This window comes from Apium graveolens, chromosome 2 (genome assembly GCF_009905375.1).
Source record: "Apium graveolens cultivar Ventura chromosome 2, ASM990537v1, whole genome shotgun sequence".
Taxonomy (NCBI): domain Eukaryota; kingdom Viridiplantae; phylum Streptophyta; class Magnoliopsida; order Apiales; family Apiaceae; genus Apium; species Apium graveolens.
In genome coordinates, this window is record NC_133648.1 from 2,952,685 (window position 1) to 3,074,605 (window position 121,921).

At 34.7% G+C, this 121,921-nt stretch overlaps 7 protein-coding genes and 1 non-coding gene across 8 annotated transcripts; 4 read left to right on the forward strand and 4 right to left on the reverse strand.

Moving 5' to 3' along the window:
• Positions 1 to 42,640: 42,640 nt before the first annotated feature.
• Positions 42,641 to 47,764, forward strand: LOC141684147 (uncharacterized). The gene is made up of 2 exons (XM_074488987.1): positions 42,641 to 42,917; positions 45,351 to 47,764. Exons 1-2 carry the CDS (start codon positions 42,641 to 42,643, stop codon positions 47,762 to 47,764), a joined length of 2,691 nt encoding a protein of 896 aa, XP_074345088.1.
• An 11,152-nt stretch (positions 47,765 to 58,916) lies between these two features.
• LOC141684164 (uncharacterized) lies at positions 58,917 to 61,169 on the reverse strand. The gene is made up of 4 exons (XM_074489005.1): positions 60,326 to 61,169; positions 60,023 to 60,226; positions 59,519 to 59,671; positions 58,917 to 59,443 (listed from the first exon to the last, which is right to left on the reverse strand). The coding sequence occupies exons 1-4, from the start codon at positions 61,167 to 61,169 to the stop codon at positions 58,917 to 58,919; spliced, it is 1,728 nt and encodes a 575-aa protein (XP_074345106.1).
• A 5,255-nt stretch (positions 61,170 to 66,424) lies between these two features.
• Positions 66,425 to 73,334, forward strand: LOC141706692 (protein RRP6-like 3). Its single transcript, XM_074509491.1, has 12 exons — positions 66,425 to 66,671; positions 66,781 to 67,025; positions 67,158 to 67,256; positions 67,562 to 67,645; positions 67,872 to 67,958; positions 68,518 to 68,638; positions 69,267 to 69,445; positions 69,528 to 69,572; positions 70,323 to 70,834; positions 71,009 to 71,507; positions 71,964 to 72,748; positions 72,826 to 73,334. Exons 1-12 carry the CDS (start codon positions 66,440 to 66,442, stop codon positions 72,908 to 72,910), a joined length of 2,973 nt encoding a protein of 990 aa, XP_074365592.1. The 5' UTR covers positions 66,425 to 66,439; the 3' UTR covers positions 72,911 to 73,334.
• Positions 73,335 to 76,735: 3,401 nt separating this feature from the next.
• Positions 76,736 to 84,035, forward strand: LOC141706693 (aconitate hydratase, cytoplasmic). The gene is made up of 20 exons (XM_074509492.1): positions 76,736 to 77,187; positions 77,723 to 77,827; positions 77,929 to 78,089; positions 78,172 to 78,264; positions 78,505 to 78,690; positions 78,855 to 79,016; positions 79,445 to 79,589; positions 79,677 to 79,819; positions 79,944 to 80,000; positions 80,090 to 80,169; positions 80,254 to 80,329; positions 80,577 to 80,762; positions 80,905 to 80,972; positions 81,080 to 81,198; positions 81,325 to 81,446; positions 81,919 to 82,017; positions 82,100 to 82,579; positions 82,766 to 82,864; positions 82,966 to 83,208; positions 83,631 to 84,035. The coding sequence occupies exons 1-20, from the start codon at positions 76,926 to 76,928 to the stop codon at positions 83,697 to 83,699; spliced, it is 2,955 nt and encodes a 984-aa protein (XP_074365593.1). The 5' UTR covers positions 76,736 to 76,925; the 3' UTR covers positions 83,700 to 84,035.
• Positions 84,036 to 86,547: 2,512 nt separating this feature from the next.
• Positions 86,548 to 89,273, reverse strand: LOC141706694 (large ribosomal subunit protein uL6c). The gene is made up of 3 exons (XM_074509493.1): positions 89,151 to 89,273; positions 87,416 to 87,724; positions 86,548 to 86,995 (listed from the first exon to the last, which is right to left on the reverse strand). The coding sequence occupies exons 1-3, from the start codon at positions 89,183 to 89,185 to the stop codon at positions 86,659 to 86,661; spliced, it is 681 nt and encodes a 226-aa protein (XP_074365594.1). The 5' UTR covers positions 89,186 to 89,273; the 3' UTR covers positions 86,548 to 86,658.
• Positions 89,274 to 92,508: 3,235 nt separating this feature from the next.
• On the reverse strand, positions 92,509 to 103,260 carry LOC141706696 (kinesin-like protein KIN-6). The gene is made up of 23 exons (XM_074509494.1): positions 102,701 to 103,260; positions 102,292 to 102,491; positions 102,091 to 102,214; positions 101,896 to 101,990; positions 100,797 to 100,923; positions 100,167 to 100,232; positions 99,954 to 100,016; positions 99,690 to 99,740; positions 99,146 to 99,228; positions 98,920 to 99,034; positions 97,673 to 97,733; positions 97,342 to 97,550; positions 96,906 to 97,121; positions 96,020 to 96,091; positions 95,867 to 95,935; positions 95,297 to 95,368; positions 95,144 to 95,212; positions 94,949 to 95,056; positions 94,791 to 94,860; positions 94,050 to 94,159; positions 93,254 to 93,351; positions 93,090 to 93,168; positions 92,509 to 92,916 (listed from the first exon to the last, which is right to left on the reverse strand). The coding sequence occupies exons 1-23, from the start codon at positions 103,169 to 103,171 to the stop codon at positions 92,821 to 92,823; spliced, it is 2,724 nt and encodes a 907-aa protein (XP_074365595.1). The 5' UTR covers positions 103,172 to 103,260; the 3' UTR covers positions 92,509 to 92,820.
• A 967-nt stretch (positions 103,261 to 104,227) lies between these two features.
• On the reverse strand, positions 104,228 to 104,308 carry TRNAS-AGA (transfer RNA serine (anticodon AGA)). Its single transcript has one exon. It is a non-coding gene; the product is annotated as a tRNA-Ser (tRNA).
• Positions 104,309 to 107,827: 3,519 nt separating this feature from the next.
• On the forward strand, positions 107,828 to 109,922 carry LOC141706697 (glucose-6-phosphate/phosphate translocator 2, chloroplastic-like). The gene is made up of 5 exons (XM_074509495.1): positions 107,828 to 108,400; positions 108,669 to 108,894; positions 108,988 to 109,213; positions 109,346 to 109,559; positions 109,668 to 109,922. Exons 1-5 carry the CDS (start codon positions 107,888 to 107,890, stop codon positions 109,677 to 109,679), a joined length of 1,191 nt encoding a protein of 396 aa, XP_074365596.1. The 5' UTR covers positions 107,828 to 107,887; the 3' UTR covers positions 109,680 to 109,922.
• Positions 109,923 to 121,921: the final 11,999 nt, after the last annotated feature.

Genomic DNA, 121,921 nt, shown 5'->3' on the forward strand with positions numbered 1-121,921 from the left:
TCGTAACAAATATCCAATAAAAAAAATTATATTTGGTTGAATAAATTTATACAACTTACTAGTATAGCATAAATGAGGAATTTCATGCAAATATGCCAAAGATGAGAACACACTAATTAATTGGGCCCGAATTGCAATTGATGAGATTCAAGGTATAATCGAGAAGTCATGTGGTGTTTGGGAGTTATTGGTGAATTGAGTGCTTGAAAAGGAACACCGACTTTATGTTTTCATATATTTAGGCGAAGATTTTAGCCTAAAATATATCGGTTCAATCGAGAGATGGAAAGATTTAAATCAAGATCGTATGATAGAAAGAAGGGGCGAATGAAAGATGGTCGTAAGGGTTTAGTGGGTATAGAAAAAATTTGAGAATGACAAATATTTATAATAGATTTGGAAGAATCTAGAATAGACGAGAGGTGGTCATCACCGAATTCAGGCCGTGCTACCACACTAGGCCCACCGAGATCAGAATGCCCATAATTTTTACCATCCATTATATGTATATTAAAATGTAAAATAAGGCTAATTTTTGAAAGCCCAAAATAAGGCTAATTTTATCATATGATTATTTAGTTATAAAATAGTAAGTGGCCCAAATTATTTCTTTGGCCCATGTTGAAATATAATTTTTTTATCAAACCTAGAGATATCGTTAAAAGAGTCATGATGTGTCTCCAAGCTTTGTTTTTTGAGAAATTATTTATTTTCTCTATTTAATATACCATATTTTGTAAGATCTGGGAAATTTTGACTATTTATGATATATTAAATAAAATACTATATGTTTTATCTCAGTACGAGATATTGTGGTCATAAACGTTAGGCGGTATATGTTTTATGTGGTCCTGTAAGGATCATAATATTTTTTGGATATTTGTTACGTGAAAAATATTTCATTTTACAAAAGTTTATCAAATTGGGCCCTATCGGGACACCAAGCCCATAATATTCGTGTTTTGATTTTTATAAAATCACGAACATTTCAAAGATGTAATATTTTTATATTTTTTAAACATTTATAAGTGTTCGGGAATTTTGACATATATGTTGTATATATTGAAAAATAACAATTTTAAAATTATTCTCCATAAAAAGTAATTTGGGACTTATTTTTTAAAATAAGGGATAAAAACAACCTTAATTGGTTTTAGAGGTATTATTTTCAGTAATTATAAATAGCCGAATTATTTTTAATCTTGATAATTATCCAGAAAATTCAGTAAAATCAGATTGGGGGTTAAGGTTCTTCTCAAATCTTTGATCCATCGGCTGATTGTGCCAGAGATGTTTGTTTGTGGACTTCGAACAACCAAAACGAAGTTATTAGTTGCATTCAAAGGGTAATCGAATTTTAATTTTGATTCATTCTTCATAATCGAAATTTGGGGGTTTCTTAATTGATGTTTTGTTGTATGATTTCATGATATATGTAAATTCCTCGTATCGTTTTGAGTTGATTTATGTATTAAAATGTAATAATTTATTGCACGAATTGATAGCTCAAAGTCGATAGTTTTATCAAAAATTTAAATTCAATTTTCCATTTAAATATTTAATTTTTCATTGATATGATTACATGTAATAGTTTGGTTCGATTATCAACTTCATTTTAAGCTATTAATCGTCGTTATTGGTTGAGTTTGGGCTGAAGTTGGTGTTGATCGGAGTTTCACCGATTTTCTTTATCCGATTGACCAGATTTGCTAAAATGTTGATCGTTTATGATTTGTGTTGCATGTTTTGAGTTGTTAAGATCATATTGAACAATTAGGATTGAAAAACAAATGAAGCGGGACTATTTTGACCCCCGTCGGAGCCTCACCGGATTCTTGGTCGTCGCCGGAATCTGGTGATTTTCCGGCATGGTTCTTGATTGTTCTTAACCCGCTAACCGGATTCCAACCGGATTGTTAGCCCGGATTTGATCCTCCGATCCCAAGACAAACCCTAATTTTTTGTTTGTGGGCTTTATTTTCAAAATAAATCCTAAAAATCTATTTTTAAAATCTTAAAATTAATTTAGTTAATTATTCATAATAACTAAATAAATTATTTTATTTCTGTAATTTTTCATTATTTTCAAAAATAAATATGTGATGTAAATATTTATAATTTATTTAAGTTAATTGTTTATGAATGTAATTAGTTGATTAATTTATTTAATCAATTAATTTTAATTATAAATAGTTCCACAAAATTTATTTATTTATATTTAATTCCAATAAAATTTTAAAACTCAATTTTTTGCTTTACAAAATTTATAAATTTTAATTAATCAATTAATTTTATTGTTAATTGAATTATTCATATTTTATTGATATTAAATAGACCGTTTGTCCGTTTTAAACGAAACAAACGCGTCTTAACTCAATATATTATCCTGCTTTCATTTAAAATACTTTCGAGATGTAAATTTTTTTGTATCGAAAGATCGCTCACTTTTTAAATCTTTCTGAGTCAAATCTTTACCGAAAAATAATATTTTGATCCGATTTTAATTTTAAAAATACCAAACCCTATTCTTGGACGATCAGAATTATGTGTTACATAAATAACATACGTATGTGCTATGTGAATTACGTGTCCGCGTCTCTTAAATTTTATAATTGAATATGATCTTTATCTATTATCATCGAGTGGGTACACGATAAGGATAGACGTACAAGTTAGACAATTATATATTGGTGGTTGATTAAAATAGTATCTTTTATGATAGATAGATACACATAGTTTGAGGTGTTCAAGACCAGACCAAGAGTATAAAAGTAAAGCATGTTCATATGGGATACTTGAAATGAGTAGACTCAGAGATGAGGTGAACATAGAATGGTGACTGACGAGTAAAGGTCAGCAGATAGTCTGTCGATCGAGATACAGATAGACTAGAGTTGATATATGTGGTAAATTGTTGAAGATCGGATAATTGATCAATTGAGGCAAGTATTTCTCCCTATTCTAAATTCAGAATAGCTAAATATTTTATATTTCGCTGTAATAAATCTTGATTATGCCAGTATTCCATATTCTTGTTCTTTTATTATTAATTGATCTCTTGAGCAAATATCTATTATTTTGGGTTATTTGCGAACCCTGAATTATGATGTTTTAACCAAAATGGTTTATCATCAAATACCCTACGGGCTATATGGTTATGAAAAGGGCCATAGATGGACTGGACCTTATGATTTACTAGGCCAAAGTATGCCTGGGTACCCGATATGATGGTTGGTCTATGTGGATGGGCATAGATCCGTACTATATTCAGACTAATCAGTGGAGTATAGTACATATGTTGGTTCTAGTTTACAGTGTTATTTATTGTTGATCGCCATTAATGGCATTCTTTCTTTTCAATTTTCTCGATTACGAGACAAAGCAAATGATAAATTATTGAGATGAACCAGAAACCTTTCAGTTTCATTTCAGATAAATTAAATTTATTATGGATAACCAATAATGGATTATGTTTTATTCACCCACTGATTTGAATAAGCAAAGACATTTATAAAATTATTCAAAAATTATTTCAAGTGGTTTTTTTATATTAAAATCTGGAAACCAAATTATAGTACTTGCTGAGTAATCTTAGCTCACTCTTGCTTTTTTATTTTCCTATCCTTTTAGTGATATCGAAGATTATTATAAGTAAATCGCAGTAGGCGATGCTATGGAGAGAACCCGACTTCAGATAGCTAGACATCTCAAGGCATATAAGACGAGGAGGTTGGCCAAGAGGTATTAAAGTTTGAGTTAGAAATATTATAATAATTCAGATGTATTCTATTCTCTTATTTCAAACCATAACATGTTATCGATCTAAAGATGAGGGGTCATCTGTATATTCATATTAAAGAAGGCGTATGATGTAGTGATAAAAGAAGATAAGAATGAAGATGTAGAAGAACACATTAAAGAAGGCCTTGAGAATGTTTACGAATACGAGAATGACGGTGATGCTAAACGTCTTATTAAATGTTTGCAAACATTATCCTTGAACACTTATACATCACTGAAGGTAGTTAATTTGAAACATGAAAGCTTTATTCAACCATTTTGTAAAGTGAGTCCCCAAACATTCGAGATTGTGGTAGATTGCAAATATAACGAGAAATTTAATTTAAGGGAAGTGGTAATGAAATCAAATTACCTCTACAAATTTTTGTCGCAATAGATAATATTGTTTGGAATAATCCAATGGCTTTTAATACCTTAGTAAAAAATTTATGATTGACATTGACAGCTTGAGCTACAAAGATAATACAGTTTTTGATAATTTTGATATAAAATCATGTGAGTTAGTATTGGGTAGACCATATCAGTTTGATTTGAACTCATGTCACAAAAGTGTGGAGAAAATAATTGACAATAATGGAGGGATATTCTGTATCCATTGGGGGATAGGATTTCCTGGAAACCTTCTTTTAAATATGTGATGGTTATTTCTGCAAGTAATGGGTTTAACAAATATTAATAAATATTAATATTTATTAATAATAATAATTATTATTATTATTATTATTATTATTATTAATCAGAAAGATTTCAAGCCTTTACAGGAATTACTTGTAAATGTTCATTATCTTTTATCAAACTTAAAGAAGAATTATTGTCATCAATTTCGCTTCCCATTAAAAGCCATTCCTTATTGAATCAAGAATAATTTCCGCCTCACAACGCGATTTGGTCATCTAATCTGCCACATCTCTTGTAGAGATCCGACAAGATGTTATCAAGGGACTCTTAAAACTTATCAGAACATCGTATTTTCAACGACTCAATGACTTCAATGGCTTCCTCGGATCGATTTTGTTGTTTCATAACAAATAGCCATATCTTTCAAAACACTATCCACTTTATCTCCTTAATTAATTGCTCCCGAGAATAAAGGGATAGCTCTTTCTGGATCCTTATCCACCAACTGATACTATATGTAGCTCCTGCAAGAACAAGGCCCGGACCACTAACTCAATCCAGTCCCGCACACTACTAGTCCTAACTGGTCCAGTCCCGCAAGCCCAACCTTCGGAGGTCCCAACACGTGAGGCACATGTCGAAACGCATTATATGGACAAATATCACCCATCAATCATGGGAATAATCAATGCACGTGTCAGAGGATCCTCAGAACATTTCTCAACCAATCCCGCCCCGACACGTGTAAGGCATGCATCCCATCCAGGTGTCCTCCGAACCTAGAACCAATGACTATGATTCAAAAGTACCAACCCCAAAATCCTATCCTTGGCCTATAAATAGCCCAAAAAGGTAAGGTTTTGGGGTTAATCACTCTCTCACACTCATATATACACAGATACCTTGCATTCCTTTCTATCTTCATCTTCCCCAAAAGCGAGTTCTTACTCTCACACCGGAGGCGCCGCGGGACCCAAACCCCCTACCGGTGTTGTTTTGTAGAAGCCCCACGAAAGCTACACCTCCACAGCGGCGAAGGATCCAATCACGGCGTCGAAGGAGCAGGACCTCCACCAGGAGTTATCACCAACTGAACATTCGTGGCTCTGACATAAGGAGAATTACCAAACTAGTATAAGGTGTAAGCTAGTATAACTAAACTAAAAAACCACAATAAGGTCTAATATTTAAGTTACTAGCATCAATTGTATAAAGTTACTAGCATCAATTGTATTAAAAAAAGTTTTATAAATAGCCCAAGAAGTTAAGGTTTTGGGGTTAGTCACTCTCTCACACTCATATACACACACAGCCACCTTGCATTCATTTCTATCTTCATCTTCCCCAAAAGCGAGTTCTTACTTTCACACCGGAGGTGCCGCGGGACCCAAACCCCCCTACCGGTGTTGTTTTGTAGTAGCCCCATGAAAGCTACACCTCCACAGCGGCCAAGGATCCAAGCACGGCGTCGAAGGAGCAGGACCTCCACCAGGAGTTATCACCAACTGAACATTCATGGCTCTGACATAAGGAGAATTACCAAACTAGTATAAGGTGTAAGCTAGTATAACTAAACTAAAAAACCACAATAAGGTCTAATATTTAAGTTACTAGCATCAATTTTATAAAGTTACTAGCATCAATTGTATTAACAAAAACATTTATTAAGAGCAGCGAGACAATTTCGATGTTAAGTTGCAAAGAAGTTATGTGTAATCTTTGAAGTATTTGCATGATGAAGTCGAAGAGGAAAAAGTTCATTATGATGTTAAGTTAGCAGAGAAGTTATGTGCAATTTTTGAAGTATCTACATGAAGTCATGAGGGGAAGAAGTTACTGATCATGTCTTCGTTTCATTCTTTTATATAATTCATATTAAATTGTAATGTTCTTAGTTTTTAATATATTATTCTAATTATCGCAAAAAACACACTAACAAAGAGAAATAATTTTAATATAAATAAATTCTTAAAATAAATTTTAAGAAAATTAAAACATAAACATTGAAGATAACCCTGAAAACTTGAAAACACTACTTGACAGCTAACTGCACTTCTAGCTTATTCAAACGCCAGAGTAAATAATCATTGAAAAATAGGTGGAAATTGGGCAAAATCAAGATTATCGAGATCCACATTGTTTTCGTCACCAGGAGGAAACATATAATCTAATGGAAACAGGCCACCTTATCACCTTGCATGCTGTTTGTTTCCTACTGTGTCCTATTGTTTCTGTTACAGGACCACTAGAAATAAATAGTCGTTTGTACCCTGCTACTAGCTAGTCATGTATTAGTTGGTGTGAGGACTTGTTTGTCTTTTGGTCTGATAGTTTGTTATTTTGATTCCCTAGTTGTCTCTTCACACCTATATGTAAGGTGCATTGTACTGTCTCCTTTATGAATGAATGTTTAACCTTTGACATCTCTAGCTTGCTCATCTTCCAAATCTGCATATTGCTCTAACAATCTTTATGGTATCAGAGCCTTTCTTACATGCTTTTTGGTGATTTTTCGAGCTAAAAGCTAGTGTTTTTCAGTCATCTGTCACTCATTCATCCTTTCTCTTGCTATTTTTCTTTTCAGATCTGAGAAAGTGGGCACCTTTATTAGCTTATTATGGCGAATGATGCTAGATTTACTCTTGCGGATATGCAAAATCCACTATTTATACACCCCTCTTATGGGCCTCTCTCTGTGAGTGTATCAAAACTTCAAGGTGCCTCAGACTATAGATCTTGGAAGCGCTCCTTTGAAATTCAACTCTCAGCAAAACGAAAGCTTGCTTTCTTGAATGGAACTGTAATCAGAGATCCAGCAGATGCAATACAGGCTGCTCAATGGGACACGTGTAATGACCTCGTGATCTCCTGGCTTCACAGCAATGTATCTGAAGGTATCAAACAATCTATCCTCTTTATAAATTCTGCATCTGAAGTCTGGTCACAGCTTGAAAAACGGTTTCTTTTAAGCAATGGTTCTAGGAAATATAAGCTTAATAAAGATCTATTTGCGTTGAAACAAAATAACATGAAACTGAATGACTATTTCACAACCTTAAGTAGCCTTTGGGAGGAGATTGAGTCTATGAATGCATTGCATGTTGTCACTACTGTTGCCACAGATATAACTGCATTTATAGATGCTATAAATAAGCAAAAAGCTGAGGCTCGACTGTTTCAATTCTTAAATGGCCTAGATGATATGTATGTTGCTCTTAGATCACAGTTGTTAATGCAAAATCCTTTACCTACTGTTGAGATTGCCTTTTCTGCTCTACAACAAGAAGAATCCCAAAAGGATCTTTTCACTATGGCTTCGCTAGATGCAACTGCTATGTATAGTAGGTCACAACCTGAATATAAAGGGCCACCTTGTCATGCTTGTGGTCAGAAAAATCACAGTGGAGATAGGTGCTGGACTGTCATAGGCTACCCTAGGTGGCATCGAAAATATAAAGCTCAGATTTCAAGGACTCAGCATACAACTCATAGATTCACAAAACAAGCTAATAATGCATCTCAAGTCAACTCTTCTACTAATGTGACCCTGACAGCTCAACAACTACAACAACTTCTGCAAATGCTACCTCAAAATGCTGCTACAAACCCTGTGAACTCTTCCTTGACAGATGATGAAATCGAGCATTGCTTTTCTGGAATGGTCAGTTGTCACTTGTCAACAGTTGACAACAACACTTGGATTATTGATTCTGGAGCCAGTGATCACATGGCATCCAGTCTTGCTACTATGCATAATGTTCAGAAAGCTCCTCCAGAATTAATTATTAAATTGCCAACAGGGGCAAGCACTGTCATTTCTCATATTGGCAAAATTACCATGAAGAATGGTCTTGTATTGGAAAGAGTACTCTATGTGCCTCAATTCCAACACAATTTGTTGTCTATTCACAGGCTATCACAAGACAACAATTATATTGTCAACTTTCATCCGATGGGTTGTGTTATTGCTGATGCGGTGACAAAGACAAAGAGAGCTGTTGGTGTCCTACAAAACGGCCTATATTATCTCAAAGATGAACCTATACCAGCTGCTGTTCACTCTGCCACAAAACAATCGAAATCTGACTTTGCTCTTTGGCACACCAGGTTGGGACATGCACCTATAAGTAAGCTGAGGTACATTCCTTCTCTCAAAAATAAAACTCTGCCTATTGATAAAGTATGTGTCACGTGTCCTATGTCAAAGTTTGCAAAGCTCCCTTTTGAATTGAGTGATTCTCATGCCTCTGCAAAGTTTGAGTTGGTTCATGTGGATACATGGGGACCTTATAAAGTTGCCACTCGGGGGAAATACAAATATTTTTTGACACTTGTGGATGACTACTCACGAGTTACCTGGGTTTATCTCATTCAACAAAAATCCGACTATCTGGAAACCTTAAAGACATTCAATAATTATGTTGTCGTGCACTTCAATACTACAATTCGCACTATAAGGTCTGACAACGCTGCTGAATTTAAATATGCTTTGTGCACTCAATATTATGCAGAGAAAGGGATTCTGCACCAAAAATTGTGTGTACACCGTCCACAACAAAATGCGCGTGTGGAACGACGTCACAGGTCTGTGTTAGAAATATCACGTTGTTTGCGTTTTCAAGCATGTCTTCCCTTGGAACACTGGGGTGAATGTGTCCTTACAGCTGTCTACTTGTTCAACAGATTGCCTACACCAGTGTTAGGTAATAAAACCCCTTATGAAGTTCTGTTCGAAAAACTACCAGAGTATGATCATATCAAGGCCTATGGTTGCTTAGCATTTGCTGCAAATCCATCTCAACATGGTGACAAGTTTGGGCCAAGGGGAGTACCATGTGTGTTTGTGGGCTACCCGTTTAATCAAAAAGGCTACAATTTGTTAGATTTGACAACCAAAAGAACCTTTGTTTCTCGAGATGTGACATTTCACGAGTCAATATTCCCTCTGAATGGTGATAACACAGCTGCTTATATACAGCCCACACCCGTTGCTATGCCCCAACCTTCGGTATATCATCATGATGACCTGGTTATTGATGAAGTCCAAGATGAAAGTGAAACAGAAAATGATGGAAATAATGCAGAAGCACCACCTGAAATTCCTGTATCACGAAGGTCCGCACGAGTAGTAACCAAACCAACTTGGCTTGGTGACTATGTAAATAGTGCTCAGTCCTCTGCAAATATAGTTCGAGTGGTGAATCTCCCAATGACAACACAGTTTTTTTGCTTCTCTGCTAAGATGACTGCTAACATTGATCCTGTCAGCTTCAAACAAGCACTGCAACATGCTTATTGGGTAGAGGCCATGAACAAAGAACTGACCGCCTTGGAGAAAAATAATACATGGAATATAACAAAACTCCCACCAGGAAAGAAAGCCATTGGATGCAAATGGCTCTTCAAAACTAAGTATAATCCTGATGGAACGGTTGAAAGATACAAAGCAAGGCTCGTTGTGCTGGGTTGTAAGCAAGTGTATGGCATCGATTATGCCGAAACCTTTGCCCCAGTAGCTAAGCTGACAACTGTTCGAACTCTTCTTCCTGTGGCAGCAATACAAGGATGGTTAGCTATACAGATGGATGTATCCAACGCGTTTTTAAATGGTGAATTGCACGAGGAGATATACATGAAATTTCCACCAGGGTATGCAGGAATTGGTTCGCGAATTGCTAGTGTGACTGGCTCTGATGGTGGTGTGTCGTCTGAAGAATGGGTTTGCAAATTATTAAAGTCTCTATACGGGCTCAAACAAGCACATAGGCTGTGGTTCAGCAAATTATCAGAGACACTTCTCATGATTGGATATGTGCAATCGAAAACCGATTATAGCATGTTCACAAAAACATCAGGGGAACACATCACGTTGGTGCTAGTGTATGTGGACGATCTACTTATATCTGGAAGCTCAAGTGCCAGTATTGATCATCTCAAGGCTATGTTGGCGAAGCAATTTCATATGAAGGACCTTGGTCCTGTTACTTACTTCTTGGGACTGGAAGTAAGTCGAACATCTGCAGGTCTCTTCCTCTCACAGAAAAAATACACTGTTGACTTGCTACAGGAATTTGGCATGGAAAATGCATCTTCGCTGAAATTGCCAATAGACTCTCACCTGAAGTTGACACCGACTACTGGCTCTGCTCTGGCAGATCCTCATATTTATCAACGGCTGGTGGGAAAGCTTATATATTTGACCGTGACTCGACCAGACATTACATTGAGTCAGTTCATGCACCAACCCACAGATGCCCATCTCCAAGCAGCAAAGAAACTGCTCCGATATCTTGTTGGCAACCCCTCTCAAGGCATTCTCCTGGCCTCTGCTTCTAATCCTTGCATTCAGGCGTACTCGGACAGCGATTGGGCAAATTGTCCTGTGACACGACGATCAATATCTGGATTTTGTCTTCTTTTGGGTGATTCCCCTGTGAGTTGGGTGATTTTGTCTTCTTTTTCTGGTGTGAGGACTTGTTTGTCTTTCGGTCTGATAGTTTGTTATTTTGATTCCCTAGTTGTCTCTTCACACCTATATGTAAGGTGCATTGTGTACTGTCTCCTTTATGAATGAATGTTTAACCTTTGACATCTCTAGCTTGCTCATCTTCCAAATCTGCATATTGCTCTAACAATCTTTATAATCATTATTGTGTTGTTGAGGGTCGTTTCGCATAACATGGTGATGGATATGTTGGTGAATATGCTTGTGGTAATCATGGTCGGGTATTTCATATCCAACTTCTAGTTGATCACGAAGGAAATCTTGAGAAGGAACATTGTTGAAATTTAGAGTGTTGATATCTTCAAGTTGAACTAGATGCGTGTGAATGTGGTAATGTATAGGTTGGTATTGGTGCTCCTGAGCGGGGAGTCGATGCAACATGAAGCGGCCGTTAGCATGGTGGCCGTTAGTGTTGCCGTTTTCATGGACTTGTTCATGATGTTCTTCTACTTGTGCTGCTGCAGCCTGTTGTAATTCTTCATGATTATGAGTCCATTCAAACACAGGCTGGTTTGGAAGATTATAAGGTATGTTGAGTTGAAACTGATCAATGGTGTCATGCACTACCTGCAGTTGAAGGGGAAGATTATTCAGATGCTGGTTATTGTTGTTCAAGTAGTGGTTGTGGATGTGGTGGTGGCGGTAACGGTGCTTGTGTAGCTGTGGGAGCTGATCATTAGCGTACACCATCATGTTGTCCATCGTGTTGTTGATCTCAGTATTTAACCCTGTGTGTCTGTATATAATTGTAATTGAACTTTAGATGTTGTGGTATCTGTTTATGTGAATAAAAATCCTACATTGGAAATATTGCAGGAAGGTTGTTGTATTATTTGCTATATATGCAAAATATGTTAGGAATTAGAGGTTTGTTTTCTATTATTCATATTCTAGCTTACCTGTTGATATTCATTTATATTTATTTAAATTTATTTTTTTATAAATTTAATAAATTTAAAATGTAGAAATATGAGTAAAAATAAGAGAAAAAAATATTTTCGTATATATTTACTATTTATTTTAGAGGCCTATATCAAAAATTCTCTTAATTGTTTCTCTTCATTTGATTTTTAATTCAAAATTAAGATTTCAAAATTTTATTTATACAATCATATAATAACTTTAGTATTATATAAACGAATAATAATTATAAAGTTATAATCTATACAATATATATATATATACTAAATTATAATAATCGGAATGTGATATGATTTGATTCAACGATCATCCCCTTATTTTAATTTTTTTCGGTTTTTTTAATATTATTTAATTTAGAAAATAAAAATAAATTCCAAATTACAGTTTTCTACATGAATTCAATCAACTAACCTAGTCCCAAATCAATTAGTTTACTCCCCTTAATTTCCTATTGAATTACTTTTCTTGATTAACCAAGTTGACTGGTTTTTTCTTGGGAATTTATCAAAAATACCAATTTTTATATTTTTATTTGTAATTATACCAACTTACCAAACTTATTACAAATATACTTTATTTTACATTTTTATTTGCAAAATTAGTTCCTAACTTTCTTTCAACTAAAGGCACATTCTCTGCCCAATCCCCCACCCAACATTCCGGACTCTCTCCTTTCTTCTTCTCTTCCGACTTCCCTCTCTCGTGTCTCTCTTTCTCTATTTCAGTTTTATAATTGCTCTCTCTCTTCTCTATATGTTTTGATGCTTAGTGATGACATCGAAAATAGTACAAAAGTAAGACACCGACTCCAAACAATGTCAAGAAGTTCTCTGGAAAATATTGTCGGCCAGAGCTCCGTTGCCGGATGAAGACCAGCTTGATTAGTACATGGTTGTCTAGCACGTGGGTCCTCTACCACCTATATTCCTACAATCGATCTATCACCGTTTTACTGTTTTCCAATACATTCTTACTACTATTTGTTGTTGTCTTTTATTGTTCAATTTTATTCTCTCTCTGATATTAGTCTTGAATACTCTATGGATCTGATCTAACTTGCTGTTTCAATCTCTTTCTGACTAAACTAGTTGAGTAAATATTAATGATTCCGGTGACGACGATTTTTGGTTGATTTCATGGTTGCTTTTGTGATATTAGTATTGGCCCGCAGAGGCACTCATTTTTCGCTATTTGCAACCACCTGGACAACTTATTTTGCAACTAAGTGTAATTTTCAACAGATTTTTTCAAATTTGCATTTGTTATTGCATACATGGTTACTAGCAGTTGCAGATATGGTTGCAAATGCAACCTCTGTATTTTTGCAAATATTTTTTGAAAGATAGTATTTTTACAATTTATTTTAAAAACTAATAGTATTTTTACAAAAAGTTTATAAAATTTAGGTATCTATGAGAAAAGCCCTTTTTTCTTCGACACCCCATATTCTCCGTAGATTTATCACCTACAATTCTTTCTTTGGTTCCTTCCATTACGTAATTATCTCATATACTTCATTTTTTTGTAATTCATAATTAACATATAAAAGTAAAGCGAGGAAGTACACAAAAGGTGTGGGATATTTTCTTGTAAGGAAGACTGCATATATATTTAAAATATTATCTCGAATAAATTTGTATCTTTACAGAAATAATTTTTAAATAATATAAATAATTATTTTACCTTTTCACTCGATTGTCTTATTTCATATATACTATTATAGCGGTATTAAATAACTTAACTACTGAGAATTTATTTTTTATCATAGATTTCAATTTTAACTTACCCCAAGAATTTTGAAATTAGATTATAGTAAATTATATGATCCTAATTACTAAAAAAAATTAAAACTCTATCATTATAACAAAAACATTTGAATTTGTTTGTAGAATTATACATCGGGTTACTTCGGGAGAGGGGAGTACAATCTTCGATCCCCGAAAACACCTTAAATCCTAAATGGGGATTCTTTTCATTACCGATCCCCGCCGGAACAGGGATGCGTGGAATAATTAAAAATAATAGTTTTATATTTTTAGTATAAATTTTAAATAAAAACCCGTCTACTAATTCGTAATATGTAAAAATATTTATAATATCTCATATTTTAAATATCAAATCATATTAAAATTGATTTATAATGTAAATGAATGAAAATGAAAAATACATATTATATTGTAATATAAAAAAATTAATCAATAAAATTATAGATTATTTTAAAATTATTATAGGTTTTTATATACATTTTTTTTATAAAAGTTTATTTAATAAAAAATATATACCCCGTCCCGATACATACACACACACACACATATATATATAATATGGGTTCACTAAGAGAATTTATAAATGTGAAATGTGTGAAACAAATTGGAAATAAATATGAGGTGAGTGAAACAAATATAAGGTGGTGGTATTTTTAAAATTTTATAATAAAATTACAAGAACTAAATAAAAAGGAGGCACGTAAATAATATAAACTTCAGAGGTTGAAGTTTCTATTGCTGAAGATAGAGTATCGATGATAAATCATTTTAAGTACCTAGGTTCGATCATTGACATCAATGAAGATGTTACTCGTCGTATTAAAGTCGGATGGCTTAAATGAAGGGCTGCCTTAGGGGTGGTGTGTGATCAGAATGTACCTTTGAAGTTGAATGATAATGTCTATATAATTGTAGTTCGACCAGCATTATTATATGGTTCAGATTGTTGGTCATTGTGAAAAGTTCAAGAACGTCGGTTATAAACGGCATAAATGCGTATGTTGAGATGGATGTGTGGGCGTACAATGGAAGATCGTATTCCAAATGATACCTTTAGGCAAGTTTTAGGTATTGAGTCTACTTTAAAGAAGATATAGGAGGGTAGGTTACGTTGGTATGGACATATTAAGCGACGGCATGCATCAGCTCTAGTTAGAGGGGTTGAGCGTATAGTAGTACGGGGAAAGAGAATGAGCGGTAGACCATGTAGGACTTGGGCAGATCAATTAAGTTTGGATATGGAAGCTTGAAATCTCATTGGTGAGAAGACGTTAGATAGGGTTTCTTGGAGACAACGAATTCAAGTAGTTGAGGATGTTTCTAGCTAGTGATTTGCAATGGCTTTAATTGTAGAGTTTGTCTTATTGTTATGTATTTCGGGTTGTGTGCCTCTGTGATTTTTTGTATGTTCTGATACATATACAGCTTTTAATAATTACTGGAGACTGTTATTTTCTTGTGGGTAATCTCATGTATATATAACCCAGGTATTGCTTTTCATTCTCGCATGCATATATATATATATATATATATATATATATATATATATATATATATATATATATATGCCACACTAAATATTTATTGCACTAAGTCGGGGGTTTTCACCTAAATAGCCTCCCTGCTCTTCGAAGCTGGGGAATGGTTTGCAAACATCTTACCCCCAGACTGACATTGCTCTAAGAGATATATACAATGAATCATATTAATATTTTCAGTCACTGATAAAAATACCATAATATTGACAGGGGAGGACATAGGAATTCAGATAAACAATGTGACTACACACCTTAGCCAACTAAGAATGAGACGTTTCTCACTTCATACTAACATATGATGAGATTTTGAGAAATTATTAAGCAGGGTGTAAATATTACAAGATTGACCTATTATAGGAACTCTGGAAGTTGGTGAAATTACTTATTAATTATATTTACTTTTGGCCCGGGTGAAATGAATATTTCGACCTACAATAGTAAAAAAGTGGCTAATGAAGCTAAGATGATTAACTGAGGTGAGCTATATGCTTCAGTGATCAATATGATTGTAGTTAAATATCATCACAATAATAAAGACTACCAAATATTAAATTATGAAATTTTTATATAACAATAAATTTGAAAGTCCTTTCACCATCAAAAATACAAAAGATGGTGCAAGGCATAAATTTTGAACGGTTTCCCTTCACTTTCATACTAAATTCTCATACTAAATTTTACTAAATTCTCATACTAAATTTTAATACTGATAAGTGTCTCTGAACCCAGAAGGACTACTATTCTTTTGCGAAATCCATGTTATCAAATTTTCATTTAGGTAAAATGCCATTCCACTGGTACTTCTCCTATCAGTACAACTGCTCGCATAATCATTATCAGAAAACCCTGTCAACAAATGGTTTCCCAGCCCCTTTGCGTATCTTAATCTGTATTCCAACATGCCTTTTATATAGCGTAGAACTCGTTTCGCAGCATTCCAATGTAAAGCAGTTGGTTTCTCCATAAATCGACTTATTAAACCCACGGCGAAAGCAATGTCAGGCCGGGTGTGCACCAAATATCGTAGTCCACCCACAAAACTTCTGAACGTGGTCGAGTCAACTGGTTTTCCTGTTTCATCTTTATGCAACACAACCTTGGGATCCATAAGATAATTTGTTCCATTACAGTTCAGCATACCTGCTTTCTCCAACAGTTTCTTAGCATACGCAGTCTGCTTCAGTCTTATGCACTCCCTTCGCTGCTCTACCTCTATACCGAGGTAGTAAGTCAGTTTGCCCATATTAATCATTTCGAACTCATCATGCATTTGTTTCTTGAACTCGAATATATTAGCAACATTTGTTCCCGTTACCAATAAATCATCAACATACACCCCTACGATTAATGACTCATTTCCTTCCCTTTTAGTGTACACGACATGTTCATACGGACGCTTTAAAAACCTTACTTTCTCAAGAAACTTTTTCAAACATGCATACCAGGCTCGTAGAGCCTGTTTCAACCCATACAAAGCTTTCAACAATTTATAAATTTTGTGTTCTTCATTTTCCTTCTCATAACCTTGTGGTTGTTTTACATACACCTCCTCATATATATCACCATTCAAGAAGGCTGATTTAACATCCAAGTGATGTACCTCCCATCCATTTTGTGCAGCCAAAGCTAGTAAGAGTCGTACTATTTTGAGTCTCGTGACCGGAGCAAATGCCTCTTTAAAATCGATTCCTTATTTTTGAACAAATCCCTTCGCGACAAGTCTCGCTTTATACTTTGTAATCACTCCATTTGCGTCCCTTTTAATCTTATATACCCATTTCAGTCTGATGGCTTTATGACCTGGTGGTAACTCAATCAACACCCAGGTTTTATTTTTCTCGATCGACTCCAGTTCATTGGTCATGGCCTTCTTCCACTCAACTTCTTGGTTTGCTTCATCAAAGTTGTTGGGCTCCTCAATACTTAGCAGTAGCAAGTCATCTACAATCCCAATTTGTTCTGTGTCGTCATAAATCTCGCTCAGTAACCAAAAGTTTCTAGGTGCACTGCTGATGGTTGAACCTGTGATCGAACCAGCACTGTCTTCACTTGCACTTAACTCTGAATTCTGATTGTGACTTGCTTGAACTGGTGTAAGTGGCTCCTATTCTTCACTACCATTTTGCGAGCTTTCCTGGTAAGCACTTTCTTGGTGAACATTATGAATCGTGATAGTGCCACCACTCCCAACAGTTTCAGGGAAATTCAATTTCGTATCTTCTGACGCCTTCCAATTCCAAAACTTCCTTTCGTTGAACATTGTATCTCTACTAATGTGCAAAACTTCTCGAATAGTGACTTGGCAGGAAATATTGAAGATAGAAAGACTATTGAAGGAATAGCATTTTATTTAGATAAAAGTTTGATTACGTGGGTTTCACAAAAATAAAGGTGTGTTGCATTATCGAGCTGTAAAGCTGAATTCATGGCGGCAACGGCGGCAGCTTTTCAGGGTTTTAGGTTAAGGAAGATTTTCGTTGATTTTAATTGTTCGTGGATTTTGAAGGAGTTGATGGAAAAATCTTGTAGAGTCTTGCTGATTTTGTGAAGTTTCAACAAATTATTCAAAATCCCATGTATTTTAAAGAGATTTCAAAAGATTAAAAATGAACTAGAAAATCTATTAAAATGCACAACTTTTCTAAATAAAAAAAATTCACAGATTTTTTAATACCATCATATTTTGATGGACTTTTAAAAATCCAAATTGAATACCGCCATATTTCAGTTGACTTTTTAAAATATAAATTAAATACACTCAGATTTTAAAAGAATTTTTCTAATATATAATGAATACCATCGAATTTCAAAGGATTTTTTAAAATCCAAATTTAAATTTCAAGAATCCAAAAAAATCTTTTAAAATCTTGATTGAATATACCCCTCTAAGCATAAACCTGAATGTTCTCGTAATGAGGCTACTGCGCTATGATCGTCATCTGTAAAAACTGCAGCGTTCATATTAAAGGTGAGAAAAATATTTATAATATTTTCCAACGGGAAGGGGCATGAGGAAAAAGTATGAAGATTAGACAATCATAAAGATTGAGCATATTTTCACGAAAAATGCTAGGGACACCAAATTGGTTCCCAAAAAAATTACAAAATGCCCTGTTAAATTTTTATTGACTAAATGAAAATGGACCCCTACATTTACATGAAAAGCACCAATTAAATTATTCCAAAGTGCCACATCACCCATGACACATCATTTTGTAACAATTTTTTGTACCATTTCTTGTGCCTCTAGCATTACTCTATTGTCAATTTGCTAAATATTGAAGACCGTGTAAGATAACAAATGAGGAGTTTGCTATTAATGCTTACAACAAAGGTGTTTTCAATATATTTTTCAATATTTTCACCCGTTGTATCACATAAAGCACAACAATTCAGAACCTAGATGTGACACTCAGAGAAGTTAAGATTATCAACGGTGGGGAGGCTCCAATAAAGAGCTCCCAACAGCAAATTCTTAAGTTTTGGCGGCATGTATTACGAACACAGTTTGTTCCATAATTAGTCTCCCAATGCCCCCATTTGATCGCATTGTTGAGAGCCAAGTGGGATGAAAATTTGAATTAGGCGCTAATCTAGAATATCATTAAGTAAATCTTGAACAATGTGAACGTTTCAAGCAAGTTCATCATTAGGAGAGTACATGCTATTTTTATTGTAAAGGGATTACAAAGATTTGGAAGCCAGAGATTATAAGGAATTAATGGACACCCATTCACAATAATACAACTTTGTTTAGATAAAATTAAGGGCTATGTTGAACTAATAAAGAGCACAAAATCCCAAACCTCCAAGAACCTTTATTATAATAATACTAGCTTACGGCCCGTGCGATGCACGGGTCTTGGTTAGAATTTATATATTTTAAATTTTTTTATATAATTTTATTAAAATTCAATATAAATAATTAAATAATATATAATGATTATATAGTTATAACTTCAAGTTAGGTTCAAATAGTATAAATAGTATATGATTGATGAGATCTTATTCGTATATGACAATGTAAATGTTTATTGTTGGTGAGTGAGATTCGAATATGAAAACTTATATGTATCTTTATAAATAATATAGATGTTTGTTATTAATGGGATTCGAACCTGAGAACTTATATGTATATTTATAAATAATAATATAAATATTTGTTGTTGACAAGATACGAACCTGAGAACTTGTGGAGTGTATTTTTTTAGTATTTCGATCTAACGGCTCTGATTAATTGATGAAGAAATCTGACGGTCGTGATAGAAGGGATAACCAAAATTAGGGGTTAACCAAACTACAAATTATACCCCATTTCGGCTATTATAGTATAGTATAGATATCCTTTTACAAAATGATTAAGTTGTTATTTTATCAATTGAAATTTTAAATTTCAAGAAATATTTAAGACATCTATACTCCTTGTGTCCAGTCTAGTTTATTATTGATCGCCTGCCTATTTCATTTCAGTATTTCATTTCAGAAATAATTAGATGCTTATGGGAATTGCTTATCCATTTCTTATCAGATTCTTTTATCATATCTTGTGATACTATATATACATATTTTGTACTTTTTGAACAATTTTGGCTCACACTTATTGTTACTCACTTTTATCTTTGAGTAAAATTTGAGAATGAATCCTATTCACACTAGTAAAGAAGCTAGTGAAAATGTGGGACCCTCCCGCACCAAGAGTGTTAATCCCAATCCAGGAAGAAAGCTTTCGTTAGCCAATTAATGAAAAAGTCATTGAATTACCCATCAAATCAAAGACAAAAGATCGAAACAAATACACCATTCATTATCTCTTATTGATAGATGATATCAATTTCAACAAAAATGAGATCACTCACATATTTATTTGAAGATTGAATTGAAAACAATGTCAAAAACACATTTATTAGGTACTATTCAAATGCTTAAAATAACTCAACTTTACACCATATATAATAATTTAGTCCTGCATTGGTACATTGCCCCTGTCATTAGGGCTTTCATAAGTATAAGCCAAATATGGATGTGGACTGGAAGGGAAGCCGCCACCTTGAGGAATAACAAAAGCAACTTCTTCATTTGTTAGCATACTTGATGAAGTTTCAATATGCATTCCATAATTAGAGTTCAATGAATGCTTAAAAAAATCCAGATTGGCCAACATTTTCTCAATTTTATCCAATGACAGATCCTCCTCTGGTGCCTCCTCGGGTCCTAACCAGTATTTCTCTGAACAATCCTCCTCCAGCAGTTCATCAGCAATGGCCTTTCGTCGTGTTTTCTCAGCCTCAATGGCGGCAGAGTATTCTGTCTTCTCTTCTTCATTCATTTCAACCCACTCATCACCACAACATTGAAGTATTTAGTATTTCTTTCTTGTAGCATCAAGATCTTCTCTTCTGTTGTATCTTCAATTATAAACCTGACAACCCAACAAATATTCACAAGAGATTTAAGAGAAGAGTTGCAAAAAATAATTATTTTAGACATGAGAACGAATTGAATTTAGTAATTAAGCATGTGTTACTTTAATAATTATTTAAACAACAACAAATATTATAACATGACATGTAATCTTACATAAATTTCATAAAAATAAAGAAATATTACCTAGTAACGATCGGAAAATTAAATCTGAACATGATGGATGAAAATCAAGTCTTTTTTGATGGAGCATTTTCTTCATTATTTCTGCAGGTACTTTAGAAATTTGATTTATGTCATACTCAAATAAAAAAATTACATTTAGGAAATTAAAATAATATCTATAATTATGGATTAGTTTGGACTCAATCGTAACAAATATCCAATAAAAAAAATTATATTTGGTTGAATAAATTTATACAACTTACTAGTATAGCATAAATGAGGAATTTCATGCAAATATGCCAAAGATGAGAACACACTAATTAATTGGGCCCGAATTGCAATTGATGAGATTCAAGGTATAATCGAGAAGTCATGTGGTGTTTGGGAGTTATTGGTGAATTGAGTACTTGAAAAGGAACACCGACTTTATGTTTTCATATATTTAGGCGAAGATTTTAGCCTAAAATATATCGGTTCAATCGAGAGATGGAAAGATTTAAATCAAGATCGTATGATAGAAAGAAGGGGCGAATGAAAGATGGTCGTAAGGGTTTAGTGGGTATAGAAAAAATTTGAGAATGACAAATATTTATAATAGATTTGGAAGAATCTAGAATAGACGAGAGGTGGTCATCACCGAATTCAGGCCGTGCTACCACACTAGGCCCACCGAGATCAGAATGCCCATAATTTTTACCATCCATTATATGTATATTAAAATGTAAAATAAGGCTAATTTTTGAAAGCCCAAAATAAGGCTAATTTTATCATATGATTATTTAGTTATAAAATAGTAAGTGGCCCAAATTATTTCTTTGGCCCATGTTGAAATATAATTTTTTTATCAAACCTAGAGATATCGTTAAAAGAGTCATGATGTGTCTCCAAGCTTTGTTTTTTGAGAAATTATTTATTTTCTCTATTTAATATACCATATTTTGTAAGATCTGGGAAATTTTGACTATTTATGATATATTAAATAAAATACTATATGTTTTATCTCAGTACGAGATATTGTGGTCATAAACGTTAGGCGGTATATGTTTTATGTGGTCCTGTAAGGATCATAATATTTTTTGGATATTTGTTACGTGAAAAATATTTCATTTTACAAAAGTTTATCAAATTGGGCCCTATCGGGACACCAAGCCCATAATATTCGTGTTTTGATTTTTATAAAATCACGAACATTTCAAAGATGTAATATTTTTATATTTTTTAAACATTTATAAGTGTTCGGGAATTTTGACATATATGTTGTATATATTGAAAAATAACAATTTTAAAATTATTCTCCATAAAAAGTAATTTGGGACTTATTTTTTAAAATAAGGGATAAAAACAACCTTAATTGGTTTTAGAGGTATTATTTTCAGTAATTATAAATAGCCGAATTATTTTTAATCTTGATAATTATCCAGAAAATTCAGTAAAATCAGATTGGGGGTTAAGGTTCTTCTCAAATCTTTGATCCATCGGCTGATTGTGCCAGAGATGTTTGTTTGTGGACTTCGAACAACCAAAACGAAGTTATTAGTTGCATTCAAAGGGTAATCGAATTTTAATTTTGATTCATTCTTCATAATCGAAATTTGGGGGTTTCTTAATTGATGTTTTGTTGTATGATTTCATGATATATGTAAATTCCTCGTATCGTTTTGAGTTGATTTATGTATTAAAATGTAATAATTTATTGCACGAATTGATAGCTCAAAGTCGATAGTTTTATCAAAAATTTAAATTCAATTTTCCATTTAAATATTTAATTTTTCATTGATATGATTACATGTAATAGTTTGGTTCGATTATCAACTTCATTTTAAGCTATTAATCGTCGTTATTGGTTGAGTTTGGGCTGAAGTTGGTGTTGATCGGAGTTTCACCGATTTTCTTTATCCGATTGACCAGATTTGCTAAAATGTTGATCGTTTATGATTTGTGTTGCATGTTTTGAGTTGTTAAGATCATATTGAACAATTAGGATTGAAAAACGAATGAAGCGGGACTATTTTGACCCCCGTCGGAGCCTCACCGGATTCTTGGTCGTCGCCGGAATCTGGTGATTTTCCGGCATGGTTCTTGATTGTTCTTAACCCGCTAACCGGATTCCAACCGGATTGTTAGCCCGGATTTGATCCTCCGATCCCAAGACAAACCCTAATTTTTTGTTTGTGGGCTTTATTTTCAAAATAAATCCTAAAAATCTATTTTTAAAATCTTAAAATTAATTTAGTTAATTATTCATAATAACTAAATAAATTATTTTATTTCTGTAATTTTTCATTATTTTCAAAAATAAATATGTGATGTAAATATTTATAATTTATTTAAGTTAATTGTTTATGAATGTAATTAGTTGATTAATTTATTTAATCAATTAATTTTAATTATAAATAGTTCCACAAAATTTATTTATTTATATTTAATTCCAATAAAATTTTAAAACTCAATTTTTTGCTTTACAAAATTTATAAATTTTAATTAATCAATTAATTTTATTGTTAATTGAATTATTCATATTTTATTGATATTAAATAGACCGTTTGTCCGTTTTAAACGAAACAAACGCGTCTTAACTCAATATATTATCCTGCTTTCATTTAAAATACTTTCGAGATGTAAATTTTTTTGTATCGAAAGATCGCTCACTTTTTAAATCTTTCTGAGTCAAATCTTTACCGAAAAATAATATTTTGATCCGATTTTAATTTTAAAAATACCAAACCCTATTCTTGGACGATCAGAATTATGTGTTACATAAATAACATACGTATGTGCTATGTGAATTACGTGTCCGCGTCTCTTAAATTTTATAATTGAATATGATCTTTATCTATTATCATCGAGTGGGTACACGATAAGGATAGACGTACAAGTTAGACAATTATATATTGGTGGTTGATTAAAATAGTATCTTTTATGATAGATAGATACACATAGTTTGAGGCGTTCAAGACCAGACCAAGAGTATAAAAGTAAAGCTTGTTCATATGGGATACTTGAAACGAGTAGACTCAGAGATGAGGTGAACATAGAATGGTGACTGACGAGTAAAGGTCATCAGATAGTCTGTCGATCGAGATACAGATAGACTAGAGTTGATATATGTGGTAAATTGTTGAAGATCGGATAATTGATCAATTGAGGCAAGTATTTCTCCCTATTCTAAATTCAGAATAGCTAAATATTTTATATTTCGCTGTAATAAATCTTGATTATGCCAGTATTCCATATTCTTGTTCTTTTATTATTAATTGATCTCTTGAGCAAATATCTATTATTTTGGGTTATTTGCGAACCCTGAATTATGATGTTTTAACCAAAATGGTTTATCATCAAATACCCTACGGGCTATATGGTTATGAAAAGGGCCATAGATGGACTGGACCTTATGATTTACTAGGCCAAAGTATGCCTGGGTACCCGATATGATGGTTGGTCTATGTGGATGGGCATAGATCCGTACTATATTCAGACTAATCAGTGGAGTATAGTACATATGTTGGTTCTAGTTTACAGTGTTATTTATTGTTGATCGCCATTAATGGCATTCTTTCTTTTCAATTTTCTCGATTACGAGATAAAGCAAATGATAAATTATTGAGATGAACCAGAAACCTTTCAGTTTCATTTCAGATAAATTAAATTTATTATGGATAACCAATAATGGATTATGTTTTATTCACCCACTGATTTGAATAAGCAAAGACATTTATAAAATTATTCAAAAATTATTTCAAGTGGTTTTTTTATATTAAAATCTGGAAACCAAATTATAGTACTTGCTGAGTAATCTTAGCTCACTCTTGCTTTTTTATTTTCCTATCCTTTTAGTGATATCGAAGATTATTATAAGTAAATCACAGTAGGCGATGCTATGGAGAGAACCCGACTTCAGATAGCTAGACATCTCAAGGCATATAAGACGAGGAGGTTGGCCAAGAGGTATTAAAGTTTGAGTTAGAAATATTATAATAATTCAGATGTATTCTATTCTCTTATTTCAAACCATAACATGTTATCGATCTAAAGATGAGGGGTCATCTGTATATTCATATTAAAGAAGGCGTATGATGTAGTGATAAAAGAAGATAAGAATGAAGATGTAGAAGAACACATTAAAGAAGGCCTTGAGAATGTTTACGAATACGAGAATGACGGTGATGCTAAACGTCTTGTTAAATGTTTGCAAACATTATCCTTGAACACTTATACATCACTGAAGGTAGTTAATTTGAAACATGAAAGCTTTATTCAACCATTTTGTAAAGTGAGTCCCCAAACATTCGAGATTGTGGTAGATTGCAAATATACCGAGAAATTTAATTTAAGGGAAGTGGTAATGAAATCAAATTACCTCTACAAATTTTTGTCGCAATAGATAATATTGTTTGGAATAATCCAATGGCTTTTAATACCTTAGTAAAAAATTTATGATTGACATTGACAGCTTGAGCTACAAAGATAATACAGTTTTTGATAATTTTGATATAAAATCATGTGAGTTAGTATTGGGTAGACCATATCAGTTTGATTTGAACTCATGTCACAAAAGTGTGGAGAAAATAATTGACAATAATGGAGGGATATTCTGTATCCATTGGGGGATAGGATTTCCTGGAAACCTTCTTTTAAATATGTGATGGTTATTTCTGCAAGTAATGGGTTTAACAAATATTAATAAATATTAATATTTATTAATAATAATAATAATTATTATTATTATTATTATTATTAATCAGAAAGATTTCAAGCCTTTACAGGAATTACTTGTAAATGTTCATTATCTTTTATCAAACTTAAAGAAGAATTATTGTCATCAATTTCGCTTCCCATTAAAAGCCATTCCTTATTGAATCAAGAACAATTTCCACCTCACAACGCGATTTGGTCATCTAATCTGCCACATCTCTTGTAGAGATCCGACAAGATGTTATCAAGGGACTCTTAAAACTTATCAGAACATCGTATTTTCAACGACTCAATGACTTCAATGGCTTCCTCGGATCGATTTTGTTGTTTCATAACAAATAGCCATATCTTTCAAAACACTATCCACTTTATCTCCTTAATTAATTGCTCCCGAGAATAAAGGGATAGCTCTTTCTGGATCCTTATCCACCAACTGATACTATATGTAGCTCCTGCAAGAACAAGGCCCGGACCACTAACTCAATCCAGTCCCGCACACTACTAGTCCTAACTGGTCCAGTCCCGCAAGCCCAACCTTCGGAGGTCCCAACACGTGAGGCACATGTCGAAACGCATTATATGGACAAATGTCACCCATCAATCATGGGAATAATCAATGCACGTGTCAGAGGATCCTCAGAACATTTCTCAACCAATCCCGTCCCGACACGTGTAAGGCATGCATCCCATCCAGGTGTCCTCCGAACCTAGAACCAATGACTATGATTCAAAAGTACCAACCCCAAAATCCTATCCTTGGCCTATAAATAGCCCAAAAAGGTAAGGTTTTGGGGTTAATCACTCTCTCACACTCATATACACACAGACACCTTGCATTCCTTTCTATCTTCATCTTCCCCAAAAGCGAGTTCTTACTCTCACACCGGAGGCGCCGCGGGACCCAAACCCCCTACCGGTGTTGTTTTGTAGAAGCCCCACGAAAGCTACACCTCCACAGCGGCGAAGGATCCAATCACGGCGTCGAAGGAGCAGGACCTCCACCAGGAGTTATCACCAACTGAACATTCGTGGCTCTGACATAAGGAGAATTACCAAACTAGTATAAGGTGTAAGCTAGTATAACTAAACTAAAAAACCACAATAAGGTCTAATATTTAAGTTACTAGCATCAATTGTATAAAGTTACTAGCATCAATTGTATTAAAAAAAGTTTTATAAATAGCCCAAGAAGTTAAGGTTTTGGGGTTAGTCACTCTCTCACACTCATATACACACACAGCCACCTTGCATTCCTTTCTATCTTCATCTTCCCCAAAAGCGAGTTCTTACTTTCACACCGGAGGCGCCGCGGGACCCAAACCCCCCTACCGGTGTTGTTTTGTAGTAGCCCCATGAAAGCTACACCTCCACAGCGGCCAAGGATCCAAGCACGGCGTCGAAGGAGCAGGACCTCCACCAGGAGTTATCACCAACTGAACATTCATGGCTCTGACATAAGGAGAATTACCAAACTAGTATAAGGTGTAAGCTAGTATAACTAAACTAAAAAACCACAATAAGGTCTAATATTTAAGTTACTAGCATCAATTTTATAAAGTTACTAGCATCAATTGTATTAACAAAAACATTTATTAAGAGCAGCGAGACAATTTCGATGTTAAGTTGCAAAGAAGTTATGTGTAATCTTTGAAGTATTTGCATGATGAAGTCGAAGAGGAAAAAGTTCATTATGATGTTAAGTTAGCAGAGAAGTTATGTGCAATTTTTGAAGTATCTACATGAAGTCATGAGGGGAAGAAGTTACTGATCATGTCTTCGTTTCATTCTTTTATATAATTCATATTAAATTGTAATGTTCTTAGTTTTTAATATATTATTCTAATTATCGCAAAAAACACACTAACAAAGAGAAATAATTTTAATATAAATAAATTCTTAAAACAAATTTTAAGAAAATTAAAACATAAACATTGAAGATAACCCTGAAAACTTGAAAACACTACTTGACAGCTAACTGCACTTCTAGCTTATTCAAACGCCAGAGTAAATAATCATTGAAAAATAGGTGGAAATTGGGCAAAATCAAGATTATCGAGATCCACATTGTTTTCGTCACCAGGAGGAAACATATAATCTAATGGAAACAGGCCACCTTATCACCTTGCATGCTGTTTGTTTCCTACTGTGTCCTATTGTTTCTGTTACAGGACCACTAGAAATAAATAGTCGTTTGTACCCTGCTACTAGCTAGTCATGTATTAGTTGGTGTGAGGACTTGTTTGTCTTTTGGTCTGATAGTTTGTTATTTTGATTCCCTAGTTGTCTCTTCACACCTATATGTAAGGTGCATTGTACTGTCTCCTTTATGAATGAATGTTTAACCTTTGACATCTCTAGCTTGCTCATCTTCCAAATCTGCATATTGCTCTAACAATCTTTATGGTATCAGAGCCTTTCTTACATGCTTTTTGGTGATTTTTCGAGCTAAAAGCTAGTGTTTTTCAGTCATCTGTCACTCATTCATCCTTTCTCTTGCTGTTTTTCTTTTCAGATCTGAGAAAGTGGGCACCTTTATTAGCTTATTATGGCGAATGATGCTAGATTTACTCTTGCGGATATGCAAAATCCACTATTTATACACCCCTCTGATGGGCCTCTCTCTGTGAGTGTATCAAAACTTTAAGGTGCCTCAGACTATAGATCTTGGAAGCGCTCCTTTGAAATTCAACTCTCAGCAAAACGAAAGCTTGCTTTCTTGAATGGAACTGTAATCAGAGATCCAGCAGATGCAATACAGGCTGCTCAATGGGACACGTGTAATGACCTCGTGATCTCCTGGCTTCACAGCAATGTATCTGAAGGTATCAAACAATCTATCCTCTTTATAAATTCTGCATCTGAAGTCTGGTCACAGCTTGAAAAACGGTTTCTTTTAAGCAATGGTTCTAGGAAATATAAGCTTAATAAAGATCTATTTGCGTTGAAACAAAATAACATGAAACTGAATGACTATTTCACAACCTTAAGTAGCCTTTGGGAGGAGATTGAGTCTATGAATGCATTGCATGTTGTCACTACTGTTGCCACAGATATAACTGCATTTATAGATGCTATAAATAAGCAAAAAGCTGAGGCTCGACTGTTTCAATTCTTAAATGGCCTAGATGATATGTATGTTGCTCTTAGATCACAGTTGTTAATGCAAAATCCTTTACCTACTGTTGAGATTGCCTTTTCTGCTCTACAACAAGAAGAATCCCAAAAGGATCTTTTCACTATGGCTTCGCTAGATGCAACTGCTATGTATAGTAGGTCACAACCTGAATATAAAGGGCCACCTTGTCATGCTTGTGGTCAGAAAAATCACAGTGGAGATAGGTGCTGGACTGTCATAGGCTACCCTAGGTGGCATCGAAAATATAAAGCTCAGATTTCAAGGACTCAGCATACAACTCATAGATTCACAAAACAAGCTAATAATGCATCTCAAGTCAACTCTTCTACTAATGTGACCCTGACAGCTCAACAACTACAACAACTTCTGCAAATGCTACCTCAAAATGCTGCTACAAACCCTGTGAACTCTTCCTTGACAGATGATGAAATCGAGCATTGCTTTTCTGGAATGGTCAGTTGTCACTTGTCAACAGTTGACAACAACACTTGGATTATTGATTCTGGAGCCAGTGATCACATGGCATCCAGTCTTGCTACTATGCACAATGTTCAGAAAGCTCCTCCAGAATTAATTATTAAATTGCCAACAGGGGCAAGCACTGTCATTTCTCATATTGGCAAAATTACCATGAAGAATGGTCTTGTATTGGAAAGAGTACTCTATGTGCCTCAATTCCAACACAATTTGTTGTCTATTCACAGGCTATCACAAGACAACAATTGTATTGTCAACTTTCATCCGATGGGTTGTGTTATTGCTGATGCGGTGACAAAGACAAAGAGAGCTGTTGGTGTCCTACAAAACGGCCTATATTATCTCAAAGATGAACCTATACCAGCTGTTGTTCACTCTGCCACAAAACAATCGAAATCTGACTTTGCTCTTTGGCACACCAGGTTGGGACATGCACCTATAAGTAAGCTGAGGTACATTCCTTCTCTCAAAAATAAAACTCTGCCTATTGATAAAGTATGTGTCACGTGTCCTATGTCAAAGTTTGCAAAGCTCCCTTTTGAATTGAGTGATTCTCATGCCTCTGCAAAGTTTGAGTTGGTTCATATGGATACATGGGGACCTTATAAAGTTGCCACTCGGGGGAAATACAAATATTTTTTGACACTTGTGGATGACTACTCACGAGTTACCTGGGTTTATCTCATTCAACAAAAATCCGACTATCTGGAAACCTTAAAGACATTCAACAATTATGTTGTCGTGCACTTCAATACTACAATTCGCACTATAAGGTCTGACAACGCTGCTGAATTTAAAGATGCTTTGTGCACTCAATATTATGCAGAGAAAGGGATTCTGCACCAAAAATCGTGTGTACACCGTCCACAACAAAATGCGCGTGTGGAACGACGTCACAGGTCTGTGTTAGAAATATCACGTTGTTTGCGTTTTCAAGCATGTCTTCCCTTGGAACACTGGGGTGAATGTATCCTTACAGCTGTCTACTTGTTCAACAGATTGCCTACACCAGTGTTAGGTAATAAAACCCCTTATGAAGTTCTGTTCGAAAAACTACCAGAGTATGATCATATCAAGGCCTATGGTTGCTTAGCATTTGCTGCAAATCCATCTCAACATGGTGACAAGTTTGGGCCAAGGGGAGTACCATGTGTGTTTGTGGGCTACCCGTTTAATCAAAAAGGCTACAATTTGTTAGATTTGACAACCAAAAGAACCTTTGTTTCTCAAGATGTGACATTTCACGAGTCAATATTCCCTCTGAATGGTGATAACACAGCTGCTTATATACAGCCCACACCCGTTGCTATGCCCCAACCTTCGGTATATCATCATGATGACCTGGTTATTGATGAAGTCCAAGATGAAAGTGAAACAGAAAATGATGGAAATAATGCAGAAGCACCACCTGAAATTCCTGTATCACGAAGGTCCGCACGAGTAGTAACCAAACCAACTTGGCTTGGTGACTATGTAAATAGTGCTCAGTCCTCTGCAAATATAGTTCGAGTGGTGAATCTCCCAATGACAACACAGTTTTTTTGCTTCTCTTCTAAGATGACTGCTAACATTGATCCTGTCAGCTTCAAACAAGCACTGCAACATGCTTATTGGGTAGAGGCCATGAACAAAGAACTGACCGCCTTGGAGAAAAATAATACATGGAATATAACAAAACTCCCACCAGGAAAGAAAGCCATTGGATGCAAATGGCTCTTCAAAACTAAGTATAATCCTGATGGAACGGTTGAAAGATACAAAGCAAGGCTCATTGTGCTGGGTTGTAAGCAAGTGTATGGCATCGATTATGCCGAAACCTTTGCCCCAGTAGCTAAGCTGACAACTGTTCGAACTCTTCTTCCTGTGGCAGCAATACAAGGATGGTTAGCTATACAGATGGATGTATCCAACGCATTTTTAAATGGTGAATTGCACGAGGAGATATACATGAAATTTCCACCAGGGTATGCAGGAATTGGTTCGCTAATTGCTAGTGTGACTGGCTCTGATGGTGGTGTGTCGTCTGAAGAATGGGTTTGCAAATTATTAAAGTCTCTATACGGGCTCAAACAAGCACCTAGGCTGTGGTTCAGCAAATTATCAGAGACACTTCTCATGATTGGATATGTGCAATCGAAAACCGATTATAGCCTGTTCACAAAAACATCAGGGGAACACATCACGTTGGTGCTAGTGTATGTGGACGATCTACTTATATCTGGAAGCTCAAGTGCCAGTATTGATCATCTCAAGGCTATGTTGGCGAAGCAATTTCATATGAAGGACCTTGGTCCTGTTACTTACTTCTTGGGACTGGAAGTAAGTCGAACATCTGCAGGTTTCTTCCTCTCACAGAAAAAATACACTGTTGACTTGCTACAGCAATTTGGCATGGAAAATGCATCTTCGCTGAAATTGCCAATAGACTCTCACCTGAAGTTGACACCGACTACTGGCTCTGCTCTGGCAGATCCTCATATTTATCAACGGCTGGTGGGAAAGCTTATATATTTGACCGTGACTCGACCAGACATTACATTGAGTCAGTTCATGCACCAACCCACAGATGCCCATCTCCAAGCAGCAAAGAAACTGCTCCGATATCTTGTTGGCAACCCCTCTCAAGGCATTCTCCTGGCCTCTGCTTCTAATCCTTGCATTCAGGCGTACTCGGACAGCGATTGGGCAAATTGTCCTGTGACACGACGATCAATATCTGGATTTTGTCTTCTTTTGGGTGATTCCCCTGTGAGTTGGGTGATTTTGTCTTCTTTTTCTGGTGTGAGGACTTGTTTGTCTTTTGGTCTGATAGTTTGTTATTTTGATTCCCTAGTTGTCTCTTCACACCTATATGTAAGGTGCATTGTGTACTGTCTCCTTTATGAATGAATGTTTAACCTTTGACATCTCTAGCTTGCTCATCTTCCAAATCTGCATATTGCTCTAACAATCTTTATAATCATTATTGTGTTGTTGAGGGTCGTTTCGCATAACATGGTGATGGATATGTTGGTGAATATGCTTGTGGTAATCATGGTCGGGTATTTCATATCCAACTTCTAGTTGATCACGAAGGAAATCTTGAGAAGGAACATTGTTGAAATTTAGAGTGTTGATATCTTCAAGTTGAACTAGATGCGTGTGAATGTGGTAATGTATAGGTTGGTATTGGTGCTCCTGAGCGGGGAGTCGATGCAACATGAAGCGGCCGTTAGCATGGTGGCCGTTAGTGTTGCCGTTTTCATGGACTTGTTCATGATGTTCTTCTACTTGTGCTGCTGCAGCCTGTTGTAATTCTTCATGATTATGAGTCCATTCAAACACAGGCTGGTTTGGAAGATTATAAGGTATGTTGAGTTGAAACTGATCAATGGTGTCATGCACTACCTGCAGTTGAAGGGGAAGATTATTCAGATGCTGGTTATTGTTGTTCAAGTAGTGGTTGTGGATGTGGTGGTGGCGGTAACGGTGCTTGTGTAGCTGTGGGAGCTGATCATTAGCGTACACCATCATGTTGTCCATCGTGTTGTTGATCTCAGTATTTAACCCTGTGTGTCTGTATATAATTGTAATTGAACTTTAGATGTTGTGGTATCTGTTTATGTGAATAAAAATCCTACATTGGAAATATTGCAGGAAGGTTGTTGTATTATTTGCTATATATGCAAAATATGTTAGGAATTAGAGGTTTGTTATCTATTATTCATATTCTAGCTTACCTGTTGATATTCATTTATATTTATTTAAATTTATTTTTTTATAAATTTAATAAATTTAAAATGTAGAAATATGAGTAAAAATAAGAGAAAAAAATATTTTCGTATATATTTACTATTTATTTTAGAGGCCTATATCAAAAATTCTCTTAATTGTTTCTCTTCATTTGATTTTTAATTCAAAATTAAGATTTCAAAATTTTATTTATACAATCATATAATAACTTTAGTATTATATAAACGAATAATAATTATAAAGTTATAATCTATACAATATATATATATATACTAAATTATAATAATCGGAATGTGATATGATTTGATTCAACGATCATCCCCTTATTTTAATTTTTTTCGGTTTTTTTAATATTATTTAATTTAGAAAATAAAAATAAATTCCAAATTACAGTTTTCTACATGAATTCAATCAACTAACCTAGTCCCAAATCAATTAGTTTACTCCCCTTAATTTCCTATTGAATTACTTTTCTTGATTAACCAAGTTGACTGGTTTTTTCTTGGAAATTTGTCAAAAATACCAATTTTTATATTTTTATTTGTAATTATACCAACTTACCAAACTTATTACAAATATACTTTATTTTACATTTTTATTTGCAAAATTACGTTCCTAACTTTCTTTCAACTAAAGGCACATTCTCTGCCCAATCCCCCACCCAACATTCCGGACTCTCTCCTTTCTTCTTCTCTTCCGACTTCCCTCTCTCGTGTCTCTCTTTCTCTATTTCAGTTTTATAATTGCTCTCTCTCTTCTCTATATGTTTTGATGCTTAGTGATGACATCGAAAATAGTACAAAAGTAAGACACCGACTCCAAACAATGTCAAGAAGTTCTCTGGAAAATATTGTCGGCCAGAGCTCCGTTGCCGGATGAAGACCAGCTTGATTAGTCCATGGTTGTCTAGCACGTGGGTCCTCTACCACCTATATTCCTACAATCGATCTATCACCGTTTTACTGTTTTCCAATACATTCTTACTACTATTTGTTGCTGTCTTTTATTGTTCAATTTTATTCTCTCTCTGATATTAGTCTTGAATACTCTATGGATCTGATCTAACTTGTTGTTTCAATCTCTTTCTGACTAAACTAGTTGAGTAAATATTAATGATTCCGGTGACGATGATTTTTGGTTGATTTCATGGTTGCTTTTGTGATATTAGTATTGGCCCGCAGAGGCACTCATTTTTCGCTATTTGCAACCACCTGGACAACTTATTTTGCAACTAAGTGTAATTTTCAACAGATTTTTTCAAATTTGCATTTGTTATTGCATACATGGTTACTAGCAGTTGCAGATATGGTTGCAAATGCAACCTCTGTATTTTTGCAAATATTTTTTGAAAGATAGTATTTTTACAATTTATTTTAAAAACTGATAGTATTTTTACAAAAAGTTTATAAAATTTAGGTATCTATGAGAAAAGCCCTTTTTTCTTCGACACCCCATATTCTCCGTAGATTTATCACCTACAATTCTTTCTTTGATTCCTTCCATTACGTAATTATCTCATATACTTCATTTTTTTGTAATTCATAATTAACATATAAAAGTAAAGCGAGGAAGTACACAAAAGGTGTGGGATATTTTCTTGTGAGGAAGACTGCATATATATTTAAAATATTATCTCGAATAAATTTGTATCTTTACAGAAATAATTTTTAAATAATATAAATGATTATTTTACCTTTTCACTCGATTGTCTTATTTCATATATACTATTATAGCGGTATTAAATAACTTAACTACTGAGAATTTATTTTTTATCATAGATTTCAATTTTAACTTACCCCAAGAATTTTGAAATTAGATTATAGTAAATTATATGATCCTAATTACTAAAAAAAATTAAAACTCTATCATTATAACAAAAACATTTGAATTTGTTTGTAGAATTATACATCGGGTTACTTCGGGAGAGGGGAGTACAATCTTCGATCCCCGAAAACACCTTAAATCCTAAATGGGGATTCTTTTCATTACCGATCCCCGCCGGAACAGGGATGCGTGGAATAATTAAAAATAATAGTTTTATATTTTTAGTATAAATTTTAAATAAAAACCCGTCTACTAATTCGTAATATGTAAAAATATTTATAATATCTCATATTTTAAATATCAAATCATATTAAAATTGATTTATAATGTAAATGAATGAAAATGAAAAATACATATTATATTGTAATATAAAAAAATTAATCAATAAAATTATAGATTATTTTAAAATTATTATAGGTTTTTATATACATTTTTTTTATAAAAGTTTATTTAATTAAAAAATATATACCCCGTCCCGATACATACACACACACATATATATATAATATGGGTTCACTAAGAGAATTTATAAATGTGAAATGTGTGAAACAAATTGGAAATAAATATGAGGTGAGTGAAACAAATATAAGGTGGTGGCATTTTTAAAATTTTATAATAAAATTACAAGAACTAAATAAAAAGGAGGCACGTAAATAATATAAACTTCAGAGGTTGAAGTTTCTATTGCTGAAGATAGAGTATCGATGATAAATCATTTTAAGTACCTAGGTTCGATCATTGACATCAATGAAGATGTTAATCGTCGTATTAAAGTCGGATGGCTTAAATGAAGGGCTGCCTTAGGGGTGGTGTGTGATCAGAATGTACCTTTGAAGTTGAATGATAATGTCTATATAATTGTAGTTCGACCAGCATTATTATATGGTTCAGATTGTTGGTCATTGTGAAAAGTTCAAGAACGTCGGTTATAAACGGCATAAATGTGTATGGTTAGATGGATGTGTGGGCGTACAATGGAAGATCGTATTCCAAATGATACCTTTAGGCAAGTTTTAGGTATTGAGTCTACTTTAAAGAAGATATAGGAGGGTAGGTTACGTTGGTATGGACATATTAAGCGACGGCATGCATCAGCTCTAGTTAGAGGGGTTGAGCGTATAGTAGTACGGGGAAAGAGAATGAGCGGTAGACCATGTAGGACTTGGGCAGATCAATTAAGTTTGGATATGGAAGCTTGAAATCTCATTGGTGAGAAGACGTTAGATAGGGTTTCTTGGAGACGACGAATTCAAGTAGTTGAGGATGTTTCTAGCTAGTGATTTGCAATGGCTTTAATTGTAGAGTTTGTCTTATTGTTATGTATTTCGGGTTGTGTGCCTCTGTGATTTTTTGTATGTTCTGATACATATACAGCTTTTAACAATTACTGGAGACTGTTATTTTCTTGTGGGTAATCTCATGTATATATAACCCAGGTATTGCTTTTCATTCTCGCACGCATATATATATATATATATATATATGCCACACTAAATATTTATTGCACTAAGTCGGGGGTTTTCACCTAAATAGCCTCCCTGCTATTCGAAGCTGGGGAATGGTTTGCAAACATCTTACCCCCAGACTGACACTGCTCTAAGAGATATATACAATGAATCATATTAATATTTTCAGTCACTGATAAAAATACCATAATATTGACAGGGGAGGACATAGGAATTCAGATAAACAATGTGACTACACACCTTAGCCAACTAAGAATGAGACGTTTCTCACTTCATACTAACATATGATGAGATTTTGAGAAATTATTAAGCAGGGTGTAAATATTACAAGATTGACCTATTATAGGAACTCTGGAAGTTGGTGAAATTACTTATTAATTATATTTACTTTTGGCCCGGGTGAAATGAATATTTCGACCTACAATAGTAAAAAAGTGGCTAATGAAGCTAAGATGATTAACTGAGGTGAGCTATATGCTTCAGTGATCAATATGATTGTAGTTAAATATCATCACAATAATAAAGACTACCAAATATTTTTATATTTTTTAAACATTTATAAGTGTTCGGGAATTTTGACATATATGTTGTATATATTGAAAAATAACAATTTTAAAATTATTCTCCATAAAAAATAATTTGGGGCTTATTTTTTAAAATAAGGGATAAAAACAACCTTAATTGGTTTTAGAGGTATTATTTTCAGTAATTATAAATAGCCGAATTATTTTTAATCTTGATAATTATCCAGAAAATTCAGTAAAATCAGATTGGGGGTTAAGGTTCTTCTCAAATCTTTGATCCATCGGCTGATTGTGCCAGAGATGTTTGTTTGTGGACTTCGAACAACCAAAACGAAGTTATTAGTTGCATTCAAAGGGTAATCGAATTTTAATTTCGATTCATTCTTCATAATCGAAATTTGGGGGTTTCTTAATTGATGTTTTGTTGTATGATTTCATGATATATGTAAATTCCTCGTATCGTTTTGAGTTGATTTATGTATTAAAATGTAATAATTTGTTGCACGAATTGATAGCTCAAAGTCGATAGTTTTATCAAAAATTTAAATTCAATTTTCCATTTAAATATTTAATTTTTCATTGATATGATTACATGTAATAGTTTGGTTCGATTATCAACTTCATTTTAAGCTATTAATCGTCGTTATTGGTTGAGTTTGGGTTGAAGTTGGTGTTGATCGGAGTTTCGCCGATTTTCTTTATCCGATTGACCAGATTTGCTAAAATGTTGATCGTTTATGATTTTTGTTGCATGTTTTGAGTTGTTAAGATCATATTGAACAATTAGGATTGAAAAACGAATGAAGCGGGACTATTTTGACCCCCGTCGGAGCCTCACCGGATTCTTGGTCGTCGCCGGAATCTGGTGATTTTCCGGCATGGTTCTTGATTGTTCTTAACCCGCTAACCGGATTCCAACCGGATTGTTAGCCCGGATTTGATCCTCCGATCCCAAGACAAACCCTAATTTTTTGTTTGTGGGCTTTATTTTCAAAATAAATCCTAAAAATCTATTTTTAAAATCTTAAAATTAATTTAGTTAATTATTCATAATAACTAAATAAATTATTTTATTTCTGTAATTTTTCATTATTTTCAAAAATAAATATGTGATGTAAATATTTATAATTTATTTAAGTTAATTGTTTATGAATGTAATTAGTTGATTAATTTATTTAATCAATTAATTTTAATTATAAATAGTTCCACAAAATTTATTTATTTATATTTAATTCCAATAAAATTTTAAAACTCAATTTTTTGCTTTACAAAATTTATAAATTTTAATTAATCAATTAATTTTATTGTTAATTGAATTATTCATATTTTATTGATATTAAATAGACCGTTTGTCCGTTTTAAACGAAACAAACGCGTCTTAACTCAATATATTATCCTGCTTTCATTTAAAATACTTTCGAGATGTAAATTTTTTTGTATCGAAAGATCGCTCACTTTTTAAATCTTTCTGAGTCAAATCTTTACCGAAAAATAATATTTTGATCCGATTTTAATTTTAAAAATATCAAACCCTATTCTTGGACGATCAGAATTATGTGTTACATAAATAACATACGTATGTGCTATGTGAATTACGTGTCCGCGTCTCTTAAATTTTATAATTGAATATGATCTTTATCTATTATCATCGAGTGGGTACACGATAAGGATAGACGTACAAGTTAGACAATTATATATTGGTGGTTGATTAAAATAGTATCTTTTATGATAGATAGATACACATAGTTTGAGGCGTTCAAGACCAGACCAAGAGTATAAAAGTAAAGCTTGTTCATATGGGATACTTGAAACGAGTAGACTCAGAGATGAGGTGAACATAGAATGGTGACTGACGAGTAAAGGTCATCAGATAGTCTGTCGATCGAGATACAGATAGACTAGAGTTGATATATGTGGTAAATTGTTGAAGATCGGATAATTGATCAATTGAGGCAAGTATTTCTCCCTATTCTAAATTCAGAATAGCTAAATATTTTATATTTCACTGCAATAAATCTTGATTATGCCAGTATTCCATATTCTTGTTCTTTTATTATTAATTGATCTCTTGAGCAAATATCTATTATTTTGGGTTATTTGCGAACCCTGAATTATGATGTTTTAACCAAAATGGTTTATCATCAAATACCCTATGGGCTATATGGTTATGAAAAGGGCCATAGATGGACTGGACCTTATGATTTACTAGGCCAAAGTATGCCTGGGTACCCGATATGATGGTTGGTCTATGTGGATGGGCATAGATCCGTACTATATTCAGACTAATCAGTGGAGTATAGTACATATGTTGGTTCTAGTTTACAGTGTTATTTATTGTTGATCGCCATTAATGGCATTCTTTCTTTTCAATTTTCTCGATTACGAGACAAAGCAAATGATAAATTATTGAGATGAACCAGAAACCTTTCAGTTTCATTTCAGATAAATTAAATTTATTATGGATAACCAATAATGGATTATGTTTTATTCACCCACTGATTTGAATAAGCAAAGACATTTATAAAATTATTCAAAAATTATTTCAAGTGGTTTTTTTATATTAAAATCTAGAAATCAAATTATAGTACTTGCTGAGTAATCTTAGCTCACTCTTGCTTTTTTATTTTCCTATCCTTTTAGTGATATCGAAGATTATTATAAGTAAATCGCAGTAGGCGATGCTATGGAGAGAACCCGACTTCAGATAGCTAGACATCTCAAGGCATATAAGACGAGGAGGTTGGCCAAGAGGTATTAAAGTTTGAGTTAGAAATATTATAATAATTCAGATGTATTATATTCTCTTATTTCAAACCATAACATGTTATCGATCTAAAGATGAGGGGTCATCTGTATATTCATATTAAAGAAGGCGTATGATGTAGTGATAAAAGAAGATAAGAATGAAGATGTAGAAGAACACATTAAAGAAGGCCTTGAGAATGTTTACGAATACGAGAATGACGGTGATGCTAAACGTCTTGTTAAATGTTTGCAAACATTATCCTTGAACACTTATACATCACTGAAGGTAGTTAATTTGAAACATGAAAGCTTTATTCAACCATTTTGTAAAGTGAGTCCCCAAACATTCGAGATTGTGGTAGATTGCAAATATACCGAGAAATTTAATTTAAGGGAAGTGGTAATGAAATCAAATTACCTCTACAAATTTTTGTCGCAATAGATAATATTGTTTGGAATAATCCAATGGCTTTTAATACCTTAGTAAAAAATTTATGATTGACATTGACAGCTTGAGCTACAAAGATAATACAGTTTTTGATAATTTTGATATAAAATCATGTGAGTTAGTATTGGGTAGACCATATCAGTTTGATTTGAACTCATGTCACAAAAGTGTGGAGAAAATAATTGACAATAATGGAGGGATATTCTATATCCATTGGGGGATAGGATTTCCTGGAAACCTTCTTTTAAATATGTGATGGTTATTTCTGCAAGTAATGGGTTTAACAAATATTAATCAATATTAATATTTATTAATAATTATTATTTTTATTATTATTATTATTATTATTATTATTATTAATCAGAAAGATTTCAAGCCTTTACAGGAATTACTTGTAAATGTTCATTATCTTTTATCAAACTTAAAGAAGAATTATTGTCATCAATTTCGCTTCCCATTAAAAGCCATTCCTTATTGAATCAAGAACAATTTCCGCCTCACAACGCGATTTGGTCATCTAATCTGCCACATCTCTTGTAGAGATCCGACAAGATGTTATCAAGGGACTCTTAAAACTTATCAGAACATCGTATTTTCAACGACTCAATGACTTCAATGGCTTCCTCGGATCGATTTTGTTATTTCATAACAAATAGCCATATCTTTCAAAACACTATCCACTTTATCTCCTTAATTAATTGCTCCCGAGAATAAAGGGATAGCTCTTTCTGGATCCTTATCCACCAACTGATACTATATGTAGCTCCTGCAAGAACAAGGCCCGGACCACTAACTCAATCCAGTCCCGCACACTACTAGTCCTAACTGGTCCAGTCCCGCAAGCCCAACCTTCGGAGGTCCCAACACGTGAGGCACATGTCGAAACGCATTATATGGACAAATGTCACCCATCAATCATGGGAATAATCAATGCACGTGTCAGAGGATCCTCAGAACATTTCTCAACCAATCCCGCCCCGACACGTGTAAGGCATGCATCCCATCCAGGTGTCCTCCGAACCTAGAACCAATGACTATGATTCAAAAGTACCAACCCCAAAATCCTATCCTTGGCCTATAAATAGCCCAAAAAGGTAAGGTTTTGGGGTTAATCACTCTCTCACACTCATATACACACAGACACCTTGCATTCCTTTCTATCTTCATCTTCCCCAAAAGCGAGTTCTTACTCTCACACCGGAGGCGCAGCGGGACCCAAACCCCCTACCGGTGTTGTTTTGTAGAAGCCCCACGAAAGCTACACCTCCACAGCGGCGAAGGATCCAATCACGGCGTCGAAGGAGCAGGACCTCCACCAGGAGTTATCACCAACTGAACATTCGTGGCTCTGACATAAGGAGAATTACCAAACTAGTATAAGGTGTAAGCTAGTATAACTAAACTAAAAAACCACAATAAGGTCTAATATTTAAGTTACTAGCATCAATTGTATAAAGTTACTAGCATCAATTGTATTAAAAAAAGTTTTATAAATAGCCCAAGAAGTTAAGGTTTTGGGGTTAGTCACTCTCTCACACTCATATACACACACAGCCACCTTGCATTCCTTTCTATCTTCATCTTCCCCAAAAGCGAGTTCTTACTTTCACACCGGAGGCGCCGCGGGACCCAAACCCCCCTACCGGTATTGTTTTGTAGTAGCCCCATGAAAGCTACACCTCCACAGCGGCCAAGGATCCAAGCACGGCGTCGAAGGAGCAGGACCTCCACCAGGTTATATCACCAACTGAACATTCATGGCTCTGACATAAGGAGAATTACCAAACTAGTATAAGGTGTAAGCTAGTATAACTAAACTAAAAAACCACAATAAGGTCTAATATTTAAGTTACTAGCATCAATTTTATAAAGTTACTAGCATCAATTGTATTAACAAAAACATTTATTAAGAGCAGCGAGACAATTTCGATGTTAAGTTGCAAAGAAGTTATGTGCAATCTTTGAAGTATTTGCATGATGAAGTCGAAGAGGAAAAAGTTTATTATGATGTTAAGTTAGCAGAGAAGTTATGTGCAATTTTTGAAGTATCTACATGAAGTCATGAGGGGAAGAAGTTACTGATCATGTCTTCGTTTCATTCTTTTATATAATTCATATTAAATTGTAATGTTCTTAGTTTTTAACATATTATTCTAATTATCGCAAAAAACACACTAACAAAGAGAAATAATTTTAATATAAATAAATTCTTAAAACAAATTTTAAGAAAATTAAAACATAAACATTGAAGATAACCCTGAAAACTTGAAAACACTACTTGACAGCTAACTGCACTTCTAGCTTATTCAAACGCCAGAGTAAATAATCATTGAAAAATAGGTGGAAATTGGGCAAAATCAAGATTATCGAGATCCACATTGTTTTCGTCACCAGGAGGAAACATATAATCTAATGGAAACAGGCCACCTTATCACCTTGCATGCTGTTTGTTTCCTACTGTGTCCTATTGTTTCTGTTACAGGACCACTAGAAATAAATAGTCGTTTGTACCCTGCTACTAGCTAGTCATGTATTAGTTGGTGTGAGGACTTGTTTGTCTTTTGGTCTGATAGTTTGTTATTTTTATTCCCTAGTTGTCTCTTCACACCTATATGTAAGGTGCATTGTGTACTGTCTCCTTTATGAATGAATATTTAACCTTTGACATCTCTAGCTTGCTCATCTTCCAAATCTGCATATTGCTCTAACAATCTTTATGGTATCAGAGCCTTTCTTACATGCTTTTTGGTGATTTTTCGAGCTAAAAGCTAGTGTTTTTCAGTCATCTGTCACTCATTCATCCTTTCTCTTGCTGTTTTTCTTTTCAGATCTGAGAAAGTGGGCACCTTTATTAGCTTATTATGGCGAATGGTGCTAGATTTACTCTTGCGGATATGCAAAATCCACTATTTATACACCCCTCTGATGGGCCTCTCTCTGTGAGTGTATCAAAACTTCAAGGTGCCTCAGACTATAGATCTTGGAAGCGCTCCTTTGAAATTCAACTCTCAGCAAAACGAAAGCTTGCTTTCTTGAATGGAACTGTAATCAGAGATCCAGCAGATGCAATACAGGCTGCTCAATGGGACACGTGTAATGACCTCGTGATCTCCTGGCTTCACAGCAATGTATCTGAAGGTATCAAACTGTAACAGCCCGCTCTTCCGGACCATTAACTCTAAATCAAAACTAAAACATAATATAATTTACTAATTCTAAATCTCTATTACAAAGGTGTCTACTACAAAAGCGCAGCTAAAAGCGGAAGTCCAAAAATTCAAACAACTCCAATTCTAAGTCCTCTAACTTCAATGCTATCCAACTCGAACTCTTAGGCGAAACCTGAAATTGTAAGAATGAGCTATACAGCCCAGCAAGAGACCAATCGATCCAACTAGTAGGCCAAGTAACATGAACACATATAACAAAATACGATAATCTATACGATACGATATACGAAACAAACACTTTTGATACACTTTCTTATTCTTATTCTTATTCGATACACACAATACACATAGCACATAGACAACAATAATTCTAAAATCAATAACTCATGCCAAGACCACTACAACCCGGTGATAACGGTCCTAAATTTTCTGAAAACTGTCACTACAATCCGGTGACTGCGGTCCTAAATTCTTATTCGATATTTTCACAAACCATGGCACAAATCAGAGATCTAAAATTATCGTCTACACACCACATATATACAACAATACGTATACTTGTAACACATAATACATTCAAAAATATCATCACTTAGCCCATATTTTGATAATCAAATATAAACGCATAACATACAATTTTGAAAACACTAGTAAGATCGATCGAAAACTTACCTAAAAACCTGACCAGATCTGAAACTACTCGATTTTGACCCTCTAAATGACAATTTCTTGGAAAACACGAAACATCAAAGTTGTAGAGAACGAAAAGACCTTTCCGAAAAGTCCAGAATCACTGAATTCTGACTTAAGATGAATTTTCTACGAATTTTACAAGACTGCTGAATTTTATGAATAAAGACCTACGAATTTTAATGATTAAAACGAGGAAGACGAATAGAATGTATTTATAACGATACAAAACCCTATTTCTTAACCTACAAGTTATCCATATTAGAATCTGATCCAAATTTTAGGCATGTTATTCTAATTCAATTTTAAATCCTAATCTTAATCAAATTTTAATACTTTTTTCTATTATTCTATTATTAATCGAATTCTAAAAAAATTACGGGATATTACATACTACCCTCCTTAAAAAGAATTTGGTCCCCAAATTCACAACAATCCTAAAGTTCGAGACACATCTACCCCCTGATCTACCAAAGGTCAAACTATGGTCCACAAGATCGAATCCTAGGGAATGTACTAGTCCCATACCTAATACACTCCGAAAGACAGCCTGCTCTGAATACCAACTGTAACGACCCGCACTTCCGGACCATTAACTCTAAATCAAAACTAAAACATAATATAATTTACTAATTCTAAATCTCTATTACAAAGGTGTCTACTACAAAAGCGCAGCTAAAAGCGGAAGTCCAAAAATTCAAACAACTCCAATTCTAAGTCCTCTAACTTCAATGCTATCCAACTCGAACTCTTAGGCGAAACCTGAAATTGTAAGAATGAGCTATACAGCCCAGCAAGAGACCAATCGATCCAACTAGTAGGCCAAGTAACATGAACACATATAACAAAATACGATAATCTATACGATACGATATACGAAACAAACACTTTTGATACACTTTCTTATTCTTATTCTTATTCGATACACACAATACACATAGCACATAGACAACAATAATTCTAAAATCAATAACTCATGCCAAGACCACTACAACCCGGTGATAACGGTCCTAAATTTTCTGAAAACTGTCACTACAATCCGGTGACTGCGGTCCTAAATTCTTATTCGATATTTTCACAAACCATGGCACAAATCAGAGATCTAAAATTATCGTCTACACACCACATATATACAACAATACGTATACTTGTAACACATAATACATTCAAAAATATCATCACTTAGCCCATATTTTGATAATCAAATATAAACGCATAACATACAATTTTGAAAACACTAGTAAGATCGATCGAAAACTTACCTAAAAACCTGACCAGATCTGAAACTACTCGATTTTGACCCTCTAAATGACAATTTCTTGGAAAACACGAAACATCAAAGTTGTAGAGAACGAAAAGACCTTTCCGAAAAGTCCAGAATCACTGAATTCTGACTTAAGATGAATTTTCTACGAATTTTACAAGACTGCTGAATTTTATGAATAAAGACCTACGAATTTTAATGATTAAAACGAGGAAGACGAATAGAATGTATTTATAACGATACAAAACCCTATTTCTTAACCTACAAGTTATCCATATTAGAATCTGATCCAAATTTTAGGCATGTTATTCTAATTCAATTTTAAATCCTAATCTTAATCAAATTTTAATACTTTTTTTCTATTATTCTATTATTAGTCGAATTCTAAAAAAATTACGGGATATTACATCAAACAATCTATCCTCTTTATAAATTCTGCATCTGAAGTCTGGTCACAGCTTGAAAAACGGTTTCTTTTAAGCAATGGTTCTAGGAAATATAAGCTTAATAAAGATCTATTTGCGTTGAAACAAAATAACATGAAACTGAATGACTATTTCACAACCTTAAGTAGCCTTTGGGAGGAGATTGAGTCTATGAATGCATTGCCTGTTGTCACTACTGTTGCCACAGATATAACTGCATTTATAGATGCTATAAATAAGCAAAAAGCTGAGGCTCGACTGTTTCAATTCTTAAATGGCCTAGATGATATGTATGTTGCTCTTAGATCACAGTTGTTAATGCAAAATCCTTTACCTACTGTTGAGATTGCCTTTTCTGCTCTACAACAAGAAGAATCCCAAAAGGATCTTTTCACTATGGCTTCACTAGATGCAACTGCTATGTATAGTAGGTCACAACCTGAATATAAAGGGCCACCTTGTCATGCTTGTGGTCAGAAAAATCACAGTGGAGATAGGTGCTGGACTGTCATAGGCTACCCTAGGTGGCATCGAAAATATAAACCTCAGATTTCAAGGACTCAGCATATAACTCATAGATTCAAAAAACAAGCTAATAATGCATCTCAAGTCAACTCTTCTACTAATGTGACCCTGACAACTCAACAACTACAACAACTTCTGCAAATGCTACCTCAAAATGCTGCTACAAACCCTGTGAACTCTTCCTTGACAGATGATGAAATCGAGCATTGCTTTTCTGGAATGGTCAGTTGTCACTTGTCAACAGTTGACAACAACACTTGGATTATTGATTCTGGAGCCAGTGATCACATGGCATCCAGTCTTGCTACTATGCACAATGTTCAGAAAGCTCCTCCAGAATTAATTATTAAATTGCCAACAGGGGCAAGCACTGTCATTTCTCATATTGGCAAAATTACCATGAAGAATGGTCTTGTATTGGAAAGAGTACTCTATGTGCCTCAATTCCAACACAATTTGTTGTCTATTCACAGGCTATCACAAGATAACAATTGTATTGTCAACTTTCATCCGATGGGTTGTGTTATTGCTGATGCGGTGACAAAGACAAAGAGAGCTGTTGGTGTCCTACAAAACGGCCTATATTATCTCAAAGATGAACCTATACCAGCTACTGTTCACTCTGCCACAAAACAATCGAAATCCGACTTTGCTCTTTGGCACACCAGGTTGGGACATGCACCTATAAGTAAGCTGAGGTACATTCCTTCTCTCAAAAATAAAACTCTGCCTATTGATAAAGTATGTGTCACGTGTCCTATGTCAAAGTTTGCAAAGCTCCCTTTTGAATTGAGTGATTCTCATGCCTCTGCAAAGTTTGAGTTAGTTCATGTGGATACATGGGGACCTTATAAAGTTGCCACTCGGGGGAAATACAAATATTTTTTGACACTTGTGGATGACTACTCACGAGTTACCTGGGTTTATCTCATTCAACAAAAATCCGACTATCTGGAAACCTTAAAGACATTCAACAATTATGTTGTCATGCACTTCAATACTACAATTCGCACTATAAGGTCTGACAACGCTGCTGAATTTAAAGATGCTTTGTGCACTCAATATTATGCAGAGAAAGGGATTCTGCACCAAAAATCGTGTGTACACCGTCCACAACAAAATGCACGTGTGGAACGACGTCACAGGTCTGTGTTAGAAATATCACGTTGTTTGCGTTTTCAAGCATTTCTTCCCTTGGAACACTGGGGTGAATGTGTCCTTACAGCTGTCTACTTGTTCAACAGATTGCCTACACCAGTGTTAGGTAATAAAACCCCTTATGAAGTTCTGTTCGAAAAACTACCAGAGTATGATCATATCAAGGCCTATGGTTGCTTAGCATTTGCTGCAAATCCATCTCAACATGGTGACAAGTTTGGGCCAAGGGGAGTACCATGTGTGTTTGTGGGCTACCCGTTTAATCAAAAAGGCTACAATTTATTAGATTTGACAACCAAAAGAACCTTTGTTTCTCGAGATGTGACATTTCACGAGTCAATATTCCCTCTGAATGGTGATAACACAGCTGCTTATATACAGCCCACACCCGTTGCTATGCCCCAACCTTCGGTATATCATCATGATGACCTGGTTATTGATGAAGTCCAAGATGAAAGTGAAACAGAAAATGATGGAAATAATGCAGAAGCACCACCTGAAATTCCTGTATCACGAAGGTCCGCACGAGTAGTAACCAAACCAACTTGGCTTGGTGACTATGTAAATAGTGCTCAGTCCTCTGCAAATATAGTTCGAGTGGTGAATCTCCCAATGACAACACAGTTTTTTTGCTTCTCTGCTAAGATGACTGCTAACATTGATCCTGTCAGCTTCAAACAAGCACTGCAACATGCTCATTGGGTAGAGGCCATGAACAAAGAACTGACCGCCTTGGAGAAAAATAATACATAGAATATAACAAAACTCCCACCAGGAAAGAAAGCCATTGGATGCAAATGGCTCTTCAAAACTAAGTATAATCCTGATGGAACGGTTGAAAGATACAAAGCAAGGCTCGTTGTGATGGGTTGTAAGCAAGTGTATGGCATCGATTATGCCGAAACCTTTGCCCCAGTAGCTAAGCTGACAACTGTTCGAACTCTTCTTCCTGTGGCAGCAATACAAGGATGGTTAGCTATACAGATGGATGTATCCAACGCATTTTTAAATGGTGAATTGCACGAGGAGATATACATGAAATTTCCACCAGGGTATGCAGGAATTGGTTCGCGAATTGCTAGTGTGACTGGCTCTGATGGTGGTGTGTCGTCTGAAGAATGGGTTTGCAAATTATTAAAGTCTCTATACGGGCTCAAACAAGCACCTAGGCTGTGGTTCAGCAAATTATCAGAGACACTTCTCATGATTGGATATGTGCAATCGAAAACCGATTATAGCCTGTTCACAAAAATATCAGGGGAACACATCATGTTGGTGCTAGTGTATGTGGACGATCTACTTATATCTGGAAGCTCAAGTGCCAGTATTGATCATCTCAAGGCTATGTTGGCGAAGCAATTTCATATGAAGGACCTTGGTCCTGTTACTTACTTCTTGGGACTGGAAGTAAGTCGAACATCTGCAGGTTTCTTCCTCTCACAGAAAAAATACACTGTTGACTTGCTACAGGAATTTGGCATGGAAAATGCATCTTCGCTGAAATTGCCAATAGACTCTCACCTGAAGTTGACACCGACTACTGGCTCTGCTCTGGCAGATCCTCATATTTATCAACGGCTGGTGGGAAAGCTTATATATTTGACCGTGACTCGACCAGACATTACATTGAGTCAGTTCATGCACCAACCCACAGATGCCCATCTCCAAGCAGCAAAGAAACTGCTCCGATATCTTGTTGGCAACCCCTCTCAAGGCATTCTCCTGGCCTCTGCTTCTAATTCTTGCATTCAGGCGTACTCGGACAGCGATTGGGCAAATTGTCCTGTGACACGACGATCAATATCTGGATTTTGTCTTCTTTTGGGTGATTCCCCTGTGAGTTGGCAAACAAAGAAACAACCTGTAGTTGCTAGATCCACCGCAGAGGCGGAATACAGATCCATGGCCTTGACAGCGTGTGAAATAACTTGGCTAACAGCCTTGCTAAAGGACATGGGCTTATCATCCTTGCCATCAGCTATGCTAAAGTGTGACAATCTTGCTGCTTTATCAATTGCTGCGAACCCCGTAATGCATGCTCGAACGAAGCACATCGAAGTGGACTGCCACTTCATTCGAGAAAAAATCAAATCTGGTGAAATTATGACATCTCATGTGCCATCTGGACTGCAGGTGGCTGACATATTGACAAAACCTCTCTCAGTTAAACAACATTACAGTCTTTTGGACAAGCTTAGAGCTCTCTCTGCACCTCCAGCTCAGCTTGAAGGGGAGTAATGGAAACAGGCCACCTTATCACCTTGCATGCTGTTTGTTTTCTACTGTGTCCTATTGTTTCTGTTACAGGACCACTAGAAATAAATAGTCGTTTGTACCCTGCTACTAGCTAGTCATGTATTAGTTGGTGTGAGGACTTGTTTGTCTTTTGGTCTGATAGTTTGTTATTTTGATTCCCTAGTTGTCTCTTCACACCTATATGTAAGGTGCATTGTGTACTGTCTCCTTTATGAATGAATGTTTAACCTTTGACATCTCTAGCTTGCTCATCTTCCAAATCTGCATATTGCTCTAACAATCTTTATAATCATTATTGTGTTGTTGAGGGTCGTTTCGCATAACATGGTGATGGATATGTTGGTGAATATGCTTGTGGTAATCATGGTCGGGTATTTCATATCCAACTTCTAGTTGATCACGAAGGAAATCTTGAGAAGGAACATTGTTGAAATTTAGAGTGTTGATATCTTCAAGTTGAACTAGATGCGTGTGAATGTGGTAATGTATAGGTTGGTATTGGTGCTCCTGAGCGGGGAGTCGATGCAACATGAAGCGGCCGTTAGCATGGTGGCCGTTAGTGTTGCCGTTTTCATGGACTTGTTCATGATGTTCTTCTACTTGTGCTGCTGCAGCCTGTTGTAATTCTTCATGATTATGAGTCCATTCAAACACAGGCTGGTTTGGAAGATTATAAGGTATGTTGAGTTGAAACTGATCAATGGTGTCATGCACTACCTGCAGTTGAAGGGGAAGATTATTCAGATGCTGGTTATTGTTGTTCAAGTAGTGGTTGTGGATGTGGTGGTGGCGGTAACGGTGCTTGTGTAGCTGTGGGAGCTGATCATTAGCGTACACCATCATGTTGTCCATCGTGTTGTTGATCTCAGTATTTAACCCTGTGTGTCTGTATATAATTGTAATTGAACTTTAGATGTTGTGGTATCTGTTTATGTGAATAAAAATCCTACATTGGAAATATTGCAGGAAGGTTGTTGTATTATTTGCTATATATGCAAAATATGTTAGGAATTAGAGGTTTGTTATCTATTATTCATATTCTAGCTTACCTGTTGATATTCATTTATATTTATTTAAATTTATTTTTTAAAAAAATTTAATAAATTTAAAATGTAGAAATATGAGTAAAAATAAGAGAAAAAAATATTTTCGTACATATTTACTATTTATTTTAGAGGCCTATATCAAAAATTCTCTTAATTGTTTCTCTTCATTTGATTTTTAATTCAAAATTAAGATTTCAAAATTTTATTTATACAATCATATAATAACTTTAGTATTATATAAACGAATAATAATTATAAAGTTATAATCTATACAATATATATATACTAAATTATAATAATCGGAATGTGATATGATTTGATTCAACGATCATCCCCTTATTTTAATTTTTTTCGGTTTTTTTAATATTATTTAATTTAGAAAATAAAAATAAATTCCAAATTACAGTTTTCTACATGAATTCAATCAACTAACCCAGTCCCAAATCAATTAGTTTACTCCCCTTAATTTCCTATTGAATTACTTTTCTTGATTAACCAAGTTGACTGGTTTTTTCTTGGGAATTTGTCAAAAATACCAATTTTTATATTTTTATTTGTAATTATACCAACTTACCAAACTTATTACAAATATACTTTATTTTACATTTTTATTTGCAAAATTACGTTCCTAACTTTCTTTCAACTAAAGGCACATTCTCTGCCCAATCCCCCACCCAACATTCCGGACTCTCTCCTTTCTTCTTCTCTTCCGACTTCCCTCTCTCGTGTCTCTCTTTCTCTATTTCAGTTTTATAATTGCTCTCTCTCTTCTCTATATGTTTTGATGCTTAGTGATGACATCAAAAATAGTACAAAAGTAAGACACCGACTCCAAACAATGTCAAGAAGTTCTCTGGAAAATATTGTCGGCCAGAGCTCCGTTGCCGGATGAAGACCAGCTTGATTAGTCCATGGTTGTCTAGCACGTGGGTCCTCTACCACCTATATTCCTACAATCGATCTATCACCGTTTTACTGTTTTCCAATACATTCTTACTACTATTTGTTGTTGTCTTTTATTGTTCAATTTTATTCTCTCTCTGATATTAGTCTTGAATACTCTATGGATCTGATCTAACTTGCTGTTTCAATCTCTTTCTGACTAAACTAGTTGAGTAAATATTAATGATTCCGGTGACGACGATTTTTGGTTGATTTCATGGTTGCTTTTGTGATATTAGTATTGGCCCGCAAAGGCACTCATTTTTCGCTATTTGCAACCACCTGGACAACTTATTTTGCAACTAAGTGTAATTTTCAACAGATTTTTTCAAATTTGCATTTGTTATTGCATACATGGTTACTAGCAGTTGCAGATATTGTTGCAAATGCAACCTCTGTATTTTTGCAAATATTTTTTGAAAGATAGTATTTTTACAATTTATTTTAAAAACTGATAGTATTTTTACAAAAAGTTTATAAAATTTAGGTATCTATGAGAAAAGCCCTTTTTTCTTCGACACCCCATATTCTCCGTAGATTTATCACCTACAATTCTTTCTTTGATTCCTTCCATTACGTAATTATCTCACATACTTCATTTTTTGTAATTCATAATTAACATATAAAAGTAAAGCGAGGAAGTACACAAAAGGTGTGGGATAGTTTCTTGTGAGGAAGACTGCATATATATTTAAAATATTATCTCGAATAAATTTGTATCTTTACAGAAATAATTTTTAAATAATATAAATGATTATTTTACCTTTTCACTCGATTGTCTTATTTCATATATACTATTATAGCGGTATTAAATAACTTAACTACTGAGAATTTATTTTTTATCATAGATTTCAATTTTAACTTACCCCAAGAATTTTGAAATTAGATTATAGTAAATTATATGATCCTAATTACTAAAAAAAATTAAAACTCTATCATTATAACAAAAACATTTGAATTTGTTTGTAGAATTATACATCGGGTCACTTCGGGAGAGGGGAGTACAATCTTCGATCCCCGAAAACACCTTAAATCCTAAATGGGGATTCTTTTCATTACCGATCCCCGCCGGAACAGGGATGCGTGGAATAATTAAAAATAATAGTTTTATATTTTTAGTATAAATTTTAAATAAAAACCCGTCTACTAATTCGTAATATGTAAAAATATTTATAATATCTCATATTTTAAATATTAAATCATATTAAAATTGATTTATAATGTAAATGAATGAAAATGAAAAATACATATTATATTGTAATATAAAAAAATTAATCAATAAAATTATAGATTATTTTAAAATTATTATAGGTTTTTATATACATTTTTTTTATAAAAGTTTATTTAATAAAAAATATATACCCCGTCCCGATACATACACACACACATATATATATAATATGGATTCACTAAGAGAATTTATAAATGTGAAATGTGTGAAACAAATTGGAAATAAATATGAGGTGAGTGAAACAAATATAAGGTGGTGGCATTTTTAAAATTTTATAATAAAATTACAAGAACTAAATAAAAAGGAGGCACGTAAATAATATAAATTAATATTTTATTTACTCAAAAATTAAAGTATAAAAAGGAATTTGATCAAAAGAGAGGATATGAGTTATCTAATAAGAATTTTGAAGTAAACTAAGAAGTTATGTAGCATAATCGTAGTGATAAGAAACGTTTGAGTAGGAGGTTTGGTGTTCGATTCTCTCCACATACAACAATATACCTATTTTTAACAAAAATTGTGTGAGGAATGGCATTTCTATATAAAAGGGAAAATTTATAATTTTATAAATGACTCAATTTGCCCCTAGTCATCTTTTAATATATAGAAGGAGATCAAAATTGAAATCTTAATAAAAATCTTTTGCGAGTTTAATCATACCGAGAATCATCTAATTATCAATAAACACATGATTGTACACATAACTCTATATTGTAGATAGTAGATGTACATAATGCTTAGTTATAGATTTCAGATTTGAAGTTTGTTATTTTTTGTTTGCTTTATTTGCTATATGCACATGACAAACTCTAAGAAAAATTGAATCTTTCTTAATTGAATCTTTAGTTACATATTCTCAAAGAAAAAAGATCAAATAATGACCTCCAGTTTTGTTTGTTGAATGGAACTACTAAAAAGAATAGTAATATGTTGTAATATTGCTTGGGCGAGAGTAGTACTATGATGGGTGACCCCCGGGATGTCCTCCTGTTGCACCCCTTTAAAATAAGGGATCAAACACATATATAGAACATATTTTCCCCGACGCCACAATTTCTCTTTCATAGGGTTTCAACCAATAAACACAGGTATATTAATCCGTTCAAAGCTTTTTGGGTTCAATGTATACTAATGATCAAGAAGTGCCTTCATTGGGAATTAGGGTTACGGTTCGAGGAGCACCGTCGTCGAGTTGGGGCAAGTAGGTGATGGATTGGGTTCGGTTTAAACGGGACGAGAGGTGGCGAAGGATCGGGATGTTAATTGACTAAGGGGTTTGGTGTTTGTTGAGCGGCGGAGATGGTGAACGATGGTGGCGATGGTGGTTGTTTGAGGTAGAGAAATAGAGAGGTTGAGCGAGAATGGGGTTGTGCGGAGGCTAAGAGTTTTGAGAGAAGAGATAGATCGAGGGCAGAGCTGGGAGTAGGGGAGAGAAAGAACGAGAGTTTGGTGGCAGTGGTACACCGTTTGCGCCGCCACGGTCATCGGCTGGTGAGATCAGTAGGTTGGTGATGATGTCGTGGATGATGCAATCAATTATTAATAATTGGAATTATTAGTAAACAAGAGTTTATTTTTATTTTAGGTCTTAACAGTTGGTATATTTGAGGAAGGATCAGTTTTAGATTTTTTGTTTTAAGAGGATTAGAACTATGGATTGTGCCGGACATGTATAAATATACTCTATCCTTTTCCTGAGGTTATTATTTTTTCATGGGTCGTAATAGAACTAGGGATAATGTATCGTTGGAAATTTGCGGCCTACGATTTGCTAGTTTGAATGTGGAAACATTGACCGGTAAATTTTTAAAATTAGTTGATTTATTACGCAAACAAAAAGTGCAAGTTGCGTGTATTCAAGAAGCAAAGTGGAATGGAGAACGGACAAAGAAGGCAAATGGTTTTAAATTGTGGTATTGAGGATTAGTTAATTATCACAATAGTATAGGTATCATATTGTCGATAAATCTAAAGGATAAAGTGGTGGAGGTCAAAAGATCTGGTGATAGAATTATGTACATTAAATTAGTTGTTGGGATGGCAGTGGGAACTGTTATATGTGTTTATTCCCCTCAAGTTGGACTGGGAGATGGAGAAGCAACAGTTTTTTGAGGTTGTTTGGATGATTTGATTAGAAATATTCAAGTGGATCAGTTCTTGTTTGTCGATGACGATTTTAATGGTCATATTAGTGAACAAGTAGATGGGTATCAAGGCATTCATGGTGGTTTTGGGTATGGTATAAGAAATGAGAGTGGATTAAAAATTTTAGGATTTGTGAGAGCTCATGCGTTAGTTCTTGTGAATTCTTACTTCCCAAAGCGTGAGAATAATCTCATTACTTTTAGGAGTGGAGGTCATTCCATGAAAATTGATTATCTTCTTCTTGGAAATAAGGATCTCAGATTATGTAAAGACTGTCAGGTTATTCCGGAAGAAGCTTGTACATCACAACATCATTTATTAATCATGGATTTATCTATCAGTAGTCAGTTGACAAAGGGGACAAGGGTTGATATACCAAAAATACTCTTGAAAAATTTGAAAAGATTGAAAGTTGAAGAGTTTAATACGAAGCTTCAAAGTTGTCTCATGCAAGAAGGAGATGGCGAGCAACTGGGGAATACCGTGGGTAACTCTATTCGAAACGTAGAAAAATGAAATTGGGGGTGACTTCAGACAAAAAAAATTCACACAAAGAGTCGTGGTGGTGGAATGAAGAAATACAAAAGAGAGTGCAGTTAAAGAGAGAATATTTTTTGGACTACATGTCATATTCAAACGGCGCAGACAGAGATAGAAAGAAAGAAATGTCCAAAGTAGCACAGAGATAAACTATAAAGGCAATTGTAGAAGCTAAAGTTAAGGCATATAAGGATTTGTATGGACGTCTCAACACCAAAGATGGAGTGAATGACATTTTTGAACTTGAGAAAATGCGGAATAGGCGGCGTAGAGATATTAGTTCGGTACGTTATATAAAAAATGAGGATGACCATGTTTTGTTGCAGGACAAGGAGATTAAAGCGAGGTGGAATAGATATTTTTATCACATATTTAACGCAGTCATAGAAAGAAGTTAGTTAAGATCAAAAATTCTTATAATTGCAGAGGTTGAAGCTAGTTTGGGGGAAAATATTAGTAGATATGAAGTGGGAGCAGCACTGCGCAGGATGGGAAAGGGAAAGGAAGTTGGTATGGATGAGATATTGATTGAAGTGTGGTATTATTTGGGAGAAGATTGTATAAGATGGTTGAAAATCTCTTTAATAAGATGCTTCGGATGGCCAAGATGCCAAGTGAGTGGAGTGGAGGTCAAGTGTTGTGATACCGCTATATTAAAAGAAAGAGCAAAATTGTAATAACTACCGTGGTATTAAGTTACTTAGTCATACCATAAAACTCTGGGAATGTGTTATTGAGTCCATGATACCTAGGGTTATCAATATCTCTGCAAATCAATTTAGTTTCATGTCTGGTCGATCAACAATTGAGTCTATACATATTATTCGATGGTCTTGTGGAAAAATACCGGGAACGTCGAAATGACCTTCATACGATGTTTATTGATCTTGAAAAAGCTTAAGATAGTATACCAAGAATGGTTATTTGGAGGTGTCTATAAATTAAAGGGGTTCCACCAATATATACACGTGAGATACAGATATATATTCAGAGGTAGGGACATGTGTTCGAATGCCAATAAGAGATACTAGTTTTTTCCCTGTTGAGGTCGGCCATCATCAAGGATTGGTGTTAAGTCCATTGCTTTCTATCGTTATTTTGGATGTGATCACCTGTGAAATCTAAACTAACGTGCCATGTTGAATGCTTTTTGCTGATGACATAGTGTTAATCGCAGAAACTAGGAGTGCAGTTAATGTCCATTTAGAGCAGTGGTGTGATGTATTGGCTGTGTTTGAGCCGTTCTAAGACGGAATACATGTGGGCAAATTTTAGTGGGGAAATTAATGAGTCGGAAGTTGAAGTTTCTATTGTTGAGTACCTAGGTTCGGTCATTAACAGTAGTAGAGATGTTACTCATCGTATGAAAGCCAGATGGCTTAAATGAAGGGTTGCCACATAGGTACTGTGTGATCAGAATTTACCTTTGAAGTTGAAGGGTAAATTATATAAAGTTATAGTTCGACCGGCACTATTATATGGTTCGGATTTTTGGTCATTGTGGAAAGTTCAAGAACATCGGTTATAGACGGCAGAAATGCGTATGTTAATATGGATGTGTGGGCGTAAAGTGGAAGATAATATTCCAAATGATACCTTTAGGCAAGTTTTAGGTATTGAGTCTACTTTCAAGAAGATGCGGGAGGGTAGGTTACGTTGGTATGGACATATTTATCATCTCATGAATAAGAATTATTGAAAATGATTGCTCTCATATATATAACTACCTTTTTCATCCATGTTAAACCTAAACATATTTGATTATCCAATATTATATAAAGAATCATATTAATATTTTCAGTCTTTAATAAAAATATCATAATATTGACATGGGAGGACATAGGAATTCAGATACGCAATGTGACTATAAACCTTAGCCAACTAAGAACGAGACATTTCTCACTTCATACTGACCTATGATGAGATTTTGAGAAAGTATAAAGCAGGGTGTAAATATTACAAGATTGACCTATTATAGGAACTCTGGAGGTCAATGAATTGTTACTTATTAATTATAGGTTAGTAACATAATACACCTCATAATTTCAAATTTCAAAGACCAATAACCGACTTTAAAAATGTTATTGAGCTAAAATCGCAAGTTCTAGTAACCAAATCGAAACTCCAATCAAGCCCTTACAGATTCTAGCTTAAAAATTAGTAAAAGAGGTAAAAAAAAAAAAGTAAACTCGATTATAGGGTTCTTACTTCGAATTGGGGGTTCGATTTCCGGGCATTTTTCATGAAATTTGATATTACACATAGTTTTTACTTGTTATTTGCAATCTATTCATGTATTTATTTGTAAGTTTGGATCGAAAGATCCGGCAATTTATTTTTGGAGACTAGAAATTTCCAATTTTACCCTGATATAAAAGTTAAAAACGGTCCAGAGGGTGCAAAATAAAGCGAAATTCAAAATTAAAGGTGCAACTTGTAAGAAAACAAAATATAGACCCGAATCGAAAAACAACCAAAGAAATGAGTTATAAAGTGTCAAAAACTCTTATTTTAATTCTTACAGAAAGTTTTGAAAATAAGAGAGTGATGTTTTTTTTGGGGAAAAAGATAATAAGAAGTGATGTTAATCCAAAGGCTGATAATTAGATTGGCTCAACCCTAAATATTTATATTACTACGATACTAAATCGATCACCAATCCATGCCATCTCCGTTCCAAGGTAACACTTCTCTTGGACTTCATCTTTTTCCTCACAAGCGTGTAAAACTGGTCAGTTAGACTTTGATTTTGAGACATCCCTGTTGTTATTCGTTTATTTAAATAATCAATACAAATTATCACGCATGAATACTTATGTAGATTATAATTTGTGTTATTTTCTCTTACGACCCAAATTTTACTAACAGGTGGGTTCTTTTGAACTCCATAAGAGCCAGGTGTGCTATATAACTAAGTACTTCAAACTTTACATATTTTTATTTCGTGCTGCATATATGAATTTGCCAGAACTTTATTGTCAGCTGCGGTAGAATGAATTTTACAGAATTGCAGTTTATTATTGGTTTTGTACATGTCTTTCTTGTTTACCACTATATATCTTTCTTGTTTTTGTTGGAAACGTAATGGGCTTTAAACACTTTGTTTAGAACAAGAAAAAACACAAAACACACTTTCTTCTTTATATATAGATAAAGCTACCATTTTAATTTATACACATGCAAGGCTAACGCCTTTTTTTATTTCTCCCAGACACAATACCCAGAGCTTCTGCTCTATTATATTTCTCTCAACTGTTTCTCTTTTTCACTTCGGTGTGTTCATTCAAAATGAACTAGCTGATCCTATTTATAGACTAACTAAATACACATGAGGTCATTGCTACTGTATGCAATATTTATTACACGCCATACTTGATCATCCTGGAGACCAGGCTCATTTTCAGGAGCTGGTTGAATTTTCCTTCCTTCACATATTTCACCAGCTAATATTTGGAGGCTTCCAGCATGCTATATTTGACTACTTCAAACACAGCCACCTTATTTTAGGGTTTCATAAATGAGCAGACACTACTTAGTTATTTTTGATATCTCACCACTTTGTTTGTTGTCCATCTAGAAGCCTTGACTTTTTAACCCGTTTAAGCCTTATCTGTGTATATATACTTCAGATCTTCAATTCCCTATGTACAGTTGTAGCTGTGTATACATCTATTCATGCACCTCTTTATTTAATTCTACTAGTTTTATATGATAATTATGCTTCCGGAGAGTTTGACAAATTCTAACACTCCCCTTCAAACTCGACTTTGCATTCCGAGCTTTTCTTCGGTCCTTGACATGTGCACGTTGCTACTACGATGTATTCTGCCTCACAGGTTGAGAGAGCCACTGTTTGCTGCTTCTTTGATGACCACAAAAAAATTGCCGTACCGATATGAAAAGCATATCCTGAAGTACTTTTCCCGTCATCCAAATCTCCACCATAATTACTATCTGAGTAGCCGACTAATTTGGAATTTTGAGAATGTGTATAAAACAAACCATGACCAAGTGTACCTTTTACATATCTCAAAATCCTTTTAGCCGCCATGAAATGATCTTGCTTCGGCTTCTCCATGTACCTACTAACCAGTCCAACTGCATACATAATATCTGGACGAGTGAAAGTAAGGTACCTCAAACTTCCAACCAAACTTTTGAACAAGTTTGAAGTATACTCGCCTCCTCTGTCTGATCTGAGTGTCTTCAAATAATATCCACTTTGTTTTTCCGCCAGTGCTTTGAACTCCATGAATTTATCAAGAGCCTCTGATTTTTCTTTGATGATATACACCCAACTTTTCCTACTAAAATCATCAATAAATGTTAGGTAATACCTATTACCTCCAAGTGATGGGATATCAAATGGACCAGCTATATCTGTATGAACTATCTCCAATGGCCTCCTGGCTCTCCACGATTTTCCGATGGGAAAGCTTTGTCTGTGTTGCTTCCCCTTGACACACGCTTCACACAAATTTTCTGGTTCATTGATTTCTGGCAAACCGTCCACCATCTTTGTTTTTGACAATAATTTTAAGCCAGAAAATCCAAGATGACCATATCTCAAATGCCACAACCACGAGTCATTTTTAATGACCGACTTTAAGCACTTCTGCACATTCTTTTGCATATCAAGCGTAAACAAACGATTCTTTGATATCTCCACATTTGCAATCAATTCCCGAGCTTGATTTCTAATAATGAGGAAATTGTCCTGCATCTGTATATTATATCCTTTCTCCACAAGTTGGCCAAGACTGATAATATTATTTTTCAATGCAGGAATATAATAAACATCATTTATATATTTCTTTTCACCTTTCTTTGACATGATCGTGACGGTACCTTTTCCTTTCACCGGAATCTTTGATAAGTCACCAAAACTAACTTCTCCGCTGATGGCGTCGTCTATCTCCGTGAATAATTCTTTGTGACCAGTCATGTGATTACTGGCCCCTAAGTCAAGATACCAAACATTCTTCTTTCTTTCCTCGTCTCCTTTGTAAGTGAGGAACATAGCAGTGCCAACATCTTTGTCTTCTTTTGCTGCTGCAAAATGAATTCTTTATTCCACCTTTGGTGCTCTACACTCATAACTGAAGTGAACAAATTTATTACAATTATAACATTGAAATTGAGACTTGTTACCTCGTTGTTGAAATCCGCCTCTTCCACGACCTCTGAAATTTTGACTACGACCAGATGGTTGATAACCTTCAGAATTCTGACCTCTGTTGAAAGACTGCCTTCCGTGACCTCGTCCACTTCGGTAGCCACCTCTAAAGCCACCTCTGCCACGTACAGAACCGTTACTGCCAGAACTGTCACCAATGGATACTTTACTTTGCAACGCCTTCTCCAGATGGCTTGCATCATCATACTGGTCCATCCGCTGCTCGTGAGCTTGAAGCGAACCAACCAGCTCGTCAATCGAAATTTTTGACAAATCTTTTGACTCCTCGACAGAAGTAACAACATAATCAAATTTTCTTGTCAACGAACGAAGCAACTTTTCCATGACCCGTACATCATCAAGACTTTCACCATTTCTTTTCATCTCATTTGTCACGGTTTTCAAACGCGTAACAAATTCACCAATATTTTCTGAGGATTTCACTTTTAAATTTTCAAACTCACCACGCAACACCTGGAGCCGCACCTTTTTGACTTTCTTGACACCCTGGAATGATTTCTGCAAAATCTCCCACGCCTGCTTGGATGTTTTTGCCTCCGAGATTTTTTCAAAGGTTGATTCGTCAACACCTTGAATAATTAAAAACAAAGCCTTCTTGTCTCTTTTTCGTGTCTCCTTTAAAATTGATTTCTGGTCATTTGATAAGCCTACTTCAGCAGCTGCATCTGGTTCAGTATACCCGCTTTCAACCAGATCCCAAATATCTTGAGACCCGAGTAACACCTTCATTTGTATGCTCCAGTTTCCATAATTTGTTGCCGTCAACTTCGGAATTTGCGGTTGTATCATGCTCGCCATTTTTCAGAAACGTAACCTTGGCTCGGATACCACTTGTTGGAAATGTAATGGGCTTTAAACACTTTGTTTAGAACAAGAAAAAACACAAAACACACTTTCTTCTTTATATATAGATAAAGCTACCGTTTTAATTTATACACATGCAAGGCTAACGCCTTTTTTTATTTCTCCCAGACACAACACCCAGAGCTTCTACTCTAATATATTTCTCTCAACTGTTTCTCTTTTTCACTTCGGTGTGTTCATTCAAAATGAACTAGCTGATCCTATTTATAGACTAACTAAATACACATGAGGTCATTGCTACTGTATGCAATATTTATTACACGCCATACTTGATCATCCTGGAGACCAGGCTCATTTCCAGGAGCTGGTTGAATTTTCCTTCCTTCACATATTTCACCAGCTAATATTTGGAGGCTTCCAGCATGCTATATTTGACTACTTCAAACACAGCCACCTTATTTTAGGGTTTCATAAATGAGCAGACACTACCCATCTGTTTTTGATATCTCACCGCTTTGTTTGTTGTCCATCTAGAAGCCTTGACTTTTTAACCCATTTAAGCCTTATTTGTGTATATATACTTCAGATCTTCAATTTCCTATGTATAGCTATAGCTGTGTATACCTCTATTCATGCACCTCTTTATTTAATTCTCCAAGTTTTATATGATAATTATGCTTTCGGAGAGTTTGACAAATTCGGGTTTGAATTCTAACAGTTTTCTTGCTAAGAAAAGGAAGTGTTAGTATTTGTATTTTTCTTGTAGTACTGCGTAAGAAGCACCTCTAACTTTTTGCAGAATTTTAGAGGCCGGTGAGCATTTTAAGCAATATTGTTGGAAACACCATAAATATCAAAATTTGCAATTTCGTAGGATACCCAAGTAAATTAAAGCTGCGAAGATGAGCAAACACTACAAGAAATTTGCAATCACACAACAGTCATTAGACGACGGTACAAAATAAAACCGTCGTCCAGAAAAATTAAACCACGGTGAAGGATCGGTTCGAGGAGCACCGTCGTCGAGTTGGGGCAAGTAGGTGATGGATTGTGTTGGGTTTAAACGGGACGAGAGGTGGCGAAGGATCGGGATGTTAATTGACTAAGGGGTTCGGTGTTTGTGGAGCGGCGGAGATGGTGAACGATGGGGGCGACGGTGGTTGTTTGAGGTAGAGAAATAGAGAGGTTGAGCGAGAATGGGGTTGTGCGGAGGCTAAGAGTTTTGAGAGGAGAGATAGATCGAGGGCAGAGCTGGGAGTTGGAGGGGAGAGAGAGACCGAGAGTTTTGTGGCAGTGGTACACCGTTTGCGCCGCCACGGTCGTCGGCTGGTGAGATCAATGGGTTGGTGAGGATGTCGTGGATGATGCAATCAATTATTAATAATTGGAATTATTAGTAAACAAGAGTTTATTTTTATTTTAGGTCTTAATAATTGGTATATTAGAGGAAGGATCAGATTTAGATTTTTTGTTTTAAGAGGATTAGAACTATGGATTGTGCCGGACATGTATAAATATACTCTATCCTTTTCCTGAGGTTATTATTTTTTCATGGGTCGTAATAGAACTAGGGACAGTGTATCTTTGGAAAGTTGCGGCCTACGATTTGCTAGTTTGAATGTGGAAACATTGACCGGTAACTTTTTAAAATTAGTTGATTTATTACGCAAACAAAAAGTGCAAGTGGCGTGTATTCAATAAACAAAGTGGAATGGAGAACAAACAAAGAAGGCAAATGGTTTTAAATTGTGGTATTGAGGATTAGTTAATTATCACAATAGTATAGGTATCATATTGTCGATAAATATAAAGGATAAAGTGGTGGAGGTCAAAAGATCTGGTGATAGAATTATGTACATTAAATTAGTTGTTGGGATGGCAGTGGGAACTGTTATATGTGTTTATTCCCCTCAAGTTAGACTGGGAGATGGAGAAGCAACAGTTTTTTGAGGTTGTTTGGATGATTTGATTAGAAATATTCAAGTGGATCAGTTCTTGTTTGTCGATGACGATTTTAATGGTCATATTAGTGAACAAGTAGATGGGTATCAAGGCATTCATGGTGGTTTTGGGTATGGAAATAAGGATCTCAGATTATGTAAAGACTGCCAGGTTATTCCGGAAGAAGCTTGTACATCACAATATCGTTTATTAATCATGGATTTATCTATCAGTAGTCAGTTGACAAAGGGGACAAGGGTTGATATACCAAAAATACTCGTGAAAAATTTGTAAAGATTGAAAGTTGAAGAGTTTAATACGAAGCTTCAAAGTTGTCTCATGCAAGAAGGAGATGGAGAGCAACTGTGGAATACCGTGGTTAACTCTATTCGAAACGTAGAAAAATGAAATTGGGGGTGACTTCAGATAAAAAATTTCTCACAAAGAGTCGTGGCGGTGGAATGAAGAAATACAAAAGAGAGTGCAGTTAAAGAGAGAATATTTTTTGGACTACATGTCATGTTCAAACGGCGCAGACAGAGATAGAAAGAAGGAAATGTCTAAAGTAGCACAGAGCTAAACTATAAAGGCAATTGTAGAAGCTAAAGTTAAGGCATATAAGGATTTGTATGAACGTCTCAACACCAAAGATGGAGTGAATGACATTTTTGAACTTGAGAAAATGCGGAATAGGCAGTGTAGAGATATTAGTTCGGTACGGTATATAAAAAATGAGGATGACCATGTTTTGTTGCAGGACAAGGAGATTAAAGCGAGGTGGAATAGATATTTTTATCACATATTTAACGTAGTCATAGAAAGAAGTTAGTTGAGATCAAAAATTCTTACAATCACTACAAGAAATTTACAATCACACAACAGTCATTAGACCACGGTACAAAATAAAACCGTCGTCCAGAAAAATTAAACCACGGTGAACTGTTGGCTCTTAAAAAACTGTTGTCCTGCGTTTCTTCTAATAATAGCTATTGATGATTTTACAAACTGTTGTCTAAGGTGCATGCTTTCATCTACTTAGACAACAGTTCTTTCCCGGGGTATTGTTTAGAACCCTTTACAACAATGGTTGATAGATGTTGTATGAACTTAAATTTATTTTACCTTAACACAACAGTGTTTGGCAAAAAGCTTGTACAAGTTAGACAACTGTTTATGATAACTGATGTTGTAGTGAACATCAGACAACACAATCTAAATACCATTATCCAATGCATAGTTCATAGACAACGGTTATTGATAGTGTGAAATAATGTGCTTCATACAACAGTTTAAAATATAGTTGGTTGAATTTCATGTTTAAAAGACGGTTTTGGATATTTTCATAAAAACCGTTGTCTGTTTAATGAAGATAGAAAAAAAAATTGACTTGTATTACATTACATTCCAGGTACACAGTACCACACAATAACATACCAAACCAAAACCAGCAGTCCATAAATCAACCAAACAACCAATATTAAACTAGAAATGTTAAATTAAAACTGTAAACCAATTCTAAGAGACTAGAAATTATACCAATTGTTCATAAAATAGGTCAACCACATACTTCAATAAATTGAGTAATATGTCCAATCGCACACGAAACAAATGAAATTAAAATGTGCCAAAGCTCTTGACGCAAAGAGTTCTACAATCAGTAGTGAATGTTACAATGAAAATGAGTAGACAGTTCTTGTACCTTGCCATTGCCACTAACATGCATGCTGCTTAGCCACAGTTTTGAAGGCCTTATTTTATGCTTGACGCTGGTAACTCTGCACAAATAGAAAACAGAACATTAACCTTAATTTCTACAAGTTTGATACCACAAATTGTAAAAGTGTATCATCTACAATAATAAACATATCTCTGGCCGGACTCTTTTTCCCAAGCTTGCCATAATATTCATCTGTGTTTATCCACCAAAAGATTATTTTAACTATGATAAAATCATCATCTATTATAACAAGAGAAGTCAATGTCAACTAGATGATGATTTTACCACGGCAAAAGTAATCTCATCAATGGGTTGACCAGAAGTACATGTAGATAATCTGGGTTTCACCTATAAGAAAAAGACGGGTCAGCAGTACATGGAGTGAAAGCTGTATAAAAAATTATATATATTACCATCATGGAAGCTGAATCCATTCTTCTTCCTCTCGCATATAACTAGTGTTTTCGTCGTCATGTTCATCAAAATTAGGGAAAAGGGGCAAACGCAGGTCATTCTCAAGTTCTACTTCTACAGAGCCATCATTTTCCTCATCACAGTGGTCATGAAAGTTCTTTTCTGGTAGCTTTAGCACCACAGACCAAAATTTCTCAAGAGGATCATCAATGTAGCAAACTTGCTTAACATGTTTTCCTAGCACGAATGGATCATTTACAAATCCTAATTTGTTCAAATTAACCAATATAAATCCCAAGTCATCAACCTTAACCCGTTTGTTAATATCTACCCAATTACAACGAAATATAGGGACCCTGAAATTATTATAGTCTAACTCCCATATACTTGTTATAACTCCATAATAGGTGTGTGCAGTTTGTTCAACAGTTTTATCTTTTTCAACAAGCATCAAAGTATCTGCAACAACAGAGACACCACTACACTGAACTTGTCGATTATCATCGCGGTCCTTGGTGCTATAACTAACACCGTTAATTCTATAACCGCTGAACGTAGGAACATTCTTGTTAGGCCCTTCTACAATCCACCTTATCTCATCACCTATGGTATTATCTTCTTGGAGCAATTCTGTTACAATCTGTCAAAAAAATATACTAATTTATAGTAATTATAATATAATTATAATATTTTAATTATTTTTCCGATTATATATCTAATTAAATTTTAAATTCTTAACTCATTATACAATTGATAATATAAATGGGAAGTAGTAATAAAATTAGTAAATATGGAAACAAGTTGTTGTTGAAATTAGTTATATACTTTTCAACTCCGTTATTATCGGAAACAAATTAAATCATTAAAATATAATTTTTTGTTATTTAAGAAATTAAATAACTACTTCATTGTTTCATTGCGCTGTAGCAATGAAACAATGCGGGGGTATTGTTGCATTGAAACAATGTGGCAGTATCTGCATCTGCAATGAAACAATGCGGCAGTATCTGCCGCAATATTTCAATGCGGAAGGTGGTTACTACAACCACCCGGGGTTGTGGACCAAACCCCATTTTTAAAATGTTTTTTATTAAAATTTTATGTTTATATTTTTATTTAAAAAACAAAGAAAAATTTGAAAAATAATGTATAGATGAAAAACAATGTTGTTGAAAAATTACAGGAACAGTGAATGGAAAACAAACAGAAGATGAAACTCGCCGTCGCCGTGGCATGTTTAGCGGCGACAATCTCCGTCATTGTCGCTACGCTCTATAAAAAACCTCGTAAAAACTCAGAACCTCAATCCTGTTCATGTTACCTTAAATCCCAACACAAACCTCAACACTCTTTCAAACGTGTCTTCGCCGACAACTCCTACTCTCCTTTCAGACATCTCAATCTCAACACTTCTCAAAGTCCTGGTAATAATCTAAACTTACATTTATTTAATTTAAATTAATTAATTTTATTATGTTTTGTTTTGTTTTGATTGTGTTTGGTCTGTCTTAAACCCTAGTTAAATCTTGGCAGATAATTATTCTAATTTGCATCCGTATAAATGTGAAATTACGCAATTGATGAAGTGTTCTGAGATTCCATTTTTGTCGAATGATGGGGAAAATACGATACCCGAAATGAGTGATTCGTATGTGTGGGTTGATAGTGAGGTGAAGTTAAAAGAGCTTGTTGATGTGTTGAGTAAAGAGAGTGTGTTTGCTGTCGATACGGAGCAGCATAGTTTACATTCGTTTTTAGGATTTACGGCTCTTATACAAGTAAGGAATTGGTAATTTTTACTTGCATTGTGTTTCTTTAGTTTAAAGCTTCGTACTTTACGGGTCAAGCTTCGTCTGAGAATTCTTGTTGTTTTTAAATGTTAATTTGATCAAGATTTAATTTTTTTATAGATATCTACTCATAGCGATGATTATTTGGTGGATACCATAGCTTTGCATGATGTAATGCCAATTCTTCGCCCGGTTTTTGCTAATTCTTCCATTTGTAAGGTAAAAGATTTGTATATTTCGAGTAATGCTAGAGGTGCCATATTCGATCCTGAATGCATACGTTTCGCACTTTAATTGGTTACCCCTTATACCGTTTGTCTTTGTTGACTATACATGGCCTGCAGCGGTAACCAATAACAACTGTATTTGGGATCTCATTTAAAGTCTCTAGCTTTGCTGATTTATTATGTACCCTTTTTTCAATTTTTAAGTGGCATATTGAACGAGTTGTGGGCAGATAATTGATGCTAGTATGATGCAACTTGGATATTTATTAATCAGCAATTCACCCCTCTTTTTTTTAGGTTTTTCACGGAGCTGACAATGATGTCCTCTGGCTGCAGAAAGATTTCCATATCTATGTAGTCAATCTATTTGACACTGCAAAGGTGGGGTTTGCTATCACTAATATTATTTGTTCTTTCATTTTTGGATTATAGGTCTAGGGTATAAAACTATATGAATATAATTTGTAATAGTAAATAGGCTTTGATGTCGTTGATGTACTTGCTCTGAAAGAAAGATGGTTTTGTAATATTTTCTAGCTTAATTTTCACAGTCTCTATGCGTAATGATAGTATGCCTTCTAATTATATCAAAGTTTTAATCTTACAGGGATGTGAAGTATTGTCAAAATCACAAAAATCATTAGCGTACTTGCTGGAAACGTATTGTGGTGTTGCTACGAACAAACTGCTACAGGTTTGAAATTTGTTCTTTCACTTATTTGAATATTTTACAACGCTTTATGTTCCTCTTCAAAGAGATAAACATTTAAATTTTATATTGTGTCACACTATTTCATAGTTATTCATGGACTTTGTGGTTGCTGTGATAATATATGAACACCCTTAAACACTAATACTTTTGATCCAGTTACTGGATTATTGCAACCCTGTGGGCTATATGCTGCCTACTTCAGAAATTTAGGTAGTGCCACTGCCGGATGGACAACTCTTACTGTGTTTTGTTTGATACTTATACATGTTAGGATGCAGATTCATACTATAGAATAGTAAAACATTTGTTATGCTGATTATATATCCCTGTTAAATTGATGTCATTTTGTTCTCTCCCTCTATTTTTGCTAATGTGGTACAAGTTTGTTCTTGTTAATCTGGCAACACATCAAAGATCGGAATCATATTAATATTTAAAGATGTGTAGAACCTGTATATGTTATGTTTTTATTTGTATAGGATCTTAAGAAAGCTGAATGTCCCTAGTGTTTTGCACTTACTATTCGCTGTTTGAGTTGCAGAGGGAAGACTGGAGACAGCGTCCACTACCTTTGGAGATGGTGCAATATGCTCGAACAGATTCACATTATTTGTTATATATTGCAAAGCGTCTTGCTTCTGAGCTTATAGAACAGGACAAAGGTATTCTCTCTCACTCTCTCATTTGTAAATTTTTAATTAATACCACTCTTAATAGCTGTTGAACTTGCACTCCCACGCGCATTAGAGCCAGAAAGAGAGATTTTAAACTGGAATCATGTTAGTAACCTTAGTCAGTCAGTCATCTAACATATATTATGCACGCCGAGGGTGAGCTCGGTCCCTTTTTAAATTGTCATTCTGGTCACAATTCTTTTACATGATACATTTCGACATGCCACAGTATAAAGTCCTTCCTCTTCTTGTATAAAGTCTCTTGCTGGTTTTACTCTGTTAGGGATGCCAAAATTTGGTGACTTATTTTTATCATAAATAAATACCACATATACATTTCAGTTTAATATTTGAATTCAACAAGAAAAGAAAAATTATATAGACAATCAGCAGGATTATTTTAATGGTCGAGTCAAACACACTCAGATGCAAGAATGCTGGTATCAACGAATGAGCTGGGTTGAAATTTATATAATTATATGATGGACTAAATGCATTTTATGGATTCAACTCGGCCATAGAATACGAGTAGTATACCAGTTAGTGTCCTCTTAGTATGTCAAAATATTCTCCTAGTATTTTAAATCCAAATGACTAAATGTGTTGGAAAATTCAGCATGTTTCAATGACAAAATGCATCCTGTTCTGGAGGCCAATCGGCGTTCCAATGCTATATGTCTTCAACTTTTTGCAAAAGAAATGGAGTCTTGTCCCGGAGAGTCTGCAGCATCTTCAATAATCAACCGTCATTTCAATGATAGAGGAAGTGCTTCTTCAGTTACCTGTCACTCTAAGGTGTGCTTTTTTATTATTATTTCTTGGTTTCTTGTAAAGCCTTCTATGTTGTAGGAATAACCTGTGTTTTTTTTCAATGTAGTTTCAGGATTTTGTGAGAACATTATGCACTTGGAGGGATCTGATGGTTAGTCTTATTGTTCATTAATCGGGGTTCTCATTGTAATATAAGCCAATCTTGTGCAGTCTCTTTTATGTATGTATACTTCACTTCCTACTGGATAATGAATATCTATGTAAAAATAAATTTGCTGTAGCCAATTTATGCCTAACAAACTAGTGTACATTTCGCCAATCTTTTATTCAGCACTTTCCCTATAAATTTTCCTTTCTCGGTAATTCCTAAAAATCAATATTTAATTTTTATTGAATGAAAATTGTATAATAAAATTAATTTCTGAAGTCTTTATTTGTAAACTGATGGTTAGCATGTAACAATAACAAGGGAATACATCACATTTCTTGGACCAGGTATATGAGCATGACCATTCGTATATTAATAATAAGAGAATACATCACATTATTGGACACGGTATATGAGCATAAATCAAAATCACCGCTGCTGAAGCATGTCCCAAGCCCCCCCCCCCCAATCAGTTTTCAGTGCATTACTGCTAGCATAAGGTTGTTAGTCATAACTCATAACTCATAACTCATAAGGTTGTTAGTAAAGAGAACTTTTTTTATTTTCTTTTACTTCTAGCATTCTAATGAGATAGATTGTAAGGGTTAATAATTTACCTCATATGTTTCTCTAAATATTAGTGCCTCACTTCTTAGTGATATTCTGATGCCTTCTTTCATTTTGTTCTTGAATATTAACTTTAACTATTCAAGTTGTTTTTCTTCAGCTTACTTGATTTTCATGTGCTTTTAGGCTCGTATGCATGACGAAAGCTTGAAATATGTATTATCGGATCAGGCTATTGTTGCTCTTGCAGCTGATGCTCCAACAAGTGAAGCAGATATTTATGACTGCATCTTGCAAGCAGATATGAATTTGGATGCTCTGAATCTTATTTCTAGCGCCGGTTCTCCTTCTGCTGTTGTTTCCAGTCATATTGAAGACCTTGTTTATATCTTCAACAATGATGCAGGGAAGCCTGATGATATCTTTAGTATGATTCTTCCAAAGCACCTTGGTCCAAATGGAAGCTGTCCCCTTTCAATATATAATTATACTTTATTATCCAAGAGAAGTGTAAAGTTAACAAAGCAGTTAGTTTCTAAAGGAAATACATATAACCATTCAAAGCAAGTTTCTCGTATGGCTTCTAGGGAGCTTTTTGTTCAAAAATTTTCCTGCAAATCTCCAGCTTATCACAACTGTAGAATATATGCAAATGATGGGCGGCTACTATGTTATTGTGACCGAAGAAAACTTGAGTGGTTAGTGGTTACCTCATTATCTCTATTTATCCTCTTTGTTGTAATGTTTCCTCCTCAACAGCCCGAAAATGTATTAGTTTCTTGTTTTGATCTTCCAGTCTCTTGCTCTGCTCGAGTGATTTTTAAGGTTTTAAATGTCCTATCTACAATCTTACTGAGTGCTACTTGCTTCAGGTATCTACGTCGAGATCTAGCAAAACTTGTTGATGACGATCCACTTGCAGTAATGCTTCTTTTTGAACCCAAAGGCGGACCTGAAGATGATGACAATGATTTCTATGTTCAGAGTAAGAAAAACATATGTGTTGGCTGTGGAGAAGAGAACCACTATTTACGCTACAGGGTTATACCCTCATGCTACAGAGTGCACTTTCCAGAACATTTAAAAAGTCATCGTTCTCATGACATTGTCCTAGTCTGTGTGGACTGTCATGAAATTGCACATAGTGCTGCTGAGAAGTATAAAAGAATTGTAGCTGCAGAATTTGGAATTCCGCTTTTTCTACAAAAAGTAGTTGATGCTAGTCAAGCACAAAAGAAACTTGGTTCGTCTGCCTCTACTGTCCATCTTGATGATGCAGGTGTATCTCCTTTAGAGCTGCGATCAGCAGCTATGGCACTCTTACGACATGGACAAAGAATGCCATCCAAACGCCATGAAGAACTTACACAGGTTTGGATGCATTATAAAGATTTTGATTTGACGTAGTTAGCAATAAACTGTAATAGTAAAAAAGTTTAGTTATCAGATTCATGCACAGACAGTGACCTATAGTAAACCTTCTAAATAAACACCCCCCGGCCCTCTAATTAGGATAGGTTATTGTGCTAAATTTACACTTTTCTAATTAGATTTGTGTGAGTGTGCACCTACTAAACATTATCAAAACACAATTTTAAATCCTTTATCACACAGCAGGGTTATGTAAATTACTTGTAGTTGCTCATATTTTAACTTTAGCGGTTGCACTATGTAAAGTCATTGTACTTAATAGTCTTGTATTGACTTCTAATTGAATCATAGCTTCCTCTCAGAATTAGAGTGTGTTATATCGTGGTTCTGATAAATAAGTATAACTAACTGATGGAGCTTTTGTTTTATACTTTTATTGCATGTATTTCTTAACAGATTGTCATGAAATATTATGGAGGAAGAAAAATATCACAAGAAGACTTGGAAAGAGCTTTGGAAGTTGGAATGAGTCCTCACGAGAGAAGGCGAGCTGCAAAAAAGAGAGGATTGTCAGTCAAGCATGTTGTAACAGACAATGAAGTGGGAAATTCTGGTATTGAGACATCCTCTACCCCTGAGAATGACTTGGACACCAATAATGAAGAGGATAATCGTAATGGAACATCTTCTTCCCCTGAGGATTTCCTAGACACCAATCTCGTGGATAGTACTCATGAACTACGTAGTGAAATGGGTAGCAATGAGCCAAAGAATATTGGTAATGAGACATCCCCCGCTCGCGAGGATGACTTAAACGCCCATATAGGAGATAGTTCACTTGCAGTTGAGAGAGGAACAAGTGGCAACGGTGGTGAAAACTCTTCGACTCATTTTACAGCTAAGATTTTCTTGGAAAGCTCTGTCACTGATAGCATATCTACGAACTCTGATAAAGTAATTTCCGGGACTTGTTTAGAAAGTGAAGTTAGTTCAGAATGTAATGGTACATTTGAAAAATCTGCCTCAGCATGTAATGGTACATTGAATGGAACTTCCTCTTCTAAAAATACTTCCAAGATGTCGCTGCTGGGACACGGACCCCATGGGAATCAAGTTGTCAATCATCTTTTGAAGGAATACGGGGATGATGGGATTCAGGAATTTTGCAAAAGATGGAGACAAGTCTTTGTTGATGCCATCAAGCCTCGTTTCTTGCCTGCTGGTTGGGATGTGACCCACAGGTATGATGACATTACTCGTAACAACTATAACCTGGCTCCTCTTTTAAGTTGTTGATAATAATTTACGTGTTTTCCAGTGGTAGGAGAGACTTTGGTGATTTCAGCGTATATAATCCAGCAAAGAAAAGTTCTGTAGCAGCAGCATTTCAAGAACAAACATAGAGAAACACCGATGCCGTCTCAAGCTTTCATGTATGTTGTAACAGTGTTATTTACAAATTTTGCTCCAGGCTTATTTTTCAATAGTGAAACATTTTCCTGTATCAGTTTATTTATGTTGTTTTTTTATTGTTCTTAGCTACATTTTTTTGTTCATAATTGTGGAACAATCGGTGTTCGTTCGTTTCAATGCAAGATACTCTCTCCGTCCCAAAATACACAAGTATCTTTGACTTTTTTGACTTTTTACGCGTATTTTAAGGTGAATAAAAAAGATAGCTCGAAAAAATATTTTTAAAATTTTCTTTTTCTGAATAAAAATATGCATATTAAATTTTAATTCAAGAAAATAAATTTTAGAAAAATGTGTGTGAAATTATGACTTTTATACATCTTAAAGTACGCGTAAAAAGTCAAAAAGACTTGTATTTTGAAACGGACGAAGTATAAACTAGCTTCCCTCGATTTCCGATAATGTTATATATTGATGAAGATTTATAAATATTATACAATCGATAATTATATGCATGAATGGCAAGTAAAATAGAGAGTAATAACCCTTGTGACAATTTAAAAGCTCAAAGTCGCAATTAGCAAAAAAAAAGGCAGCTCAAAGTCTCCGCGAAAGAGCAGGATGATTTAATTTAGAAACAGTTTATATGTTAGGCTAAAAGTCAAGTTGTAGAATAATTGTTGGAATCTCATTTCTACTTTTTTGTCAAGTTTGTTATTTTAATTGTTATAGTAATATTAAAAAGAGCAGTGTTAGGTTAGAGCAGTGTCATTTTAATTGCTGGAGCATGAATCAAGCGGTTAAGGAATTATTTGTTATGATTCCGGTTTTAATTTGTGGAGTATATATATGCACGCGTGATTATATAATTATCATTTAAGACATATTAATATTTTGGAACGATTTTGAAAAATATTTTGAAATATCAAGCAATTCTGTTTTAAAAAAAACACATATACGTAATATGTATGATTACGTTCGCATTACTTCTTACGTCTAGTTATATTATATTCGATATTTATTTATTTTTTGACACCGACTCGGTATAAAAACTATAAATAGCAATAGCATCATATGATTGAGACATAGCAGCTGTGATGAGGAACATTTTCTAAAATTATTGATAAATTAGAAAAACAGAAGGTCTGATATTGGAAATTTTGATAAATTCACATTAATTTTATAAAAAATGTCCATGTGAATTAAAAATTGGGGATGTAGGCCCCACTGCTAAACAGTCCGACAGATGTAGTTATTAGTTTAACCATCAAACCTTTTAAAAAACATTATTTTATATTTTATATATCAAAATATGTATAAATTAAAAAAAGAATATTAAATAATTATCTAATTTTTCTAAGGGCACGTATTCTCGTCAGTTTTCAACGGCACTCCCAGACAGCACTCACAACCGGAGGCATAGTAACACATTGCAAACACGACGATCGGACGAAGCGAAATTGACTTTCTCTGGCGACTTTGCTTTGATGGAAAATAAGAGGATGGCATAGAATAATTGACAGTGGCTTGAAAAGTTGATACCACAAGCACGTTTTGTGTGGCAACTAATCACTTTAAAGAACATTAAAACTATGTAGTATGTACTTTTTTAATTAAGGGGGACTGTGGGACATGGGACTAATATATTTCAATAATGGTTTCACTAATCCAAATTATATTCGATTAATTAAAAAATAAGTGGGTCCCGGAATGATATGAAAAGATTATAAACTGTAAAATGTAGTAATATATTTGTAGATATTAAAAATTCATCTTTAATTTATAAATCCATGTTTCAGCATTTTTACCAGAATTTGTTATTATCAAGGATCTCGATTCTCCATATCGCAATTTCCTTTAACCAGATAAAATTAATATTTCGTAATTTTTAATAACAAAATTACACGAAATTTTGGATAAACAAATGTCGATCAATTTTTCGATGAGGAGGACGAGGTTCACAAGAACATTTTTCAATTTTTTTATCAAATAATGTGATAAAACCACATAGCGTATTAAATTGTGAACGCATATTAATATATATTGGATCTTATATTATATGTAAAAAGGTTGCTATCTAGTATACGATACATCAATTAGGGGAAGTTCTTGGGAGAAAATTTTAGTTCTGTCAGATATTTTTCAAAAATATTATCAAATAACATTACTCATGACTGATTTTGATTCGGGGCGCATAAATGCATGCGGCGTCCCATAATATGAAAAATTGTCAACTATTTATGTGAGATATCAAAATATAGTTGGAGAAATTTTTGGGTAAAAATTTGAGATCTCTACATTTTCTCTTGTCATGGTGTCGGTCCTTTCATTGTGATTATGTTTCCAAATTTAGGTGTATAATTATTTTTAACAAGATTCAAATACTAAATTACATTATTGTTTATAATTAATATAACAATTAATAATTTTAATTTTGACTTTTTCAATGTTTAGACCAAACGAATCAATAGTAATCAGATTAGAAAAATGTTATTTCCGGATCAATTTTTAATTTTACGTGCAAAAAGTGGTAAAAAGAAAAAATTGCCCCATGAACGCACATAAACAATTCTTAAAAAAATCAATACAAGGATGATTTAATATTTTTACCTATTTTTTCTTTAAAAATAATAAAACAAGACGTCCGAAATAATATTTCCCCACATTTATTATTTCATTTAACAAAAATAATTTAACTAAAATCACCGACCAAAAAAACTCTCTCGCTGATAAAAATTTCTCTCGCATGAGAGTCGGCCGCCCTAACTTCACCTAACCCTAGCCGCTCTACCTTCTTTTTCCCCCTTTCTACCCAATTCTATCTCCATATTCATCTTCATCTTCTTCTTTTATTCACTTTTTTTTTTAATAAAATCGAGATTTGTTTTACAAAACTCGAAAAATCCATTACAATTTTTCACTTTAGTTTTCAGATCTACTAAGGTACTAAGGTAAGAGCTTGGATTTTATAATAAAATTCAGTTTTTGGATTCAAAATCTCTGGTCTAACAACATATTACAATTTGGTGTTATTCTGAGATTTTTGAATTTTGGGTTTTTTCGTATTGTTCTGTTTAAGTTATTATTTGTGTGTTTGATTGTCTCGCTTTATGCGATGTGTCTCGCTTTGTGCGATGTGGTGGTTGTGTTGAAAATGAATTGGATGGTGTATTGGGAGATCTGGATATCTCGCATCAACAACACTTTCGGCAGGTCTATAGCTGGTGTCCGGCAGGTAGATAGCTGGGGTGCGTTTGAAACGGTGGTGAAAATCACATGTGCTCACCTCTCACAAAAAATATTTGTTCATAATATGAGGCCTATAAACTCCGTTGTTGCAACTGAGTCCTCTGAACATTGCAATATCAATCGAATTAATGTGAGGGTCAATTGTGAAGCTACTGTTTTCGGGGGAGATGCGTGCTGGATTGTCCGGGAAACCATTACTTTCATTTTTAATTTTCAGAATATTTGTATTCAGTTTGTTAAGCAATCCGGAAACAAAATGGCTAATTATTTAGCTCTATTTGTTTTTCAACCTGGTTGCATGATCAGTTGGGGGTTTGTCCCGATTGAATCTCTTTTAAGTCATTAATGAAATCTGCTTTAAATTTGGCAAAAAAAAAAAAAAAAAATCACCGACCAAAAATGAATAAAAAGAAAAAAGTTAATTTCCAAAAGAACGGTAAAATAGCCAAAAAAGCAGGAAGAAAAAAAGAAAAAGCCAAAAAACTCCAAGTGGCCGCCTTTCCTTACTCCTTCCAGACTCCTGACCTATACTTACAGTCCCCTGTTATATATATACACACAACACATTTCTCGGCACACAGCCCTAGACCTCTCTCTCTCCACACGCCCATCTCTCTGAGTCTCTCTCCCATCTCTCTCTCCTTCTCTCCCATCTCTCTGCGTCATTTTATCAAACACTTGATCTACAATCATCTCTCTCTCTAACAATCTTATCTTATCTCGTTGATGCGCGAGCTTTGATTATTGATTGTCATCATGTATAAAAGGTCGTATTCTTCGACTACTTGTGCTCTGATTAAACGAGCTGCTTCTTCCTCGACTCGTAAACCTGTTTGTTCTCCGGTGACGCCTTCGCAGCCGCCGTGTGCGTTGAATCAGTACAGATCTTATAGTTTTCTGAGATCGATTCCGAGGTGGAGTCACGGTGTTGATTGGAAGTCTCCGGCTAGTTTGACGTCTCAGATCAGGACTTCTTCACCTCTTCTCGAACGCCTTCAACGCTCCTTCGCTACTATGGGTACTTTTTCGCCTTTTATCGATTTTTTGTTTGTAATTTGTGTAGCATCATGTTTTTTTGTCTACTTTGATTTATCGGTTTTCGCGTTTTTTGTAAATTATATGTAACATGATTGTTGTGATTCGTGGAAGTGAAACTGTTGAGAATTATAATTCTGTTTTGTTAACTGTATATAGTGTGATTTGTTGCGATTTGTAATATGTTTTTCGGAAGATCGTTTTATCATACAAACGTCCGAAATACACTAAGTATATACGACATGGAAACATAGTTTATTAGACACACTAAAATACAAGTAGAATTTGTTATTATATAAATGCTAAGATTCGATGTTCCGAATTGTTCACTTTATGTTGAGGTGTTATGAACTTATAACAGGTGTTATTTGTTTGTTTGCATATGTTACATGTTTTTATTGGAGTAGTTACTTTAATATAATATATTTGAATGTTTCAGAATTCATAGAAGTAATACTGCAAGTGGTTTTTGCATTGGCGATTTTTATTTTTGATGTTTGTGTTTTGTATGCATTCAGCTGCTGATCATCCTTTCAATGGAATCGTGACTAGTCTTCCTAAGCCTGGAGGTGGTGAGTTCGGAAAGTTTTATAGCCTCCCTGCTATGAATGATCCAAGGATAGGTAATATTTAGAAACTTGCGCTTAAGTTTAGACGTTAGTACATATTTATTTGTAAACGGACCAGTATTTGCTTATATGGTTTGTCACATATGCACCAACAGAAAAACTGCCATACTCGATTAGAATCCTTCTTGAATCTGCGATTCGAAACTGTGACAATTTTCAAGTGACCAAGGCAGATGTTGAGAAAATCATTGATTGGGAAAAGACATCTCCCAATCTGGTCGAGATTCCGTTTAAGCCTGCCCGTGTTCTTTTGCAGGCAAGTTATGTCTGTAAACACTTTACTTAAGTATTAATAACTCTGAAGCATGTCTCATCTTGAAACCTAATATTGCATGCAGGATTTCACTGGTGTACCAGCTGTGGTTGATCTAGCTTGTATGCGTGATGCCATGAATAGACTTGGCAGTGACTCTAACAAGATTAATCCTTTGGTAGGTGTCCCTGTTTTTCTGCTGATTTACTTATTTATGCTAATTTTTGGTAAAGCGACATATGAGTTATTTTTTATGTAAATGGCTTTACAAATGGTTCATATTTGTACACTTAAATGCTCCATGAGTGAGGTTTGAGCCTCTAACATTCAATTCTTAATTCATAAGACATGTCCAGTTAACTTTCATGTTCCGAATATTACATTTTTTTAATTATTATTTATTCCTATATATGGACAGGTCCCTGTAGATCTCGTCATTGACCATTCGGTTCAAGTTGATGTTACAAGGTCAGAAAATGCTGTGCAAGCAAACATGGAGCTTGAATTTCAGAGAAACAAAGAAAGGTTTGCATTTCTGAAGTGGGGATCAAATGCATTTCACAACATGCTTGTTGTTCCTCCCGGTTCTGGTATTGTGCATCAGGTATGGAAAGACAATATTGTTATAATATATTTATTTGTGTATTAAGATTCATGTTCTTTGCTCTAGAGTAATTCGCATACACACACACACACACTTGTTAAGATTCAAAAGTAACCTCTTGGATATTTTCAGGTTGATATAATTTCTTTTTCAAATATCTTCAGGTTAATCTCGAATATCTTGGAAGGGTTGTTTTTAACTCTGATGGCGTACTATACCCTGATAGTGTGGTAGGAACAGATTCCCATACCACTATGATTGATGGTTTAGGTGTTGCAGGGTGGGGAGTTGGAGGTATTGAAGCAGAGGCCGCAATGCTTGGACAGGTAGGTAGTGCTGCATGATAGTTACTTTCTCCTACATTCAACAATTTGAACTCTTTGGAACAATTTTTCATATCGTTTATCACCTTCATTCAAATAGTAGCGACTAGTTTGAAGACAGCAGCCTGTATGGATGTTATCCGACATCTTGCAGTGTACCATAAAAAAATTAATCAAGGCCAAGATTGATAGAGAGGAACAAGGAAAATTTGGTAACTGTATGTAGCAAATAGGACCAGCATTACTTTAACGATGCTACGTGAAGAACAATACATAAAAATCATCTGGAATGATTTCTGAATGTGCAATTATTATTAAAAGGAGGGTGTGTTTTTCAAATGAATTACTGATTAATTTTGTTATTGTTTTTTTAAACCTGATATAACGAAGAATTCAGCCGAATATGTTCTAATGCTTGTTCTTGTATTCAGCCAATGAGCATGGTTCTTCCTGGTGTTGTTGGGTTCAAGCTATCTGGAAAACTTCGCAATGGTGTCACAGCTACTGACTTGGTCCTAACAGTGACACAAATACTGAGGAAGCATGGTGTTGTTGGGAAGTTTGTGGAGTTCTATGGTAATTAAAAATAAAAAACTGTAGTCGATTTCTGTATTCTTGTGACCTTGATTGAGCATAAAGTTTAATGTGCACTTACATTCTCAGGGGATGGAATGAGAAAGCTATCATTAGCTGACAGGGCAACCATTGCAAACATGTCTCCTGAATACGGGGCAACAATGGGGTTCTTCCCTGTAGATCATGTCACTTTGGAATATCTTAAATTAACTGGAAGAAGCGATGATACTGTAAGTAATTTTGTCACTGTCTTTTGTATCACAATGTCAATGTTATACTAGCACTTTGAATAATATTGTTTTGTCATCTACATGTTTGAAAAATATTCTGATAGTAAGATTTTTAAAAAATTAGGTGGCAATGATTGAAGCATACCTGCGCGCTAATAAAATGTTTGTTGACTACAATGAGGTAAGGGTTTGTATTATACTAATGCTGCAACTAATTTTAAGTTCAGTTGGTGTATTGTTATATTATACCTTTCCCTCTCCCCAATGTAGCCTCAAGTCGATAGAGCATACTCATCTTACTTGAGTCTAGATCTTGAAGAAGTTGAACCCTGTATTTCTGGTCCAAAGAGGTATGTCATATACCAGTTGCTGTTCTCATATATTAGCATCTATATATTTTGAGTCTGCAAGGTGCTCATTGCAAACCTTCACAGGCCTCACGACCGGGTTCCTTTAAAGGATATGAAAGCTGATTGGCATTCTTGTCTCGATAACAAAGTTGGATTCAAGGTGAGTCTTTAAACAATTAATATCACTTTCATGACAAATAGCCCATTTGTGTGTTTTTTGAAATTATACTTGACATTAAAATATTTTTTACTACATCATTGCTCCCAAAACTAGATCAAGTTTAATAATTGTGGGCGGAATCTAGAAATCATTAGTTTGCAGTATCATTCTCTCTGGTTGTCTTTTGTTGACATCTGCAATAGGTATCTTTAGTTTACATTTTCTCTAACCTGTCCTTACAATGCAGGGTTTTGCTGTACCAAAAGAGGCACAAGAAAAAGTTGCTAAATTCTCGTTCCATGGACAGCCAGCTGAACTTAAGCATGGTAGCGTTGTAATTGCCGCTATCACAAGTTGCACAAATACATCAAATCCCAGTGTAATGCTTGGAGCAGCCCTTGTTGCAAAAAAGGCTTGTGAATTGGGACTACAGGTCAGTTGTTGGATAACTTATGTACAGTTGGACATGCACTTGGTGAAGAGTGCTAGTATAATGTGTAGGAACTTAATATTATAATAATAGTTGCTCAATTGTATCTTCAAATAGTTGCTGAAACTGTATTATGATTCGGCAGGTCAAACCATGGGTAAAAACTAGTCTTGCTCCAGGTTCTGGAGTTGTCACCAAGTATTTGCTCAAGAGGTACTGCTATTAACTAAATACAAAATTGCTCAACTATAAATTGCTAATTCAACATTTTTTTTCTGTTTCTACACATAATGTTTTCTTTTCCCCTTCTTTCTGTGCAGTGGTCTGCAAAAATATTTTAATCAACAAGGGTTCCACATTGTTGGATATGGATGCACAACTTGTATTGGGAATTCGGGGGATTTAGACGAATCAGTTGCTTCTGCTATATCTGAGAATGGTATTGTTGCTGTTTTGTACTGTACTAGTAATATTTATAGTCTTGGTTGATTCAGCAGAAGTGGCATATTTTTGTTTACTCTTTTTTCTGCTTATTAATATATACGCTCTTGCTTTTTTCCTCCAGACATTGTTGCAGCAGCCGTTCTCTCTGGTAACCGTAACTTTGAGGGCAGGGTCCATGCTCTGACAAGAGCAAATTACCTTGCCTCACCACCTTTAGTTGTTGCCTATGCTCTTGCTGGCACGGTAATGATGTGATTTCTAAATGCAATTGATTGATGATATTTTTAAATCAACTTATGACATAAATGAAACTACAAATGAATTTGAAGAAGTTGGAAGGAGGTACTCCATACTTGTGTTTGACTTTTGTGTTTAGTTTTACTTGACAAAAATTAATATTATTTAGAGTTGTTTTTGTTGCCAATATTTTTTGTTCGATAATTTTTTATTTTTTATATTTTAATTTATGTCTTGCAAGCAAAACGAGGTACTCCATACTTGTGTTTGACTTTTGTGTTTAGTTTTACTTGACAAAAATTAATATTATTTAGAGTTGTTTTTGTTGCCAATATTTTTTGTTCGATAATTTTTTATTTTTTATATTTTAATTTATGTCTTGCAAGCAAAACGTATAAATAACATAGCAAGTAACAAGTAACTTTATTCTAAGACACTTCAAACAGGCAAAAATATATATTTATTTTCTATTTTGCAGGTTGACATTGATTTTGAAAAAGATCCAATTGGAGTAGGCAAGGATGGTAAGAATGTCTACTTCAGAGATATCTGGCCATCTACTGAGGAAGTTACAGAGGTACAAAATTGTATTCTTGCAAGTTATTCAACATATATGTTACTTTGAACAGTAAGTTACATCGAAGTTTTGTATGTTTTAGGCTGTTCAATCCAGTGTATTACCTGAGATGTTCAAGAGTACTTATGAAGCTATCACAAAGGGTAACCCTATGTGGAATGATCTCTCAGTTCCGGAGGCCAAATTGTACTCATGGGATCCAAAATCAACATATATTCACGAGCCACCGTATTTCAAGAATATGACAATGGACCCTCCTGGACCCCATGGAGTGAAGGATGCCTATTGCCTACTAAACTTTGGGGACAGCATAACGACAGATCATATCTCTCCGGCAGGAAGCATTCAGAAGGACAGTCCTGCTGCAAGGTTCCTGCTTGAGCGCGGAGTCGAGAGAAAAGACTTCAACTCTTATGGTAGTCGACGTGGTAATGATGAAATTATGGAAAGAGGAACATTTGCCAATATACGGATTGTTAACAAGCTACTAAAAGGGGAAGTTGGGCCAAAGACATTACATATTCCCACTGGAGAGAAACTTTCTGTGTTCGATGCAGCTGCTGTAAGTAAATCGCTTCTTTGGAGTTGTTTCTCATATCTTTTTATCTTTGTATTGCATCTGTATGACCCTCGTAGGTATCAGATGTGGTAATTCCGAAGGATCATGTGCTAGAGTTCCTGAATTACATTTTATTTCAACTTTTTTTTGTGGATAAGCTTCTAATACATTTATAATTTAAACTTGCAGAAGTACAAGGCTGCTGGTCAAGATACTGTTGTCTTGGCTGGCGCGGAATATGGAAGTGGAAGCTCCCGAGACTGGGCTGCTAAGGGCCCAATGTTGCTGGTGAGATTTGTAACTTTTGCTTAACTAGGTTATTGTGCCTTAAAATGTTAACTAGACAACATATATTTCTAGTTGCATTAATTATTTGATTAATGTAACAGGGAGTCAAAGCTGTGATTGCCAAAAGTTTTGAGAGAATACATCGCAGTAATTTAGTAGGTATGGGAATTGTCCCACTTTGTTTCAAAGCTGGTGAAGATGCAGATTCACTAGGACTCACTGGTCATGAGCGTTATACCATTGATTTGCCAAGTAAACTTAGTGATATTCGCCCTGGACAAGATGTTACTGTTCGAACTGATACAGGGAAATCCTTTACTTGCACTGTCCGTTTTGACACAGAGGTATGTGAACCTTATTCTTTGTTAAATAATATATGTAGCTTTAGATAGAATTAAAAGTTTTTTGAAAGAGTTGATGAGCGAATGATGTTTTATATGTTCTTTAAAGTGCTAAAGTTTCTTCGGGTGAAGAGTAGGGAGAGTAAAATTACTATTTTTTCGTCAAAGCAAGTTATATTAGTCATAGTCCATAGATATGACTTTCTCAATTAGATAAAGGCCATGATTAATAGGGCATGTTAAGTGTTTAGATAGCAAATAACCTTGTACCAATTAAAAAAAAATCTTGCCATGCTCCATATTACTAAACCTTATATGTGTTCCTTTTCTTTGTTCTACTTTACTGTACTTGTTATCTTTTTTTTTAAACTTTAGTCTGTTTATGTTTCTGTAGTATGGGTTTGATGATTTGTATGCTTTTGCAGGTGGAACTAGAGTACTTCAACCATGGAGGCATTCTTCCATATGTCATTCGGCAACTAATTACTAAGTAGATGATCCAGTTAGCTTGCGGCGTTATTCTGTTTCTTGAGCCTTTCAGTTGTAAACTGCGAGAGAAGAATAAAACTCTCAACTATAGATGTCCCTGGATTTTTAAGGGAAGTTTCACGGTGACCTTTTAAATCAAATCAAAGCTTGATTGGATATAAATCAAAAGCACATTATTTTTAAAATAATTCTTATTGGGGTACAATCTGCCTGTGTTTGGTTGCTGGGTTTCATAAGGCTGTCTTCTTCATCCCTTTTTTGTACCCATTATTGATGGAAAAGAGATACATTTTTGAAGCAGCATACTCTCTATGCCTTAATAGTGAATTAAAATTTTCTTCTGCTGTTTCGGGGATTTAATTACTGTGTTGAATTTTTATATATAATCCATGTGGAACATTGTCAATGCAGATTTTCCTTGTATGTCAGCAAAGATATGTCAAATTAGTAATTACACAATTGAACGTGTTCGTATATTATAATTGTTTGTCTAAAATGTTGCATATCTTTTACAATCCAACTATGGTTGAGTATGAATTTAAACACTCGAAAATTTTGATTAATTTGGATATATCGAGTTATACGTGTCTTCTTAAGTTATGGTAATAATACTTCCTTTCCCAATTTATGTGCCCATATATATTGTTTTTCTAGGAATCAAATTTACCGATTTTTGACTTAATATTAAAAATATTAATTAATTTTTTTTAAATCCGAAGGTTACGTTTTAAAATAGACTAGATGTACTTTTCAATGATATAATTTTTATTATTTTTGTCAATTATATAATAGGTGTAAATTTCGGTCAAAATTTAGTCAACTTGACCGGTCAAAAGCCAAAATGAACATATAAATAGGGACCGATGGAGTATATAGCAGTATATAGCTTGCCTAGCATAATCTTAGTTACTAAATATTACAAAGTTTCATGTAGGACAATTTTTTTCAATTTGAGAAAAAATGTAATTGAAACTTAATACTCCTTCCGTCCCCCTCAATTCTTTACATTGGAGACGGGGACCCGGCACCCACTTTAATGCTTTTATTAAATGTAGTTGCATAAATTTTTTTAATTTTCTTTTTCTTTCAAATAAAAATATAATATTCAAACTTTTATAAAAAAAGAAAATTTTAAAAATAAATTACCGAAGTATACTTTATAGTTGCCTTAAAATGCGTATCAAGCATGTAAAAAAACTGTAAAGAAATGAGGGGACGGAGGGAATATTTTTCATGGCATTAGAAGTAAACAAGGCTACAAGCACTGTCATGACCTGGACATCACAGTTTAATTCGTTGCGAGTAGTCCAGAACAAATGTATCATACAATTTCATCTTTACAAGCAGTAACGATCAAAGATTACGAGAAAGAAACCAATGAATGAAAACATCACAAACGATACTATTAATGACATTCCTATGATACCTTTAGAAGACGTCTCCACACATCTGAAACCTGTAAGAGGTAAACTTAATAGAGAAGGCCTGGATCGGCCGGGTTAATCAACTTCATGCCATAGAAGCCTTAAGATACAATACAACCACTAAACCACAAGTCTTTTAGGTTATCACTGGCAGGTAAGCATGACCTATGTTGAAAACTGGAAATATGCACAGGTTGAAGTATGAACTATGTTACTCTGACTCGAGTACGGAGTGTCGGACACGACACATATCCGAGTGTCGGACTTTAGAAGTCTAAAAATTGGGGACACGGGGACACTGTCCTATTTTTGGACACGGGTACGGGGACACGACATATTTTACTAATAAACAAGTATCTTAAGTTGGACATCTAAGAATAAAGTAACATCAAAATTTAGATTAAAGTTAATTTTCTAAAGAACTTTACGAATTTGGGATCTTCTCAACTCTTATATCATTATAGCTTCTTTCATTCTTCTTACATATTTATTTTGAATATTAAGTGTGACTAATATTTGCTCAATAAATTGGTCAAAGTGTCCATGTTTCAGTTAAACGATCCGACACGGAACAAGTGTCGTGTCCGAGTGTCCGAGTGTCCAAGTATCCGGGTACGGCAACCTAAACAGAAGAGTCGGAGTAACTTAGAGTATGAACAAAACCCAGTAAGAATTCTAAATTCTTGGTATCCATTCAGAATCTAATTATGTGCCTATTTAGGTCAATATTTTAGTAGAAGTTTTTTACAGCAATGGACAGTCATTAACCCCCCCAGTGTACCCGTGTCCCCAATTTTTGGACTTCCAAAGTCCGACACTCGGATATGTGTCGTGTACGGGTACGGGGACACGACATATTTTACTAATAAACAAGTATATTAAGTTGGACTAAGAATAAAGTAACATCAAAATTTAGATTAAAGTTAATTTTCTAAAGAATTTTACGAATCTGGGATCTTCTCAACTTTTATATCATTATAGCTTCTTTCATTCTTCTTACATATCTATTTTGAATATTAAGTGTGACTAATATTTGCTCAATAAATTGGTCAAAGTGTCCATGTTTCAGTTAAACGATCCGACACGGAACAAGTGTCGTGTCCGAGTGTCCAAGTATCCGGGTACGGCAACCTAAACAGAAGAGTCGGAGTAACTTAGAGTATGAACAAAACCCAGTAAGAATTCTAAATTCTTGGTATCCATTCAGAATCTAATTATGTGCCTATTTAGGTCAATATTTTAGTAGAAGTTTTTTACAGCAATGGACAGTCATTAACCCCCCCCCCCCCACCCCCAAGACGCAAACTTTGCTATCACGTAAAGATGATATAAACAAAACGTCAAACATATGAAGGGAAAGGATACACATATATTTGACTAAAGTCTGAAGAGGCAAAAGATTAGCTATTCTCCTCGGTCATTTGACTAGTTTAAGCACAAAATGAACTTGCATTAAAATGCATCTCAGTACAATTATACAGCAGATTAGGTGAGAATGACACTAGGGAAAAACATTCCAAAAAGTACCATACATAAACTATTACTTCTTCTTTCCTGCTTTACCTTCTTTTCTTCTAATAATTTCATCAGCATATTTAACCCCTTTACCTTTGTATGGCTCTGGTGGTCTCCACTTCCTAATTGAAGCAGCAAACTGCCCGACTTCTGATTTATCGTACCCACTTACCGTGATTCTAGTGTTCTCTTCCACTTTCACCTGCAAGCCTTCAGGGACTGTCATTCTGACCGGATGAGAAAACCCAAGACTTAACACTAAGATATTCCCTTCTAACACTGCACGATACCCCACGCCAATCAGTTGAAGTTTTTTATCAAATCCTTTAGATACGCCCACCACCATGTTGCTGGTAAGGGTCCTGAGATAAAACGAAAGTATGAGTCCCATCCCAAGGAGGATGCAGATAAACCTCATACCGTGTATGAGCAAAGTACGAACTTTTGTCCTCACAATCATCTTACATAATTTTTCCACTTAAACGAACCTTGATACAAAATGGATTTTCTATAATTCATTATTTCAGCCACTTGAACATCTAGCAACTCTACAAATTCAAAATCATAGAAGCTCATGTATATTACAAGATTTAATTCTCTTCTTTAAGAACTGAATCAGTATTTAAGCTAGTTTAGAGAATGTCATCTCTGAAAGATGTAGCTCTTAGTCGTAGCTAATGAAATAAGGTCACGCAAGTTTTATCTGAGAAAGAGCAAACTGTAACGTAAAAGAATTTAAGCATTAGTGTACTACGAGAAATAGAGCAGGAAAAAAACAGTACCTGAAGAGGCCATGCATTTGGTTAGCTCTTCTTGTCTCCATTGCTTTGTTGACTTTGTACCACCCTGATTCTTGTTTATCAAGTTTTACTTCCCTTGGATAAGTCATTGCAAGCTCCCCCAGCGGACCCTTGACATGAAGATCTTGGCCACTTAATGTAAGTGTAACATTTGCTGGCACTTCAATTGGTTGCTTTCCAATTCTCGATTCTTTACATTCCACTTTCTTACTCACGGAGCCAACATGAGTGACAGGAACACTAGAAATACAGATTCCATTTCCTTTCCCCCATAATGCAGATCTCAAGTTGCTGATGTTTTAAAAAAAAACAAATTAGCATTTAGCTTCAGCAGCTGCTGAGATCGATCGGTCATGATAAACAAGACCAACAAAAGTAAATTATTCTTCACTAGTTCAAAAGATATACTCAATTTTATCACCAAGATCCTAAGAAAGAGTCGGGTCGCAAAACACAAACTTCAAATACCTAAGTAAAGAACTGCGTAAAAAGATTCAATCTCTCATGTTCTACAGAAACAAGAAAACTATTATTCTCAAAATATAAAAGAAAATCGTAACTTCTACTCTCAGTTTCCAAATACGACAACCCAATACCCAACAAAATTAAAACTTTTTAAGTTTTACGAAATCTCTCATTTTACGAAAACATACTAACAATCTTGTCTACCAATTCCCCTTAAAACAACAACCCTGTTTAAAATTCTCGTGCACCCTAAATACCCAATAATACCATCTTACCCGAAAGATACAAGATTATCAACAATCATTTACAAATACCCAATTTCAGACTTCTACATTTTACTCTAATTAACAGCTCAATTTCAAGAACTCAGCCCCTAATTCAAAAATCAAGAACACGACTTTTTTTACAATTCAAACAAGAACCACCTAAACAACAAAAGACCACCCACCCACATTCAATTATACTGTAATTAGCATTTAGCTTCAGCAGCTACTGAGATCGATCAGTCATGATAAACAAGACCAATAAAAGTAAATTATTCTTCACCAGTTCAAAAGATATACTCAATTAATCACCAAGATCCTAAGAAAGAGTCGGGTCGCAAAACACAAACTTCAAATAACCTAAGTAAAGAACTGGGTAAAAAGATTCAATCTTTCATGTTCTACAGAAAAAGAAAACTCATATTCTCGAAATATAAAAGAAAATCGTAACTTCTACTCTCAGTTTCCAAATACGACAACCCAATACCCACCAAAATTAAAATTTTCTAAATTGAAAATACAAACAACAAAAGAAATCTCTCCTTTTACGAAAACATAGTAACAATCATGTCCACCAATTCAATTCCCCTTAAAAACAACAACCCCGTTTAAAATTCTCGAGCACCCTAAATACCCAATAACACCATCTTACCCGAAAGATACAAGATTATCAACAATCATTTACAAATACCCATTTCAGACTTCTACATTTTACTCTAATTAACAGCTCAATTTCAAGAACTCAGCCCCTAATTCAAACATCAAGAACACAACTTTTTTTACAATTCAAACAAGAACAACCTAAACGACAAAAGACCACCCACCCACATTTAACTATACTGTAAGAAATGTAGGTACATAGACAAATTACACAAACTAAACAAAAAAATTTAATAACATAGTTAGCAAAAGATAGATAAAAAGTGTGTGTGTGTGTGTGTGTAACATTATATGTATAGAAGATAAAGGAGGAAAGTGAGTTAAGATACCTGGTCTGGAAAGAACAAGTGACCGTAGAAGCCATTTTAGTCAGTGAGAGGACAAGTTTGTGAGCATTGAGATGGATAAAAGTAGCAAGGCTAAGCTTTTGGGCATGTTATCTGTTTATTCTGTGTAATGACCTATTTACCCCCCTTTGAGAAGATATCTCTTTTATACCCCTACTTCTTCTTTTGATTTTGAAACTTTACTATTGTTTTTTTTTTCAAAATATTAATAATAATAATAATAATAATAATAATAATAATAATAATAATAATAATAATAATTTACAACTTGTGTTTTTGCTGAAGAGATAGGAACTGCATTTTATTGATATCACTTGCATTTGGATATTTGTAAAAGATATGATGAATACAAATTGATACATATTATTTGGGAATTCGGAATTCTAACATTTTTATGTTATTTTAGTGATAATATTAACTTGTAATTATGTTTAACTGATGAGTTTTAATCAAATATAATGTAATATGTAATAGTTATTTTTAAAATCATAAAAGAATAACCATTATTTGTATTCTTTTTTAAACAGGTCTATGATATTAATCCATCAAATTATCTCTTACAAGGTACTCCAACACAAATTGTGGAGTCATAATACCAATAAAACAATTGATTTCACATTGCACTCTCAACTAAATAAGTTTACCTTGTTAGCTTATTTTTTAGCAAATGAAAGCGAAATACCGTACGAATTTTCAAAAGACTACAACATTTTTGAAATAACACACCAATTTTTAGATAATTCTCTGTTACACGTTGATAACTTGGGTGTTGGCCCAAATGTCACTTTCTTGGGTCAAATGACCCTCAATATCACTTTTTGAATTATTGGCCCCAAATGTCACTTGAAAACGGGAATTCGGGTTATGTTTTTAAAATAGACGAAAAATGCAGTTTCGTGTTGAGTTTTTCCATAAATTTTTTTTTTTAAAATAAAAGAAAAACGCAGTTTCGTTTCGTGTTTTTGTTTAAAAACGCGGTTTCAAACTGTGTTTTTGATGAAAACGCAATTTTTGTTTTGGTCAAAACGCAGTCTCGTCTTTAGTTTATGGATATAAAAACAGCATTTCAAACTGAGTTTTTCTTAAAAACGCAGTTTCTAACCGAGTTTTTCTCAGGATGCGAAAAAAAAAAACAAAACCAAAACGCAGATCCAAAATGAGTTAATATGGAAAACTCATCGTGAAATGGCGTTTTGCCCCCTAAACACGAATTGAAGTTGCGTTTTCATTTTTTTTTTGAAAAAAAAATCAAAACGGAACGCGAAATTGCGTTTTTCATTAAAAAGAAAAACTTCAGCCGGAATTCCGTTTTGGAGTGACATTTGGAGCCAATTATTTAGGAAGTGATATTGAGGGTCATTTGAATAAAAAAAGTAACATTTGAGGCCTTTTTTCGATAACTTGGACTGTGATTAGTGAGTCACTCTCTATATCCACATTCTGCAAACCCAACAAATTTATCCACCTGGTAGCTTCCAAAACGACAATGGATTTCGTTTCTACAACTGGAACTCCTCCTACAAGTTGTGCGTTCTTACCCCGATAATATTTCCTTCAGGATCCCTAAAGAAGAAATCGCACAAGAACTTTGAATTACATGAGCATCAACATTGATTTTCACTCTCACTTCACTTGGGGATGCCACTTGATCAGTGGTTCCTTGTTAGCTTGCACACAAGTTTTGTTCCGAGACATTTTCAATTGCTGACTACCTCCCCATTGTTTAACTTGAATAACGCTCCACTACATTGTCATTTGAGTTATTAATATTTTATTATGTCACACCTTCAGATTCTTAATTGATCATATTCTCCGTAGAACCGTTGCTATATTTGAAAAGAATGTAGAGCTATTTTATCAAAATATTCAACTGTCAATGCATGTAACAGCCATAACAACCATTTTGTGCACGACATGATCTGATATGTATCAAACCCTAAGCCTAATTCATCCCAACATCCCTTTTCATAACTACATTCAGGGCATACATGCCCAAATGCTCTACATCAACTCCACATAACGGACAAATAATGATTGCATTCACCTCTTTCCGCTTCAACAAAATGCGAACAGGAACATTATTTCTACACACTCTCGACAAAAAACATCTTAATCTTATGAGGAAACTAGATATTTCATAGTCTTCCTCACCCTTTACTCTCCTCTGGCTATTTACAATTACTAAAGTGCTGCTGTCAGAATCTATACCCCGATTTAGCACTATATTTCTCATCCAATGATTGACTCCGGACTATACTATCTTTGACCTGACTTTTAGGGACATGTATTGTTAATATAAACTTAGTATCACTACTTGAGAACAAGTTGTGCACCTTGGTAACATCCCACTCACTACTGCCAGGATCAAGTAAATCACATAGCTTTAATCCTCTCATTGTTTAAGAGACTGCTCGTCGATTCTATGGCCCGCTTTACCTCTCTGAACTCATATTTATTGACCTCCCATCACGCACTACCCACCTTTATCCTTACTTAATAGATTCATTTGCTTGCCACAAACCTGACCAGACAAAACTTACACCACCTCCTCTACTTGCTTCAAATAGGATTGATTCCAGGAAATACTTAGTTTTGAACCCCCTAACTATCAGAGAAGCTGAATCATTCAACAGATTTCAGCACTGTTTTCCAAGAAATGCTAAATTAAACCCTTGAAGATCACGAAAAGCTAAACCACTCATCTTTTTCGCCATACTCATATTCGTCCATGAAATCCATCTTATTTCTTTCCTGATATCATTCTGTGAACTTCACCGGTAGTTATTCATCATTTTTTTAAGATCATTATATAAAGATTTTGGTAACAAGAATCACTACTTGTAAACTGACTTATAAGTTGCACACAAACAGGCCCATTAAATGGGGACTAGGAGTAGTTTAGGTGTTTTTTTACCTTCACGTACTTTGTAACTAAAATTGTAAAACAGAAAATTCGTTTTAAAATGGTGCTTCAATTTCAGTCGAGTCGTTTGTTAAGACAAAAACGTGACCGTGAAATTTTTGCCTTTAAAATAAAGGGAGTAACGTGAAACTGTGTTCGTAAAATCATTTATTAGGGATTTGAAGTTTTTTTCATTTATTAACAGTGATGAGAAGTAATAGTGATTTAAGACTCAATTTTATTATAACTTGTAAGACTTTCAAAAGTCAAAACAATGTATTTTAGTTTTTTTTACCTTAACGTACGCTGTAACTATATATTTATAAAACAGAAAATTTATTCTTACTCGCTGTAACAATGTATTTGATTTGGCTTGACAAAAAAACAATTGAGAAGAAACAAAACTTGGATGCATGATTTGAAAACATTTTCCAAGAGTCACGCCCATAATATGTTCATACTTCCATACATAGAATTTCTATAGAATTCATATATAGAATTTCTGAATGTAACTTGAACAGAACATAACAACATTTGCAATCATTTCTCTATCAGAAGTCAAAACCGAGTTTTCACAGAAAACCGATTGTGGTCATCTCTTAAGCTTAAGGTCCCAGAGAAATGCATGTCTGTATACTGTACATTTCCGACAATGTGATAAATAAATAGAGGAGAGCTCTCACCAAAAACTAATTTATGGACGAAGGGATATACAAAAACGGATGTACCAACCAAAGAGATCTATAGGCATCAGACATTGTTCTTCAGCAAGCGAATTAGAGACAAGCTGCCTTGGGTTTTTGTTGTGAGGTCTAATCCCATGTTCCTTTTTGAGCCTTTAGCTCCCTGAGAAGGTCAGTTCATATTTAATCTGTTAATATATATGGGTTTTATATGTAAAGGAGGAGCATAAAACCTTTTGTGATCAGATGGCAACAATGGTGGGTATTATGCTATAAATGCTCTAAGTGAACAGTGTTGACGGAATATTATGAACTTGGTAGATAAATAATATGCACCTTTGGCTTCTCAGTCTCGTCCTCAATGTCTAAACCGCTGATGTTCTTTAACAACATTGAAGAAGCTGGTTGAAGTCTCCTGATAGTTCGAAACAGTGTTATAGTGTGAAATGATGAGTGATGGCCATTATAGACTAAATGAAGAATCACACATTTCTACTTACCTTTTAGGCTTCTCTGCATTCGGAGGCCTGGGACAAGGAACAACTTCAACTGCAACCTCTGGAACATTATTGGAAATTGCTGTTTGATCCAACCTTTTCTGAATGAAAAACAACACCAAAAGTAGCAATGTTTGTTAGAAGATGAAACCAAGATCAGCTTTAATGCAGAACTACTGAAATTAGCCATTTGCATTTCAATAAATGTATACTAATTACTAAACATTCGAATTGCATATATCTTTCCACAAAATTATATACGTCAACCATTATGCTCATCATGAAAACAACCATTATCCAGGACCTACACTGAACTGAAACAAAAAGTAAGAGGTTACTGAGAGCTTATCTACACATGCAAAGACTGCATCATACTACAAAATAAAAAGCATATTCTAAAGGCTTCATATATAGTCAACTGGAAATAAGAATCATTAAACTTCATATATATGGTTTATTTAATGTAATTAATCATCTTAAGACTTTTCCACTTGCCTTTGGTACTGGAGTGTAACAATTAACAAAAATCTCAAACACGTCTTCCTTATGCACAGCAGAAAGCAAATTGACTTTGTACATTATTCTGATATAAATATAAATATATATATATATACAGGCAATTAAATATTCTTAAAAGCTGCATACATATGAAGAATTTAGGCTTCACATTTATTTAGATAATGAATATAAAGGTTCCCCAATTAAAGTACTTGGTGATGTCAAAGAGACACTTGATAGAGTAACAAAAAAAAGTGAAAATTTGTAACAAATCAGTCAGAAATTTAAAACACCAAATAACCTTTTCTGCGTCATTTTGTGACCGGTGCCCCTCGACCAAGGAAGAGCTGTCATCACTTTTTAAAATGCTTGGTTGAATACAGTTTGCTGACCCTTCTAAAGGCACGTTATCTGGAAAAAATATTACTGTATAATGTTAACAGTAAGCATAAAGTAGAACCTATGCACATATTGGAAAACCTTGGAATAGACAATTTTCATATCTTAGTTGAATAAAGGTATCGTTTAAATACTGATGGCACAATCATGAGGCAGATAAATTGTAATACAAGACAGATATTCATGATATATCCTAAAATTGAGCTTAATCTATTAATTGACAGCATCACCAAGTATGGTGAGATTCATCAAGCGGAAATCAGCGTTCAGTGGCACTAAGTACAGTATTTGTGAAAAGGTTTTTCCAATATTTGCGCATGTTTACTATATATGAATGGATGCTACACAATACTAGTCAAACGCCAAAAAAGTAGAGGACAATTGAACAGTTGAACCTTCAAGTTTTTTGCTGGACTTAATTTTGACACCAATGATGGGGTTTCAGCCTTTAGATTGAATGCCATGAATTAGCTATCTTACAACCGGATTATAAAAAACAAGTACATGAGATATACTGATGATTGCATACAGATAAAAAATATATTTAAAAGCCAGATATCCATTTTAAATCCTAAATGAGATGTTATCATTTGTTTAGCTGTCACAGAACTAACAATCTTGATGTTTATGAGTAAGAAATCACCTTTATGATTAGAATCTTCTTTTCCTTCCAAACTTTCTACGCCTTCAGAAGGTACAGGGAATTCAACATGCTTCTCACAAGGACACGAGTGTCAGTTCTCCGCTAATGCTTTTAATTTGAAACATAATATAGTACAATACTACAAAGCACATATATACCTGACAAGAATGCCCTTCAAAGATTTCTAAGACATCACCGTTACAATTGGAATCTTCTTGTCCTTCCAAACTTTCTACACCTTCAGAAGCTGCAGGGGATTCAACATGCTTCTCACAAGAACATGAGTGTCAGTTCTCCGCTAATGCCTTTAATTAAAACATAATCTAGTACAATACTACAATGCACGTATATACCTGACAAGAATGCCCTTCAAAGATTTCTTCAGCTACAACTGACGTACTAACCACACAAGAATTTATCACCTGGTCATATGATTAGAAAACTTAATCATGCTACGAAGATTCAGAAAGTTATTCTTCAAGCATACAACTTAGCATCAGCCTTACACCGGAATCAGTGTTTTGATTGTTCATTGTGACTGCTGACTCGCTCAGGTTTATGGAAGAGACCCCTGCTACCTGAACACGGACAAATAGATGAAAATGAGTCAGGAGTTTCTGCACTTCAATTATAGCATTACATCAAAGCCAGCTGCACATCATAAAATAATGGTGACATAATTTTGTACAACTATATGAAATTTTCAACCATTCTATACACTGTTGGATTGAAAGCCAGAGAAGCAAGAGACAGAGCAGGGCTAGGTTCTGATGAAGCTAAGATGTTGTCTTAAATACATATTAACACATATGTAGTTATATATATATATATATATATATCTTCTTTTAGTTTCATATTTTCACATGAGGTTGGTTGGCAGGCTTTTCGAAATTGTGGATTAAAATAGCAAAGCATGCATTCCAATTTCCAGGCAAATTATTGAAACAGGAAACTTACTACTAGATGGCAGAATAAATTATATAAAATGTATCAGTCGACCATTGTGACATGTATAAAAGCAGCCATAAATAGCATCGAGTAGTTTAATAATATACTTAATACATCTGACAGTGTACCTGACAATTCTGATCTTCAGAGATTTCTCGATCAACACATGAAGTAGAAACCAAACTAGAACTTCTAATCTGACAATTTAATTGGAGATACTTTAAATGATAATGAGGTCTAAAAGTTATTATAAACATAAAAAAAAGGAGTCCCGGCCTTACAAAGGAATCAGTGATTTGATTGTTCGCCCTCAACTCAGGCTCACTCAGATTTACAGAAGAGGCGCCTGCTAACTGAACACAAACAGGTATATGAAGACGTGTACAATATAATATATCAGTGACTGCACTATTAAAGAAAACTCTGTGACTGTTAAGCTGTGCAAGACTGCAAGAGCATTAAATTGAAAATTATGACCTTATGATCTTTGAAAAAAAACAGTAGTCTGTAATAGTGTGGATACATAATATTATGCTCGATATTAAATGATTAACACAGTATATAATAGAAGTAGCAAATATATTTAAAAAGACCTAAAACTTCCATCTGTACTGCAAAGAATATCCAAGTAAATATCACGCAGATGCACAAAGACATTTTCCCATCCATACTTCCACAATAGATCTGACAGTAATCAGAGATATCTTTTGGAAAAAGAGGGATAAATTCTTTAAATAAAGTCCAGCAGAGAAAATGAAACTAGACCACTCCCATTCAAAAAAGACAATCCTTTTCCTTTCAGAAATGTTTCAGAGTTATTTACTCATGATCAATTTAAAACTCTAAACTAAATTGTGTTACTTCAGCACTGATGTGAAAATGAAATGTTGGAGGTGGTGGTGGTCAACTGGAACTGGAACAATTTGTGCCGTTATAAAAAATAACAATAACTTCAAAGAAACCTAAATAACTCTGATAAAGTAACAAAAGGGATATGTACATCAGTACATGACTATTCTTTAGTTCAGGATTCTTTTATCTCGAAATAGTCTAACAGAGGATGTTCCAGAAGCTTGGAGTTGACATTACTCTATGGATGTCTTAACAGAAGCGTGAAAGAAAGGCTGTCATAAAAATAATGGTCCAAAAGAATTGCTTTTTCCGTACCTCATGTGAATCCGCAGGTTTATGATCCGATTCTGCAGGCCCATCCAGACCATTCCCTCGACACCCTACTTCTTTGGTTACTATCTTGTCCGCTGAAACTATATTCTCACACAAAAAGGCAGACTTCAAATGGGCAAGTTCCTTTGCCAATCTGTCAGATTTAGCCTTCTCATCGTCCAGACTTTGTTTAAGGCAATATATTTCTTTCTCAGCCACCTGTTTAAGATTGAAGACTTAAATTCATTGATGTAACTATTGTGTATATTGATGAAGGAAATCGTTTAGACATATTTAAACAATGAACATTCCCAAAGCATAAAATTTAATGGCATATCATCAGTTCATCACAACTCACAAGTACATCTAGTAGTTTACTCGCTAGTAACCGTGATATCAATCAGACACATATTGATGTCATTCTAATAAGATGGCTGACCTTCAGTTTTTCCTTGTATTGCTTCAGGACTTCCCACGCAGCTATAGCAAAACCTTGCATTATCTGACTCAGTCTGTTTCTCTTTGATGCATTAATATTGTCACTGACAAATATACTATCATCAACTTCTGACTTCAAGGTTTTTGGGGATTCGGCCAATAATCTGGATCTGGTATCATCAACCTCATTAACTTTCTTCATGGTTACCTCTGTTTCACAGAAGATAGGGGTTAATCATGCCTTCCTTCAAAATTATAGGTCAAACCACTGAAGTGGTTTGAACTAGTTGGACCAGGGTAAAATATAACATTAACAATTAGAAAAAGCATACCATGTTCACACTCTTTTTCATAAGGCGTGGAGTTGAGTACATCAGCACTCTTGTCATTGACCTGAATAAATATGTCGGCCCACATGTCTTAGGAAGTATATCAAGGTAGGAATTAAAAGCAAAGACTTCAATATTCAAATATTTTCCATTTTAGGGGTGCTGTACAGTCAGTTATGCCAATTTCAAAGCAGATAGATGAAGCAAATCATGTTTTCAAGCAAACTTGCATATCGTGGTGCTGAAGGTCATGGTGATAGCTTTTTAGCACACAAAGCATGTCCTATAGCCTAGAGGGTGAAATAATTGTATTGACGCAAGTCATTATGAATGTGGCAGCTAAAGAGTCCAAAATTTAATTTCTAAAACACAGCAGGGTCCAGCATCAGATACTTCCACTTTTTCTTTTTCTTTTTTTGCTAAATCGGATACTTCCACTTACCCCAAAGAAAGCAAAAGCTGTTTAGAAGAAGAGCAAATAGAGATTCAACACGAAGAATATCTTAGATCCAGGAAACGTACATGTTAAGTAAAACAAGTTTTCGAAGTACCAGCAATTTTCCTATCCAAGCTAAGCCAGGATGATTTCAAATTTATGTACCTCGGCACTTGCTATACAAAGATTCTGAGAACAATTATAGCGTACTGATAGGCTCGACCCTTCTTAAAAAAATTCAGGTCCAAAAACAAGACAGATCAAATTCATTCTAAATTTGATTTCCCCAAGAAAAATAAGAATGCATTTATATAATTGAAAAAAAATGGTTTAAAAGTTGATTTCATAGATTATAAAATGGACAAGAAAGAGATGAGAACGTTATGACAATTGACAGGAAAAAACAAAGATAGTATTACTTTCAAGTGTTGTTTTAATCTAGCAATGAAAGTAACTCAGGAGTGGTCAAGAGTATTTTCACCCTTTCACCATATTTTCTGGGAAGCCGTGAGCTTGTTTCAACATTTACTAGATATGAGTCATTAATTTCCTAAAAATCAATAACAATAAAGTTTCATAGAGAACTCAAAATTCTATGTCGATAATAGGACATTGATTAATAATCTAAAAAAATGCACTGCCCACAAGTTTTGTACATCAAAGCAACACACATACAAACATGTGCGACATTAAATAGTTGACATTTCCGGTCGCAACTTTTCTTGCACAACGCAAGGAGGGAACAAATTTAATATATGAACTGATTTATAATAGTAAACAAAGAAGATATAAACATTAAGGGCGAGATATATACCGCAGAAGACTCATTGGTGCTCATCTTCATTTTTTTCTGCTGATCAGCTTTCAGGAACGGTTGGAAGTGCCTCTTATTACCAATTAATTCTGTAGATTCTTCAGAATTGGTAAATCTGCAACCATGAAGAATGTCTTCAGACCCGAAACATTTTGGGCAGAGGGGTTAACGGTCAACTTAATTAAAAACTAAGCTTTTCACAGATAATAATTGATAGGTGACATACTTGATTTTCATAAATGGCGCCGCTTGCCTTAACAGAAAGGAAGCGTCAAGATAGTCTTCTTCTCCTGGTTTTACAGTTAATATCTGCATTTACAGCAATTATAATACTATTAGAAATGGCATCATGTGCTATATCTGATTGTACTGTTACTGAGGTTGCATAAACTATACTCCCTCCGTCCCCCCCAATTCTTTACATTGGGTTTGGGCACGGAGTTTAAGAAAAAGGGTAAATTAGTAGTGAAAAGTAAGGAAAGTGAGTAAAGTGGTGGGACCAATCAATTTGTAATGTATAAAGTGGGTATAGTGGAGGAAAGTAGTGGATGTGGTTAATTTTTATATTATAAAAGTTTACTATTTTAGGAAACTTTTGGAATGTAAAAATAAATGAGAGGGACGGCCCAAAAAGGAAACTGTAAAGAAATGAATGGGACGGAGGGAGTATCTATCATTGAATGAAACTCGTGCATTCCACTATACTGAGTAATGAGTTTATCCAAAACAAAGGTCTTTAATTAAACAGATCCTGGTAGTAAACCACATACCAAAGCCATTCGCTTCTTGCCTTCCAGGTAATCTCGCAAGTATCTAGTTAACTGACATAAAATAAAGGAATATTGTCAAAACCTATACTACAAACCATGTTAAGAAACAAAAGTGGGTGTACAAGCAATTCTTTAGAAACATATTTATGTCTGACAACAATATATATAGCAAAAAACAGGAACTACATATATCTAAGAACAACATATTGCAAGAGACACACATTCCAGAAAAATGTTACAAAGTATCAATGTGAAGGGCATCACCAGTGAATTCTTGAAGTGCTTTTGCATTGGTTTCTTCCGGTTCTTCTGGTGCTCTAAAAGTGACTGAAAGTAAAGTATGTGTTATATAATGGTTGTCAAAACAAGAGGAAATGCATCTATAACCAAAGTAGAATATTTTACAAGGACAATTCAAAAATAAGTTGAAAGCATTCTCTCTATATCATAAGACATGCCAAAGAAAGTGCTGCATACCCTTAAGCACAGACCAAATACCATCGACGTGTTGTTGATGAAATTGCTTTCAAGAAGTCGATGCCCCTGTATAAAATTGAATGACATGTTACATCATAAGAAAAGGACAGCGGATTGAATATATATATGGTAAGCGGTCAATACAGCTGACTAATAAGTAACGGCATCATAAAACAGTAGCTTGCAAGCAACAAAGTGTTCCTTAACATTTCACTAAAATTATTTTAAGTGTTAAAAGAGTGACTATTCTATGCTAGTGGCAAGAAATTGTATGAATAACTCAGTTACTCGTGAAGTCTTACTTCCTTAGAAAAAAACCGCTGAATAATTGAGTAAAAGTAAAACCAAACTTCACCGAATATAACTCATAATTAATGTTTTCTCTAGGAAAAAAAGGTAATAAGTGCAATATTTGCATTTATGGAAAATAGAGACAAAGTACCGGTAGAGCCGTGACAGCAATTTTAAACTAAATTTATTCAGGAAAACTAAGTGAAGAATCATGTGTATATTCTCACTCCCGGAGATGTGGCATACATTTAGACTGCATAGATTTTTAGTTCTATTAAGAACTGAGATGGTGATTGGTGCCTAAACAGACTTATGGGATATAAAAAGAAGCCTTTGGACCTGATTTCCTGTTTTCTTTTCCCTTTCAGCTCCAGCAAGGTCAACAATAGTCAAGAGGGCGCTGTTTGACGAAGCCTGAACATCACCACAAGTCTCGCATCGGATGTTGATGATGCATTGTGACCGGCTGCAATCATATAATTGCATCAATTGAGCAATTATAGTAATCTTATTGTACAAGTGAAAACAGCATAGTAAGGCAAATCGTGATAAAAAAAAAACTATAAATTAACTTGTCATGAAAACTGATCAAAAAAATTATATCCAAGTTCCAAGGCTGACTATTATATCATAACTAACAAAGAAACAAGAATTAGTACCATGGAAAATATTTAAGGTTTGAGAAGTTGATTACTAGCGGAATACTGTAATAATTTATACCAATGATATTAGAAAGGTCATCAAATATCCTAAAAGTTCTACTTAAGCAGCTTGACTCTAGCTACTGTAGAGTGTTATGAACTTATAATGCATTTCCAGATTTTGCATTTATTCTTCACCAAGCAATATGCAAGGAATGTGTCACGGACTAAACTGAATGTGCTTACCAAATATGTTAAAATCAACTTTCAGCTTCTGAACATAATTAAAGTGGCATAATATGGATTTAAATTTCTTTTTAAGTAAGTTACTGATAAAAAAGCAGCAACTTACTACAGATCTTAAACTGCAGAACAATAAATAAGCAAATTATGCAAACTAAAATTATTTACACCGGCAGGATGCAATGCAACCCAATATCAGGGAATTCAAATAGATCTTATACAACCTGATGCAGAACTCTATATAAGTATAATTGACTTCCCAAAATGTTCTCCCGTGTACACTTTACAGACATTAGTTAAGTGAAATTGAAGACAAAAGAAACCAGTGATAACTCTGTTTGAAGTAACAAAAATTTTCCAATTGTCACCAATTTAACCGTTGCCTCGAGCATGATATGAACAATTTTCACTAATAGAATACATCATATTGGAGTTGAATGACCTTTGCTTCTAAGAAAACATTTATGATTTAACAAATTATACATAGTCATACCTTGATAATTATCTTTAAAAAGTCAAACTAATAATGTTTTTATTCCACATAATGCACACACCTGGACTGACTGTTTGAATTTGTCATAGCCGTAGCACGTTTTAGCATACCCTCTGCAATCAAAGCTTCAGCCTGTTGAACATCACAGACAACGGACTGCTTGCAGAAAGAAAACAGAGGAGTTACTATCTTACACGCATATATTTAACAACAAAAAAGTGAATGAGAAATGTTGAACAATGTGATTGAAAAGAACCTCATGTAAGCCCTTAATAGTTGACTGTTGCAAGCATATATCAACCCCATCGTTAAACAAATCTATCATTCTCTCACTTCTTCCTCGCTCCGAACATATCTCAAACATAGACAGATAGAATGTCCTGCTCACATCATATACACATCCATTAACATTTCAAACTACAAAAAATAGAACGGTACATCAAATCAGTACAATTACCTAGACGACTGAGCTCCATTGCCTTCAGTACCCAAAAATATCCTACGTAGAGCTAACGGGATCATTCCAGGCTGCCTAGTAGTCCCAAATATCGTATGCGTCTTTCCAGAACCACTAGGACCTAATGCAGCTAACATCCCACTCTTCCCTTTCATAAAATCCTCAACTATCGGGTTAACCATTTTATCAAACACGTCATCCTACAAAACATCCGACTTTAAAACCTCACAAATTACTCAAAAACAAAACATTACACAGTATTCCACAACTAAAATCTACGAAAATTAAAACCCTGGAACTTCAATTTTACATTACAAACTAATCGAAAACATATAACAGAAAATAAACCTAACAAACATTTTAAAAATCAAAACCCTAGAATCTCAATTCAATTAAATTAAGCAATAACCTGAGACGAATCAGCAGAAAACACATACGAAAAGCCCTCGTAAACCTCCGTCTTACTCCTCTTTTGATCCTGCATACTTTGCGGAGGACAAAGCGTAACCGAATGCTCATCATTCTCCTTCAAGCACACCTCACTAATCTTTTTCACTTTCGGTTTCACAATTTGTTTACTCTGAGGCCACACATTCTTCGCCTTCTCGCCTCTTCTAGACTGCGGCTGCGATATCGATATCGGTCTAATTCTAAGAAAGACTTTGAGGTTCTCGTTTTCGATGTTTTTTACGATATTGTTTTCGGGGATTTCGATGGAGAGAATGTCATTAATTGGAAAAGAGGGGATGGTGGAGGGAGTTGGAGGGAGAGAGAGTGGGATCGGAGTTTGTGACGGTGTCGGACGGGCTCGACGCGGCGGATTGCGGCGGACGGTGACGGTGGACGGCGGGTGAGACGGTGGCGATTTTAGGTCGGCCATGGAATTGGGGGGAAAATTGATTTGAAATTTTGGGGGAGTTTGAAAATGTGAGAGGGTTTATTTGGGTTTTTTATTATATGAAGTGTGAAAGCCCAGTGTGAGGTGGAGTGAGCGTTGGGCTTGTGGTTTATTTGTGCTATATCTGAAGAGCACAAAATAAAACAAATCCCTGAGAAAAAACAAAACCCCGGAACAATTTACGAGTTTTATTTTCGGTTATAGAAATCGGCCGATTTTTCAAAAATCACCAATAAATTGGTCAAAAATCGGTCAAAAATATCTGTCCGATTTGACCGAATTCCGATAAATCGCCCATAAATCATCCGATTTTTTAAAAATCGTCTGATAAATCGCAAATCGATACATCAACTGAATAATTTTGATTTCTAAAATCCGTAACACTGGTTTTATTCGGTGTTCTAAAAATTTCGGATTCAATCGATTAATTTTCGATTAATTTCTTGTAAAGTATATGATCGATTCGATTTTTGAAATCCGATAAATTCTTACGAATTTTTCTTTATTGGAGTATATATGATTATTTATTAGAATTAAAAACTATTATAATTTAAATATGAATAATTATAAAAATTATGATATAATAAATATGTATTTATTACTCCCTCCGTCCCACTGAATTGTTTACGTTACTTTTCGGCACGCTTTTCAATACTCGTTTAAAGTATAGTTCCATATTATTAAACTTTTATTAAAAAAAAATAAACTTTTATTCAAAAAAAATTTAAAAAACATTATCAAACTATACTTTAAAGAAGTTTTGAAATACGTGCTGAATAATAACGTAAACAATTCAGTGGGACGGAGGGAGACGGGAGTAATAAATAAATAATAAATCATAATAGTATATTTAATATTATAATACATCCGATTTTTTCCGATTATTTCTTAAATTTCAACTCAATTTTCAATTAATCTCAAATCGACAGCTCGACCGATTTGAACGAAAAAAGAGTTTAATATTTTTTTTAAAAAAAGAAATGCCCAACGTTTTTGAACTGTATAGTGCGGGGCAAGTGAGTATGACAAAAAGAGGTACGTGGTCGGCAGGATTCGAACCTGCGCGGGCGAACCCACATGATTTCTAGTCATGCCCGATAACCACTCCGGCACGACCACTTACATTAATAATTGTTCAATTCTTTAATTAGGAATTGCACTCTATCAGTGTAAAGGTTGCAGTAATTTCTCCTTTTCAAAAATAGAATAGAAAATGTTCAAATTTCAGTAAATTTTTTTAATGACAATGATAGCGATTTTCAATAATTTAACACCGTCTTATATTTGCAATATGTCTTGAAAAATATACTTTACCTAATCTTATTATGAAACAAATAGTTTACGATAAATTTTGCTTAAAAACAAAACCTTCTCGCATATCTAACTTGTCTTTCACAAGATTTAGACAATGCTTGGTAATTTTATGGTTTTTTTACTAAGAACTATATATCAATTTTCATTTCTAATCCGAATAAAATTAATTGTTTTTTTAAAAAAAAAATCCCATGTTAGAGAAAATATCTTCAAAAATACTTTTTAACCTTATATGTAAGGCTGTAATTCGAGCCGACTCGTTTAATTTTACACTTAATCGAGACTAAATTTCTTCCCAATCTCGGCTCGTTTAATTTCACGAGTCGAGCCGAGCTAACTCAGGTAATTAAACGAGCCGGAATCTCTGTCCGAACTCGACTCGTTTAACTAAACGAACCGAGTCGAGCCCACTTAAACGAGTTCAAGCCGAGAGAGCTCGGCTTCAACGAGCCGAGTCGAGCCCACTTAAACGAGTTCAAGTCGAGAGAGCTCGCAAGTCGCCCGAAAGCCGCCCGACTCGAATTGCAACCCTACTTAAATGTAACATGAATTGCAACATTTACATCCGTATATGCAACTTCGAGCAACCTCCTCTGTAAGTTCATAACTTTAACCATATTTTTGAAAATAAGTTTGAAAACATGGGAATTTTTTAATAATATCCCCATAAATTTATGTATGTGTGTTTTATAAATCTGACAATAGAGTCATGGCTATACATCCTGAGTATCTCAAGTCGGAATCATGGATGGTGCTTTCTGACAAAAGTTAATATAAATAAATTTGAGCCATTGATATGAATTGAGCAGTCACATTCATACAAGATTCATAGGGACGAACGAGGCTGAATCGTACGCAAATTGTATAACAGTTTGGCTGGCCCCAGGCCCAGCTCCCTCTACTTGAACAGTTTGTGCCTCTAATTTAACGGTTGTTTTTGTGTGCTTCCAAATGAAACATTATTTTCCAACAGCATGATCACAAATAAAAGTGACCCTGTTGCTGATATATTCACATAAACCGATCATACTCTCTCGTTTCCAATAATAAAAAGTTACGATCGTGTTGGATACCTAAATGGTTTGTAGCGACTAGTTACTTAGCGACTTAACGTAGTATTAGAACTCGAATTAGAGAGCAGACTCAGATTCGGACCTTACGGTATTGTTATTGGTATTGAGATATTTTTTTTCAACAAATATGATTTATAACCTTATAAATGAGTATCTTTTAAATTTTTGGGGTATAAATTCTCGGGGTGAACGAGGATCGAATCCAAAACCTGGGACAATAGAGGATAAACTGGTATCGAGATATATATTTAGTTATGTTTGTTCAGCTGTATGATTGAGTTAAATATTATAAGTTGAGATTTTTTTCTTGAATACCTTATGATTTTACAAGCGACAGGTTACCTTTGAGTTTAAAATCTCTCTTAATATTGAAAATTTGTACCGCTAATTCAGGAAAAAAAATTTTATAATTACAATTATTATTTTTAATAAATTATATATAAAATAATTTGCGTCTCGAAAATTTCACACCGGGACTCGTACAGGTCAAACCGTACCCCGGATCGAGGAAGTCAAAACATGAAAAGTGTTCATAATTATCATGTTAGGTTAGGAAGGAGTTTTCGGAAGAGTTTCGGGTTGTAAAAACGCAAAAACAGTTGAAGTGGGATGATTTCTAATTCTAAAAAGTAATTTTATAATTATGTAAAAATAATCATTATTAATTCTATAAATTCTTATTTGAATAAAAATATGAGATCAAAATTTTATTCACAAAATGAATTTTTTGAAAAAACTAATTTTAATTATATGATCAAACCTCCTAAACATGTGTGCCAGAAAGTCAAACGTCATATATTAAAAAACAGAGTGAGTACGAGATGAAAAAATAGAAAATCAACGGTTGCGAGTGCATAAGGGCAAAACCCCATACTTACAGGCAGGAATCAAGAATGGGAGAACGCTGAAATAATTGGCTTGGCTCTGGCAACTAGCCAGCAATAGCATACAATGAAACATGTGAGCTTGAAAGATGAATTATTTCTCGTAGGCTAACATGCATGTTTAATTACGTGTGCGGTGTAGAATGCGCAACTGATCACACCTAACAAGCAATAACCAAGACTGGACTATGAAAACGACACTGCAGAAGAAGACAGAGCAAGGTTGCACTGAATTATATGAAAATTACATGGCTTTCTCTGATAGATGTTTGGTAGGATATTTTATTCTACGATTCAAAGTCTCGAGGCCGTCACTCGTGCCGAGATTGTCCATTTTGTGGTGTCGGGAGGGAGATTGCGATTATTCTTACACAAGCGAGAATCATGTGTTGATTGATTTCAAGACCTGGCATAACTGAGATTTTAGAAAAACTGGTAACTTAACGATAAGTATTGTAATTTTGTTGATTTCGGTTACATCTGGTTGATTGGAGTTGCATTTCTTCGATCCTAACTTTGTAGTAAGATTATACGGGCCACACTTGCACCCGAGATGATTTTGACAAAAACTCGAAAAAGGATTATTTGTGTGAGTAATTGTGTGTTCCGAAACAAAGGTCTCACGAATATGCAATTTTCTTCGAAAAGGAGGAGAAAACTTTGCCGCGATTCAGATTCTTGATTTCATTGGTCTTATGTACGTTTTCATGCAAAAAAATGTACGGTGGAAAGATCCCTGTGAATATTCCAAAAAACATTTTTTTTATGTTAATCCGGTGTACGAGTCTTTCACACACCTCAACTAAACTAATCCGGAGGAGTGCTAGCACATTCGTATTCACCGACCATGACAATCCACCTAATCCGTGTCTCCGGAGGGTTCGAACTTGTGATTTTGGAGTGGTAATTGCCTTAAGTCACACTCTAAACCAACTAGGACACTCGTGGTGAGTTAATATTCCAAAAAACATTGGTGTTAATCCGATGTGCGGGTCAGCTTTCACGCACCTCAATTAATCCGGAGGACTACTAGCACACTCGTATCCACCGAGCATGGCAATCCACTTAGTTCCGTGTCTCCCGGAAAGTTCGATCTTGTGACCTTGGGGTGGTAAGCCCCTAAAATCGCACTCTAAATCAACTAGGACACCGTGTCGAGTTAATATTCCAAAAAACATTGAACTGGAACATAAGGGAGAAAATGAATTGAAGTTGCCTTTTGGGACCTATTGATAGACAGACAGCAATTGCCCAATTTGCCTTGTTGCACCAACCAACTTTCACAGGCTCGAGAGGGCGTCATTACCTTGTATTTTTGGTCCCCTATTTTTTTCACTCCTATATAATGTAACACATTGTCACATAGAAGCTCATTTCACATAAACTGATTCACTGAAAGGGTTTAAGAAACATTACATTTTCACTACATGGCTAGCTTTCTGAAACATTCTTTCACGGTTTCGAATCACCTAGAACAAAAATTGTTGTCTTCTAAACCTCATTTCTCACCTCTGCCTTCCAGTCTTGCTTTGGAGAAGTCTGCAAGATGCGATCTTTTGTCGCGAAAACCTCTTTACATCTCGTCACGAGGCTCATTAGGTCGCTTTGATGATCCGGAGGACTCAAGACCTCGTTTGATTAAATGCGATGCCTATGAAGCTCGTCGAGACCAACCTATGGAACTTAACATTGAGATCGATGAACAAACGAAACAGGCAGCAGCTCAGAAGCTGAAAATTGGTGTTTATTTTGCAACATGGTGGTCATTGAATGTGATCTTTAATATATACAACAAGAAAGTCCTTAATGCCTTTCCTTTCCCGTGGCTCACCTCTACGCTTTCGTTAGCTGCGGGGTCTCTGATCATGTTAGTTTCTTGGGCTTCAAGGATTGCTGAAGCACCGAAGACTGATATCGATTTCTGGAAAGCTCTGTTTCCTGTAAGTTAAACTAAAAAACTTGAGTGTTTGTAACTGCAACCATGGGCGGATCTAGTAAGGGGCACTGAGACACGTGTCCCCCCTAAAATCAAATTTTACGTTTTTTCACCATTAAATTTTTGAAAATATATGAAAGTGCCCCCGTAAAATTCAAAATCATAAGAGTGTTTTTCCAAAATTTGCTCAGTGTCCCCCTGAAAATATATTTCTGGATCCGCCCCTGACTGCAACCCCTCTGTTATGCTTATCAATTACGCTATTTTTGTAGGTTGCACTAGCACATACAATTGGACATGTAGCTGCAACAGTGAGCATGTCAAAGGTTGCAGTTTCATTCACTCACATTATCAAGAGCAGTGAGCCTGCTTTTAGTGTTCTGGTCTCAACATTCCTACTAGGTGAATCTTTTCCAATGCCGGTTTACTTGTCACTCCTTCCGATAATCGGAGGCTGTGCTCTGGCAGCAGTCACTGAGCTAAACTTCAACCTTGTTGGTAAGTGAAAATACTACAATAGGACTGTGAAGTAACCAGTCGCTCTAAAACCTTAAGGACTAATCAGTAGTAACTTGGTTTCTTGGATTGCAGGCTTTATGGGGGCTATGATATCGAATTTGGCATTTGTGTTTCGGAACATTTTCTCAAAGAGAGGGATGAGCAAGGGCAAGTCTGTTGGTGGAATGAACTACTATGCTTGTTTGTCGATAATGTCTCTTCTGATTCTCACACCCTTTGCAATAGCTGTTGAAGGTCCCCAAGTATGGGCAGTTGGCTGGAAAAATGCTGTTGCTCAAATTGGACCACATTTCGTCTGGTAAATATATATTACTTGAACAAATTCTATCGATTATACTTTATGAACGGGATACACTGGATATGTTTGGTTATTTATCGTGGAAATCGAATTCATTTTACTAATCTAGCTCATTTGAATTGAAAATGATAGGTGGGTGGTGGCTCAGAGTGTATTCTATCACCTATACAATCAAGTATCATACATGTCTTTAAATGAGATCTCACCATTGACATTCAGTGTCGGGAATACGATGAAAAGAGTCTCTGTAATCGTCTCCTCGATCATCATCTTTCACACTCAGGTTCAGCCCATCAATGCTGTTGGAGCTGCTATTGCAATCCTAGGAACTTTCCTCTATTCACAGGTAATTTTCAATTTCAACTTCTTTGAGTATCTAACCGAAATTTTCTGAGGCTACTTATTTATGATCGTGTAACTAAAATCATGTTCGTATGCCTTGTACCTCGTGCAGGCAAACATGTAACAAATCAGTGAGCTGAACAAGACCGAAAGCTCGAAATCAAGTATCTGTTTATACATAATCAGGTTGTTAAGCAGTAATGTATCTGTCCAGACAGAGAATTTTGAATTTTTGAATGTTCGTGTATTGCTGAGTCTTTAGGGAACTGGAAGCATTTTAAGCTATATTGCTTACTTGCATAGTCACTGCTGAGAATTTTGTATGTAACAATAATGTTGTGAATATACTACTTGAATTTTATATTTTTATAGGCGCTTGTGATACCAGGGATTAAAGAGTTACAAAAAATCAAGTTAGGAAATCTAAAGCTAACAAGTGAAACAAGTAAGTAGTCTATCATTGAGATTATTGGCCGGTAACCTGAATAGTATATTGTGCATAAATTCCGAGCGGAAATAAGTGTTTGTCCCAAACTCTTTTTGGGATGTTGTTCATAATACCATTTGACATAGTCATCCGTTGATTCATTTTTGGGAGTATCCTTCGAGACAGTACCCGGAATCTTAAGAAAGGAGAAGAGAGCCGCGGTTCACGGTAGGAAAGAGAGGCGCCCTAAGAGACACAACAAAGTACATTTTGGTCGGCAAAGGTTTTAAAAGCAGTCATGTAGTGTGAGGCAGGCAGATAAGACAAGAATGTAATCGTCACGAAGAGAGAATGCCTTTTAGAATTGGAAATCAAGAGCCAAAGATGGTCGCATAAACGTAGACTTTGTATCATCAGTAAGGTGGGAGTTTGAAGATGATTATGAACAAAATCCCAAAAAGGGAAAGTAGTCAAAAGTGTCCATGATCAGATAATTAAGTTGTAAGATAAAACAGAATGACCATCGCCACCATAATCTAAAGAGGTGGTTGCAAAATAGACAATTTCATGTATTACAAGGAATGATTTAAGATCACCACATACGCCATGAGGCTTAGGTTTTAAGGCGGTCCAACTATTGATGATGGGAGAATACATTTCAAAATCACAATACTTATTATAAAAATATTCCCCGGATATAATATAGAAATTGTTTAGAGCCGAGGTCATCAAAAGTAAAAACAGGAGGAACATGATGCTCAACTAAAGATATTAATAAAAGTAATATTTTCCCATCAAGACTGAATCTCACAGAGATGCAATCTAGAAAATCTCAAGTTTATCGCACACACATCTTTGATGAATTTAAGGAATCAAAACGGCTGCTTCTTATTACATCTGATGTTTTCCAGGTATTTTGAAGGTTTTAAACAATTATTTAATGAATTTTTTGAGCTTGAACTATACCTAGCATATCTCCGGGGTGGTAGTACTTATTAAGGTAATTATAGGCCATGTGTTTTTGCATTGAGAAATATTAGTTTGAAAATAGATATTCCTTATACGGTCTTGGTACTACCGGCTTGCTTACGATATATGCAGTAAGGGGTTGTCAAGCTAGTTACCAACTTTGTCAAATCATCGTATATATTAATATTTTATTTTCACTCAATTTTATATTAACTTGACAATATTCTAATCCAATAATTAGCAACTTTTAAATTAAATTAAATTAAATTAAATTATGTGGTCCCTTAAATTAAATTGTAAATGACTTATAAACTAAAAAAGACATTATTTATATAAACTTTTTGCATTTGTATATGTATTTTAACCATTTTAGAAAGTTGCCAAATTTTCGCAACCTTGGTAGGCAAACTCTTGACAACCATACAACTCCGATAGGTTGACAATCAAAGGTGCCATTAGGGGTGAGCATCGGTCGGTTTGGGCGGTTTGGAGGGTCCAAATCGAACCAAACCGAAATTAGCGGTTTCCCTAAAATCCAATCCGAAACCAAACTGTTATGTGAAAAACCAAACCAAACCAATCCGTTTAAAACGGTTCGGTTTGGTTTGGTTTTGGTTTAAATCATTTTTCCTATAAAACAAATTTGGAAATTAAATTAAATTAAACTTGAATTTGTAAATAAGAATCGAAATTTTGTATCATATTATAGAATTAAATTTTCTATTATAATCATATTCAAAAAGAATATATAAAAATAATGACTTTGAAAAATAAAAAAGGCAAGAAGATGAAAAAAATGCAACCAATTCTTATGCTTTTATTGAATAAAAAATAAAAATAGTGAAAACATAACACATACATAAATATTTATATTTTAGAATAAAATATATTATGACTAGTTTTTTTATATGTTTTAGTTTACACATATGTTGGACATTATAATTTTATTATTAATTGCACTTTACTAATATATGTATATTAATGTTTTAATTTAAATATTCGGTTCGGTTCGGTTATATCGGTCGGTTTGGAGGTAAAAACCGAAACCAAACCGAAAACATTTGGTTTTTAAAATGCCAATCCGTAACCGAACCAAACCGTTAGTAAACCGTAAAATTCGGTTTGGTCGGTTTGGATCGGCCGGTTTCGGTTGGTTTGACTAATTTATGCTCTGCCCCAAGTGCCATGTTACATGATGTTTGGCAACCCCTTTGACAACGAGATGCTCTTAGTAAAAATTTCAATTTTAATATGCATTTTAGGAAGACTGTGAGGTACACTGGATATGGCACGCTATTATTGATTCTAAAGTGCTCTGTGATCTTTTTTTCTTTTTCATTCCTCTCATAGTATTAGTTGGGGACTATGTGCTTACCACCTGATTCATATTCTTAGGGATAACTTGTATGTCCACCTGGTACTCTTTTATTTCTACATAATTAAATGGGCTAATTATCATTTAGGTCATCAATTAAATCCAAAAGTATCACTCGAACCATTCTTTTAATTTCGGTCTCAATCGACACATTAATTAATTAAAAAGATTCACTCCGTCCAAGTCAACTTTGAATCGGGTCAGGTTTGACGGTTTTCATCCATTGCTCCGTTATGTGGTGAAGTGTCATGTGACATGGCAAATAAAAAACAAAATAAAAAAAAAGAAATTAGAATGGACACATAAACAAAGAAATCAAATGAAAACAAAAATAGAAAAAAGTGAACTGAGAGCGTATGAAAGGGGGTAAACTGAAACCCTAATTTCTTCGATCAATTAGAGCTGGGTATATGTTCTGGATCAATTGAAGATTACTTACACAATCAATATAAGGTATATGTTATGGATCTAGTATATATTATTCATATAATGTGTGTGTTTCTTTGAATCGTCCCGTCTTTGTATAGTGTCTTAATATGTCTATCTTATTTTGTATACATGTGTCTTCATATTATGTTCTTGTATGTATTCTTGATGGTTTACTTCTTACTTGCCTATCTTGTGTAATTGTATGCTTTAAATTTTTTTAGCAGAATGACATCTAGGATTCCGATTCATCTTCACCACCATGGTAAATTTACACCTAATGCGTTTAATGGTGAATGTTATTATATTGGAGGTCGTATTGACATAATTAATGGTGTTGATACGGACATATTTTGTACTCGTGATTTAGAAGATTATGCAGTTACATACAACTACTCGAAAAATGATTTTCACTACTTCAAACGTAATGGTCAAAATTTTAAAGATGGTTTAAGGTTGTTGTATGATGACGCTAGTGTTAGAGCTCTGACTTCTCTGTGTTTACCTTATGGGAAGATTGAGTTATATGTTGACCATGGTAGAAACTCAATAATTGAGGATACTGAAATTGTCGATGAGGGGGGTAGTAAAGAATTTGAGGAGAGTGAAGAATGTATTGTTGAGGGAGTTGAAGACGAAGATGATTGGGATTTCGACGATAAGGACAGTGAGGATTCTGAATATGAACTTGAGGGAGAATGTGGGGACAATGGAGATGATGAAGATTTTGATGAAGAGGGCTATGAGAAAAAAGGAGAATTTGATTTTGGTAAAGATTGGGATTCTGATGACATGAGGGAGGAAGGTGAGCCTGAAATTCCAGAGAAGGTTAGTAGAGAAAATAACAAGCCAGTTGAGAGAAATGATGACAATAATGACCACCTTCTATGTAGTGAAGATGAGTTTGATAGTGATGAACTGAGATCACTTCCATCTTCCAGTGAAGATGAAAATGTGAAGAAAGGGTATGTTGGAATTCCACCTGGTAATCGTAAAAGGAAGAAGCTACCGGTGTATAATCCGCACAAGCTGGTGAATGTGAAATTTAGTGCTGGAATGAGATTCGAGTCAATGGAAGAATTTCGAAAAGCTATGAAAGACTACGGAATAAAAGAACGAAGGGCTCTCCACTTCATCGTAAATTATAAAGACAGAGCACAGGTAGCTTGTGAGAAGGGATGCCCTTTTTACATATGGTGCAGCAGATTGCAAGATAGCCATGTTGTTCGAATTAAGACACTGGTAGACAGCCACCTATGCACTAAACCCTACCACAACAAACTTATCACAGTCAGATACCTTACAGAACGTGATAGGATCAAAAAAAATCCTCGATGGAAAGTAAAAGAAATGATGGAGACTGTTAGAGAGGATTTAGAGGTTGAAGTGCCAAAGATCAAGCTTATAAGAGTGAGGAAGGCTGCTTTGGAAGGTGTTGCAGATGCTTTGAAGGAACATTATAGCAAAGTTTGGGATTTTGGATATGAATTACTGAAGAACAACCCAAAGAATATAGTTGAGATCAAAACCTTCCAAAGGCTCTACATTTGTTACTATGCACTGAAAGAAGGTTGGAAAAGTGGTTGTAGACCAGTTTTGGGGTTAGATGGCTGTTTTTTGAAGACTGTGTGTGGAGGCCAACTTCTAAGTGCAGTTGGTAGGGATGGGAACAATCAAATGTTCCCTGTAGCCTATGCAATAGTTGAATCTGAAAATACTAGCAGCTGGAGATGGTTCCTAGACCTGTTGAGAGATGACCTTGATCTTGGAAATGAAAATGGCTATACAATTATTAGTGATCAACAGAAGGTGACATCTAAATCTTTATATGTTTGTTTGTGTGTTTGGTTCATATATATAGTACACTTTTTAAATGTGGTATTTGAATAGGGCTTGGAGAATGCTATGAGGGAGTTTTTACCAGAAGCTGAGCATAGGCTATGTGTAAGGCACCTGTTTGCAAACTTTAAAAAGAGGTAATGTATGTGCAATTTTCACATTTTATTTCAGTTTCTTAATTCTTGCAGTTACTTAATCAATTTGTAATTGCAGGTTTGGTACTGGACTGTTGAAGATGTATTTTTGGATTGCAGCAACAACCACCTACCCTACAGCTCATGTGAAAGCAATGAAGGGTCTTGAGAAGCTATCCAGGAAAGCTCATGCTCACTTGGCTAAGTTTGATGCAAAAAGCTGGACAAAGGCTTACATCTCAACAACTCCAAAGATAGACAATATTGACAACAACATGTCTGAGTCATTTAATTCATCGATACTTAATGAGAGGTAATTCATTATAAATTTGTATTTTATGGTGCTTAACTAGTCTTTATTTATGAACAATTTATAATATATGGTTTTTTAATTAGTTTACTTTATTTTGCAAGGTTTATGCCAGTGCTTAACATGCTTCAAGAGATTCATTTTAAACTAATGAGAAGGGTGAGACTGAACAAAGAGAGGATGGAAGCTAGCCAACATCAGATATGCCCAGTAATTAGGAGGAAGCTTGACTTTGCAGTTAGAGTATCAAGGGAGTGGCAAGCTACATGGGATGGTCACAGAAGTTTCAAGGTTAGAAAGGGAATAAGGTATATGACAGTTGATTTGGAGGAAAGAACATGTGCTTGCAGAGTTTGGGACATAACAGGTGTTCCATGTGCACATGCTGTTGCAGCTAAACATGACAGGAGGCAACAACCCATGTCTTATGTGTCACATTACTTTACAAGGAAACTATACTTGAGGGCATATGGTCATTCAATAGAAGCACTTAGAGGAGAAGATTTTTGGGAGTTACACAATACAACTGAAATGCTTCCTCCAGATATGCCTAAGAAACTCAGAGGAAGGCCAAAAAAGATGAGAAGAAGGGATGAGTGGGAGGATGGTACTCAGAGTAGGAGTAAAACTCAAGATGCAGCTGAACAACAAGGTCAACTAGAGGTGCAAAGATACAATAAAGGGAGGATTGTGCATTGCTCTATCTACAAGGAGGCTGGTTATACGAGGCCAACTTGTCCAACAAAGGATGTTCCAAGGCCAGAATCCGAGGGTCAAGAAAATATGACAGAAGAAGAAAGGCCTCAAACAGATAACCCTAAAAAACAAGCAACAAGAAGCAAACTACCAGTGAGGAGATCAACTGGCATTGTTATAAGGGAACCACTGAGTACAGTTTCAGCTACACCTACTATGAAAGACCAAACAACTACAAAGGGCAAAAAGAAAGCAAAAGAAGTTAGTAAAGAGAAGGTGTTGTACAAGTCTCAAACAGAGAGAAGAGGAAGACCATCTTGGCTAGTCAACCAAAGGACAAGGGAAACAAATGGCCATGATGCTGCTATCTCAGAACAGGTAAATCCTAAAGGTAATTTGTTCATGCCAACACATGGTTTTAACATTGGAAACCACTTGCCAAGAGGAACACCTAGTGCAGGGACAGCCCCTGTTAACCACCCTGCAATATCTCAACCACCACTAACAGAGCACAATGATGACACTGAGAATAATGAAAAGAAAGAGGATGACCTTTTATCTGTGAATGCTGGAGGTATTGAGGACAGTGAGGAAGAAAGCTTGGAGGATAGTTTGGAGGACAATGAAGATGCAGATGTGCAACCAAGGAGAAGCATCAGGCTTTGGTTGAAGAACAAGTTCACTTTCAAGAACACACCTGATGATCCAGTATCTCTTGATGATGATTAGGTCTCATTATTCTGTTCTAGCAAGAAATATGTTAATTGCAGTACTTTTGTAAGGGCAAGTATTTTGTTATGTTGCTGCAACTTTAGACAGTACTAATGGTTATCTTCTAAAAGATTACCTTTTTGAAAGAGAGTATTCTCTTTGATATTTATGGTATGTACTTTTGAAAACTTGTGAACAATATGAAATTCCAATGACTATCGAATATTGCAAATTGTGTTTCAAGCACAATGATAATGGTCGACTGGTTGCATTAGTTTTTAACATTAATAGTACAATTACATAATAGTTGACATTGTTCTCTTCATTTCTACCATTTAACATCACATCCCCATTTTTAACACCTACCAGCACAACCAACTACATTTAATTTCACTACTACAAATCACAACAACCATGAACCTAATTAAGATAGAGCCAACTAGCTGTTGTTTTCTCATGCCTCCCAAAGAACATAGCAATTAATTGACAAGAAGAATGCCACAAATTTTCAACACTATGCAGAGCCTCTTGTTCAGAACCTTCAGCATCTTCTTTTTTTCAACCTCCACACCAAGTCTCTCCTCTACAAGTATCAATTTTTCCTCTAAATATATTCTTCTATGATTCAAATCCGTTATAACGTCTCTGGCTCTACCATGGAAGTCTGGATCAAACCACTCAAAAAAACCGCATCCATTGATATCCTACAATAATTTTTAACCAAAATAAGAAAAACTCGTTCATTTAACCAAAATAAGTACATATTAACATATAATGTACCTTGATCTGGGGACATGTTAAGAATCGCTTTTTCCAGGATTTTTCAATGTCCATGATACTCGGATCGTAGCTGGTGTGCCACAAAAACAAATTTTCTCTTTTACCTTTGCACTTGGGTGCACAGCAGAACTGTCCGAGCTGTGAACAAAGGGAATATTAGATGACATGCTCTTTGGATGCTATTGTTATAAGGGATTGATTTGTTATGCAATTGAACATGTATATGAATGAATGCATATATATATATAGACACAAATATATACGTTGATTGGCCATGTCAGCAACCACTTAGCAAAAAATAGTCGTTACTGCCATATCATCATGTTGACCGTTAGTTTTTAGATTGACTTAGACGGAGTGAATCTTTTAAATTAATTAATGTGTCGATTGAGACCGAAATTAAAAGAATGGTTCGAGTGATACTTTTGGATTTAATTGATGACCTAAATGATAATTAGCCCATAATTAAATTAATTTTCCTTTATGTGTTGTGTTGCAGGGTTGGAACTAGATCTGTCAATTCGAATAGCCGGTTTGGTTTCGGATCTGATCAATTTCGGATCGGGTCTACTTTCGGATTATGATATACTTGAATATCATTCGGATCGGATCGGATGTGATTCGGTTCGGGTCTAATTCAGATTAAAATCGGATAAAATTCGGATTAAGATCGTACAAAATTATGTTCGGATTAAATTCATTTCGAATATTTTTGGATCATAACATATTTATTTTTTAAATTTTTGAGATTTAAAAAATATTTTTTTTTATTTAATTTAGTAATTTAATGTAATATAATGTACTTTTAAAAAAAGAATATGATTAAATACGTATGTTATCATGAACATAAAATTGTTTAAAGTATAAATTTTACTTATTTCGGGTGATATTCGGTTCAGGAAATATATTATTCGATTTTAATCGGTTCCAAGTTATAATCGGATCTTGTATTTCGGATCATTTTCGGTTCGGATAATTTTCGGATCGGTTTAAATCGGTTTTCGGATAATTATTAGATTGTATAATTCGGATCTCGGATCGGATCTCAGTTTCATGAATTTTGGTTCGGTTTTTCGGATATAAACCTATTTTGTCAGGTCTAGTTGGAACCTTATTAGTAGATATTACAGTAGTTGCAATTTTACAGAAATCGCCTTTATGAAATTATCAAATGTCGATATTAAGTTTGTTTATTAACTAGTTGATAATATATTTTACAATATTATATTTTAAATAAATTATAATCTCCAAATTATTTTTTATAAGTATTTGTGTTTGGCCAAGTAAAGTGGGCCACAATGCTATGCTATTGTTGATGGTTTCGTAAGTTATATGAACCATTTGCTCTTGTTCTTATGCATAACATTGTGTTTTTAATGCAGAATGGGAAGAAGATGCAGTACTTTGAATCCACAGCAGAAGCAGCTGAATTGAAGCCAATGGAAACTGTAGTCGTTGCTTAATATGTTAAAGTTATGATATTACATCGATGATTGGTATTATGTAGTTGTACATTAATCAATTGATAACATTTGGGTTGTAAACTTTTGGTACTTGGAATTATTTAGATAATGCAGTTTCTGTTTTTCGTTTCGTGTTTGATTGTGATTGGGAAAACAGGGAAATTCATTTATATATAAGCAATATATTTTTAATTGATCATAAAAACAATGTTGCACTAGCTACAACAAGGTGTTGCTGGTATTGTATATCTACCATAGACTAACACAAACGTGTAGGCCTCACAAAAAAATGTACCCCATCAGGATGTGGGGCCCACTTTATTGCAAAGTGTATTTTTTTGCAACACAAATTTAGGATGTTGGGGTAGGTATAAAAAATATTGTCATTGTTACATAGGGCAACGAAGAAAAGACTAACATCGCAAAAGTATTGTCGTTATTTTTTATTAGTCTGCAAAAATATTATTTCGACATCTTACAACATTTTTTAGTTGTTGCAGAAATCCATTTATGGAGTAGTGCATGATGGCCGCAGAATCTTAGACAATAACGCCTTAAGGTCTGAAAAGATAAACACCCGAAGAAAAAGAAATAAAAATAAGACCACCTATCTGAAATATATGCTCAAACTGGCTACTTAGTTACGACCCTTGTCCTGCTACCATCCTGTCCAAAAAATGCACCAAAGGGAAATCATATATTTAGATACATAAAATATTTGAAGTATAAAACTAGTAAAACATAGATACCTGAAGGTCTTAACCAAATATTTTAAAAATTGGATGTTTATTACTACTCAGATACTATCATAGATGTAACAGCCCACACTTCCAAACTATTAATTCTAAACCAAAACTAATACAAAATACAATTTACTAATTTAAAATTCTATTACAGAGTTGACTATTACAAACACGCATCTAAAAGCAAAAGTCCAAAAGTCATTCTAGTCCAATCCTAAATCCTCGAACTTGAATGCTATCCAACTCGAAATCGACGACGAAACCTGAAATTGTAAGAATGAGTTATACAGCCCAGCAAGAGACCAATCGATCCAACTAGTTGGCCAAGTAACACACACATATAACTCAAAATACGATAATTTATACGATACGATATATAAAACAGACACTTTCCATACACTTTCATATTCGTATTCGATACACATAGCACATAAACAACAATAATTCAAAATCAATAACTCATGCCACGACCACTACAACCCGGTGATAACGGTTCTAAATTTTCATAAAACTGTCACTACAATCCGGTGACTACGACCCTAAGTTCTTATTCGATATTTTCACAAACCATGGCACAAATCAGAGATCTCAAATTATCGTTGAGACAACACACATATACATTGATACATATTCTTTAACACATTATACTTTCAAATATATCATCACTTAGCCCATATTTTGATAATCAAATATATACACATAACACACAATTTAAAAACACTAGTAAGATCGATCGAAAACTTATTTCAAAACCTGACCGTATCTGAATATAGCCTTTTGTAACACCCCAGTCCCACATCGAGGAGATTTTGGACTTCTATTCAGTTTATAAGGCAAAGTACTACTACTTTGTGCACCAACAAATCATGATTTTTTGGGGGCCTGTGGTGGGCTAGTCATTACCCAAGTTGGTTGCACTCGGGACAGTATGCTTTGGTATATTTCGGACTCGTAATCGGGACTTGACCCAATTTTTGAAAAAGACTCGGGATTTGACCCGGGTTGTCGCATATGGTATCAGAGCCGACTCTCGAAAGCTTGATGCGTCAAGTTACCAGAGGTGGGGACACGAAGGCTGGAGGTTTCATCCCACAATGGCTAGAGGTCCGGAGGTGGGGACACGAAGCAAGCCGGTAATATCCCACAATGGCTAGAGAGATACGATCTTGGTCCTATGGGATGTCTGTTCGGGCCTGACGAGGACGTTAGGAGTTTAAGTGGGGGAGTTTGTAACACCCCAGTCCCACATCGAGGAGATTTGGGACTTCTATTCAGTTTATAAGGCAAAGTACTACTACTTTGTGCACCAGCAAATCATGATTTTTTGGGGGCCTGTGGTGGGCTAGTCGTCACCCAAGTTGGCTGCACTCGGGACAGTATGTTTTGGTTTATTTCAGACTCGTAATCGAGACTTGACCCAATTTTCGAAAAAGACTCGGGATTTGACCCGGGTTGTCACAATAGAGTAGACATTCAAATCATATTTAATGCATTTATAACCTTTGTTATTTCCCGACAATATAACCATAGAATTATAGAAGGGGGTGGAATAGAATTCTGCTTTCTTTTTCTTTTCTGAAAAACTCTTTATATAATATACAACTGTATTTTTGAATAAGCAAGAATGTAGATAAATCTCTTGAAGTAATCTACTCACACAAAGTAAATAAACACAATGTTTAAAAACTTTTTGGTGGATTTGTCTTTCCACCAGAGATAAATATTTGAAGAAATATCTGTGAATGCAAATTGGCGCACACAACTGCTTACAAGTATTTTCTTACAACTTTGAACTTAGGAGTATTTTCGAAAGATACAGCTTGCTCAACTCTTGAGTTCTTACTTGTTATTTAAATATTTGTTACACTTGATTTTTTATATTGAACCAAGTTTATATATGCAATAAACAAGAATAAAAGTCCTAACAGCTAGGTCCATGCACATGCTTCTCATCTCTCTGTCCAATGCAATCCAAGTAAGATATGACATCTTTGAACAACCTTGTTTTGCATAAAAATGGAAATGCTTCACTTTCTTCCAAAATATATAAGAAGGCTGCCGCATTCCTTTTGTGCACTATCAGTTCATGTGACTCTGTCAAGTCACTATCAAATGCTATCTTGTTGATCATCCGTTGAAGCTTCATTGTTTTCATCCATTGACACTATACTAGTGTCATCCGTTGAAGCTTTCTTGTTAGCATCCATTGAAGCTTTATCTGATATCAGTTGAAGACCTCTTTGACTAGCTTATCTGTTGAAGATGGGTCATCCGTTGAAGTTTGTAGTTTAGCAGTTGACGGTATTTCCTTAACAGTTGATACTCTTTCACTTATACAAAATTACAAGGCATTTTATATCTATACTTAGCCCACCTATTTTATATATCTTGTTACTCCCTCCGTCCTGCTGGATTTTTTATATTGGGGGACGGGGGATCGACACGCATTTTAAGGCTCCCGTAAAATATGGTTCCCTAAATAATTTTAAATAT

What these genes read in the sequence shown, in the direction of transcription:
- LOC141684147 (XM_074488987.1), top strand. Translation starts at nt 42,641, where the DNA reads ATGGCGAATGGTGCTAGATTTACTCTTGCGGATATGCAAAATCCACTA. An exon ending in TCACAGCAATGTATCTGAAG is followed by an intron (nt 42,918 to 45,350) that starts GTATCAAACTGT and finishes CTGCATCTGAAG; the next exon opens with TCTGGTCACAGCTTGAAAAA.
- LOC141684164 (XM_074489005.1), bottom strand. Translation starts at nt 61,169, where the DNA reads ATGGCGAGCATGATACAACCGCAAATTCCGAAGTTGACGGCAACAAAT. An exon ending in GATTCCGGTGAAAGGAAAAG is followed by an intron (nt 59,672 to 60,022) that starts GTACCGTCACGA and finishes ACGGTTTGCCAG; the next exon opens with AAATCAATGAACCAGAAAAT. An exon ending in TGATATCCCATCACTTGGAG is followed by an intron (nt 59,444 to 59,518) that starts GTAATAGGTATT and finishes AAGAAAAATCAG; the next exon opens with AGGCTCTTGATAAATTCATG.
- LOC141706692 (XM_074509491.1), top strand. Translation starts at nt 66,440, where the DNA reads ATGGAAAACAAACAGAAGATGAAACTCGCCGTCGCCGTGGCATGTTTA. An exon ending in GCCATGAAGAACTTACACAG is followed by an intron (nt 71,508 to 71,963) that starts GTTTGGATGCAT and finishes ATTTCTTAACAG; the next exon opens with ATTGTCATGAAATATTATGG. An exon ending in GGTTGGGATGTGACCCACAG is followed by an intron (nt 72,749 to 72,825) that starts GTATGATGACAT and finishes CGTGTTTTCCAG; the next exon opens with TGGTAGGAGAGACTTTGGTG.
- LOC141706693 (XM_074509492.1), top strand. Translation starts at nt 76,926, where the DNA reads ATGTATAAAAGGTCGTATTCTTCGACTACTTGTGCTCTGATTAAACGA. An exon ending in CTGCCCGTGTTCTTTTGCAG is followed by an intron (nt 78,090 to 78,171) that starts GCAAGTTATGTC and finishes TATTGCATGCAG; the next exon opens with GATTTCACTGGTGTACCAGC. An exon ending in CTGGAAGAAGCGATGATACT is followed by an intron (nt 79,820 to 79,943) that starts GTAAGTAATTTT and finishes TTAAAAAATTAG; the next exon opens with GTGGCAATGATTGAAGCATA.
- LOC141706694 (XM_074509493.1), bottom strand. Translation starts at nt 89,185, where the DNA reads ATGGCTTCTACGGTCACTTGTTCTTTCCAGACCAG. An exon ending in ACTTGTTCTTTCCAGACCAG is followed by an intron (nt 87,725 to 89,150) that starts GTATCTTAACTC and finishes TTAAAACATCAG; the next exon opens with CAACTTGAGATCTGCATTAT. An exon ending in CAAATGCATGGCCTCTTCAG is followed by an intron (nt 86,996 to 87,415) that starts GTACTGTTTTTT and finishes GTTTTATCTCAG; the next exon opens with GACCCTTACCAGCAACATGG.
- LOC141706696 (XM_074509494.1), bottom strand. Translation starts at nt 103,171, where the DNA reads ATGGCCGACCTAAAATCGCCACCGTCTCACCCGCCGTCCACCGTCACC. An exon ending in ATCAAAACACTGATTCCGGT is followed by an intron (nt 95,213 to 95,296) that starts GTAAGGCTGATG and finishes TCATATGACCAG; the next exon opens with GTGATAAATTCTTGTGTGGT. An exon ending in AATGCAGAGAAGCCTAAAAG is followed by an intron (nt 93,169 to 93,253) that starts GTAAGTAGAAAT and finishes TCGAACTATCAG; the next exon opens with GAGACTTCAACCAGCTTCTT.
- LOC141706697 (XM_074509495.1), top strand. Translation starts at nt 107,888, where the DNA reads ATGGCTAGCTTTCTGAAACATTCTTTCACGGTTTCGAATCACCTAGAA. An exon ending in GCTAAACTTCAACCTTGTTG is followed by an intron (nt 108,895 to 108,987) that starts GTAAGTGAAAAT and finishes CTTGGATTGCAG; the next exon opens with GCTTTATGGGGGCTATGATA. An exon ending in ATTGGACCACATTTCGTCTG is followed by an intron (nt 109,214 to 109,345) that starts GTAAATATATAT and finishes TGAAAATGATAG; the next exon opens with GTGGGTGGTGGCTCAGAGTG.